The sequence below is a fragment of the Lathyrus oleraceus genome, chromosome 4 (genome assembly GCF_024323335.1).
Source record: "Lathyrus oleraceus cultivar Zhongwan6 chromosome 4, CAAS_Psat_ZW6_1.0, whole genome shotgun sequence".
Classification (NCBI taxonomy): Eukaryota; Viridiplantae; Streptophyta; class Magnoliopsida; order Fabales; family Fabaceae; genus Lathyrus; species Lathyrus oleraceus.
The window spans coordinates 373,497,010-373,641,188 of record NC_066582.1 but is presented as its reverse complement, the minus strand read 5'-3'; the positions used below and the strand labels follow the sequence as shown (position 1 = coordinate 373,641,188).

Genomic DNA, 144,179 nt, shown 5'->3' with positions numbered 1-144,179 from the left:
ATCATCACCTGATACAGTTGGCTTGCTTTTGCAGCCTAACCCTTGTGTGAGCCCGCTTTGTCTGTATATAGTGTGTGCTAATTGTGAATGTTTGCTTTGTTTTGCTTGTGCTTGTATGCCTTGCTTTGCCTGTTTAGGATTAGCCTGCAGCCTGTGCAGGTAGATAGAAAACTCAACCTAGGACCATTGTGGAATACATGATAACTATTAGGCTCGAGTCAGTCTCCCTTTTAGTTTGTCATTTCCCAGTCTCTGGTTAGGAGAAAGTTTCTCCCCTGTTAAGGGGAACTACGTTGCCCTGATCCTCATACCAAATGAGGTACGTAGGCAGGAGGTCGTGCGAGATCTCTCCGGGCAAACCTTTTCTTTTTTGTGTGTGTTTGCTTTGACAGTTGCTAGGCTCGAGTTCCCGACTCCTTAGTAACTTGTTGTTTGTTTGTTTCTTGAGTGTGTGCTTGACAGTTATAAGCTCGAGTTCTAGACTCCCTATTAACTTGTTTGGTTGTTGTGTGCTTGGAAGCTGATATAAGTCCAGTGATTGGCATTCGGGTTCCAGTGTGGGTTTGTTTGGTTCGGGCGCTGATATAAGTCCAGTGATTGGCATTCGGGTCCCATGTTTGCCATTTTTGTGTGGAGTCTGACATAAGTCCAGCGATTGGCAGTCGGTTTCCTGTGTGCGTTTTTTTTTGTTTGGCGTGCGTGAGCCGAACTACGGTAGCTCTGATTCTCATTCCAGATGAGATACGTAGGCATAGGATGCGATATCCTATCGAGCACGATTCCCCTTGTCCCGAACTACGTTGACTCTGATGTTTGTTTCTGACAAACTACGTAGGACCAGGATGCGATATCCTGCCGAGTTACCTTCCTCCTTCTTCCCATCTGTTTTGTTAGTATGTGTGCGTGTGTGTATTCTTTGAGCAGTGTTTGTTTAGCAACCTTTTCTTTCTTTTAGAGCGTGGATCCCATCGAGTACGACGGACGTGAGGGGTGCTAATACCTTCCCCTTGCGTAACCGACTCCCGTACCCTTTCTCTTTGGTCGCGAGACCATTTCCTTTCCAGGTTTACTCTGAGCGTTTCCTTTCCCTTTTTTGGGATAAATAACGCACGGTGGCGGCTCTGTGTTGTTTTTGTTTCAGCCCGCCGGTTGTTTTTCGCGGATGCGACAATAAACAATTTAATCAATTACACCATATCTTGATAAAAACAAAAAATTGCCATTTAGATCTATGAAACACTGGCACATATATAGACACGACACACAGGACTAGTTGAATAATGCGGTAATGCGGAATACCAAACACACACCTTCAATCTGAAGTGTCAATGCTACTTAGTTATGATCAATCATCATCATCATGATCACTCTCATCACTGAAATACCCAGCTTTCTTCCCTTTCTTCTTCGTCTTGTTGTTGTCCAAACCCTCATCATCATTTCTGTTTCTCCCCAGCAACCTTTCACCCGCTTCATCATCCACAACAGAAGCCCAATTATCGTCAAACTGCTCCGCAGCAATCTGACCACCCTCCTCCTCCTCTTCATCACCTTCCTCCTCCCCATCCCTATCCCTCAGCCCACTAAATCCCCGTCGCGGCTTCTTAGGCTGAGGCCGCGGCCTCGACCCCAACTGATTCTTAGGACACTCATATGACAAATGACCATGCCCCTCACACTCATAACACAAAGCAGTCTCAGTATTGTACACGCGCTTCCGAATAAACTCCGGAGCACGTCCATTATCAGCAGCAATAGAAGCAGTTAGAGTCCTTCCATTGAGAATCTTCTTATTCATCTCCTCCACGGCGCGTTGGGCGTCATTACGAGAAACGAATTGGACAAACGCGACACCGCGGCTTAGGCGCGTGTGACGGTCTTTGAGAACGGTTACACGCGCGATGCGGCCGAAAGTAGAGAAGAGCGTATGGAGATCGGAGTTTGTTAGGGAGTAATCTAGATTAGAAACGTATAGCGTCGATTTTGATGTTGCTAAGGGTTCACCTGTTCCTCCTATTGATGATCCTTTGTTGTTCGGTTTCGATTGGGGTTGATTATTGGATGTGGTGCCGGTGGTGGTGTTGGGGGTTGAGGACGAAGCGAAGTAGTGGTAGTAGAAAACGTCGTCGTCTTCATCGATGTCGCTGTGTTTTCGTTTGTGTTTCTTCTTGCTTGACATTTTTTTCGGTTCAGGTTTTTTGTTTCCGGCAACGGCGTTCGGTTTCCGGCGACGGAATTAGTTCTCCGATGCTTCTTTAATCTATAGAGGAAATCTGAGAGTGGAGAGATTCTATAATGCGTTTGAGAAACCCTAGAGAAGTGAAGCGAAACTCCAAGCGGATCTGGACATGGATCCGGATATTTTGGATTGGTTTTATATATGGTTTTATCCATTCTTATTTTTTTATAAGCAGTACTATCCATATGTAAATGGACAACTTGCTCACCGCCAGAGTACTTGTAAAGATAGCATAAAACTAAAAATTATTATGTTTTAATATTTTTTTATTTAATTGGTCAGCCACCCATCTGCATATATAAATTTTAATAATTTTTTGTTAGTATGATGCTAGATTTTTTAAGACAAAAATTTCTAGTTCGTCAGATATACAATTTTATTATATTATTTTAGATTATATTTTAATATCTTAAGATAAATAGAGTTATTGAAATTTAGCAAAAATAGAATAGAGTGAAATAGAAATTTTATTACTTTATTATTTGAATAATTAGCGATAAAAACAAAGTAAGTTTTTGATTCTGCTCATATAAAAGAGAAACAATACTGATGGAAAGTGATGAAAATTTTCATTCTGCTCATATTAAAGGGAACAATACTCGTAGAAAGTGATCAATACTAGTAGAAAGTGATGTAATTTTTTATTCCTCATATCTAAGGGAAACAATGCTAATGAAAAGTGATGAAATGAAATAAAATAGAATAATAAAATTTTATTATACTGGATCTGATTTTAATTAACTCAAACAATGTAATCTTATTCTATTTCATCTCATATCACTTCATATCATCTCATTGCATCAATTTAAGCAAAACCTTAGTCTAATAACTTCAGTTTCACAACATTTAAAAACTCTTATGTAGAATTTGTCCAGAATTGAAGAGGACTCATCTCTTACTAGAAACTCAACAATTAATTTGTTTTCAAAAGTAATGCTTTATTTATACGCTTAGATTATGTTTGGACATCTTAAAATGAAGATATAAGAATAAAAATGAACATAGTGAATCAACAAAATTAGAAGTACATACGATTAAAATGCATCAAAATCGATGACATCTTTTTAAATTTATTGAACTTTTCGCATTAGACTTTTTTCTATTGTATTATTTTTCAACATCATTTAATTTCTAGAACTCATGCATCCTATCCAAAAAAGCAAAGTTCTCACTCAGATGTTTCTTCCTTAAGACGTTCTCTCCATTCTACGAATGTTGGTGGTAGAGGACACCCTCGTTTCAAATAAGCTTGTATAAAATGCATCTTAGTAGCAATCTGTCTAATCAAGACAACCCGCCATTTAAATTATTTGGAGGGCAACTTAGCAGAGGGAAAACGATTTACGAAAAACTATGTCTTGTAAACTAAACTAAAACTCAGTCATATACATTTGATATAAGATGACTCATTTCAGAAAAATTCATCCACTTTATTGTCGTTGTGGGGACACCAATTTTACTAAGAATCAAAGGATTTTGAATAGCTTGTATTTGTGCATTAGTCATATAGAGTCGCATGTAATTGTCGCACCTCAAAAAAAGATGATAATGCGATCCCTCGCGATAGGACGCGGAAAAAAAAATGTTGTTCGAAACAGAGTCGCCACCGAACTTTATTTATTCCAATGAAGGAATAGGAAAATATCGAGAAAACCTTTAGAAATAAGAATAATGGTCGTCGCAACCATATTCGGGTTCGGGAGTCGATTACGCAAGGGGAAGGTATTAGCACCCCTCACGTCCGTTGTACTCAACGGGAACCTTTTAGTCTGATTTTGCTATTTGACTGTTAATTGACTGTTTATCTGCTTGCTTCGAGTAATTAGAATTGATGATAGATGTGGATGAAGACCTCAGGATGGGGGAAATGGGAGGTTTTTTATTAGTGTGCTCGCGAAGATACAGCAATCTCCTGCCTACGTATCCTTATGGTGCAATAAGGAAATCAGAGCATTCGTAGTTCGGGCTACTACGAATATTGGTTGTGTTTTGTTTTGATGAACGACTGTGTAGGTCGGCGTTCTAACGGCTAAACACTGGCTTGTCTACTCTCGGTGGAGGCTCTAGCACTGGTTTGTTGTGCGCATTAGAAAGGATTGACAGTGTTCTTTTTGAAAGGGTTTTGGTCACGCGGGGGTGACGAGTTGAATTGACGTGTTTGGATTTGATTGGTTTCGATCGCTCGAGGGCGAGAAGTTAGGTTTGATTTGTTGATGATTTGAGGAACGACGAAAGATTGAGAAATATGGTGTACACCAATCGTTCAATTCTTTCAAGGAATAATAAGGCGTGCGCCTCGTACTTGCTTATTCAAAGAATAACGAGGCGTACGCCACCTATTCCCTTATCCAAGTTTATTTAACGTGTTTTAGTCGGAAGTCGATAATTTGTGCAATATGGCGTACGCCAATTATCCAAATAATCGAGAGACGGTGAGGCGTACGCCTCCCATCTTTTATCACCCGAGGTTTAAATTGTAAAAAGATATGTTTAGATATTGTATTCGATTTATGAAGATAGCTTGAATTTTGGGTTGGTAGGTTTGGATTTGTCGATGATTTGAGCAAGGTGGCGTACGCCAATTATTCAAATAATCAAGGAGTGGTGAGGCGTACGCCTCCCATTCTCTATTGAAGTTGTATAGTTTATTTTGTAAAATTGGGTTTGATATAAGAGGTGATTTGAGTTTATTCGATTGTGTTTTAAGTTTGATGACAAAAACTCGAGCAATGTGGCGTACGCCAATTATTCGAATAATCGAAAGATAGTGAGGCGTACGCCTCCTATCCTCTTTATTATCATAAATTTAGAATTAAATGTTTTAGAATTTGTAGTTGATTTGGAAAATGATTTGAATATGATGGTTGAAGTTTAGAAATAATTTGAATTTAGAACCTATGTTTGATTTGAAAAATTGATTTGAAATTGTATGATTATTAGGGTTTTAATTGAATGACGAAAATCCGAGCAATATGGCGTACGCCAATTATTCGAATAATCGAGAGATAATGAAGCGGATGCTCACTATTCTCCTTTTCATTCAAAGATTAATTATTAAAAATAAAACTTTTAGAATTTATAATTAATTGGTGGAGTGATTTTAATTTTATGGAGTTTTAGGGTTTTAAATGAATGACGAAAATCCGAGCAATATGGCGTACGCCAATTGTTCGAATAGTCGAGAGATAGTGAAGCGGAGGCTTACTATTCTCCTTTTCATTCAAAATTAAATTAAATAATTTTTAAGAGAATACTATTTAAATACGGTGAATTTGAATTTATTTAGAATTAATATACTTTTGGGAAAGACTATTTGGTATTGGACCAACGTCAAACTTATTTATTAGAAAATAAAGTAAATTATTTGTTGACGTTAACCATTAATCCACCATTTAACTAATTATAATATTATAACAAGATAAAAAGAAGAGTTGAAAATAGTAATCGAAACCGAACTAATAAATATTTCTAATATTAGTGTTATCTTAATTTTAATTAAAACAATCAAGAATAGCTCATAAACCAAGTAGACCAAATTGGAATGTTTGGGAAATAAATAAAAAGTTAGGCCCTAAACATTGGATCAAAGAAGGCCCAAGGGACTTAAAGTAGTGTTATTTTCGGGATGGGCCACAAGGCCCAAAATCCTCTCCTACTCAGCCAAGTGGTACCGCCGAGAAGAGAAAAGGTTGGCCTCGGTTTACCTACCGCCACGCGCATCATTGTTCATTGATAACATCATAAAGATTTTGGGAACATAATCTGACAGCACCCAAGTATCTATCATCAATAACATTAATTTACTCTTAATAATATTTTAAAAGAAGAAACAATCACCCCTTAAAGCAAAGAAATAAATCAAAATAATTTTGTCTCTCTCTCTTAAAACGACTCTTCATTCTTTCTGGAAAATATCCTCTCCCTATTAAATCGTGTGCATGGTCCCAATCCAAAACTGCAGAGAGAGAAATTTTTTTTGAAAGGAAACCGATGAACACCCTTCGGTGTTCATCCTCAAACAAACCAGGACTCGAACATGAAGTTCAAAACTTCCAACGTGACAAACGACCACAATCCCCTCAAACCTCCAAATCCTCGACGGGATCTAGAAAACAGTAGCGAATCGGAACCTCAAAGGAAAACCTAATCTTAGCTTCTAACCCGTTTTCTATATCACAATCAACAGCAGAAATTAACGAGTCAAAATACAAGGTCAAAGCACTTTAAAGCAAAATAAAAGGGAAAGATTCCGCCGGAGCATCGTAGCCCCGACGAAGACCTGACGGCCATGATTACCTTCGGTGAGTATGTATGACGTTGTCCCTCTTCTTTTGCTTGTTGTTTCAAGTTTCTTCCTTTTCTTTCTATCCTTCTGTATCCACTCCTTGTTTTCTGTCTGATTCTGACTTTCTCCTTTAATTGATTGTCATTTCCTTTTGCACGCGATTGAAGGGGTCAAGCTCTTCAAACCCTGATTTTCAGTGTGAAAATCAGAGTTGAAATACAGAGTTTTAGTGGAGCTTTTCAGTGTAAGGTTCGTTTGGGATTTCAGTAGAGTGACGGTATTTTTCTTCTCTCCTTTTTCAATCGATTAGCTTTCCTTTTTATAGAGTGAAATGAGCTCCCCAAAATCGTGTGTGGATCCTTGGCAGATGGTGCAAAAAGGAATCATTCCGTTAGCATCAAATCTTTCTTTAGATTTTGGTGGGGACCAATGTAAATGTGGTAGGAAACGGATTTGATTGTGGTCCCAAAAAATCTCCAAATGCGTGGCCGTCTTCACTGAATCTCCCATCTAGTTTTTACTGCGGTGAAACCTTCAACAATTGAGGTAAGGAAATTGGTATTTACTGGCATATATTTTAACCTTAATTGATGACTTCTCAACTTCGATTCACAACACTTCTTCCGTTTTTGCTGATGTGAGGACTTAATACATTTAGGTATGAATTGCTGCTCAAGTATTTTCGAATCCTGTGAATCTTTGCCTTTGGTTTATCATAACAATTGTGTGCTTACAAGTCTTATGACCATTAAATTGATGCCATGTTTGATACTTGGTTTGGTATTTGGTAGGTGATCTGAATGATATTCAGGATGCTTGATGATACTTGTATGGATGTTAACCTTGTTGATGGCTGAGCTTGGATTGCTAGTCTGCTGTGTTTTACATGGTGGTAGTCATGATTGCTCCTGTGATTCTATTACCATGAGGTTAGTCATATGCTGAAAACCTGTTAACTTGGAATGTGATGTTGTTAGCTATTGTGTTAGAAGTTTGAATGAAATTTTGCTATGGTAATGATTATTTTTGTTTTGGATACTTTGCTTGTGCGTGAGCTGATTTGTGGGTTGCTATGCTTGGTGATGCAGTAGTGGTTTGTGCAGTTTTTAGATCGTATATTTGATCAAGGTTAGATGGTTTGGTAACAGGTTTCTTCTTGTCATGGTTCAGCATCTGTCATGGTTCTCTGATAATAGGTTCTATTGTAACAGGTTTTTTTTTGAAGCATACCCTGGCACTGTTTTGGTTTGGAGCATTATGGCGTTTAAACCAATCCCGTCTTTAATTGATGATTCATAATGCAATGGTCCTGCCGCTATAGCTAAACCTTATGTCCCAAAAAGGTGAATCTTTAAATGTATCCTCATTTCCAAGTGTAGGCTAAGAGATACTCTCAACTGTGTTTAGCATGTTAGTTTTCTCGATTGTTTAACATCTCTGCTACCGACCAAATCCCTATCCAGTTATTAACATCAACATTCTGGAACTGAATCATCTGTCTTGGAGTTGTTAACCATCCTGCCATTGAAGGACAATCATGTTGCCAAGGTCTGCAACATGGCCTGCTGTGGGAGGAATACTCTGAACTTGCGTCTGTAGCCGTTTTTTGTTTTTTGGGTGTGACGGCTTGTTTTTGCTGTTTTGCCGTTCGGCAGCTTGTGACAGTTTTTCTTCTTTTGATCATAATCTCTTTGGGAAAATCCTTACTCATTGTTTCTTTGAATCCTGCAGGTTTCACTCATGATACCAAGTTTACTGCTTCTGGAAGTGTTTTGGTGAAGAGAGTGCATGGAGTTGTCGTGGTCAACTGTCATGATGTTTTAAGCTTATATACTTTTTTATTGTAATGTCCTCAAGTCTTTAGATCATAGGCCATGGCTGTGTGTAAATCATGAGGTCTACCAATATAACTGTAAACTATGCCCCTTACAAAATTTATTCTCAGAAGGATCGTGCCCATATGGAAAAAGAATGGTTTTGTACATCTAAATTTGTATTTTTTGATCAAAAGTAACATTATTATGAAGTCCATAGAAAACTGTTTCATTTTCTTTCTTATAGGAATTAAAAGACATTGAATCTAAATCCTCAGGAAATTTTCTCAAGTCAGGACCAGGAAATGCAAATCCTAGGCCATCCGTTAAATAGCTCTTTAGACGTGGCCCGAGATGAGTAGAAAAAAATGCTCATTTAATAAGAATGCTCGCCATGAGACGTGATGGACCATAATAATGCACCAATCTTGTAGGTCGGCCAAAAGGACTTGTTGATATGAATCAATTTGTACTTATGAACCAAATGATGCTTTTTATAATCTTGAATTAATGAGACGTGAGCCTTCGAGGCAACCTATGCATGGAGTAGATGATGTCATTGACTACAATGACATGTACCATGCTCAATGAATGAATAACAATAATATGCATCTTAATCCAGTGATCCACTTAATAAACAAAAGCTTCTTTGTGATTATTCTAATCAGTTGATTATAGTGGATTAAATCTGTGTGTATAAGGTGAAATCACTTTGGAGGGTGGACTATAGTAGCTTTGAGTTTCAAGCGAACGATAATAAAATACTTGTGTTTTTATCTCTTTGTTATTAACTTTTAAGTGGTGTTCTTGAGTTGGTAAAAAACTTTTGTTTTATAAAACTCAATTCAAACCCCCTTTCTTATGTTTTTCACACCTTCGGGGTTTGTTTTAATTCTGACGGGGCTACCACTAGCAGATTGCTTACTAAGTGTGGGGGTGTTTTTCGTGACAGTCAAGAAAGATAACTTTGTGGCTTTCATAAGACTATTGGTGATTGCAATAGTCTTGCTACAGAATTCTGGGGTGTCCTTATGGGTTTGGAGCTTGCTTGGAAGAGAGATTTCAAGAACCTTATTGTTCAAGATGGCAAAAAGACAGTAGCAGATGCTCTCCAAGGGTCGCCTTTGAAGTCTAAACAAGGTTCGACTTTGGCTAGGCATATTCTTCTTCTCCTTCAGCATTTTAAAGAAGTGCATTCATTCACATTTTTAGAAAAACTATTAAGTGTGCTGATTTTTTAACCAAACTAGATTTGTCCAGTTTTGATGGTTGTATCTGATTCGATGATAATTTTTTTAGTAACGGTTCAAATGTCTATGAGACATGCTGCCTAATGTCTCCTCATTTTAGACCTTTGATCCTCCCATTTTACTAATAAATAAATATATATTTGATTAAACAAACTTAAAAAATTATTATTTTTATTATATGAGTTAAATAGTTTAAGTTTCAAATTCTGAAACGTCCCCAAAAAAAACTATTTACTTACATTCTGAATTTAAAAGAATATACATTTCAAATTCTGAGTTGTCACCAAAAAAAATTCTATCAATGAAAGCCCTAATCGTCACCAAAAATATATATTATATTTTATATTTCAAAGAATTTAAATTTCAAATTCTGAATTTATTACCATCAATTACATCTAAAATTATTAGATTACTTTTCACAATATAAATTCATAATTTAAAAAACAAATACTTTTAAAATTACTGACTTAAATTTATTTATTTATCTTCTATTTTGCTAAAATTATATTTTTTTACTCTCCAATTTTTAAAACTAATATTTTGGTTCGCTATTGAACAACGCTGCATTATTTTTAGTTTTCAAAACTTTACTTTCATTAGAGAGGTACTTCATTTCAAAATTATTTTACCAAACAAAATTTATCTCAAAATAAACATCATTTTACTTTTTCAATATCAATTTCTTTCAGAATGCCATTAAATAATTAAAACTTCTTTCAAGTCATTATTCTCCTATACATTTATGACAATTTATAAAAACCTTAAACTATTCTTATTTTAGGATGGAATGAGTAAGCAATCAATAGACATTTATGAACTAATAAAATATATCATTGTTTTTATAATTAATTTTATTTTTTATTTTATTTGTATTAAAATATTACAAATATATTAAAACAAACTTTTAGAATTTTTTTTCAAAATAACCATTATTTTCAAAAATAATTCCAAAATAACCAATTATTCAAAAATATTACCAAAATAATCAGGTTTGATAGAGGATGCGGCAGATGAATTGACGTACCCCCAATGCATGAAGAGGAGGCGCCAATAGCATTGACGCATGCATTAGACTCCTCGTGAGGAGGCGCCAATGCTAGTGGCGCCTACATTGGGCCTCATGAGGAGGCGCCAATGTTAGTGGCGCCTATGTATGTTTGATTGGTGTATGCGCCAATTCATCTGGCGCATACACCCCCTGCTATTTTTTTTTAATTATTAATATTTAATTTTTATTATTTAATAAAAAAGAAATAGTAATGAAAAAAAATTCATTGATGATGTAATAATTGGTTACATTGGACTGACAATAAACTAATGACCCGTCCGATTATAACGTCCCCCTGTTCCACATCCCGGTGCGTTAGTTTATCTCCTAGGTCTTCCACGATTTTCTTGAGGTGTTTGGGGTCTTTGTGTGCTGACCTGATCGAGCGATGGTTGGTTGGAAGGTCCAACGGAAGTTCCAGCGGTATTTGATAGATGTGTCATCATTTGCTCCCAATATCCGGAGGGGCTCTGGCCAACGGCGCTTCCGTAATGGAGTTCGGTGCCCATGTCATCGTAGTTAGGGCGTTGTGGTTGAGTGAATTGGGGACGATATAGTTGCCCAAATTGGGTCATTGAGTCGTTTTGGAAACAAAGCAATGGTTTCTGGGGCGACTATAGTTAAACAATGGTTGGGTGTTATTGATGGGGGGCTACGATGAAGTGACCCATATGAATCATCTGGGCTATAGACAGTTGTGGTTGCGGGGTTTGATTCTTGGTTTTGTGTTTGAGTGAGAGGTATGAATGGATTGCGACGTTGGATGGTTGGTTGTTGGGTGGTTGGCATGAACGGGTTGCGATGTTGGGTGTTTGGTTGTTGTGTGTATGTGGTTGGTTGATGTTGTATGGTTGGTTGTTGGGTTTGGGTGGGTTCACATTGGTGTTGGGTGGTGAATTGTTGTGGGGCATACGATGACGAAGCATGTTGGCGTGGATCCATCAAATACCGCGGCTCAGATACAAATTGTTGAGTTGTTACCGATCTAAACCATGCCATATATTTTGTTGAGTCGGTCTTGCACCATGGATATCTGGTTCGTTCAAGATGTGTTGTCTTTGATTCCTCTATGGACGACACATGTCTTTTGCAAAGTCTCTCCAATCAGAATAATCCCATTGTGCATCAACCCTTTTTTGATGTCAATTCCCCAAACACGTGGGAGATTCTGGAATCTGTTGTAGCATTCAGAACTGCAGTTTGACCCGGTCACTCTGGTGCATTTCCACCATAGTGAATCGGATAACCGGTGTCTTCGTTGTCCAAACTGCAGCATCGTCATGGTTCACATCATGATCCAGACCCAGATATGGCCTCCAGACAAACTGTAAAACAATACGAAACGATTAGATGGAAAATAATTTGAGAAGTATTTTTAAATTAAAATATAGTTGGGTAGGATTATTACATCGTCATGTCCAATGTGGTCCAATAGATTTCGATAGACTACAATAGCGTGTTTCAGACACCTGTTGTAGTTCATTCCCCTTACTGACCACCTAAGATAAAAAAGAAGTGAAAAATATTATTTACTATTAATTATAATATAAAATATAATTAACTAAATGGTGAATGGTAAAGTGTTAGACTTACTTGGTTGCAAACGGGAACACGAATGGGCGCTCATTTATCGGGGCGAGCGACGACATTCTTGACCAACCCCAAGCTTGAAGCAAATACGCACATGAAAAAAAATAGGTATTCTTTTTTGTAGTTCTATACATTGCACTATATAGATGGGCCAATACAGCTGAACCCTAACTATAAGTGTTTACCTTATTAATGTTGCGTAATAAAGGTAAATACATTATATTTACAAAATTACCTGTACTTTCTGGAAACAAAAAATTATCAAATAAAATCATAATATAACACCAAGCTTTTATTATTTTCTCATACTCGGTTGAATCGTCGGGAATTACTATACTGGCATAATATTGTTTAAGGTATTTTAAACTTATACCTTGCCCCCTTGCTTGACCGGACGTGTCTCCCTCAGTTTCGTCGTCTAGCAAATGGGCACCCAATAATTCATTGCAGATATTGTTGTCTTGGTTAACTCGATCATTCACTGCCTTTCCATCTATACGGAGACCCAACAACATGTACACGTCCTCAAGTGTGACGGTACACTCACCAATCGGAAGGTGAAATGTGTGGGTCTCGGGTCTCCACCTCTCCAACAAAGTTAGAATGAACTTGTAGTCCACCGAGTACGAAACAATGTTGAGTAGATTTCCAAATCCACATCCTCTAATATATGGTTCTATTAAAGGATCGTGGGGTACATATTCATGTACACGACATCTAAACCGCTTCGGATCCTAATAATAAAAAAGTAAGAAAATGCAATTAGAAGAAGAAATACATAATCAACAAGCACAACTCTATAAGAAGTAAGAAAAACATAGATAACAAAGGTATAAGACTAAAAATAGAAAAAGTAAAAAGAGAGAGATGACATACAAATGCCGATATATTCTCGAGCGTGCCTCTATGTTCATCGCCCATAGTCAACAAAGACATGATTTGATTTTGCAAAGCTTGAGTGTGGTAGAGGAAACAAGTGTGGTAGAAGAATATAATTGAGTATTGATGAAGATGATTTGATATTGTTGATATGAGAGGCTATTTATAGATGAATGAGTGAGTAGGTTTGCAACCTAAGATGAATGTGATTGGTTGCATGGAATGGCAAGAGAAGACAAGGGAATGACAAACTTCAGAAAGCATGTGAGAGATAGCATGTGAGGAATCTCTTCTAGGCGCATGTGAAGAATCAACATGTAAGGGAAGATGCGCCATTCCTCTTGGCGCCTACATGTGATTCTTCACATGCAAGGAAGAGGCTCCCTTCCTCTTGGCGCCTTAGTGTAGGGCAATGGGAAGGGGCGCCCTTCCTAGTGGCGCATAAGACCAATTTTTGTGAAGAGGCACCCATCCTTTTGGCGCCCCAGTTACTTTATGGCGCCTAGGGAATGGGCGCCTAGGTGGGAATCTCAGGGCTCAGGCGCATGTGTGTTCTTGTCACTCTTTTCTCTGCATGGTTGATTCTTTCTACTACATGCATGGTCAAGTTTGTACAAACAATGACCAAGTTATCAATGCAACGACCAAGTTAGCAATGAAACATTATTTATGTTGTATGGATGAACAACTTAGCAATGCATTCAATTCCCGTAAAGATATCTACATATTTAATATTTCAACAAAATGTCTTCCACACAACATTACATGATCAGTGCCCATGTCGAAGGTGAAATATTTGATCATCAGTTGTTCGATTTTTTTTTTCGAAACACAGAGGTAACTCGGTTTACAATAAATCGACGATCAAATTTTTCACATCTGAAACAAATAATAGAAAATAAATTGCAATGCAGTAATGTGGACCAAATCATCTATAAAAATCCAGTTTGGTTTGTAGAAAACCAGGTTAAATTTTATCAGAAGAAGATTCGAGATGATGATGATATTCAGCATATGTTTGTCAGTCACGAACAATCTGAGATCATGGTTGATTCGATGGTGAACGCTGAAGAGGAAGAGGAGCCAATACCAACAAGTTATGTATACTGCCCACCCCAACAGATGACAAGGTTAAATTTGGGTTCAGATGAACCTTTAGCAGATGTATGGTACAATCCTTACGTGCAGATGCAAGGATCTTTGAAACAAGGAGACACATTTCGCACAAAAGAGGAATGTGTAAGAGCCATTAAGAAATTCCACATGCAACTATCAGCTGATTTCAGAGTTGACAGAACTGACGCATCGAGGTATAAAGTTTATTGTCCGAATGAGCACTGCCTTTTTATGTTGTCAGCTTCGTACCGGAAGAGGAGCGAGTCTTGGGAGATTGGATCAATGGGTCCAGATCACACATGCATGCTGACAAACCCAATCCAGGATCATCGTAAATTAAGCTCTCAGCTAATATGTGATGAAATATTATCTGTTATTAGCGACAATCCATCATTAAAGGTGAGTACAATAATCTCGCATATTAGGGCAGAGTACGAGTACACTCCATCATATAGGAAGGCATGGATAGCTAGGACAAAATCTATTGAAAAAGTGTTTGGCAATTGGGAGGAGTCTTACAAACAACTTCCAAAATACTTGTTGGCTCTAAAACAATATGCTCCCGGGACAATTGTCAAGCTGGAAACAAATTGTCCGCCTATACACCAGATGGTACGTGTGCTGTTGGAAATAAAATATTTCACCGTCTATTCTGGGTGTATCAACCAGGTATCATAGGTTTTTCTTTCTGTAAACCAATTATACAAACTGATGGTACATGGTTGTACGGAAAATACAAAGGAACGTTACTGATGGTAGTGGCACAAGATGGGAACATCAATATTTTTTCAATCGTCTTTGCCCTAGTTGAAGGGGAGACTGCTGAGGGATGAAGTTTTTTCCTAAGAAATCTCTGATTGCACGTTGCACCTCAGCCTAACTTATGTTTGATCTCCGACAGACACCCTTCAATCATCAGTGCATATAATAACATTGACAACGGCTGGCAAAATCCTCCTTCGACGCATGTGTTATGTAATAGACATATTGCTCAGAATTTCATGCGGGAAATCAAAGATAAGACGTTGCGGAAGAAGGTTGTCAATGCAGGTTACGCATTATCAGAACCTTCTTTCAAACACTACCGCAAGGAAATAAGATTGTCAAACGAAGATGCGGTACGGTGGATCCATGGTATTCCTTTGGAGAAGTGGACTAGGGCATACGACAACGGTCAACGTTGGGGCCACATGACAACAAATCTTGTGGAATCAATGAACTCTGTCTTCAAAGGCATCCGTAACCTACCAATAATCGCTTTGGTGCATGCTACATATTTCAGGCTAAGGGCGTTGTTTGAAACCAGACGCTTAAAATGGAGTTCAGTGTTGCAATCTGGACAGTTGTTCAGTGATGCTTCGATGAAATTCATCAGACATGAAGCTGCCAAAGCAAACACACATGTGGTTACGGTCTTTGACCGAAGTAAAGGTTGGTTTAGTGTTGTCGAGTCCATGGATCACAATGAGGGCATGCCGATGGGACAGTACAGAGTCGAACTAGATAGAGGTTAGTGCGACTGCAGAAAGTTCCAAGCCTTTCGTACCCCCGCTCCCATGTCCTTGCGGCATGCTCAAAGGTTCGAAGGGATCCATCATACTTGTTATCTGAAGTTTACAAAATCGTCAGTCTTTCAAATGTTTATAAAATTAGTTTTTTCGTAGTGGCAAAAGAGGATTATTGGCCAGAATATCAAGGGGACATCGTCTGGCACAACGAAGTTATGCGAAGGAAGAAAAAGGGTCGCCCAAACAGCATCCGAATTCGAACCGAAATGGATACGGCGAACAAAATGGTTAGACTATGTAGTTCATGCCGTCAACTAGGTCACAATCGTAATAACTGTCCTAGTGTTAGAATGAGCACAACCAGATAAATTTACATGTACCTCTATTGCAATATATGAAAAATTAAATTTATTTCATATTAGACGTCTGTCACGAAAGTACCATTGCATAAACAGTAACACATATAATTATAACAAATACAAGAACTATGCAATTACAACCAGCAAAACAATTTTGAACATGTAATGCATCATCCTACGAGCGTCTTGGTCTGTCTTAATATCCACCAATTCGCGTAATTCTCCGTGTTGGTTGAACGTGGACACAAGCCATTGTATTCTTCTAATCCGTTCACCCTCTCCAATTTCTCCCTCTAACCAACTGTACAACGTCCGATTAAGACGTTCAAACATATTTGTGTTCCAAAGTCGAATCTGTACCGGAGCCGCAACGGCAGAAAATATTACATCAGCACTTTGTTTTTGAATGTATGCAGACATTGTTGAAACAGGGAAAATTGAAATTGATGGTGGTTGAATTGTATTAGGAGATGAGTTTGAGTGAAAAATATTGCATCCAATGCGTGGTATTTATAGAGACGGACAAAACATGTGGGCGCTTGAGGGATTGACGCCCACATGACCATCACATGCAGCCAGATGAATTAGCGCCCACACAACCAAATGCACCTAGGCGCCACTAGCATTGACGCCTCCTCATGAGGCCCAATGCAGGCGCCACTAGTATTGGCGCCTCCTCATGAGGAGCGCAATGCATGCGCCAATGCTAGTGGCGCCTCCTCGTGAGGAGCGCAATGCATGCGCCAATGCTATTGACGCCTCCTCTTTATGCATTGGGGGTGCCCCAGTTCATCTGACGCATCCTCTACCAAACCTGGTTATTTTGATAATTTTTTTAAATAATTAGTTATTTTGAAAAAAAAATAAAATAATTATTATTTTGAAAAAAAATTCCAAACTTTTACCTACTTCCTCTTCAAGAACACCCATATTAATCCTATTTGAATCTGCTCAAACTTCAACAAAATTCAAGAAACCGATATCCTGAATTTCACAAAACTCCCAATATCTTTATATCTGAGTACAATTATCGTACTATGTAATCAAGCTTCATGTTAATCCTATTCATAGAGGATATGAACTCTACTATTTTCATTAACTTGTGCCATAAGACAATGATTCAATTAGTAAAAAATATGAGCATACAAAAGTATATAGACAATCATGAATATGGTATCTATCGGTTATATATAACTGTCAACTGAATATGGTTTCAGAGTTATAGATATATCCAAAACCAACAATGCTTAAAACCAACAGTACAACAGTAACAATTGACCCCAAACTCCATATAATATAACTATACTTAATCCGATTCAAAGCCATAATTCAGAAAGAAAGGAAATAGCATAACAATAACCAATTTCTTTTTCTACATATCATTACAATGACATTCAAGATTAGCCCATGGTTCAAAAAGTTACAGAATAATTAAACCTATAATTTAAAGCCTAGTGTCGAGGGTGAGGCACAAATTGGTATTATTCTCCAGCTCAGCCAAGTGATTATGCATGAAAAGGATACCACATTTTCTCTGGGAGAAGCAATTTAAGCATTCTAAGAGAAACTTGAGAAATACTCATCAATCTGCATAAAAATGCTCAGTAGACATCAAAGAGTAAAGGTAATCAGAAGAACTGTTACCCATGGTTTTAAACTGCTTTCCACAAGAACGGCGACAGTAATTGTGACTACAAGTCTACAACCTATGCTTTTCAAGATCTCAACAACCACATCAAATCCAGCTATATCTGACTACAATATTCTACATATCAAATATCATAACATAACCACCACAACTGTAATTAAAAACCTTACTTATATGATAACAAGATGTGCATAAAGTAAACCAGGGTGTTACAATTTGATTACATTACATGTTTTAACTGAACCAAAATAAAAAACATAACGAACAGGCTTTTCCTTTCTGTTTTACAGGTAAACCGAATGCTAAATTAAGCCGATAAATAAGAGACTCGTCTGTCATCATTCATTAACTATGAAAATATGGAATACACAAAAATGCTCATCACCAATTCACCACCACTATCACTAATTACTACCACAATAACTAATAACTAACATGTGCTTGTGATCAAAACCATAAACACATCCAACCAAGCCAACAACATATAAACAATTTCATCAATTACACCATATCTTGATAAAAACAAAAAATTGCCATTTAGATCTATGAAACACTGGCACATATATAGACACGACACACAGGACTAGTTGAATAATGCGGTAATGCGGAATACCAAACACACACCTTCAATCTGAAGTGTCAATGCTACATAGTCATGATCAATCATCATCATCATGATCACTCTCATCACTGAAATACCCAGCTTTCTTCCCTTTCTTCTTCGTCTTGTTGTTGTCCAAACCCTCATCATCATTTCTGTTTCTCCCCAGCAACCTTTCACCCGCTTCATCATCCACAACAGAAGCCCAATTATCGTCAAACTGCTCCGCAGCAATCTGACCACCCTCCTCCTCCTCCTCATCACCTTCCTCCTCCCCATCCCTATCCCTCAGCCCACTAAATCCCCGTCGCGGCTTCTTAGGCTGAGGCCGCGGCCTCGGCCCCAACTGATTCTTAGGACACTCATACGACAAATGACCATGCCCCCACACTCATAACACAAAGCAGTCTCAGTATTGTACACGCGCTTCCGAATAAACTCCGGAGCACGTCCATTATCAGCAGCAATAGAAGCAGTTAGAGTCCTTCCATTGAGAATCTTCTTATTCATCTCCGCCACGGCGCGTTGGGCGTCATTACGAGAAACGAATTGGACAAACGCGACACCGCGGCTTAGGCGCGTGTGACGGTCTTTGAGAACGATTACACGCGCGATGCGGCCGAAAGTAGAGAAGAGCGTATGGAGATCGGAGTTTGTTAGGGAGTAATCTAGATTAGAAACGTATAGCGTCGATTTTGATGGTGCTAAGGGTTCACCTGTTCCTCCTATTGATGATCCTTTGTTGTTCGGTTTTGATTGGGGTTGATTACTGGATGTGGTGCCGGTGGTGGTGGTGTTGGGGTTTGAGGACGAAGCGCAGTAGCGGTAGTAGAAAACATCGTCGTCTTCATCGCTGTCGCTGTGTTTTCGTTTGTGTTTCTTCTTGCTTGACATTTTTTTCGATTCAGGTTTTTTGTTTTCGGCAACGGCGTTCGGTTTCCGGCGACGGAATTAGTTCTCCGATGCTTCTTTAATCTATAGAGGAAATCTGAGAGTGGAGAGATTCTATAATGCGTTTGAGAAACCCTAGAGAAGTGAAGCGAAACTCCAAGCGGATCTGGACATGGATCCGGATATTTTGGATTGGTTTTATATATGGTTTTATCCATTCTTATTTTTTTATAAGCAGTACTATCCATATGTAAATGGACAACTTGCTCACCGCCAGAGTACTTGTAAAGATAGCATAAAACTAAAAATTATTATGTTTTAATATTTTTTTATTTAATTGGTCAGCCACCCATCTGCATATATAAATTTTAATAATTTTTTGTTAGTATGATGCTAGATTTTTTAAGACAAAAATTTCTAGTTCGTTAGATATACAATTTTATTATATTATTTTAGATTATATTTTAATATCTTAAGATAAATAGAGTTATTGAAATTTAGCAAAAATAGAATAGAGTGAAATAGAAATTTTATTACTTTATTATTTGAATAATTAGCGATAAAAACAAAGTAAGTTTTTGATTCTGCTCATATAAAAGAGAAACAATACTGATGGAAAGTGATGAAAATTTTCATTCTGCTCATATTAAAGGGAACAATACTCGTAGAAAGTGATCAATACTAGTAGAAAGTGATGTAATTTTTTATTCCTCATATCTAAGGGAAACAATGCTAATGAAAAGTGATGAAATGAAATAAAATAGAATAATAAAATTTTATTATACTGGATCTGATTTTAATTAACTCAAACAATGTAATCTTATTCTATTTCATCTCATATCACTTCATATCATCTCATTGCATCAATTTAAGCAAAACCTTAGTCTAATAACTTCAGTTTCACAACATTTAAAAACTCTTATGTAGAATTTGTCCAGAATTGAAGAGGACTCATCTCTTACTAGAAACTCAACAATTAATTTGTTTTCAAAAGTAATGCTTTATTTATACGCTTAGATTATGTTTGGACATCTTAAAATGAAGATATAAGAATAAAAATGAACATAGTGAATCAACAAAATTAGAAGTACATACGATTAAAATGCATCAAAATCGATGACATCTTTTTAAATTTATTGAACTTTTCGCATTAGACTTTTTTCTATTGTATTATTTTTCAACATCATTTAATTTCTAGAACTCATGCATCCTATCCAAAAAAGCAAAGTTCTCACTCAGATGTTTCTTCCTTAAGACGTTCTCTCCATTCTACGAATGTTGGTGGTAGAGGACACCCTCGTTTCAAATAAGCTTGTATAAAATGCATCTTAGTAGCAATCTGTCTAATCAAGACAACCCGGCCATTTAAATTATTTGGAGGGCAACTTAGCAGAGGGAAAACGATTTACGAAAAACTATGTCTTGTAAACTAAACTAAAACTCAGTCATATACATTTGATATAAGATGACTCATTTCAGAAAAATTCATCCACTTTATTGTCGTTGTGGGGACACCAATTTTACTAAGAATCAAAGGATTTTGAATAGCTTGTATTTGTGCATTAGTCATATAGAGTCGCATGTAATTGTCGCACCTCAAAAAAAGATGATAATGCGATCCCTCGCGATAGGACGCGGAAAAAAAATGTTGTTCGAAACAGAGTCGCCACCGAACTTTATTTATTCCAATGAAGGAATAGGAAAATATCGAGAAAACCTTTAGAAATAAGAATAATGGTCGTCGCAACCATATTCGGGTTCGGGAGTCGATTACGCAAGGGGAAGGTATTAGCACCCCTCACGTCCGTTGTACTCAACGGGAACCTTTTAGTCTGATTTTGCTATTTGACTGTTAATTGACTGTTTATCTGCTTGCTTCGAGTAATTAGAATTGATGATAGATGTGGATGAAGACCTCAGGATGGGGGAAATGGGAGGTTTTTTATTAGTGTGCTCGCGAAGATACAGCAATCTCCTGCCTACGTATCCTTATGGTGCAATAAGGAAATCAGAGCATTCGTAGTTCGGGCTACTACGAATATTGGTTGTGTTTTGTTTTGATGAACGACTGTGTAGGTCGGCGTTCTAACGGCTAAACACTGGCTTGTCTACTCTCGGTGGAGGCTCTAGCACTGGTTTGTTGTGCGCATTAGAAAGGATTGACAGTGTTCTTTTTGAAAGGGTTTTGGTCACGCGGGGGTGACGAGTTGAATTGACGTGTTTGGATTTGATTGGTTTCGATCGCTCGAGGGCGAGAAGTTAGGTTTGATTTGTTGATGATTTGAGGAACGACGAAAGATTGAGCAATATGGTGTACACCAATCGTTCAATTCTTTCGAGGAATAATAAGGCGTGCGCCTTCTATTCCCTTTTCGTTCGAATTGTTTTGAAAGTTTGTTTGTGGATGTTGAATACGCACGGTAGTGAGGCGTACGCCTCCTACTTGCTTATTCAAAGAATAACGAGGCGTACGCCACCTATTCCCTTATCCAAGTTTATTTAACGTGTTTTAGTCGGAAGTCGATAATTTGTGCAATATGGCGTACGCCAATTATCCAAATAATCGAGAGACGGTGAGGCGTACGCCTCCCATCTTTTATCACCCGAGGTTTAAATTGTAAAAAGATATGTTTAGATATTGTATTCGATTTATGAAGATAGCTTGAATTTTGGGTTGGTAGGTTTGGATTTGTCGATGATTTGAGCAAGGTGGCGTACGCCAATTATTCAAATAATCAAGGAGTGGTGAGGCGTACGCCTCCCATTCTCTATTGAAGTTGTATAGTTTATTTTGTAAAATTGGGTTTGATATAAGAGGTGATTTGAGTTTATTCGATTGTGTTTTAAGTTTGATGACAAAAACTCGAGCAATGTGGCGTACGCCAATTATTCGAATAATCGAAAGATAGTGAGGCGTACGCCTCCTATCCTCTTTATTATCATAAATTTAGAATTAAATGTTTTAGAATTTGTAGTTGATTTGGAAAATGATTTGAATATGATGGTTGAAGTTTAGAAATAATTTGAATTTAGAACCTATGTTTGATTTGAAAAATTGATTTGAAATTGTATGATTATTAGGGTTTTAATTGAATGACGAAAATCCGAGCAATATGGCGTACGCCAATTATTCGAATAATCGAGAGATAATGAAGCGGATGCTCACTATTCTCCTTTTCATTCAATGATTAATTATTAAAAATAAAACTTTTAGAATTTATAATTAATTGGTGGAGTGATTTTAATTTTATGGAGTTTTAGGGTTTTAAATGAATGACGAAAATCCGAGCAATATGGCGTACGCCAATTGTTCGAATAGTCGAGAGATAGTGAAGCGGAGGCTTACTATTCTCCTTTTCATTCAAAATTAAATTAAATAATTTTTAAGAGAATACTATTTAAATACGGTGAATTTGAATTTATTTAGAATTAATATACTTTTGGGAAAGACTATTTGGTATTGGACCAACGTCAAACTTATTTATTAGAAAATAAAGTAAATTATTTGTTGACGTTAACCATTAATCCACCATTTAACTAATTATAATATTATAACAAGATAAAAAGAAGAGTTGAAAATAGTAATCGAAACCGAACTAATAAATATTTCTAATATTAGTGTTATCTTAATTTTAATTAAAACAATCAAGAATAGCTCATAAACCAAGTAGACCAAATTGGAATGTTTGGGAAATAAATAAAAAGTTAGGCCCTAAACATTGGATCAAAGAAGGCCCAAGGGACTTAAAGTAGTGTTATTTTCGGGATGGGCCACAAGGCCCAAAATCCTCTCCTACTCAGCCAAGTGGTACCGCCGAGAAGAGAAAAGGTTGGCCTCGGTTTACCTACCGCCACGCGCATCATTGTTCATTGATAACATCATAAAGATTTTGGGAACATAATCTGACAGCACCCAAGTATCTATCATCAATAACATTAATTTACTCTTAATAATATTTTAAAAGAAGAAACAATCACCCCTTAAAGCAAAGAAATAAATCAAAATAATTTTGTCTCTCTCTCTTAAAACGACTCTTCATTCTTTCTGGAAAATATCCTCTCCCTATTAAATCGTGTGCATGGTCCCAATCCAAAACTGCAGAGAGAGAAAAAAAATTTGAAAGGAAACCGATGAACACCCTTCGGTGTTCATCCTCAAACAAACCAGGACTCGAACATGAAGTTCAAAACTTCCAACGTGACAAACGACCACAATCCCCTCAAACCTCCAAATCCTCGACGGGATCTAGAAAACAGTAGCGAATCGGAACCTCAAAGGAAAACCTAATCTTAGCTTCTAACCCGTTTTCTATATCACAATCAACAGCAGAAATTAACGAGTCAAAATACAAGGTCAAAGCACTTTAAAGCAAAATAAAAGGGGAAGATTCCGCCGGAGCATCGTATCCCCGACGAAGACCTGACGGCCATGATTACCTTCGGTGAGTATGTATGACGTTATCCCTCTTCTTTTGCTTGTTGTTTCAAGTTTCTTCCTTTTCTTTCTATCCTTCTGTATCCACTCCTTGTTTTCTGTCTGATTCTGACTTTCTCCTCTAATTGATTGTCATTTCCTTTTGCACGCGATTGAAGGGGTCAAGCTCTTCAAACCCTGATTTTCAGTGTGAAAATCAGAGTTGAAATACAGAGTTTTAGCGGAGCTTTTCGGTGTAAGGTTCGTTTGGGATTTCAGTAGAGTGACGGTATTTTTCTTCTCTCCTTTTTCAATTGATTAGCTTTCCTTTTTATAGAGTGAAATGAGCTCCCAAAAATCGTGTGTGGATCCTTGGCAGATGGTGCAAAAAGGAATCATTCCGTTAGCATCAAATCTTTCTTTAGATTTTGGTGGGGACCAATGTAAATGTGGTAGGAAACGGATTTGATTGTGGTCCCAAAAAATCTCCAAATGCGTGGCCGTCTTCACTGAATCTCCCATCTAGTTTTTACTGCGGTGAAACCTTCAACAATTGAGGTAAGGAAATTGGTATTTACTGGCATATATTTTAACCTTAATTGATGACTTCTCAACTTCGATTCACAACACTTCTTCCGTTTTTGCTGATGTGAGGACTTAATACATTTAGGTATGAATTGCTGCTCAAGTATTTTCGAATCCTGTGAATCTTTGCCTTTGGTTTATCATAACAATTGTGTGCTTACAAGTCTTATGACCATTAAATTGATGCCATGTTTGATACTTGGTTTGGTATTTGGTAGGTGATCTGAATGATATTCAGGATGCTTGATGATACTTGTATGGATGTTAACCTTGTTGATGGCTGAGCTTGGATTGCTAGTCTGCTGTGTTTTCAATGGTGGTAGTCATGATTGCTCATGTGATTCTATGACCATGAGGTTAGTCATATGCTGAAAACCTGTTAACTTGGAATGTGATGTTGTTAGCTATTGTGTTAGAAGTTTGAATGAAATTTTGCTATGGTAATGATTATTTTTGTTTTGTATACTTTGCTTGTGCGTGAGCTGATTTGTGGGTTGCTATGCTTGGTGATGCAGTAGTGGTTTGTGCAGTTTTTAGATCGTATATTTGATCAAGGATAGATGGTTTGGTAACAGGTTTCTTCTTGTCATGGTTCAGCATCTGTCATGGTTCTCTGATAATAGGTTCTATTGTAACAGGTTTTTTTTGAAGCATACCCTGGCACTGTTTTGGTTTGGAGCATTATGGCGTTTAAACCAATGCCGTCTTTAATTGATGATTCATAATGCAATGGTCCTGCCGCTATAGCTAAACCTTATGTCCCAAAAAGGTGAATCTTTAAATGTATCCTCATTTCCAAGTGTAGGCTAAGAGATACTCTCAACTGTGTTTAGCATGTTAGTTTTCTCGATTGTTTAACATCTCTGCTACCGACCAAATCCCTATCCAGTTATTAACATCAACATTCTGGAACTGAATCATCTGTCTTGGAGTTGTTAACCATCCTTCCATTGAAGGACAATCATGTTGCCAAGGTCTGCAACATGGCCTGCTGTGGGAGGAATACTCTGAACTTGCGTCTGTAGCCGTTTTTTGTTTTTTGGGTGTGACGGCTTGTTTTTGCTGTTTTGCCGTTCGGCAGCTTGTGACAGTTTTTCTTCTTTTGATCATAATCTCTTTGGGAAAATCCTTACTCATTGTTTCTTTGAATCCTACAGGTTTCACTCATGATACCAAGTTTACTGCTTCTGGAAGTGTTTTGGTGAAGAGAGTGCATGGAGTTGTCTTGGTCAACTGTCATGATGTTTTAAGCTTATATACTTTTTTATTGTAATGTCCTCAAGTCTTTAGATCATAGGCCATGGCTGTGTGTAAATCATGAGGTCTACCAATATAACTGTAAACTATGCCCCTTACAAAATTTATTCTCAAAAGGATCGTGCCCATATGGAAAAAGAATGGTTTTGTACATCTAAATTTGTATTTTTTGATCAAAAGTAACATTATTATGAAGTCCATAGAAAACTGTTTCATTTTCTTTCTTATAGGAATTAAAAGACATTGAATCTAAATCCTCAGGAAATTTTCTCAAGTCAGGACCAGGAAATGCAAATCCTAGGCCATCCGTTAAATAGCTCTTTAGACGTGGCCCGAGATGAGTAGAAAAAAATGATCATTTAATAAGAATGCTCGCCATGAGACGTGATGGACCATAATAATGCACCAATCGTGTAGGTCGGCCAAAAGGACTTGTTGATATGAATCAATTTGTACTTATGAACCAAATGATGCTTTTTATAATCTTGAATTAATGAGACGTGAGCCTTCGAGGCAACCTATGCATGGAGTAGATGATGTCATTGACTACAATGACATGTACCATGCTCAATGAATGAATAACAATAATATGCATCTTAATCCAGTGATCCACTTAATAAACAAAAGCTTCTTTGTGATTATTCTAATCAGTTGATTATAGTGGATTAAATCTGTGTGTATAAGGTGAAATCACTTTGGAGGGTGGACTATAGTAGCTTTGAGTTTCAAGCGAACGATAATAAAATACTTGTGTTTTTATCTCTTTGTTATTAACTTTTAAGTGGTGTTCTTGAGTTGGTAAAAAACTTTTGTTTTATAAAACTCAATTCAAACCCCCTTTCTTATGTTTTTCACACCTTCGGGGTTTGTTTTATTTCTGACGGGGCTACCACTAGCAGATTGCTTACTAAGTGTGGGGGTGTTTTTCGTGACAGTCAAGAAAGATAACTTTGTGGCTTTGATAAGACTATTGGTGATTTCAATAGTCTTGCTACAAAATTCTAGGGTGTCCTTATGGGTTTGGAGCTTGCTTGGAAGAGAGATTTCAAGAACCTTATTGTTCAAGATGGCAAAAAGACAGTAGCAGATGCTCTCCAAGGGTCGCCTTTGAAGTCTAAACAAGGTTCGACTTTGGCTAGGCATATTCTTCTTCTCCTTGAGCATTTTAAAGAAGTGCATTCATTCGCATTTTTAGAAAAACTATTAAGTGTGCTAATTTTTTAACCAAACTAGATTTGTCCAGTTTTGATGGTTGTATCTGATTCGATGATAATTTTTTTAGTAACGGTTCAAATGTCTATGAGACATGCTGCCTAATGTTTCCTCATTTTAGACCTTTGATCCTCCCATTTTACTAATAAATAAATATATATTTGATTAAACAAACTTAAAAAATTATTATTTTTATTATATGAGTTAAATAGTTTAAGTTTCAAATTTTGAAACGTCCCCAAAAAAAACTATTTACTTACATTCTGAATTTAAAAGAATATACATTTCAAATTCTGAGTTGTCACCAAAAAAAATTCTATCAATGAAAGCCCTAATCGTCACCAAAAATATATATTATATTTTATATTTCAAAGTATTTAAATTTCAAATTATGAATTTATTACCATCAATTACATCTAAAATTATTAGATTACTTTTCACAATATAAATTCATAATTTAAAAAACAAATACTTTTAAAATTACTGACTTAAATTTATTTATTTATCTTCTATTTTGCTAAAATTATATTTTTTTACTCTCCAATTTTTAAAACTAATATTTTGGTTCGCTATTGAACAACGCTGCATTATTTTTGGTTTTCAAAACTTTACTTTCATTAGAGAGGTACTTCATTTCAAAATTATTTTACCAAACAAAATTTATCTCAAAATAAACATCATTTTACTTTTTCAATATCAATTTCTTTCAGAATGCCATTAAATAATTAAAACTTCTTTCAAGTCATTATTCTCCTATACATTTATGACAATTTATAAAAACCTTAAACTATTCTTATTTTAGGATGGAATTAATAGACATTTATGAACTAATAAAATATATCATTGTTTTTATAATCAATTTTATTTTTTATTTTATTTGTATTAAAATATTACAAAAATATTAAAACAAACTTTTAGAATTTTTTTTCAAAATAACCATTATTTTCAAAAATAATTCCAAAATAACCAATTATTCAAAAATATTACCAAAATAATCAAGTTTGATAGAGGATGCGGCAGATGAATTGACGTACCCCCAATGCATGAAGAGGAGGCGCCAATAGCATTGACGCATGCATTAGACTCCTCGTGAGGAGGCGCCAATGCTAGTGGCGCCTACATTGGGCCTCATGAGGAGGCGCCAATGTTAGTGGCGCCTATGTATGTTTGATTGGTGTATGCGCCAATTCATCTGGCGCATACACCCCCTGCTATTTTTTTTTTAATTATTAATATTTAATTTTTATTATTTAATAAAAAAGAAATAGTAATGAAAAAAAAATTCATTGATGATGTAATAGTTGGTTACATTGGACTGACAATAAACTAATGACCCGTCCGATTATAACGTCCCCCTGTTCCACATCTCGGTGCGTTAGTTTATCTCCTAGGTCTTCCACGATTTTCTTGAGGTGTTTGGGGTCTTTGTGTGCTGACCTGATCGAGCGATGGTTGGTTGGAAGGTCCAACGGAAGTTCCAGCGGTATTTGATAGATGTGTCATGATTTGCTCCCAATATCCGGAGGGGCTCTGGCCAACGGCGCTTCCGTAATGGAGTTCGGTGCCCATGTCATCGTAGTTAGGGCGTTGTGGTTGAGTGAATTGGGGACGATATAGTTGCCCAAATTGGGTCATTGAGTCGTTTTGGAAACAAAGCAATGGTTTCTGGGGCGACTATAGTTAAACAATGGTTGGGTGTTATTGATGGGGGGCTACGATGAAGTGACCCATATGAATCATCTGGGCTATAGAAAGTTGTGGTTGCGGGGTTTGATTCTTGGTTTTGTGTTTGAGTTAGAGGTATGAATGGATTGCGACGTTGGATGGTTGGTTGTTGGGTGGTTGGCATGAACGGGTTGCGATGTTGGGTGTTTGGTTGTTGTGTGTATGTGGTTGGTTGATGTTGTATGGTTGGTTGTTGGGTTTGGGTGGGTTCACATTGGTGTTGGGTGGTGAATTGTTGTGGGGCATACGATGACGAAGCATGTTGGCGTGGATCCATCAAATACCGTTGCTCAGATACAAATTGTTGAGTTGTTACCGATCTAAACCATGCCATATATTTTGTTGAGTCGGTCTTGCACCATGGATATCTGGTTCGTTCAAGATGTGTTGTCTTTGATTCCTCTATGGACGACACATGTCTTTTACAAAGTCTCTCCAATCAGAATAATCCCATTGTGCATCAACCCTTTTTTGATGTCAATTCCCCAAACACGTGGGAGATTCTGGAATCTGTTGTAGCATTCAGAACTGCAGTTTGACCCGGTCACTCTGGTGCATTTCCACCATAGTGATGCGGATAACCGGTGTCTTCGTTGTCCAAACTGCAGCGTCGTCATGGTTCACATCATGATCCAGACCCAGATATGGCCTCCAGACAAACTGTAAAACAATACGAAACGATTAGATGGAAAATAATTTGAGAAGTATTTTTAAATTAAAATATAGTTGGGTAGGATTATTACATCGTCATGTCCAATGTGGTCCAATAGATTTCGATAGATGGTTGGTGAGATTCAGACTTCTCTGCTGGTTGTCAAGGGCCGTTTGCTAGATGGTGGTGTCCACCCGGGATGTGATGAAGATTGTTTGGGCTGTCCAGAATCTGATAATTGGTGTGAACAGTTGCGGGCTGGCATTCAGAGTTTGATAGACGAGGGTTGTGTCTAGTTTGCCCGGGCTGATAATAGAGATCGTGGGGCAGTGTCAACTGTCAATATATTTTTCAAACCGTCCGAAGGACGTGCGCCTACAACAAGTGGTAATCCAGTTACCATCTCTGCACTAGTTTCTGCCAGTAATCCTACGACAATTGTCGCTCCGGTCAGAAGGGCTGAGAATAGTAATGTTGTGCCTTGGAAATACGATAATGCCTACCGAAGCAACAAAAGGGCCGAGAATCGGGTTAAGCCGTCGAATCAAGCGCCCGTGACAATTAGTGCACCAGTTAGTAAAACTCTTGTGGTTGTGAGTCCCGTTGTGGACAACGTTGGTGGACCAGGAGGTTTTACTCACAACGGACGACTGTTTGCGCCTCAACCGTTGAGGGGTGCTAATGCTGAGGCATCTGCTAGAGCTAAGGGCAAATAGGCCGTGGTGGGCGAGGAGCCTGCTCAAACGAATGTGTCTGGTGGCTCGTTTGAAAAGGACGTGGAGGAGTTCATGAGAATCATAAAGAAGAGTGATTACAAGATTGTAGATCAACTCAACCAAACTCCGTCCAAAATCTCTATTCTCTCATTACTGTTGTGCTCTGAGGCACATCGCAACGCCTTGCTGAAAATGTTGAATATGGCGTATGTACCTCAAGAGATATCAGTCAACCAGCTGGAGGGTGTAATTGCTAACGTGAGCACCAAGCACGGCGTGGGGTTCACTGATCTTGATCTGACGCCTGAAGGACGAAACCATAACAAGGCCTTGCACATCACTATGGAGTGCAAGGGGGCGGTGTTGTCTCACGTGCTGGTAGACACCGGTTCTTCTCTGAATGTGCTGCCGAAGCAAATCCTGAAGAAGATACCTGTTGAAGGGGTAATGCTTACTCCTAGCGACCTGATTGTTCGTGCTTTTGACGGATCCAAACGGTCTGTGTTTGGTGAAGTTACCTTGCCCGTGAAGATAGGTCCTGAGGTGTTTGACATCATCTTTTATGTCATGGACATCCAACCGACCTACAGTTTTTTGTTGGGGCGTCCATGGATTCATGCAGCAGGGGCAGTCTCGTCGACTCTCCACCAAAAACTCAAGTATGTCTGGAACGGTCAGATCGTGACCGTATGCGGTGAAGAAGATATCTTGGTGAGTCACCTGCCCTCGTTCAAGTATGTCGAGGTGGATGGCGAGATCCACGAAACCTTGTGCCAGGCGTTTGAGACGGTTGCCCTCGAGAGAGTGGCGTACGCTGATCAGAGGAAGCCGGGTACTTCAATCGCTTCGTATAAGCAGGCTAAGGAGGTTGTTGACTCTGGCAAGGCTGAAGGCTGGGGCAAGATGGTGGACTTTCCAGTTAAGGAAGACAAGTTTGGTGTTGGCTATCAACCCTTGCAGGCGGAGCAGGTTGGTCAAGAAGGTCCGAGTACCTTTACCAGTGTTGGGCTGATGAATCACGGTGACGTCTTCGCAGCTGATGTTGAAGATGGGGACAGTGATTGTGATCTCGACTGCTGGGTTCGCCCGAGTGCACCAGGGGAAGTGATCAACAATTGGACAGCAGAAGATGTAGTCCAAGTTACTCTTCAAATAGAGTAATTTTCCTTTGTTTTTTCATTATGCACAAAACCATACGTTCTGCCCAAGGCGTAGTGGTTCATTGTAGGGCCTCATGTTTTCAATGATCATCATTAATAAAGGACATTTTGCAAACAATTTTGTGATCCCTGTCTTTCTATTTTTGTTTTCATTTTCCAAAAAAAAATAAAAATGGCAATGTTTTTGTTTTTGTGACTTTCTTGAACTCTTTTTCTAAAACGAAGCATTAAACATGCAGAAGTGATCTTATGGCATCCACTATGAACAAATCTGTTATGGCTCAGTTTGATTTCGACAATCCCATCTACCAAGCTGAAGAGGAGAGTGAGGAAGACTGTGAACTCCCGAAAGAATTGGCTAGATTGTTGAAGCAAGAGGAAAGGATCATCCAACCTCATCAGGAAGAGTTGGAGATTGTGAATCTTGGTACTGAGGACGCCAGAAGAGACATCAAGATCGGGGCTGCTTTGAAACCTGATGTCAAGAGCAGGTTGATCGAGATGCTGAGAGAGTATGTGGAGATATTCGCCTGGTCTTATCAAGATATGCCTGGGCTGAATACTGATATTGTGGTTCATAGACTACCTCTCAGAGATGATTCTCCTTCGGTCAAGCAGAAGCTTCGCAGAACGAGTCCTGATATGGCAGTGAAGATCAAGGAAGAGGTTCAGAAGCAGTTCGATGCTGGTTTCTTGTCAGTAACAACTTATCCATCGTGGGTAGCCAACATCGTTCCCGTGCCGAAGAAGGATGGCAAAGTCAGAATGTGTGTCGATTACCGGGATTTGAATAGGGCGAGTCCGAAAGATGATTTCCCATTACCTCACATCGATGTATTGGTTGATAACACGGCTCAATCCTCGGTGTTCTCCTTCATGGATGGTTTCTCGGGCTATAACCAGATCAAGATGGCGCCAGAGGACATGGAAAAGACGACATTCATTACATCTTGGGGCATGTTCTGCTATAAGGTGATGCCCTTTGGGCTGAAGAATGCCGGTGCTACCTATCAGAGGGCAATGACGACTCTCTTTCATGACATGATGCACAAAGAGATTGAAGTGTACGTGGATGATATGATTGCGAAGTCGCAGACAGAAGAGGAGCACTTGGTTAATTTGCAGAAGTTGTTTGACAGATTGGTCAAGTTCAAACTGAGGCTGAATCCAAACAAGTGTACGTTTGGAGTGAGATCTGGGAAGCTGTTGGGCTTCATTGTCAGTGAGAAAGGGATTGAGGTTGACGCAGCAAAAGTCAAAGCTATTCAAGAAATGCCTGAGCCGAAAACAGAAAAGTAGGTTCGTGGGTTTTTAGGGAGATTGAACTACATTGCAAGGTTTGTATCTCACCTAACTGCCACGTGTGAACCGATATTCAAATTGCTTAGAAAGAATCAAGCAATCAGGTGGAATGATGATTGTCAGAAAGCTTTTGACAAGATAAAAGAATATTTACAGAAACCTCCAATCCTGATTCCTCCAGTTCCAGGGAGACCATTGATAATGTACCTGTCAGTGACCGAGAATTCGATGAGGTGTGTATTGGGACAGCATGACGAGTCTGGTCGAAAAGAGCATGCCATATACTACCTTAGCAAAAAGTTTATCGACTGTGAAATCAAATATTCACAGCTTGAGAAAACTTGTTGTGCTTTGGCCTGGGCTGCTCGCCGACTGAGGCAGTATATGTTGAACCATACTACCTTGTTGATTTCTAAGATGGATCCAGTGAAATACATCTTTGAGAAGCCGGCTCTCACCGGACGTGTTGCGCGTTGGCAAATGATCTTAACAGAATATGATATCCAGTATGAAATTCTGGTGTAGTCAGAGTTTAGATGTTCTACTCCAAGTAATGACATCTAATCTAACATTGTAACTAATACAGCAAGACAGTTATACAAATTACAACCTAGTACTGATATGCACACATTCACAGATGTCACGACATCTGCTGTCAATGAGGAATGTCATAACATCCAGTTTGACATTCAATCAGTAGGCCTTATGCCAGGTCTGGTTCTTCCTTGATAACCAGACTGCACTTAAATACTAAGTTCTAACAGAACTCCTGCTGTTCTATTCCTTAGTATCTGTTGACAGGTATGAGTGTCACAACATCCAGTTTGACATTCAATAAATCCTGTGTTAGCTAGTCCTGCAGTAACTACCATGTAGTCACACATACATGTCATGACATCAGTCAAGACATTAGTGTTTTACCATATAATGCAGCCAATTAAACACCTACAAACTCCCCCTTTGGCAAATTTTTGGCTAAAACACTTTGATCCCTATAACAGAGTTCATAGCAGCGGAAACTCTCACCTAGCAGGAAATAATACTAGCTAATACACTCAGAGTGGCAGCACACTCACACACATGGAAGTTAAATAAAAACTTCACACAGCAGCACACACACAGTTGCTGCAGGGGAGGGAATCTTCAGATCCGTCATGAGAGTCTGTTGTAGAGACCCACTCTGTTTGTCAGGGGTAGTGGTGGTGTGGTGGTTATTACTCCCCCTTTTTGTCAAAAATGTTGCCAAAGCCAACAACATAGCCAGAGCACAATGACAGAGTTACAGACTTGGTTTTACTCACAGTTTCAACCAAGTTAACATCCCCTTGATCTTGCTTCACAGCTTCGATCAAGTAATCACCCACTTTTGCTTTACAGTAGGTACCACCATATCAGATTCCATGACTTTGAGTCTGACATCTTGATCCACTCCTGCATGAACACTTTCTTGAACTCCAACAGGCACATAAGATATCTTATGTTAAGAAATCACATATGACATCTTGTGAATACTCTGTCCTTTTTGTTCTATCAGCAGTTTAAACCACATAATAGTAGTTTAATCAGCAACAGAAGAAAAAACGATTACTAGTTATGGCTACTAGTAATACACACGTGCACAAGGGTACTTCTCCTCCCCCTAAATCTTTGCAGCAATTAGAATTACTAGTTATGGATGCAACTAGTAAGACACACAAATGTACAATGCACAAGGGTACTTCTTCTCCCCCTGTCATGAACAACCCACTCTTCTCTTAAAGCTGGGAGATCACACATGATCATATCCAACATCCCAAGATTGGACCTTCACATACTTCCTGATTCAAGGAGAATCCAAACCACTTGATGAATGGAAAACATAATACGCATCTTCATGTCTTCAAGAGAACACCCTCTGTTCAACCCTCTTAGCTGAACACATTCACACTCTATGTCAATCTCTCTTCTAACCAGAACAGAAGACCACTTCACAAGATGTTCTAACATCAGCTGGGACATCCTTTACATCTGATAGTCTTCAGATATCACTGAGTCACCGGGTTGATCAAGAGAAACCCAGTCATACATTGGGACATATACATTTTCATCCCATTACAAGAGATAGTTTTCCATAGATAGCTCAGAACTCCTACCACAAGCTCCAAGGGATGAATAGAAAACACCTCCTTTTGTCTTCAACTTAATACTTTTCTGCTCAAAAGTAATTTGTTTCAGACTTTCCTCAAGAATAATCAGCTGCCATATGTTGATTATCTTGATTCTTCGAACTCACTTCTGAGGTAGACCAATTGCCACTAGTTGATTACCTCCTTCATTAATCCTCATGTGAAAAGGTCAAATGCTGCTTTTTGACCTCCCCAAGTTTATCAGACTTCTCCCAAAGATATTCTGACCTTCCAAGTGAGACTTGAACTTCAAGCTTTTTGAAGTATCCAATCTACAACCCTGTAGACCTTTCTATCTCAAGTTGATGTGCCACTTCACCAACTAAGAATCTGATGTTGAACCAAATGTCACAACATGGTGTTTTGACATCTAGCTGTTGAATTCAGCTCCTTCTTCTGCCACTTGAAAGAACTTCCTCCCTTCACAGAACAAGAGTTCAATGTTCTCATAGACTTGATTGTGGAACCAAGTTTGAATAAACAACCTCCATCCTGCAGGTTTGCAGTTAAGTCATCCAAGCTCACACCTTGATGAATCCCTGCTTCTTCTCCAAAGACATCAAACATTTTGATGTATGAGTCTTCAGAAGGAACAGTTAGAAACTATCCCTTCAGCTATGCCAAGGATTCCTCTTCCTAAAGCAAGGTTGTTTCCATGATGTCAAGACTGCTGCCACTTGTTCTTGACTTCACAGTGTGCATAAGCTAATGCACTTCCTTACCTAGATCAGAAATAAACTGATCCAAGTAACCACCATCAAGACTATGATGTCTTCTTCTTCTTGTACATACCAAGGCTGAACATGTTTCTTGCCAGGAAACCTTTTCAGAGATCATATGCTTTTGCTGCCACCAAAGAGATAGATCATAAGCCAATGTACAATCCTTCATGTGATTCTGCACAGGGTCTTGAAGAAGTGATGTTCCAACATCATTAAGAACATCAGTTATCTTGAGCTCCAAGGATAATCAATTAAACACTTGTACTTGGCACAAGTAGACATTGATCTTAAATCCTTTCCTAATTATCCCTTCAGATACTTCCACCATAAGAATACTTTGAAAATACTCTTCTTGTGTCAACATCTTCTGCTTGCAAGCACCTAGACAATTTTGAAAGTCTTCCCAGATTAAATTCACCCTTAGGAATGAGAGAGATGAATTCTTCCTTGCAAATGTGTCACACAACCACCAGAACCCATGTGACACAGGTCAACAGCCAACCAGACCCTAGGCTGACCAAACGTGAGGAGGTTAACCAAAACTCCCCCTCAAATTAACAATCATGGAAACTTCACACCAATATCCATGCATTGTACAGACATGTCTCAACATGACATACACCATCCCTGCCTGTGGCAACTAACTCTATGAGTTATACCTATACATACTCCAATCACACCAATCAGACTCCAGCTGACCATAAGTACTAGTGATACAAAACAGCACCAGTCAATGGTAAATATGCATTGCTAGAGCATACTACCTCAACTAACCTCTGAATCTTCATATTCTCACTCCTCGAAAGAACTGCCACTTCTGAAACGTGGTGTTTGAATAACAAGATTCATGGTTCCAATCCTCTTAAATGGTATAGCAATCAGGTTATCCCATTATTGACTACTAACAACCAGGGGACTTGTCTTCCAACACAACATAGTACTTCAGGGAACAGCTATCCAACCCTGATCAATCAACAGGAATATGCCAAACAGCAGGAGATTGCACAATGTCACATCTCAACCAGCTCAACTTCTAGAGATCAGACTTTTAAAGGTGACCTTCTTGAGCACACACACAGTTGACCCTACCCTTGTCAACTTAGCACACATAGATGTCTCCTCTTCCAGGTCAGGAGTAGGTTCCAAACAGAAGTATCCCTTTGTTTGATACCTAAAAACATCTGCTCTTCAACCAGTAGTTGCATACTTGTTGAACAACATGTTCTAACATCGCATAGAACATTAGTTCCACCTCCTTGGAACAAACCTTCCTTGAAGGTCTTCAAGGTCTTCATACACCCTACTCAAGTGAGTAAAAGAATCAGTGATTAAGTGATTCTTACCATCCTGAAGTGAGAACGTCATGATGAGTGGACTTGAGGGGACTCAAGTATCTTTGACATCTTCAGTAGATTATGATGAGATCTTGAATACAGCAGCCTTTCATCCACATGAGGGGAAACACCATCAGAGTTTGAGTTTTGCCAGGTATTATGCAGCGGAAATCATAATACAACTCAACCTATGAACACACACTTCACCAAATCAGCCTCCAAGACCATACCAAGTTTGAATGTGATTCAATACTGGCACAGCTGTCCCACACACAGGCCAATTGCCACCCTCCAGAGACAGGTACACACCATTCCTGTCATGAATAGTCCATCCACCTACTTCAAGGGACCATTCAGGGTAATCACAGAACCTTCCACAGGTTCCAGCATCAGTACTAACATAACTCCTTGCAAGATACCAGAAAGTATCACCCATGGATCTCATCCAGAAACAGAACAGGATGCCTGCTCTGATACCAATTGAAATTCTGGTGTAGTTAGAGTTTAGATGTTCTACTCCAAGTAATGACATCTAATCTAACATTGTAACTAATACAGCAAGACAGTTATACAAATTACAACCTAGTACTGATATGCACACATTCACAGATGTCACGACATCTGCTACTATATCACCATAGAATGGAAGAACACCCAGTTCTGTCCCTCTGGTACACAGGCACAGCAGAGATCAAACATAGCACTTACTTCTGTTGAGCCTGCACAGTTATCAGCATGATGTCTCAACATTGATTTGAACATCATCTGTTACAGCATTACAGGTTTACCTTATTTTATAACTGACAAAATTATAACATGCAAAAGGTAAAAACACAAGTAATTGTTAACCCAGTTCGGTGCAACATCACCTACGTCTGGGGGCATACCAAGCCAGGAAGAAGATCCACTATTAGTAGTATCAATTCAAAGCTAAACTCACCCGTTTACAACTTATCACTTAATCCCTACCCAATGTAATCTATACCTAGGAACTCCTAGATAGAAACCTCCAGTTTCCATTCCTATCACTACAATCACAATGTAATGCTAACCAACTTGAACTTGCTTCACAGCTTCGTTCAAGCACATAATCACTCTTGCCTAAAGGCTTGAGTTACAAAAACTCTCAGCTTTTACCACTGAGAAACACATGGTAACCATCCCACAAGTTGGGAGGTTTACCTTACACACACCCCTAAATTTTCATTCTAGGAGGCTTACAAAAACTAGATTACAATCAGCTATTTATAACCTAATCACCCAAGTGGATTTGGGCCTTCATAAATCGCAGCAAACTTCTCCTTTGCTGTTACAACATCAGCAGAAACTTTCTGCTACAAACAAGGTCTTCAATCTTTTAGTTCCTAAAATATCTCCATATTTAGTTCCTACAATATCTCCATATTTAGTTCCTAAAATATCTCAAGACCTCCACAAATAATGCCACATAGGATTCTAACTAATTTCCACATATTAGTGTGCTAACAAATAGGCTATTTGTTAGGTTCCTTAATTGTAGCTTGGTTGTTGGTTTCCTGGATTTTCTCTAAGCTGTTGACTTCCTGAAGAATAGCCCAAGAAAAGCTGAAACAGAAAACTGAACAACCTACAATATAGCATATGCTGTCAGGAATGAATGTCACGATATTCAACTTGACATCAAGGTCCATATGCTGAGTCTGTTTTTTTTCTTCAGAAAACAGACTGTACAATTTTGCTGACCTGTACATGATCAAAATGATCATACTACAGTAACAACTTACATTAATAAATGTCAAAGTGTCCAACTTAACATTTATACAATTGGCCTTAAGTTAGTTCTGTTATTCTTTTGAAGAACAAACTAAGTTACATGCTGAAGTATAACAGAACACCATTCTGTCTAATTCTTCAGCAGCTGCTGTCAATGAGGAATGTCATAACATCCAGTTTGACATTCAATCAGTAGGCCTTATGCCAGGTCTGGTTCTTCCTTGATAACCAGACTGCACTTAAATACTAAGTTCTAACAGAACTCCTGCTGTTCTATTCCTTAGTATCTGTTGACAGGTATGAGTGTCACAACATCCAGTTTGACATTCAATAAATCCTGTGTTAGCTAGTCCTGCAGTAACTACCATGTAGTCACACATACATGTCATGACATCAGTCAAGACATTAGTGTATTACCATATAATGCAGCCAATTAAACACCTACACAGTACACGTCACAGAAGGCTATCAAAGGTAGTGTTTTGTCAGACTATCTCGCCGAGCAACCGATTGACGATTATCAGCCGATGATGTTTGAATTCCCTGATGAAGACATCATGTATCTTAAGATGAAAGATTGTGAGGAGCCTCTTGCCGAGGAAGGACCGGATCCTGATGACAAGTGGACATTGATGTTTGATGGGGCTGTGAATGTAAATGGTAATGGTGTTGGTGCAGTGATGATCAATCCTAAAGGTGCTCATATACCCTTTTCTGCTAGATTGACTTTTGATGTCACCAACAACGAAGCTGAGTATGAGGCTTGTATCATGGGGATAGAAGAAGCCATTGATCTGAGGATCAAAACTCTTGACATATTCGGAGATCAGCTCTAGTGATCAATCAGGTCAATGGAGATTGGAATACCAACCAGCCGCATTTGATTCCGTATAGAGATTCCACCCGAAGAATACTGACGTTCTTCAAGAAGGTGAAGTTGTATCATGTCCCCCGGGATGAGAATCAGATGGCTGATGCTTTGGCTACTTTATCCTCCATGATAAAAGTTCATTGGTGGAATCATGTGCCACATGTCGCGGTAAATCGACTCGAGAGGCCTGCGTATGTGTTTGCAGCCGAGTCTGTTGTTGATGAGAAACCGTGGTATTATGATATCAAGAACTTACTCAAAAGCCAGGAATATCCTGAAGGTGCGTCAAAGAATGACAAGAAAACCCTGAGAAGGCTAGCTGGAAGCTTTTATTTGAATCAGGATGATGTGCTGTATAAGAGGAACTTTGACATGGTCTTACTCAGATGCGTGGATAGACACGAAGCAGACATGTTGATGCAAGAAGTGCATGAAGGTTCATTTGGTACCCATGCTGGTGGTCATGCAATGCGAAGAAACTGTTGAGAGCCAGTTATTACTGGATGACTATGGAATCCGATTGTTTCAAATATGCTCGGAAGTGCCATAAGTGTCAAATTTATACTGATAAGGTGCATGTGCCACCAAGCCCTCTGAATGTCATGAACTCGCCTTGGCCGTTCGCCATGTGGGGCATTGACATGATTGGGAAGATAGAGCCTACTGCTTCGAATGGACATTGCTTCATCTTGGTTGCGATTGATTACTTCACCAAGTGGGTGGAAGCAGCTTCCTATGCTAATGTTACTAAACAAGTGGTTGCCCGATTCATCAAGAAAGAAATCATCTGTCGTTATGGAGTTCCTAAGAGAATCATCACTGACAATGGTTCGAATCTCAATAACAAGATGATGAAAGAGCTTTGCTGAGATTTCAAGATTGAACATCACAATTCTTCTCCTTACAGACCAAAGATGACGGTGTTGTAGAGGCGGCTAACAAGAATATCAAGAAGATTGTGCAGAAGATGGTTGTAACGTACAAGGATTGGCATGAGATGCTGCCTTTCGCTTTGCACGGGTACCGTACCTCAGTACGTACGTCGACCGGGGCAACCCCGTACTCCCTTGTGTATGTAATGGAAGCAGTCCTACCTGTTGAAATGGAGATCCCGTCTCTGAGGGTTTTGTTAGATGTCAAGCTGGATGAAGCCGAGTGGATTCGAACAAGGTTTAACGAGTTGAGCCTTATCGAAGAGAGACGGCTAGTAGCTGTGTGCCATGGGCAATTGTATCAGAGAAGGATGAAGCGAGCCTTTGATCAGAAAGTGCGTCCTCGGATTTATCAGACTGGTGATCTAGTTTTCAAGAGGATCCTTCCTCCAGGTACAGATAACAGGGGCAAGTGGACTCCTAATTATGAAGGTCCATATGTTGTGAAGAAGGTCTTCTCCGGTGGAGCCTTGATGCTTACAACTATGGATGGTGAAGATTTTTCGTCCCCTGTTAACTCAGACGTAGTCAAAAAATACTTCGCATAAATTGACCCGTTGGACAAAAAGAATAAAAGAGTCCAGGCAAAAAAGGGCATCCCGGCGAACCAAAAAACAGAAAGAAAAGGTTCGGGCAAAAATTAGGGATAAAAATGAAAGAATTTGTACACCCGGTAAGTCGAAAACCCGCAAGGGCGGCTTAGGCAAAAATGGGTATCCCGGTGGATTGAAAACCCGAAAGGGCGATCCAGCCAAAAGAGAGATTAAAGCGAAGACTACAGTCGGAGTTATCTGTACTTCATCGTGCTTCGTCAGCTGCCATCTCGAAAGATGTGATCGGTCCAGTCATTCTTCTCGGAAAGCAAGGAACTTGGGAGGAAAACTGATGATCTGTGGGTTATAACAGAATTGGGAAATAGTGGATGCCGTATTCACATTGCCATTAGGATAGTTTATTTTCCTTTTGTGCGCAATTACCTCTTTCTAGGAATTGCTTCCCAATGTATTTGCCTTTTCAGCCACATTTTCAATCAATAAAAGTCGTTATTCAGATAAATAGCTCCCTTTGTTTTATTTTTACTGTTTTGTTTGCAAAAACGTCCGAATTTTTGATAAACATTGCATATAAAAACATGAAGGCTTAACAATAACTTGCAGGAAGATGAAACATTTGAAAATCACTTTGAATGTTGAGGACACTTGAGCGTATCATGTCCGTGCACCCCTGGGGCATTTGTTGTACTGTTTTGCAGGTCGTCATCTGTGAGCATTTCCCCAGCAAGTATTCTCCAAGCAAGTTTGAGAGCTGTCAGAGCTATGTTCCCCTGTAGAGATGTCTGTGGATAGTACCTTCTTTCCTCAGCAGATCTAAGGATTGCCTGTCCCCAGCGGGCCGGTATTTGCAGATTCCCCAGTGGGTGTATTCCCCAGCGAATATTTCCCCAGTTGAGATCCCCCGCTGAGTGCCTGGTAGGTGTTTTCCCCAGGAGAGTTCCCCAGCGGAGTCTATCAAGGGAGTGTTGTTCCCCAGCAGTCGGGTTTGTGATACTGTTATCCCCAGCGTGGTTGTGAGCGCTCATCCCCAGCAGGGTGGTGGATGTCTTTCCCCAGCGCAGGGTCGGATATGGGTTTTTTTACCCACCAGAGTTATACTCTTCCTCAGCAGAGAGGTGTGTTATCCCCAACAGGGTTTTCCCTAGCAGATCTCTCGAGTAGAGATTGATGTTGATTTTTCCTCAGCGAGTCCCCGAGTGGAGCGGGTTTCAATGAAATATTTCTCCAGCAGAGTTCATCCTACTTATGGATTGGACGATTTTCCGTAGCAGATTGATATTTGCACCCCCAGCTGAGTCTATCCTACCTGTGGATTAGAGGGGTTGACCCCAGTGGAGTAGCAGTTATTCCCTGTAGCAGAGTTTATTCTACCTAAGGATTGGTTGAGTTCTTCCCCAGTGAAGTCGCTTTATCATTCCCCAGAAAGTCGTCTTGTTACTCCCCAGCGAGTAGTTTCTTTACTTCACCAGAGAGTCGCCTGGTCTGTTCCCCAGCGGAGTATTGATTGCTTCCCAAGCGGAGTCCCCGAGTGGATTGGGTCTTGTGAAGGATGTTCTCTAGTGGAGTCTATTCTTTCCCCGGCAACAGTTTGCTTTCTCCAGCATGAGTGAGAAGTCGGTGCTTTCTCCGGAAAGCATTCCCCAGTAAGAGTCTCCCCGCAGAGTATTCTTCAAGCAGAGTCTCCCCACAGAGTTGGAGTATTTGATCAGTGTTGGCTCCCCAACCAGGGTTCATGTGGCATTGTGCATATAGTGATCATTGCATCCTCAAATGTGTAGCATTTCCATTTGAAATGGAGCATTACGCCATAGAAAAATTCAAACATATGCATTCATGTGTTCGAAACCCATCAGACCGTATTCCCCGGCAGAGGTGGATTTTTGTTCAACGTCTCTACAACACGTTTGCTACAATTGCTCCTGACATCATTCAGGATTGATACCCCCCAGAGAGGTTTATTTCCTCATCCGTTGGTGAAAGGAAAGCTTATTTCTCCCTATTGTGATCCCCTGCAAGTGTGGAGCCTTGCCCGGACATGTAGATGTCAGTATCCTGTCAGCACCCGCGTGTGTTGTTTTCTTTGGTGTCAGTAAACACCATCTTTCGGTGATTTCCCAGTCATGCGTAAGTGTCTGGTATTCTTTGGTGTCGGTAAACACCATCTCTCGGTGCTTTCCCAGTCATGCGTAGTGTCTGGTCTTCTTTTGATGTCGGTAAACATCATCTTTCGATGTTCGTAACATCGTCCTCCTTCCTCAGTGAAGTGGATTCTCCTTCTCCGTTGGTGTCGATAAACGTCGAGTCTCCCTTTCGTCCGTTGACGTCTGGTCGAGTTTTCTCCTTCTCCGTTGGTGTCGATAAACGTCGAGTTTTTCCTAGTCGTCCGATGACGTCTAGTTGTACCCTTCCATGCGGGTTTACCTCTCCGTTGGCTTCGATAAAGGTCGAGTTTTTCTCATTCGTCCGTTGACGTTTGATTGTATACCCTATTCCCAGTCATTCATTAATGTCTGGTTGATTCCCAGCCAGAATCCCCAGTAGAGTCGTCGGTAAACGTCCTATTCGGTTTCCGGTTGTTGTTCCCATCCTCAGTGAAGTGGATTCTCCTTCTCCGTTGTTGTCGAATAACATCGAGTCTCCCTTTCGTCCGTTGACGTCTGGTCGAGTTTTCTCCTTCTCCGTTGGTGTCGATAAACGTCGAGCTTCTCCCTTTCGTCCGTTGACGTCTGGTCGAGTATTCCCATTCATCTGTTGATGTCTGGCCACCTCTCCGTTGGTTACGATAAATGTCGAGTTTTTCCTGGTCGTCCCCAGCTGATTCACCTCTCCGTTGGTTACGATAAACGTCGAGTTTTTCCTGGTCGTCCCCAGCTGATTCACCTCTCCGTTGGTTTTGGTAAACGTCGAGTTTTTCCTGGTCGTCCCCAGTAGAGTTTCCTGGTCGTCCCTAGTTGAGTTACCTCTCCGTTGGTTTCGGTAAACGTATGATTGTATCTCTTCCAGTCATTCATTAATGTCTGGTTACCTCTCCGTTGGTCTTGGTAAACGTTGAGTTTTTCCTAGTTGTCCGTTGGCATCTAGTTGTGATTTCTATCCCCATTCATCGTGTGTCGATGTCTGGATGTGGTTGTACCTTTGAAGAAAAAAAACCAAAATCCCCAGTAATAAATATCAGATCCCAGTGGACGTTTCCGTTGGTGGATCCCTGCAGTGTGCAAATTTCTACGGTTCTCGGTATTCAATCCCTGTTTACCCTGAAAGTCTGACAGCCGTCGCTCTCATCCCTTCGGGTTCCCAGTTGATTGAATAGGGGCAGCTGTAGCACCTTAAATTTGCACCTACCTTTTGTACATTCATTTTCATGATTAGGTCATTAACATAACATAGTGCACTGCATAGCATTGCATTGTCCATTGCCCAAGTGCAAGTCATCAGACAAGATTAGGTCAAGATGATTAGGAGAATCAGTCCATCAAGCAAGCATGTGCAATTTCTTTTGAGACAAAGCCCTAGGGTTGATTTATCAAGTTCATATGACCTAGGGATTATTTTGAAGTGATTTGGCCAAAGATTGGATGATCAAAGCTCAACAGTCAAGCTGAAATTCATCTGAAACCCTAGAAAGTCAAATGTGGTCAACTGTGGTCAACTGTGCATGAAATCATGGATTTGAAGGTGGGAGATGGTTTGAAAAGCTTCATTAATATCCATACAAGTCTCATTTGACATTTCAAAGATCAAGATTGAAGAATTTGAGGTCAGATGAAAAGTTTCCAAAAATAGTAAGTGACATGTAATTTCAAACTGCCAAAAATGGAAAGTTCTTCTCCTCAAATTTACATCATCATGCATGCTTCAAATGAAATTTTGTCCAACATGAAAGTTGAAGATCTTGCTCTCACCTTTCCAAAATGTCCAAGAACAATCATTTATCATGTGTGGTTGAGAAATTATGATCAAATCATTGTCAAGAAAAGTTGAACTTCAAAGTGGCATAACTCTTGAACCATTTGGCCAATTTGAGTGATTCTTTTTTGAGCAAACTCCATTTGAAATGAACTATCATAATCCATCATTAAATTTCATCAAAAATCATCACATAAAAAGTCCATTTTTCAAGTGAACCAATTTGAATTTTGGTGGGAAAAAAGGTCATTTTGAAAACTACATACAATTTTCATGCCAAACCAATTGCAATTGCTTCTAAACAAAATTTGTGATTTGCCTCAAATGAATTTTTACTGTTCCATTGGTTCTATTTGAAAAAGGGAACTTTGGCATTTTTGCATAACATGAGCATTTCACTAACCCATTTCCATTTTGCTAATCATGTTTAATAAGTGGATTAATAGGTGGTATAAAGCACTAATTGTAACAGAATTCTGAAATGAGAAATCACAATTTCAGATCCAAACAGAAAATTCTCAAAATTCTCTCAAATCCTCTCAAAAAAATTCAACTCTTTCCATTGAATTTCCTGATTTCTTTGCTTGTTCCTTGCTCTAACCTTCATCTGCAGGCATTGTGGAATTGAATTGAAGCAAAACATTGGAGAATTCATGCTGAATTGGAACTGTTGAAGAGTGAAGATTCACATGGCAGTTGCAAATTCCCTCGAATCTGAGCATTGTTGAGCTAAAGATTTGATTTCATTCATCTTCTACATCATCATTAAGCATCTGTTTCAAGCTCACACTTCCAAAAAACTCCAAATCAAGATCTGCACTTCACACAAGGTACCTTAGTTGCTATAGTTCCCTTGTGAACTTGTTCTTGCTTTGCTTGATAGCTTGAGCATTGAGGTATAATGATCTCTTCTCCATGTAGTCTGGAAGACCTGGCCTGTTACTTGGCCAGGCACCTGTCTGAAGTCCTCCTTAAGGGGCAATGCTTGTGCTTGTTTATTTTTGTCCCCAAGCAGGAAAAGACCTTTTGATAAGGCAATTGGCAGATACAAGGGATGTGCAATCCATCCCCTGCTATTCTTGTTGAGTCATCCCTCTGCTCACACAACCGGTGTTGATGCATTGTGGATAGTAACCCAAGATCTTTGTACCGTTGTACAGTTGAGTCAGTGTCATAAGTGTAGAAGGGTTCCCACTTTCTGAACCCACACTTCATTGTCTGAAGCTCTCCCTGGCCAGGGATAAGAGCTGTGAAGTCTCATCTTCACTCACCTTTCCTCTGCTTCACCCTGACTCTCAATGTCAGTGGTTAAGAGCAAATCACACCTCTGTACAGTTGGCTTGCTTTGCAGCCTAACCTTTGTTTGAGCCCCACTTTGTGTGTATATAGTGTGTGCTATTTGTGATTGTTTGCTGTTTACCTGTGCTAAATAGGATAGCTTGCTCCCTGTGCAAGTTAGCTAGAAACCTTGACTTAGGGATGATTTTGCATGATAACATCTAGGCTCGAGTCGTAGTCTCCCTAGTTGTGTCTCCCTTTGTTATCTGGTTAGGCTAGTCCTTTTTCCCTGCGTAGGGGAACTACGTCGCCCTGATCCTCATACCAGATGAGGTACGTAGGCAGGAGATTGAGCTGATCTCTCCGGGCAACCTTTTTGTTTTCAACCCCCGTTGTGTGTGTTTGTTATGTGCTTGGAAGCTGATATAAGTCCAGCGATTGGCATTCGGGTTGCAATGTGGGTTTGTTTGGTTCGGGCGCTGATATAAGTCCAGCAATTGGCATTCGGGTCCCATGTTTGCCATTTTTGTGTGGAGTCTGACATAAGTCCAGCGATTGGCAGTCGGTTTCCTGTGTGCGTTTTGTTTTGTCTGGCGTGCGTGAGCCGAGCTACGAATGCTCTGATTCTTCTTCGTCCAAGAAGATACGTATGCATAGGATGCGACATCCTAGCGAGCATGTGTTTTCCCTAGTCCAAACTACGTCGAATCTGATGTCTATGCCTGATAGACTACGTAGGCCCAGGATGCGATATCCTGCCGAGTTAGTTTCTCTTGTTTTCTGTATCTCTTTCAGCCAGTGTGTGTGTGTGAGCAGTGTTTTAGCAACCATATTCCTTCCTTTTGTGCGTGGATCCCGTCGAGTACGACGGATGCGTAGGGGTGCTAATACCTTCACTTCGCATAACCGACTCCCGATCCCATTCTCTTTGGTTGCGAGACCATGTCTTTTCCAGGTTTACTTCGAGCGTTTCCTTTCCCTCTTTTGGGATAAATAACGCACGGTGGCGGCTCTGTTGTTTCGTTTTCCCGCCGGTTTTTCGCGTAATGCGACAATGGGCACCCAATAATTCATTGCAGATATTGTTGTCTTGGTTAACTCGATCATTCACTGCCTTTCCATCTATACGGAGACCCAACAACATGTACACGTCCTCAAGTGTGACGATACACTCACCAATCGGAAGGTGAAATGTGTGGGTCTCGGGTCTCCACCTCTCCAACAAATTTAGAATGAACTTGTAGTCCACCGAGTACGAAACAATGTTGAGTAGATTTCCAAATCCACATCCTCTAATATATGGTTCTATTAAAGGATCGTGGGGTACATATTCATGTACACGACATCTAAACCGCTTCGGATCCTAATAATAAAAAAGTAAGAAAATGCAATTAGAAGAAGAAATACATAATCAACAAGCACAACTCTATAAGAAGTAAGAAAAACATAGATAACAAAGGTATAAGACTAAAAATAGAAAAAGTAAAAAGAGAGAGATGACATACAAATGCCGATATATTCTCGAGTGTGCCTCTATGTTCATCGCCCATAGTCAACAAAGACATGATTTGATTTTGCAAAGCTTGAGTGTGGTAGAGGAAACCAGTGTGATAGAAGAATATAATTGAGTATTGATGAAGATGATTTGATATTGTTGATATGAGAGGCTATTTATAGATGAATGAGTGAGTAGGTTTGCAACCTAAGATGAATGTGATTGGTTGCATGGAATGGCAAGAGAAGACAAGGGAATGACAAACTTCAGAAAGCATGTGAGAGATAGCATGTGAGGAATCTCTTCTAGGCGCATGTGAAGAATCAACATGTAAGGGAAGATGCGCCATTCCTCTTGGCGCCTACATGTGATTCTTCACATGCAAGGAAGAGGCTCCCTTCCTCTTAGCGCCTTAGTGTAGGGCAATGGGAAGGGGCGCCCTTCCTAGTGGCGCATAAGACCAATTTTTGTGAAGAGGCACCCATCCTTTTGACGCCTAGGGAATGGGCGCCTAGGTGGGAGTCTCAGGGCTCAGGCGCATGTGTGTTCTTGTCACTCTTTTCTCTGCATGGTTGATTCTTTCTACTACATGCATGGTCAAGTTTGTACAAACAATGACCAAGTTATCAATGCAACGACCAAGTTAGCAATGAAACATTATTTATGTTGTGTGGATGAACAACTTAGCAATGCATTCGATTCCCTTAAAGATATCTACATATTTAATATTTAAACAAAATGTCTTCCCCACAACATTACATGTTCAGTGCCCATGTCAAAGGTAAAAATATTTGATCATCAGTTGTTCGGTTTTTGTTTTCGAAACACAGAGGTAACTCGGTTTACAATAAATCGACGATCAAATTTTTCACATCTGAAACAAAGAATAGAAAAGAAATTGCAATGCAGTAATGTGGGACAAATCATCTATAAAAATCCGGTTTGGTTTGTAGAAAACCAGGTTAAACTTTATCAGAAGAAGATTCGAGATGATGATGATATTCAGCATATGTTTGTCAGTCACGAACAATCTGGTTACAACGATATAGAGTTGTATATATTACCACATCAACAACAGGTGTCTCTGTACATTGATCAGTCACAAGTGTTTTGTGAAACTGATGACGAACAAGCTGAGGTGAATGTTCTAGATGACAAAGAAGAAGAATCTGAGATCATGGTTGATTCGATGGTGAACGCTGAAGAGGAAGAGGAGCCAATACCAACAAGTTATGTATACTGCCCACCCCAACAGATGACAAGGTTAAATTTGGGTTCAGATGAACCTTTAGCAGATGTATGGTACAATCCTTACGTGCAGATGCAAGGATCTTTGAAACAAGGAGACACATTTCGCACAAAAGAGGAATGTGTAAGAGCCATTAAGAAATTCCACATGCAACTATCAGCTGATTTCAGAGTTGACAGAACTGGCGCATTGAGGTATAAAGTTTATTGTCCGAATGAGCACTGCCTTTTTATGTTGTCAGCTTCGTACCGGAAGAGGAGCGAGTCTTGGGAGATTGGATCAATGGGTCCAGATCACACATGCATGCTGACAAACCCAATCCAGGATCATCGTAAATTAAGCTCTCAGCTAATATGTGATGAAATATTATCTGTTATTAGCGACAATCCATAATTAAAGGTGAGTACAATAGACTCGCATATTAGGGCAGAGTACGAGTACACTCCATCATATAGGAAGGCATGGATAGCTAGGACAAAATCTATTGAAAAAGTGTTTGGCAATTGGGAGGAGTCTTACAAACAACTTCCAAAATACTTGTTGGCTCTAAAACAATATGCTCCCGGGACAATTGTCAAGCTGGAAACAAATTGTCCGCCTATACACCAGATGGTACGTGTGCTGTTGGAAATAAAATATTTCACCGTCTATTCTTGGTGTATCAACCAGGTATCATAGGTTTTTCTTTCTGTAAACCAATTATACAAACTGATGGTACATGGTTGTACGGAAAATACAAAGGAACGTTACTGATGGTAGTGGCACAAGATGGGAACATCAATATTTTTTCAATCGTCTTTGCCCTAGTTGAAGGGGAGACTGCTGAGGGATGAAGTTTTTTCCTAAGAAATCTCTGATTGCACGTTGCACCTCAGCCTAACTTATGTTTGATCTCCGACAGACACCCTTCAATCATCAGTGCATATAATAACATTGACAACGGCTGGCAAAATCCTCCTTCGACGCATGTGTTATGTAATAGACATATTGCTCAGAATTTCATGCGGGAAATCAAAGATAAGACGTTGCGGAAGAAGGTTGTCAATGCAGGTTACGCATTATCAGAACCTTCTTTCAAACACTACCGCAAGGAAATAAGATTGTCAAACGAAGATGCGGTACGGTGGATCCATGGTATTCCTTTGGAGAAGTGGACTAGGGCATATGACAACGGTCAATGTTGGGGCCACATGACAATAAATCTTGTGGAATCAATGAACTCTGTCTTCAAACGCATCCGTAACCTACCAATAATCGCTTTGGTGCATGCTACATATTTCAGGCTAAGGGCGTTGTTTGAAACCAGACGCTTAAAATGAAGTTCAGTGTTGCAATCTGGACAGTTGTTCAGTGATACTTCGATGAAATTCATCAGACATGAAGCTGCCAAAGCAAACACACATGTGGTTACGGTCTTTGACCGAAGTAAAGGTTGGTTTAGTGTTGTCGAGTCCATGGATCACAATGAGGGCATGCCGATGGGACAGTACAGAGTCGAACTAGATAGAGGTTAGTGCGACTGAAGAAAGTTCCAAGCCTTTCGTACCCCCACTCCCATGTCCTTGCGGCATGCTCAAAGGTTCGAAGGGATCCATCATACTTGTTATCTGAAGTTTACAAAATCGTCAGTCTTTCAAATGTTTATAAAATTAGTTTTTTCGTAGTGGCAAAAGAGGATTATTGGCCAGAATATCAAGGGGACATCGTCTGGCACAACGAAGTTATGCGAAGGAAGAAAATGGGTCGCCCAAACAACATTCGAATTCGAACCGAAATGGATACGGCAAACAAAATGGTTAGACTATGTAGTTCATGCCGTCAACCAGGTCACAATCGTAATAACTGTCCTAGTGTTAGAATGAGCACAACCAGATAAATTTACATGTACCTCTATTGCAATATATGAAAAATTAAATTTATTTCATATTAGACGTCTGACATGAAAGTACCATTGCATAAACAGTAACACATATAATTATAACAAATACAAGAACTATGCAATTACAACCAGCAAAACAATTTTGAACATGTAATGCATCATACTACGAGCGTCTTGGTCTGTCTTAATATCCACCAATTCGCGTAATTCTCCGTGTTGGTTGAACGTGGACACAAGCCATTGTATTCTTCTAATCCGTTCACCCTCTCCAATTTCTCCCTCTAACCAACTGTACAACGTCCGATTAAGACGTTCAAACATATTTGTGTTCCAAAGTCGAATCTGTACCGGAGCCACAACGGCAGAAAATATTACATCAGCACTTTGTTTTTGAATGTATGCAGACATTGTTGAAACAGGGAAAATTGAAATTGATGGTGGTTGAATTGTATTAGGAGATGAGTTTGAGTGAAAAATATTGCATCCAATGCGTGGTGTTTATAGAGACGGACAAAACATGTGGGCGCTTGAGGGATTGACGCCCACATGACCATCACATGCAGCCAGATGAATTAGCGCCCACACAACCAAATGCACCTAGGCGCCACTAGCATTGACGCCTCCTCATGAGGCCCAATGCAGGCGCCACTAGTATTGGCGCCTCCTCATGAGGAGCGCAATGCATGCGCCAATGCTAGTGGCGCCTCCTCGTGAGGAGCGAAATGCATGCGCCAATGCTATTGACGCCTCCTCTTTATGCATTGGGGGTGCCCCAGTTCATCTGACGCATCCTCTACCAAACCTGGTTATTTTGATAATTTTTTTAAATAATTAGTTATTTTGAAAAAAAAATAAAAATAATTATTATTTTGAAAAAAAATTCCAAACTTTTACCTACTTCCTCTTTAAGAACACCCATATTAATCCTATTTGAATCTGCTCAAACTTCAACAAAATTCAAGAAACCGATATCCTGAATATCACAAAACTCCCAATATCTTTATATCTGAGTACAATTATCGTACTATGTAATCAAGCTTCATGTTAATCCTATTCATAGAGGATATGAACTCTACTATTTTCATTAACTTGTGCCATAAGACAATGATTCAATTAGTAAAAAATATGAGCATACAAAAGTATATAGACAATCATGAATATGGTATCTATCGGTTATATATAACTGTCAATATTCTACATATCAAATATCATAACATAACCACCACAACTGTAATTAAAAACCTTACTTATATGATAACAAGATGTGCATAAAGTAAACCAGGGTGTTACAATTTGATTACATTACATGTTTTAACTGAACCAAAATAAAAAACATAACGAACAGGCTTTTCCTTTCTGTTTTACAGGTAAACCGAATGCTAAATTAAGCCGATAAATAAGAGACTCGTCTGTCATCATTCATTAACTATGAAAATATGGAATACACAAAAATGCTCATCACCAATTCACCACCACTATCACTAATTACTACCACAATAACTAATAACTAACATGTGCTTGTGATCAAAACCATAAACATATCCAACCAAGCCAACAACATATAAACAATTTCATCAATTACACCATATCTTGATAAAAACAAAAAATTGCCATTTAGATCTATGAAACACTGGCACATATATAGACACGACACACAGGACTAGTTGAATAATGCGGTAATGCGGAATACCAAACACACACCTTCAATCTGAAGTGCCAATGCTACATAGTCATGATCAATCATCATCATCATGATCACTCTCATCACTGAAATACCCAGCTTTCTTCCCTTTCTTCTTCGTCTTGTTGTTGTCCAAACCTTCATCATCATTTCTGTTTCTCCCCAACAACCTTTCACCCGCTTCATCATCCACAACAGAAGCCCAATTATCGTCAAACTGCTCCGCAGCAATCTGACCACCCTCCTCCTCCTCCTCATCACCTTCCTCCTCCCCATCCTTATCCCTCAGCCCACTAAATCCCCATCGCGGCTTCTTAGGCTGAGGCCGCGGCCTCGGCCCCAACTGATTCTTAGGACACTCATACGACAAATGACCATGCCCCCCACACTCATAACACAAAGCAGTCTCAGTATTGTACACGCGCTTCCGAATAAACTCCGGAGCACGTCCATTATCAGCAGCAATAGAAGCAGTTAGAGTCCTTCCATTGAGAATCTTCTTATTCATCTCCGCCACGGTGCGTTGGGCGTCATTACGAGAAACAAATTGGACAAACGCGACACCGCGGCTTAGCCGCGTGTGACGGTCTTTGAGAACGGTTACACGCGCGATGCGGCCGAAAGTAGAGAAGAGCGTATGGAGATCGGAGTTTGTTAGGGAGTAATCTAGATTAGAAACGTATAGCGTCGATTTTGATGGTGCTAAGGGTTCACCTGTTCCTCCTATTGATGATCCTTTGTTGTTCGGTTTTGATTGGGGTTGATTACTGGATGTGGTGCCGGTGGTGGTGTTGGGGGTTGAGTACGAAGCGCAGTAGCAGTAGTAGAAAACGTCGTCGTCTTCATCGCTGTCGTTGTGTTTTCGTTTGGGTTTCTTCTTGCTTGACATTTTTTTCGGTTCAGGTTTTTTGTTTCCGGCAACGGCGTTCGGTTTCCGGCGACGGAATTAGTTCTCTGATGCTTCTTTAATCTATAGAGGAAATCTGAGAGTGGAGAGATTCTATAATGCATTTGAGAAACCCTAGAGAAGTGAAGCGAAACTCCAAGCGGATCTGGACATGGATCCGGATATTTTGGATTGGTTTTATATATGGTTTTATCCATTCTTATTTTTTTATAAGCAGTACTATCCATATGTAAATGGACAACTTGCTCACCGCCAGAGTACTTGTAAAGATAGCATAAAACTAAAAATTATTATGTTTTAATATTTTTTTATTTAATTGGTCAGCCACCCATCTGCATATATAAATTTTAATAATTTTTTGTTAGTATGATGCTAGATTTTTTAAGACAAAAATTTCTAGTTCGTTAGATATACAATTTTATTATATTATTTTAGATTATATTTTAATATCTTAAGATAAATAAAGTTATTGAAATTTAGCAAAAATAGAATAGAGTGAAATAGAAATTTTATTACTTTATTATTTGAATAATTAGCGATAAAAACAAAGTAAGTTTTTGATTCTGCTCATATAAAAGAGAAACAATAATGATGGAAAGTGATGAAAATTTTCATTCTGCTCATATTAAAGGAAACAATACTCGTAGAAAGTGATCAATACTAGTAGAAAGTGATGTAATTTTTTATTCCTTATATCTAAGGGAAACAATGCTAATGAAAAGTGATGAAATGAAATAAAATAGAATAATAAAATTTTATTATACTGGATCTGATTTTAATTAACTCAAACAATGTAATCTTATTCTATTTGATCTCATATCACTTCATATCATCTCATTGCATCAACTTAAGCAAAACCTTAGTCTAATAACTTCAGTTTCACAACATTTAAAAACTCTTATGTAGAATTCCCCAGAATTGAAGAGGACTCATCTCTTACTAGAAACTCAACAATTAATTTGTTTTCAAAAGTAATGCTTTATTTATACGCTTAGATTATGTTTGGACATCTTAAAATGAAGATATAAGAATAAAAATGAACATAGTGAATCAACAAAATTAGAAGTACATACGATTAAAATGCATCAAAATCGATGACATCTTTTTAAATTTATTGAACTTTTCGCATTAGACTTTTTTCTATTGTATTATTTTTCAACATCATTTAATTTCTAGAACTCATGCATCCTATCCAAAAAAGCAAAGTTCTCACTCAGATGTTTCTTCCTTAAGACGTTCTCTCCATTCTACGAATGTTGGTGGTAGAGGACACCCTCGTTTCAAATAAGCTTGTATAAAATGCATCTTAGTAGCAATCTGTCTAATCAAGATAACCCGTCCATTTAAATTATTTGGAGGGCAACTTAGCAGAGGGAAAACGATTTACGAAAAACTATGTCTTGTAAACTAAACTAAAACTCAGTCATATACATTTGATATAAGATGACTCATTTCAGAAAAATTCATCCACTTTATTGTCGTTGTGGGGACACCAATTTTACTAAGAATCAAAGGATTTTGAATAGCTTGTATTTGTGCATTAGTCATATAGAGTCGCATGTAATTGTCGGACCTCAAAAAAAGATGATAATGCGATCCCTCGCGATAGGACGCGGAAAAAAAATGTTGTTCGAAACAAAGTCGCCACCGAACTTTATTTATTCCAATGAAGGAATAGGAAAATATCGAGAAAACCTTTAGAAATAAGAATAATGGTCGTCGCAACCATATTCGGGTTCGGGAGTCGATTACGCAAGGGGAAGGTATTAGCACCCCTCACGTCCGTTGTACTCAACGGGAACCTTTTAGTCTGATTTTGCTATTTGACTGTTAATTGACTATTTATCTGCTTGCTTCAAGTAATTAGAATTGATGATAGATGTTGATGAAGACCACAGGATGGGGGAAATGGGAGGTTTTTTATTAGTGTGCTCGCGAAGATACAGCAATCTCCTGCCTACGTATCCTTATGGTGCAATAAGGAAATATGAGCATTCGTAGTTCGGGCTACTACGAATATTGGTTGTGTTTTGTTTTAATGAACGACTGTGTAGGTCGGCGTTCTAACGGCTAAACACTGGCTTGTCTACTCTCGGTGGAGGCTCTAGCACTTGTTTGTTGTGCGCATTAGAATGGATTGACAGTGTTCTTTTTAAAAGGGTTTTGGTCACGCGGGGGTGACGAGTTGAATTGACGTGTTTGGATTTGATTGGTTTCGATCGCTCGAGGGCGAGAAGTTAGGTTTGATTTGTTGATGATTTGAGGAACGACGAAAGATTGAGCAATATGGTGTACACCAATCGTTCAATTCTTTCGAGGAATAATAAGGAGTGCGCCTTCTATTCCCTTTTCGTTCGAATTGTTTTGAATGTTTGTTTGTGGATGTTGAATACGCACGGTAGTGAGGCGTACGCCTCCTACTTGCTTATTCAAAGAATAACGAGGCGTACGCCACCTATTCCCTTATCCAAGTTTATTTAACGTGTTTTAGTCGGAAGTCGATAATTTGTGCAATATGGCGTACGCCAATTATCCAAATAATCGAGAGACGGTGAGGCGTACGCCTCCCATCTTTTATCACCCGAGGTTTAAATTGTAAAAAGATATGTTTAGATATTGTATTCAATTTATGAAGATAGCTTGAATTTTGGGTTGGTAGGTTTGGATTTGTCGATGATTTGAGCAAGGTGGCGTACGCCAATTATTCAAATAATCAAGGAGTGGTGAGGCGTACGCCTCCCATTCTCTATTGAAGTTGTATAGTTTATTTTGTAAAATTGGGTTTGATATAAGAGGTGATTTGAGTTTATTCGATTGTGTTTTAAGTTTGATGACAAAAACTCGAGCAATGTGGCGTACGCCAATTATTCGAATAATCGAAAGATAGTGAGGCGTACGCCTCCTATCCTCTTTATTATCATAAATTTAGAATTAAATGTTTTAGAATTTGTAGTTGATTTGGAAAATGATTTGAATATGATGGTTGAAGTTTAGAAATAATTTGAATTTAGAACCTATGTTTGATTTGAAAAATTGATTTGAAATTTTATGATTATTACGGTTTTAATTGAATGACGAAAATCCGAGCAATATGGCGTACGCCAATTATTCGAATAATCGAGAGATAATGAAGCGGATGCTCACTATTCTCCTTTTCATTCAAAGATTAATTATTAAAAATAAAACTTTTAGAATTTATAATTAATTGGTGGAGTGATTTTAATTTTATGGAGTTTTAGGGTTTTAAATGAATGACGAAAATCCGAGCAATATGGCGTACGCCAATTGTTCGAATAGTCGAGAGATAGTGAAGCGGAGGCTTACTATTCTCCTTTTCATTCAAAATTAAATTAAATAATTTTTAAGAGAATACTATTTAAATACGGTGAATTTGAATTTATTTAGAATTAATATACTTTTGGGAAAGACTATTTGGTATTGGACCGACGTCAAACTTATTTATTAGAAAATAAAGTAAATTATTTGTTGAGGTTAACCATTAATCCACCATTTAACTAATTATAATATTATAACAAGATAAAAAGAAGAGTTGAAAATAGTAATCGAAACCGAACTAATAAATATTTCTAATATTAGTGTTATCTTAATTTTAATTAAAACAATCAAGAATAGCTCATAAACCAAGTAGACCAAATTGGAATGTTTGGGAAATAAATAAAAAGTTAGGCCCTAAACATTGGATCAAAGAAGGCCCAAGGGACTTAAAGTAGTGTTATTTTCGGGATGGGCCAAAGGCCCAAAATCCTCTCCTACTCAGCCAAGTGGTACCACCGAGAAGAGAAAAGGTTGGCCTCGGTTTACCTACCGCCACGCGCATCATTGTTCATTGATAACATCATAAAGATTTTGGGAACATAATCTGACAGCACCCAAGTATCTATCATCAATAACATTAATTTACTCTTAATAATATTTTAAAAGAAGAAACAATCACCCCTTAAAGCAAAGAAATAAATCAAAATAATTTTGTCTCTCTCTCTTAAAACGACTCTTCATTCTTTCTGGAAAATATCCTCTCCCTATTAAATTGTGTGCATGGTCCCAATCCAAAACTGCAGAGAGAGAAAAAAATTTGAAAGGAAACCGATGAACACCCTTCGGTGTTCATCCTCAAACAAACCAGGACTCGAACATGAAGTTCAAAACTTCCAACGTGACAAACGACCACAATCCCCTCAAACCTCCAAATCCTCGACGGGATCTAGAAAACAGTAGCGAATCGGAACCTCAAAGGAAAACCTAATCTTAGCTTCTAACCCGTTTTCTATATCACAATCAACAGCAGAAATTAACGAGTCAAAATACAAGGTCAAAGCACTTTAAAGCAAAATAAAAGGGAAAGATTCCGCCGGAGCATCGTAGCCCCGACGAAGACCTGACGGCCATGATTACCTTCGGTGAGTATGTATGACGTTGTCCCTCTTCTTTTGCTTGTTGTTTCAAGTTTCTTCCTTTTCTTTCTATCCTTCTGTATCCACTCCTTGTTTTCTGTCTGATTCTGACTTTCTCCTCTAATTGATTGTCATTTCCTTTTGCACGCGATTATGGCGTTTAAACCAATCCCGTCTTTAATTGATGATTCATAATGCAATGGTCCTGCCGCTATAGCTAAACCTTATGTCCCAAAAAGGTGAATCTTTAAATGTATCCTTATTTCCAAGTGTAGGCTAAGAGATACTCTCAACTGTGTTTAGCATGTTAGTTTTCTCGATTGTTTAACATCTCTGCTACCGACCAAATCCCTATCCAGTTATTAACATCAACATTCTGGAACTGAATCATCTGTCTTGGAGTTGTTAACCATCCTGCCATTGAAGGACAATCATGTTGCCAAGGTCTGCAACATGGCCTGCTGTGGGAGGAATACTCTGAACTTGCGTCTGTAGCCGTTTTTTGTTTTTTTGGGTGTGACGGCTTGTTTTTGCTGTTTTGCCGTTCGGCAGCTTGTGACAGTTTTTCTTCTTTTGATCATAATCTCTTTGGGAAAATCCTTACTCATTGTTTCTTTGAATCCTGCAGGTTTCACTCATGATACCAAGTTTACTGCTTCTGGAAGTGTTTTGGTGAAGAGAGTGCATGGAGTTGTCGTGGTCAACTGTCATGATGTTTTAAGCTTATATACTTTTTTATTGTAATGTCCTCAAGTCTTTAGATCATAGGCCATGGCTGTGTGTAAATCATGAGGTCTACCAATATAACTGTAAACTATGCCCCTTACAAAATTTATTCTCAGAAGGATCGTGCCCATATGGAAAAAGAATGGTTTTGTACATCTAAATTTGTATTTTTTGATCAAAAGTAACATTATTATGAAGTCCATAGAAAACTGTTTCATTTTCTTTCTTATAGGAATTAAAAGACATTGAATCTAAATCCTCAGGAAATTTTCTCAAGTCAGGACCAGGAAATGCAAATCCTAGGCCATCCGTTAAATAGCTCTTTAGACGTGGCCCGAGATGAGTAGAAAAAAATGCTCATTTAATAAGAATGCTCGCCATGAGACGTGATGGACCATAATAATGCACCAATCTTGTAGGTCGGCCAAAAGGACTTGTTGATATGAATCAATTTCTACTTCTGAACCAAATGATGCTTTTTATAATCTTGAATTAATGAGACGTGAGCCTTCGAGGCAACCTATGCATGGAGTAGATGATGTCATTGACTACAATGACATGTACCATGCTCAATGAATGAATAACAATAATATGCATCTTAATCCAGTGATCCACTTAATAAACAAAAGCTTCTTTGTGATTATTCTAATCAGTTGATTATAGTGGATTAAATCTGTGTGTATAAGGTGAAATCACTTTGGAGGGTGGACTATAGTAGCTTTGAGTTTCAAGCGGACGATAATAAAATACTTGTGTTTTTATCTCTTTGTTATTAACTTTCAAATTCTGAGTTGTCACCAAAAAAAATTCTATCAATGAAAGCCCTAATCGTCACCAAAAATATATAATATATTTTATATTTTAAAGAATTTAAATTTCAAATTCGGAATTTATTACCATCAATTACATCTAAAATTATTAGATTACTTTTCACAATATAAATTCATAATTTAAAAAACAAATACTTTTAAAATTACTGACTTAAATTTATTTATTTATCTTCTATTTTACTAATATTTTGGTTCGCTATTGAACAACGCTGCATTATTTTTAGTTTTCAAAACTTTACTTTCATTAGAGAGGTATTTCATTTCAAAATTATTTTGCCAAACAAAATTTATCTCAAAATAAACATCATTTTACTTTTTCAATATCAATTTCTTTCAGAATGCCATTAAATAATTAAAACTTCTTTGAAGTCATTATTCTCCTATACATTTATGACAATTTATAAAAACCTTAAACTATTCTTATTTTAGGATGGAATGAGTAAGCAATCAATAGACATTTATGAACTAATAAAATATATCATTGTTTTTATAATTAATTTTATTTTTTATTTTATTTGTATTAAAACATTACAAATATATTAAAACAAACTTTTAGAATTTTTTTTCAAAATAACCATTATTTTCAAAAATAATTCCAAAATAACCAATTATTCAAAAATATTACCAAAATAATCAGGTTTGATAGAGGATGCGGCAATACTTGACCATCATAACTCATAGCCTTCAGGAATACTTGAGCTTTCTCCATCAATACCTTAGCCAGAATACCCTTAACTCCACTCCTTGTTTCTAGGACAATGTCTGATTTCTTTAAATGTAAAGCTGCAGCAATGACTTCAGGTTTAGGCTCTTTTTCCATGCTTGTGAAAGGTTTCTGATCAAGAATAGGTATACCCAGAAGCTTGGAGAACTCTTCCATTGTAGGAACCAGCTGATAGTCGGGAAATGTGAAGCAATGATGTTTAGGGTCAAAGAACTGAAACAGGACACTCATCATGTCTTCATTGAACCCTGAAGTGGCTATATTCAGTAGGTGACCATGCCTCTTGATGAACTGGGAGTTTTCAGAAACTTGAGAGACCAATTCCTTAAGCTTAGGAGGTATTCCTACAAAGTTGATCCGGATAGTATTCCTACGAGCAGAAGCCATGACCTGCAACAAAGAACAAAGATAAATCCTTTGGTCCTTGAAATGGTTAGTGAAAATGCTATGCTTATGATGCATGATGATGCTATGATGTTATGCTCAATCACAGACATGTGGCACACACAAACAAGTCACACAATAGCCCTAGGTTAGAAGGCTTGCATGAGGTTTAAAGGTAAGTACCCTCCCCTGAAGTTCAGTTGATTCATCCTGTCCTACAAAAGTAACCAGGTTCTAAGGGATCTCAAAATCATTGATCCTTCACAAGGGTGGTTGTTCAGTAGGCAACTTACTTGCCAACCAAAACCCTCCAAGTTTAGGATCTCAATGAGTGTAGTATCGAGTATCAACCAACTTCAGTCTTCACCAAAGCCGGTTATGTCACTACTTTCTAAAGGCCAAGATGGGATGACTAGGGTTCTAAAAGTCAGTTAGTGTATTGACAACATATGGCAGCCTCATATTATCCTCAACTTGCTTAAGGAACATAAGCACCAACCAAGAAGTCACACTAACTATGGCCACCAGATCAACCATATCGATATACGCCGTATAGTTTCCTTGGTCTATTGCCATTTACCTAAGGTACACTAGATCCGGGTTAGGGTCTTTCACACATAAGAGCACCCAACAGATAAGTATAAAGCAAACAAGGCAAACAATTTTAAAGTGATCTAATTCCTAAGGGTACCCCTCTTTTATTAGATCCCCAGCAGAGTCGCCAGTTCTGTAACACGGTGGGAGAACTGACTTTAGTTAAATGTGTCGGATAGCAAGAGTCGCCACCGACTTTTATTTTATCCAAAAGGAAAGGACATAAAAGAACAGGAAAGACCTTAAAAAGATTTTGAGTTCGGGGGGTAGGTTATACAAAGGGAAGGTATTAGCACCCTTTATATCCATGGTTATCCATGGGCTCTTAGTTACTTAGCTCACTTTGTTTGTTTGCAAGAGTGTAGTGTGTGATTAGAAAAATTTCTTTAAGTACTTTGTAATGACCCTCGTATGGGTGTATACAAAGCCTAGTTTAGAAATTGTGAGGTGTAAAAGTAATTTTGAAAAGTGTGAGCAAGTAACTATGAGATACCTACCCTAGATTAAGTCTTTCGTGTTCTCGTATATTCTTTCAATGGTAAGATTGTCCCTATTATTAAGGAATAGGTAGTCATTACCTTGGATGTGTTTAAGGGACGGGCGTAGGATCATCGTATGGTCAATGAAGGCAACATAAGGGGTGTCTTTAGCAACTCGTAGGGACTATCATCATCTTTACCGAAGGGACAAGATCATTATATCGTAGGCAACCTCGTAGGGACTTGATCTTTTAAGTTTATAGGGACTTGATGATTTTTCTGTTTGAAGGGACTTTGCTTAAGACACCCCTATTTTCGAGGGACCTGACCATTTAAAGAAGGCAACCAAGAGGAATACCCTAGGAAGTACAGATTGCGATCAAAGATCGACTTACGTGTGTGAGTGTTATTTTTCAGATATTTGTCTTGAATTTAATTTTCTAAGTTCAATTATTTACAGTTAGTTTTTTTTGCACTCCCTAAATTACTAACCACGCAATAAATATTTACAAAAATAAAAGCAAGAAAAATAAATTCCTAAACTATTACATGGCTATGGGACAGATACATAATAATCAGGCGAGAAAGAATAAATTTACAACCTATACATTTGTTCCTAATATTATAAATAAAACAAAATTAAAATAAGGAAAATAATGAAGCAAAAATAGAATAGATAAAAGAAAATAATAATAAAATAATAAATAAACAATGGTAATAAAGCAATAATAAAATAACAATAATAATAAAGTGATAATAAAAAGGTTAGAATTTTAAAAGAAATTATTTTAGTTTAAACAAGTTAGACTTTTTTTTAGAAGCTATTAGAAAAATATGAGTTTAAAATAAATTAGTAATAATAAAAGAATTTAAAATACATTAATGTACAAATTACAAAATAAAAGAGTTATATGAAAAAATATTAAGTTAGTTATTTACAAAATAAATAAAGATTATAGAAAATATAAAATTATTAGATTAATAGGTTTATTATTATTATTCAATTAGAAAAATGGACAATTAGATTTTATTTACAAAATATATAAGGATTTATTATTATAAGTAAGTAATAAAAAAAAGTTATTAAAATAGTTAGTATTTATTATTTATTTACAAAAAAATATAAAGGTTATAGAAAAAATATTAAATAATTAATTTAGTAGGTTTTCACGCCCTACATTACTAAACCACGCAGTTAATATAGGATCAAGGGCAGGAATTTAAATGGCAGAAAAATAAAACCCTAATTATTACAACGCTTTGGTGCAGTTACATAATAAAGATGGCGAAAAGTAAAACTGAAAATATTACAAGTTAAAACTTAAAATATTACAAGGGCGAAGCAGTTATAGTGTATGAATAACATAAAAATGAGTGAAAATAGGAAATAATAATAAGGTTTGTTAAGGTTTAAGAAAAGGTTTATGGTTTAGAGGAAACAACACGGTTAAAGTTTTAGGTTTGAAATTTAGAGTTTGTTGCGAAATTGTCAGGGTTTAGAAAAAATCAGGGTAGTTAGTTATGAAAAAAAATGTGCAGATCTAAATATATGTATATAAAAAAACAAAAAAATATGAATTAAAAAACAACGGCGTCGCTAGCGCAAAATTGTGATCATCGCAACTGGATCGGATAACACAAATGTCACGCCTCATACACGTATATGTGAAAACGGCGTATTGACACGATCCGATCCGAAAACATAATCAAATTATAACATAAAATAGAAATATATATATACTAGTTACATATATGAACATGTATTTGAAACACAGTAACAAATATATCAACAAAATAGATAAATTATATATCATATATAAACTATTACCAAACTGTTTGTACGATAGTATAGATCAGCCACTCTCAGTTTCTCTTTTTTGTTCTGTCTTTCTGCCTCTCTCTATCAGTCATGCTAGTAAATATATATAGGAACAAATTAGGTTAATGATAATGGGCCTAAGTTTATTTTGAAACCCAATATTAAATTAAAAACTGAATAAAGTTAAATAATTAAAATAGTTAAAATTAAAATAAAAACTAATTAACCTATTTATTTATTCTAGACCCAATAAAAAAATAAATAGACTCAAAAAAAATAAAAGTGGGGCACCAAAATGCTCGAAAAAAATAAAATGAACACGTCAAAATAATCAGCGCGAAATAAATGACTCGGAAAAATAGAGCGTTTGGTCGGATTTTGCAATAAAAATTATGACCGTTTAAACTGCTCAGACTGATCAACATATGACCAAAAATAGTCGTAAAAATATTTTTAGCGTGTCAAATTAAACCATGTGAACCGCAGATTAATGTTACCGACATTTGCAAACTTAAACTTGACATTTTTTGTTGACTAATTTTAGGCACAATTAAAAAGTTAATTTGACCAGTCTGTTTGTAAATTCCGAGAAATTATTCCGGCTAATATTAAGACAGAAAAAAATGTTATGCTATGAAGATGATGCAAATGAATGTGAAACGAAAAATTGGTTAGAGTTAAAAGTAGAGGGTAAATTTTGGGGTGCAACAGCTGCCCCTGTTCAATTTTCTGAAACCTGAGGAGTTAGATTGGCCTGTGTGCCATTCGTGACTTGGAAGGTTGAAGGGGATTGAACACAAAAGCCCAAAAATTTGCACTCGCCGGTGCGTAAAGTAACACTGATGACTGGTTGTATATGCTTAAGTGGGCTTGAAGATGCCACTTGGGAGAACTGGAGATGGGCTTATAGATGCCATCCATAATATCAGGAGGTGATAATATCTTGATGTTGATACTAGATATCAGTACTAGGTCTTCGTATAGGCCGTCTCTGAATCGTATCTAAGAACATACTTTTAATTTAAGTGTCAGAACCAAATCTTCGTGGCGATTTCTTTCTGAATTAAGTATCAGCACTAGACCTTCGTATAGATCGTCTCTGAACTGTTTTTAATTGTTGAATAGACCAGTAGAAATAAATCTTCGTGATGATTATCTCTTCTGGAAATATCCTGGATTAGGGAATAGATCTTCGTATAGACCGTTTGCCTAATATCCAAGAACAAAAGAGTGTCAGGATGAAATCTCCTGAAAATATCCTGGACTAGGGAATAGATCTTCGTATAGACCGTTTTCCTAATATCCAAGAACAAAAGAGTGTCAGGATGAAATCTCCTGAAAATATCCTGGACTAGGGAATAGATCTTCGTATAGACCGTTTGCCTACTATCCAAGGACACCTTGAGTAATGATTAAGTATCAGCACTAGATCTTCGTATAGATCGTTTCTGACCTGTTGTGAATTGTTGATAGTATTTTATCTGTATATAACCATCCTGCAAGGAAAAGGTTAGTTTATGCAATATGTATGCATGCATGGCATGGTGCATCTAAGTAAATGTATTATGCACTTATGGATATGCTATGGTATGATGTAAATGATGTATGTATGAATCATGTGGCCTGAAGCGTCCGGATATCTTTGTATAACAACTGCTGGCTAGGGAAAATAAATCCCGATTCGTTGCTGAAGAATATGAGGAACTCGTTCTCGTCTTGTTTGATAGTATAGTATTTGTCATTTCCCGTATTCGTTCGTCGTACTTCTATTGAAGGAATAAGTTCCTGAGTATCCCGACTGAGGATAAAAGAGATGGACATAAATTCAAGGGGAGACGTAATTCGAAGCATCTATAAAGATAGATTTACTCTACTGGGGATTTGTAGTGGGGATGAACCGGCGAAGCTTCGTTGAATTACTACCCTCGTTCGTCCTTAGTAAATACTATTACTGCATTTTATGCATTTCTGGTGAACATCAATCGTATTCAAAAGCATACATACATTCAAACACAACCAATGGACGTTTTCGCTTATGTAAATAGAGTAAAAGTAAATCTGGATTCAAAGATGAAATTTTATTTATATCACAAAGTGACCTATACATATGCAAGTTTGTACAAGGAGACAGAAATCCTAGTAAGAGGAATTCGTCATAAATTTTTTATAAAACAAAGAAAACAGCTATGTGAAAAATGATCCTATTGAGTTTCAATTCTACTATTGCCATTATCTTCAAATATCTCATCTTCTGCTGTTGAGACAGAAACGATTGGATTGATCTTTATCTGTTTGAACTTGATTTAGGTAGCACCATCAGTTGAAGTTACATGAGTGATCCAAACGAGACATAGTCATACGCTTTAATCCCTAACTTTTGCCTGGATTGCCCTTTCAGGTTTTCAATCCACCGGGATACCCTTTTTTGTCCAAGCCGCCTTTTCAGGTTTTCGACTTGCCGGGTGTACATTTTTTTTATATATATCCCTAATTTTTGCCCGAACCCTTTTGGTTTGCTGGGATGCCCTTATTTTTGCCTAGGCCAGTCAACCTAGCGGGTCTCTTTTTATGCGTAGTATTTTTTAACTATGTCTGCGTTTACAGGCTGTGGAAAGTCTTCACCATCCATAGTAGTAAGCATCATGGCACCTCCTGAGAATACTCTTTTGACCACAAATGGTCCTTCATATGTAGGAGTCCACTTGCCCCTAGGATCACCCTGTGGTAGTATGATACGCTTGATTACCAAGTCACCAGCCTGATATACCTTTGGCTTAACCTTCTTATTGAAAGCTTTGATCATCCGTTTCTGGTACATCTGACCATGACAAACAGCTGCCAACCTCTTCTCATCAATCAAATTTATCTGGTCGAGTCGAGTCTGAATCCACTCATCCTCGTCTAAACCTGCCTCTTTCATGATTCTTAGAGAGGGAATCTGACCTTCCACTGGTAACACGACTTCCATTCCGTAGACCAAAGAGAAAGGAGTTGCCCCTGTCAAAGTGCACACTGAAGTGCGATAACCATGAAGAGCAAAGGGTAACATCTCATGCCAGTCTTTGTATGTTACTGTCATCTTTTGTATGATCTTCTTAATATTCTTATTAGCAGCCTCCACGGCGCCATTCATCTTTGGCCGGTACGGAGAAGAGTTATGGTGTTTTATTTTGAACTACGTGCAGAGTTCAGCAATCATCTTGTTGTTCTTCCGGAGAGAGCAGGTTTCTCAGATGTATATTTGATAAGATCCATCTTAGAAATCAATAAAGTGGTATGATTAAACATATACTGTTTTAGTCGGCGAGCAGCCTAAGCCAAAGCATAGCAAGCTTTCTCGAGCTGGGAGTATCTTGTTTCACAGTCGGTACCTTTTGCTAAGGTAGTATATTGCACGCTCTTTTCGACCAGACTCGTCATGTTGCCCCAACACACACCCTATTGAATTTTCTAACACGGTCAAATACATGATTAGAGGTCTTCCTTCAACTGGTGGCATCAGATTTATAGGGTCTTGGAGATACTTCTTGATTTTGTCAAAAGCTTCTAGACATTCATCATTCCATATCATCTCTTGATTTTTCCAGCGAAAACCTCTACATAGTCACGTAACATCCGACTCAATCTTTCTTTGACACTGTTTTCCAAGCCTGCTCCTATTTTGACTTCTTTCTTGTCTACTTCAGTACCCAGATTTACAACCTCAATTGATTCCTCATGCGGCTGTGTAACTTTCTCTTCTTGTTGTAATAACCTAGCAAGCTCTACAGGTACTTCACAATCTTCATCCTTTCCATCTTCAGCTTGATAGATCGGATTCTCGAAATTATAATTGGCAATAGTAGAACTGTTATCAACAGGATCCGGAGTGGATGAGGATCTGCATTTTAGTGATGTGGGTGTGTGTAAGAACACATAGCTGATGAAAATAAAATAAAAGAAAAACAAAGAGCCCAATATTTACGAAAACGAAACGTCCATTGATTTTTATTGAATGAAGTATGCAAATGAAATGACATCCCCAAACAAGCATACCATTGTGCCCCGGGTAAGGCGCAAGGCTTAAAAATAACAACGCAGTAATAGTATTTACTCCTGACTAAAGGAGATAGGAATAACGTCTTCAGTCTTCCAATTGTTGAGCCCATCACCCACAGTAGGAAAAATCCAGTTATCCAGATTGTAGTCTTCATTATAGTCACCCACAGCATTGATTTGATCTTTCATGTTCCCTGGATTGGTGATACGAACAGCACGAGCACGACGAACAGCCTTCTGGGATTCTGCAGTGAAACCCAGACCAAACTTGTCAGACTTGTAAGGAATGTCGGGAAGCTGACCCCAAATAGTACAACCACCTTCTTCAACCACAGCTCTAGCATCTTTGAGGGAAGCCATTGTAGGAGGTACTCTGGTAACCACAGGAACTCTTTTAACCACAGGAGGTGCTTCAGTAGCGGGAAAGTCACAAGGAACTACTTCAAATGTCTGGCAAGGAGTCTCAACATATTCACCTTCCACTTCAACATACTTAAATGTATTCACATGACTGACCATATATTCTTCCTCTCCATAAACAGTTACGATCTTTCCCTTCACTGGATATCTCAACTTCTGATGTAGAGTGGAGGTCACAGCACCTGCCCCGTGGATCCAGGGGCGCCCAAGCAAACAAGAGTACGCAGGACGAATATCCATTACATAGAAGGTAGAATCGAAGACTTGAGAGCCTACTTTGATCGGGAGATCTATTTCCCCATGCACCACTCTTCTTGAACCATCAAAGGCTCTCACCACTATATTACTTGATCTTAACACAGCATCTTCAGGACTGAGCTTGTTCAGAACCTCTTTGGGAAGTACATTCAATGAAGAGCCATTGTCTATCAACACATGAGACAAGGTAGTGCCCCTACATTCAATGGAGATATGTAAAGCTCTGTTATGGTTTCTTTTGGCAGGAGTCAAGTCAGCATCAGAAAAACCTAACCCATTATCATAAGTCAGATGTGCAACACAATTTTCAAATTGATCCACAGAAATTTCATTTGGTACATGAGCAGTCCTTAAGAATTTGATCAAGGCTTTAGCATGAGCCTCGGAACACAACAACAAAGACAACATGGAAATTCTGGAGGGAGTATGCCCCAGCTGGTCAACAATATCATAATCACTCTTACGAATGATCTTCAGCACTTCTTCCATCTGTTTAGAGAGATTTTCAGCAGTCGGTGCTTCAGCTTGCACAGGTTCAACCATAGGACCTTTGCCTCGAGCATCAGTACTTGGCTCAGAAGTGGAGGTAGTAGTCGGAAGAACTGTATTTTTTGAGGTAGCTGGAGAAGAGAAAATTCTTCCACTTCTGGTGATCTTACTAGATCCAGCAATATTATCAACATCAAGGTTATCATCAGTAACAGGTGTATCAGTCAAAGGTTCCTGCTTAACACCATGGATATAAACACCAGAACCGTAATTCCAGGGTATAGCTTTATCAGAAGTATAAGGAATAGGGCCAGGAGTGGTAATAATCATGGGAGGCACTCTAACTTCAGCAACAGTCTTCACCAGGCCTTCAGCAGTAATTTTGATAGGACCCTTGGAAGTGATCTTGACAGGGCCTTTGGAGGTAATCTTCACTGGCACTTTATCAACCATATCCACATCTTCAAACTTCTTACCTCGAGTTAGGTGTTCACACATACTTTCCACAGAAGGAGTTCTCTCAAACAATATAGTGTAATTTTCCATGAGGCGTTGAATACCATCTTTCAACTTCCAGCAGCTATCAGGTTTGTAGGCACAATAAAAACAGTCTTCGTTGCAACCTGGAAAGAATCCAGCCTGCACCAGCTTCTTCTTGATAATAGATAAGGGAGTAGTCACATCTGCTACTGAGGAAACATATGAAACTTCATCAACAACATTAACAGTCTTCTCATGATTGGGCATGGGAGTAGTAATCACATTTGGAGTCCCAGGAGGGTCAAATTCAATCTCCCCAGCTTCAATCATATCTTGAATCTTATTTTTCAGCACCCAGCAATTGTTGGTGTCATGTCCCGGACAATTAGAATGATAGGCACATCGTGCATTAGGATTGTACCGAGGAGAGGAAGTATTAGGATTCTGAGGAGGGTCCTTCAAAGTAATGAGTTCCCCTTTCAACATGTGTTGCAAGGCTTGGGCCAGTGACATGTTGATCTTGGTGGATTGTCTTCCAGGCTTCTGTTGATTACTCTGTGGTAGCTCTGGTGTTGCAGGAGTAAGATTAGAAATGTGAACTGCTCCTACGGATTGGTGACTTCTGTTACGGCCAGGTTGACCATACACAACATTAGACTCCTTCTTTCCACTAAGGGGCTTCTTTGCAGTGCTTGATGAAGAGGCACCCACCTGTATCTTACCACTTCTTATACCACTTTCCACACGCTCTCCAGTCATTATCAGCTCAGTGAAACCAGATGATGAGCTTCCAATGAGGTGACTATAGAAAGGACTATTCAGCGTACTCATAAACATATCCACTAGCTCCCTGTCAGTCAGAGAAGGTTGAACTCTGCCAGCCAGGTCTCTCCATTTCTGGGCATACTCCTTGAAATTCTCCTTAGCACCCATTGACATGCTTTGTAGCTGCATGCGAGTAGGTGCTAAATCAGCATTGTATTGGTATTGCCTGTAGAAGGCCTCAGCAAGATCATTCCAATCACGGATATTGACACTCTCCAATTGATAGTACCATTCCAATTGAGCTCCAGACAAGCTCTCTTGGAAGAAATGAATCCATAACTTCTTATCAGCAGTATGTGGTTGAATCCTCCGGACATAGGATCTTAAATGCAGCTTGGGACATGAGACACCATCATACACCACAAAAGCAGGAACCTTGAAACCAATAGGTATAACCACTCTAGATATTAAACTCAGATCTTCAAAATCCAGCCCAGAAGATTTTTGTAACTCCATAGCATTCATTCTATCCACCAGCATCTTGTACTTATCTTCATTAGGATCATGATAATAATTTGTTTCAGAATCAGAATCTCCCACAATATCATGGGGACCACCTCCCTCTTTCTCAGAATTTTCAGACTCATAATCATCAACCTGTTCCTTTGTCTTGATAGGGCCTCTGAATCTTCTTCCCAGATTGATAAGGCCTCCTGATCTTCTAGTCTTCTTCTTCTTCTTAGCCAGCAATTTCTTCAACTCATCTTGCCCCTTGGACAAATTCAGAATCAACTCTTGGAATTGTGCATTCTGAGCCTGGAGATCTTTGACAGTCTGTTCAAGAGCCATTTCTGTTGAAATAAACAGCGAGAAGATAAGATAAGATACATGTTCATAAGAAACCTGTGATGCAATAATATGGTATGTAGATGCTTATGCAATGTTTTCAAGGACCGTAGGATTTAAATTTGTGTAAACCACCAAAAAGTAAGCTTTTATTAGTAATAAACTTGTTTGCCCCTTGGGCTTACAATAAAAATGAAATGAATACAAAAAATGGGGTTTTAAGTCTCCCATGGACGTTTCCTCTTTGTGTTGAGGTATGAGTTGAGATTCCGCTCCTCGTGAAGTTGTTTTGTTAGCTCCAGGATTCTTTCCTGACTTGCCTTGTAATGAGTCTCAAAAGTATCTCTTTGCTCCTTCAACTGGATCCAGGACCTCTGTAACTCTTCCATGTCAGTGGGCATGTCTGGATGAAGAATGATGTAAGAAGTATCTCCTTCAGCAACAGGCTCCATGGTAACTGGCAGGATAGCAGGATATGGCATCATAAGAGTCTGAGCACGAGATCGTACCCATCTGAGATATGGTTCCATAGGAACAGTGTACTTGGGTTCCAGAGTCTTGCTGTCAACCTTGTTCACATTACCCCATGCTCGTATGAACCTTTGACGGTAACCTTGAAGATTGTTTTCGTAGTCGAACACAATACCCTGAATAAGCATGTCATGAGGACCATCAGTCCGAGCGTAACCAAACTGACGTAATGCCCCCTCTTATGCCAAGGAGTGGCACATTAGGGAACTCCCCACAATGGTCAATGATGGTAACATTCTCCATAGATCTAGAGCACCAACGAATATCTGAACGAGAAAGTGACATAATCCTCTTGGACCACCAGAACCCTTGTTCATTCTTCATCACTGATCGAGGAAGGTGAGAAATAAACCACCTAGATAATAGAGGTATGCAACACATCAGAGTTTCTCGTGCCTTCTTAGTACGGGTATGAAGAGAGTGTAAGATGTCTCCAAGTAATGTAGGCACTAGATTGCGAGTCAGAAATATGATGAGGGCGTGTACGTCTATGAACTGGTCTGGATTGGGGAACAGTACTAAGCCATAAATCAATAGGGCTAAGATCTCCTCAAAAGCATCATAACTCATAGCCTTCAGGAATACTTGAGCTTTCTCCATCAATACCTTAGCAAGAATACCCTTAACTCCACTCCTTGTTTCTAGGACAATGTCTGATTTCTTTAAATGTAAGGCTGCAGCAATGACTTCAGGTTTAGGCTCTTTTCCAAGCTTGTGAAGGGTTTCTGATCAAGAATAGGTATACCCAGAAGCTTGGAGAACTCTTCCATTGTAGGAACCAGCTGATAGTCGGGAAATGTGAAGCAATGATGTTTAGGGTCAAAGAACTGAAACAGGACACTCATCATGTCTTCATTGAACCCTGAAGTGGCTAGATTCAGTAGGTGACCATGCCTCTTGATGAACTTGGAGTTTTCAGAAACTTGAGAGACCAATTCCTTAAGCTTAGGAGGTATTCCTACAAAGTTGATCCGGATAGTATTCCTATGAGCAGAAGCCATGACCTGCAATAAAGAACAAAGATAAATCCTTTGGTCCATGAAATGGTTAGTGAAAATGCTATGCTTATGATGCATGATGATGCTATGATGTTATGCTCAATCACAAACATGTGGCACACACAAACAAGTCACACAATAGCCCTAGGTTTGAAGGCTTGCATGAGGTTTAAAGGTAAGTACCCTCCCCTGAAGTTTAGTTGATTCATCCTGTCCTACAAAAGTAACCAGGTTCTAAGGGATCTCAAAATCATTGATCCTTCACAAGGGTGGTTGTTCAGTAGGCAACTTACTTGCCAACCAAAACCCTCCAAGTTTAGGATCTCAATGAGTGTAGTATCGAGTATCAACCAACTTCAGTCTTCACCAAAGCCGGTTATCTCACTACTTTCTAAAGGCCAAGATGGGATGACTAGGGTTCTAAAAGTCAGTTAGTGTATTGACAACATATGGCAGCCTCATATTATCCTCAACTTGCTTAAGGAACATAAGCACCAACCAAGAAGTCACACTAACTATGGCCACCAGATCAACCATATCGATATACGCCGTACAGTTTCCTTGGTCTATTGCCATTTACCTAAGGTACACTAGATCCGGGTTAGGGTCTTTCACACATAAGAGCACCCAACAGATAAGTATAAAGCAAACAAGGCAAACAATTTTAAAGTGATCTAATTCCTAAGGGTACCCCTCTTTTATTAGATCCCCAGCAGAGTCGCCAGTTCTGTAACACGGTGGGAGAACTGACTTTAGTTAAATGTTGCGGATAGCAAGAGTCGCCACCGACTTTTATTTTATCCAAAAGGAAAGGACATAAAAGAACAGGAAAGACCTTAAAAAGATTTTGAGTTCGGGGGTAGGTTATACAAAGGGAAGGTATTAGCACCCATTATATCCATGGTTATCCATGGGCTCTTAGTTACTTAGCTTACTTTGTTTGTTTGCAAGAGTGTAGTGTGTGATTAGAAAAATTTCTTTAAGTACTTTGTAATGACCCTCGTATGGGTGTATACAAAGCCTAGTTTAGAAATTGTGAGGTGTAAATGTAATTTTGAAATGTGTGAGCAAGTAACTATGAGATACCTACCCTAGATTAAGTCTTTCGTGTTCTCGTATATTCTTTCAATGGTAAGACTGTCCCTATTATTAAGGAATAGGTAGTCATTACCTTGGATGTGTTTAAGGGACGGGCGTAGGGTCATCGTATGGTCAATGAAGGCAACATAAGGGGTGTCTTTAGCAACTCGTAAGGACTATCATCATGTTTACCGAAGGGACAAGATCATTATATCGTAGGCAACCTCGTAGGGACTTGATCTTTTAAGTTTATAGGGACTTGATGATTTTTCTGTTTGAAGGGACTTTGCTTAAGACACCCCTATTTTCGAGGGACCTGACCATTTAAAGAAGGCAACCAAGAGGAATACCCTAGGAAGTACAGATGGCGATCAAAGATCGACTTACGTGTGTGAGTGTTATTTTTCAGATATTTGTCTTGAATTTAATTTTCTAAGTTCAATTATTTAGAGTTAGTTTTTTTTTGCACTCCCTAAATTACTAACCACGCAATAAATATTTACAAAAATAAAAGCAAGAAAAATAAATTCCTAAACTATTACATGGCTATGGGACAGATACATAATAATCAGGCGAGAAAGAATAAATTTACAACCTATACATTTGTTCCTAATATTATAAATAAAACAAAATTAAAATAAGGAAAATAATGAAGCAAAAATAGAATAGATAAAAGAAAATAATAATAAAATAATAAATAAACAATGGTAATAAAGCAATAATAAAATAACAATAATAATAAAGTGATAATAAAAAGGTTAGAATTTTAAAAGAAATTATTTTAGGTTAAACAAGTTAGACTTTTTTTTAGAAGCTATTAGAAAAATATGAGTTTAAAATAAATTAGTAATAATAAGAGAATTTAAAATACATTAATGTACAAATTACAAAATAAAAGAGTTATATGAAAAAATATTAAGTTAGTTATTTACAAAATAAATAAAGATTATAGAAAATATAAAATTATTAGATTAATAGGTTTATTATTATTATTCAATTAGAAAAATGGACAATTAGATTTTATTTACAAAATATATAAGGATTTATTATTATAAGTAAGTAATAAAAAAAAGTTATTAAAATAGTTAGTATTTATTATTTATTTACAAAAAAATATAAAGGTTATAGAAAAAATATTAAATAATTAATTTAGTAGGTTTTCACGCCCTACATTACTAAACCACGCAGTTAATATAGGATCAAGGGCAGGAATTTAAATGGCAGAAAAATAAAACCCTAATTATTACAACGCTTTGGTGCAGTTACATAATAAAGATGGCGAAAAGTAAAACTGAAAATATTACAAGTTAAAACTTAAAATATTACAAGGGCGAAGCAGTTACAGTGTATGAATAACATAAAAATGAGTGAAAATAGGAAATAATAATAAGGTTTGGTTAAGGTTTAAGAAAAGGTTTATGGTTAAGAGGAAACAACACGGTTAAAGTTTTAGGTTTGAAATTTAGAGTTTGTGGCGAAATTGTCAGGGTTTAGAAAAAATCAGGGTAGTTAGTTATGAAAAAAAATGTGCAGATCTAAATATATGTATATAAAAAAACAAAAAAAATATGAATTAAAAAACAACGGCGTCGCTAGCACAAAATTGCGATCATCGCAACTGGATCGGATAACACAAATGTCACGCCTCATACACGTATATGTGAAAACGGCGTATTGACACGATCCGATCCGAAAACATAATCAAATTATAACATAAAATAGAAATATATATATATACTGGTTACATATATGAACATGTATTTGAAACACAGTAACAAATATATCAACAAAATAGATAAAGTATATATCATATATAAACTATTACCAAACTGTGTGTACGATAGTATAGATCAGCCACTCTCAGTTTCTCTTTTTTGTTCAGTCTTTCTGCCTCTCTCTATCAGTCATGCTAGTAAATATATATAGGAACAAATTAGGTTAATGATAATGGGCCTAAGTTTATTTTGAAACCCAATATTAAATTAAAAACTGAATAAAGTTAAATAATTAAAATAGTTAAAATTAAAATAAAAACTAATTAACCTATTTATTTATTCTAGACCCAATATAAAAATAAATAGACTCAAAAAAAAATAAAAGTCGGGCACCAAAATGCTCGAAAAAAATAAAATGAACACGTCAAAATAATCAGCGCGAAATAAATGACTCGGAAAAATACAGCGTTTGGTCGGATTTTGCAATAAAAATTATGACCGTTTAAACTGCTAAGACTGATCAACATATGACCAAAAATAGTCGTAAAAATATTTTTAGCATGTCAAATTAAACCACGTGAACCGCAGATTAATGTTACCGACATTTGCAAATTTAAACTTGACATTTTTTGTTGACTAATTTTAGGCACAGTTAAAAAGTTAATTTGACCAGTCTGTTTGTAAATTCCGAGAAATTATCCCGGCTAATATTAAGACAGAAAAAAATGTTATGCTATGAAGATGATGCAAATGAATGTGAAATGAAAAATTGGTTAGAGTTAAAAGTAGAGGGCAAATTTTGGGGTGCAACACATTGAACTGACAATAAACTAATGACCCGTCCGATTATAACGTCCCCCTGTTCCACATCCCGGTGCGTTAGTTTATCTCCTAGGTCTCCCACGATTTTCTTGAGGTGTTTGGGGTCTTTGTGTGCTGACCTGATCGAGCGATGGTTGGTTGGAAGGTCCAACGGAAGATCCAGCGGTATTTGATAGATGTGTCATCATTTGCTCCCAGTATCCGGAGGGGCTCTGGCCAACGGCGCTTCCGTAATGGAGTTCGGTGCCCATGTCATCGTAGTTAGGGCGTTGTGGTTAAGCGAATTGGGGACGATACAGTTGCCCAAATTGGGTCATTGAGTCGTTTTGGAAACAAAGCAATGGTTTCTGGGGCGACTATAGTTAAACAATGGTTGGGTGTTATTGATGGGGGGCTACGATGAAGTGACCCATATGAATCATCTGGGCTATAGACAGTTGTGGTTGCGGGGTTTGATTCTTGGTTTTGTGTTTGAGTGAGAGGTATAAATGGATTGCGACGTTGGATGGTTGGTTGTTGGGTGGTTGGCATGAACGGGTTGCGATGTTGGGTGTTTGGTTGTTGTGTGTATGTGGTTGGTTGATGTTGTATGGTTGGTTGTTGGGTTTGGGTGGGTTCACATTGGTGTTGGGTGGTGAATTGTTGTGGGGCATACGATGACGAAGCATGTTGGCGTGGATCCATCAAATACCGCGGCTCAGATACAAATTGTTGAGTTGTTACCGATCTACCCCATGGATATCTGGTTCGTTCAAGATGTGTTGTCTTTGATTCCTCTATGGACGACACGTGTCTTTTGCAAAGTCTCTCCAATCAGAATAATCCCATTGTGCATCAACCCTTTTTTGATGTCAATTCCCCAAACATGTGGGAGATTCTGGAATCTGTTGTAGCATTCAGAACTGCAGTTTGACCCGGTCACTCTAGTGCATTTCCACCATAGTGAATCGGATAACCGGTGTCTTCGTTATCCAAACTGCAGCATCGTCATGGTTCACATCATGATGCAGACCCAGATATGGCCTCCAGACAAACTGTAAAACAATACGAAATGATTAGATGGAAAATAATTTGAGAAGTATTTTTAAATTAAAATATAGTTGGGTAGGATTATTACATCGTCATGTCCAATGTGGTCCAATAGATTTCGATAGACTACAATAACGTGTTTCAGACACCTGTTGTAGTTCATTCCCCTTACTGACCACCTAAGATAAAAAAGAAGTGAAAAATATTATTTACTATTAATTATAATATAAAATATAATTAACTCAATGGTGAATGGTAAAGTGTTAGACTTACTTGGTGGCAAACGGGAACACGAATGGGCGCTCATTTATCTGTGTGAGCGACGACATTCTTGACCAACCCCAAGCCTGAAGCAAATACGCACATGAAAAAAAATATAGGTATTCTTTTTTGTAGTTCTATACATTGCACTATATAGATGGGCCAATACAGCTGAACCCTAACTATAAGTGTTTACCTTATTAATGTTGCGTAATAAAGGTAAATACATTATATTTACAAAATTACCTGTACTTTCTGGAAACAAAAAATTATCAAATAAAATCATAATATAACACCAAGCTTTTATTATTTTCTCATACTCGGTTGAATCGTCGGGAATTACTATACTGGCATAATATAGTTTAAGGTATTTTAAACTTATACCTTGCCCCCTTGCTTGACCGGACGTGTCTCCCTCAGTTTCGTCGTCTAGCAAATGGGCACCCAATAATTCATTGCAGATATTGTTGTCTTGGTTAACTCGATCATTCACTGCCTTTCCATCTATACGGAGACCCAACAACATGTACACGTCCTCAAGTGTGACGGTGCACTCACCAATCGGAAGGTGAAATGTGTGGGTCTCGGGTCTCCACCTCTCCAACAAAGTTAGAATGAACTTGTAGTCCACCGAGTACGAAACAATGTTGAGTAGATTTCCAAATCCACATCCTCTAATATATGGTTCTATTAAAGGATCGTGGGGTACATATTCATGTACACGACATCTAAACCGCTTCGGATCCTAATAATAAAAAAGTAAGAAAATGCAATTAGAAGAAGAAATACATAATCAACAAGCACAACTCTATAAGAAGTAAGAAAAACATAGATAACAAAGGTATAAGACTAAAAATAGAAAAAGTAAAAAGAGAGAGATGACATACAAATGCCGATATATTCTCGAGCGTGCCTCTATGTTCATCGCCCATAGTCAACAAAGACATGATTTGATTTTGCAAAGCTTGAGTGTGGTAGAGGAAACAAGTGTGGTAGAAGAATATAATTGAGTATTGATGAAGATGATTTGATATTGTTGATATGAGAGGCTATTTATAGATGAATGAGTGAGTAGGTTTGCAACCTAAGATGAATGTGATTGGTTGCATGGAATGGCAAGAGAAGACAAGGGAACGACAAACTTCAGAAAGCATGTGAGAGATAGCATGTGAGGAATCTCTTCTAGGCGCATGTGAAGAATCAACATGTAAGGGAAGATGCGCCATTCCTCTTGGCGCCTACATGTGATTCTTCACATGCAAGGAAGAGGCTCCCTTCCTCTTGGCGCCTTAGTGTAGGGCAATGGGAAGGGGCGCCCTTCCTAGTGGCGCATAAGACCAATTTTTGTGAAGAGGCACCCATCCTTTTGGCGCCCCAGTTATTTTATGGCGCCTAGGGAATGGGCGCCTAGGTGGGAATCTCAGGGCTCAGGCGCATGTGTGTTCTTGTCACTCTTTTCTCTGCATGGTTGGTTCTTTCTACTACATGCATGGTCAAGTTTGTACAAACAATGACCAAGTTATCAATGCAACGACCAAGTTAGCAATGAAACATTATTTATGTTGTGTGGATGAACAACTTAGCAATGCATTCAATTCCCTTAAAGATATCTACATATTTAATATTTCAACAAAATGTCTTCCACACAACATTACATGATCAGTGCCCATGTCGAAGGTGAAATATTTGATCATCAGTTGTTCGGTTTTTGTTTTCGAAACACAGAGGTAACTCGGTTTACAATAAATCGACGATCAAATTTTTCACATCTGAAACAAAGAATAGAAAAGAAATTGCAATGCGGTAATGTGGGCCAAATCATCTATAAAAATCCGGTTTGGTTTGTAGAAAACCAGGTTAAATTTTATCAGAAGAAGATTCGAGATGATGATGATATTCAGCATATGTTTGTCAGTCACGAACTATCTGGTTACAACGATATAGAGTTGTATATATTACCACATCAACAACAGGTGTCTCTGTACATTGATCAGTCACAAGTGTTTTGTGAGACTGATGACGGACAAGCTGAGGTGAATGTTCTAGATGACAAAGAAGAAGAATCTGAGATCATGGTTGATTCGATGGTGAAAGCTGAAGAGGAAGAGGAGCCAATACCAACAAGTTATGTATACTTCCCACCCCAACAGATGACAAGGTTAAATTTGGGTTCAGATGAACCTTTAGCAGATGTATGGTACAATCCTTACGTGCAGATGCAAGGATCTTTGAAACAAGGAGACACATTTCGCACAAAAGAGGAATGTGTAAGAGCCATTAAGAAATTCCACATGCAACTATCAGCTGATTTCAGAGTTGACAGAACTGACGCATCGAGGTATAAAGTTTATTGTCCGAATGAGCACTGCCTTTTTATGTTGTCAGCTTCGCACCGGAAGAGCACTGCCTTTTTATGTTGTCAGCTTCGGGTCCAGATCACACATGCATGCTGACAAACCCAATCCAGGATCATCATAAATTAAGCTCTCAGCTAATATGTGATGAAATATTATCTGTTATTAGCGACAATCCATCATTAAAGGTGAGTACAATAATCTCGCATATTAGGGCAGAGTACGAGTACACTCCATCATATAGGAAGGCATGGATAGCTAGGACAAAATCTATTGAAAAAGTGTTTGGCAATTGGGAGGATTCTTACAAACAACTTCCAAAATACTTGTTGGCTCTAAAACAATATGCTCCCGGGACAATTGTCAAGCTGGAAACAAATTGTCCGCCTATACACCAGATGGTACGTGTGCTGTTGGAAATAAAATATTTCACCGTCTATTCTGGGTGTATCAACCAGGTATCATAGGTTTTTCTTTCTATAAACCAATTATACAAACTGATGGTACATGGTTGTACGGAAAATACAAAGGAACGTTACTGATGGTAGTGGCACAAGATGGGAACATCAATATTTTTTCAATCGTCTTTGCCCTAGTTGAAGGGGAGACTGCTGAGGGATGAAGTTTTTTCCTAAGAAATCTCTGATTGCACGTTGCACCTCAGCCTAACTTATGTTTGATCTCCGACAGACACCCTTCAATCATCAGTGCATATAATAACATTGACAACGGCTGGCAAAATCCTCCTTCGACGCATGTGTTATGTAATAGACATATTGCTCAGAATTTCATGCGGGAAATCAAAGATAAGACGTTGCGGAAGAAGGTTGTCAATGCAGGTTACGCATTATCAGAACCTTCTTTCAAACACTACCGCAAGGAAATAAGATTGTCAAACGAAGATGCGGTACGGTGGATCCATGGTATTCCTTTGGAGAAGTGGACTAGGGCATACGACAACGATCAACGTTGGGGCCACATGACAACAAATCTTGTGGAATCAATGAACTCTGTCTTCAAAGGCATCCGTAACCTACCAATAATCGCTTTGGTGCATGCTACATATTTCAGGCTAAGGGCGTTGTTTGAAACCAGACGCTTAAAATGGAGTTCAGTGTTGCAATCTGGACAGTTGTTCAGTGATGCTTCGATGAAATTCATCAGACATGAAGCTGCCAAAGCAAACACACATGTGGTTACGGTCTTTGACCGAAGTAAAGGTTGGTTTAGTGTTGTCGAGTCCATGGATCACAATGAGGGCATGCCGATGGGACAGTACAGAGTCGAACTAGATAGAGGTTAGTGCGACTGCAGAAAGTTCCAAGCCTTTCGTACCCCCGCTCCCATGTCCTTGCGGCATGCTCAAAGGTTCGAAGGGATCCATCATACTTGTTATCTGAAGTTTACAAAGTCGTCAGTCTTTCAAATGTTTATAAAATTAGTTTTTTCATATTGGCAAAAGAGGATTATTGGCCAGAATATCAAGGGGACATCGTCTGGCACAACGAAGTTATGCGAAGGAAGAAAAAGGGTCGCCCAGACAGCATCCGAATTCGAACCGAAATGGATACGGCGAACAAAATGGTTAGACTATGTAGTTCATGCCGTCAACTAGGTCACAATCGTAATAACTGTCCTAGTGTTAGAATGAGCACAACCAGATAAATTTACATGTACCTCTATTGCAATATATGAAAAATTAAATTTATTTCATATTAGACGTCTGTTACGAAAGTACCATTGCATAAACAGTAACACATATAATTATAACAAATACAAGAACTATGCAATTATAACCAGCAAAACAATTTTGAACATGTAATGCATCATCCTACGAGCGTCTTGGTCTGTCTTAATATCCACCAATTCGCGTAATTCTCCGTGTTGGTTGAACGTGGACACAAGCCATGGTATTCTTCTAATCCGTTCACCCTCTCCAATTTCTCCCTCTAACCAACTGTACAACATCCGATTAAGACGTTCAAACATATTTGTGTTCCAAAGTCGAATCTGTACCGGAGCCGCAACGGCAGAAAATATTACATCAGCACTTTGTTTTTGAATGTATGCAGACATTGTTGAAACAGGGAAAATTGAAATTGATGGTGGTTGAATTGTATTAGGAGATGAGTTTGAGTGAAAAATATTGCATCCAATGCGTGGTATTTATAGAGATGGACAAAACATGTAGGCGCTTGAGGGATTGACGCCCACATGACCATCACATGCAGCCAAATGAATTAGCGCCCACACAACCAAATGCACCTAGGCGCCACTAGCATTGACGCCTCCTCATGAGGCCCAATGCAGGCGCCACTAGTATTGGCGCCTCCTCATGAGGAGCGCAATGCATGCGCCAATGCTAGTGGCGCCTCCTCGTGAGGAGCACAATGCATGCGCCAATGCTATTGACGCCTCCTCTTTATGCATTGGGGGTGCCCCAGTTCATCTGACGCATCCTCTACAAAACCTGGTTATTTTGATAATTTTTTTAAATAATTAGTTATTTTGAAAAAAAAATAAAAATAATTATTATTTTGAAAAAAATTCCAAACTTTTACCTACTTCCTCTTCAAGAACACCCATATTAATCCTATTTGAATCTGCTCAAACTTCAACAAAATTCAAGAAACCGATATCCTGAATTTCACAAAACTCCCAATATCTTTATATCTGAGTACAATTATCGTACTATGTAATCAAGCTTCATGTTAATCCTATTCATAGAGGATATGAACTCTACTATTTTCATTAACTTGTGCCATAAGACAATGATTCAATTAGTAAAAAATATGAGCATACAAAAGTATATAGACAATCATGAATATGGTATCTATCGGTTATATATAACTGTCAACTGAATATGGTTTCAGAGTTATAGATATATCCAAAACCAACAATGCTTAAAACCAACAGTACAACAGTAACAGTTGACCCCAAACTCCATATAATATAACTATACTTAATCCGATTCAAAGCCATAATTCAGAAAGAAAGGAAATAGCATAACAATAAACAATTTCTTTTTCTACATATCATTACAATGACATTCAAGATTAGCCCATGGTTCAAAAAGTTACAGAATAATTAAACCTATAATTTAAAGCCTAGTGTCGAGGGTGAGGCACAAATTGGTATTAATCTCCAGCTCAGCCAAGTGATTATGCATGAAAAGGATACCACATTTTCTCTGGGAGAATCAATTTAAGCATTCTAAGAGAAACTTGAGAAATACTCATCAATCTGCATAAAAATGCTCAGTAGACATCAAAGAGTAAAGGTAATCAGAAGAACTGTTACCCATGGTTTTAAACTGCTTTCCACAAGAACGGCGACAGTAATTGGGACTACAAGTCTACAACCTATGCTTTTCAAGATCTCAACAACCACATCAAATCCAGCTATATCTGACTACAATATTCTACATATCAAATATCATAACATAACCACCACAACTGTAATTAAAAACCTTACTTATATGATAACAAGATGTGCATAAAGTAAACCAGGGTGTTACAATTTGATTACATTACATGTTTTAACTGAACCAAAATAAAAAACATAACGAACATGCTTTTCCTTTCTGTTTTACAGGTAAACCGAATGCTAAATTAAGCCGATAAATAAGAGACTCGTCTGTCATCATTCATTAACTATGAAAATATGGAATACACAAAAATGCTCATCACCAATTCACCACCACTATCACTAATTACTACCACAATAACTAATAACTAACATGTGCTTGTGATCAAAACCATAAACACATCCAACCAAGCCAACAACATATAAACAATTTCATCAATTACACCATATCTTGATAAAAACAAAAAATTGCCATTTAGATCTATGAAACACTGGCACATATATAGACACGACACACAGGACTAGTTGAATAATGCGGTAATGTGGAATACCAAACACACACCTTCAATCTGAAGTGTCAATGCTACATAGTCATGATCAATCATCATCATCATGATCACTCTCATCACTGAAATACCCAGCTTTCTTCCCTTTCTTCTTCGTCTTGTTGTTGTCCAAACCCTCATCATCATTTCCGTTTCTCCCCAGCAACTTTTCACCCGCTTCATCATCCACAACAGAAGCCCAATTATCGTCAAACTGCTCCACAGCAATCTAACCACCCTCCTCCTCCTCCTCATCACCTTCCTCCTCCCCATCCCTATCCCTCAGCCCACTAAATCCCCGTCGCGGCCTCGGCCCCAACTGATTCTTAGGACACTCATACGACAAATGACCATGCCCCCCACACTCATAACACAAAGTAGTCTCAGTATTGTACACGCGCTTCCGAATAAACTCTGGAGCACGTCCATTATCAGCAGCAATAGAAGCAGTTAGAGTCCTTCCATTGAGAATCTTCTTATTCATCTCCGCCACGGCGCGTTGGGCGTCATTACGAGAAACGAATTGGACAAACGCGACACCGCGACTTAGGCGCGTGTGACGGTCTTTGAGAACGGTTACATGCACGATGCAGCCGAAAGTAGAGAAGAGCATATGGAGATCGGAGTTTGTTAGGGAGTAATCTAGATTAGAAACGTATAGCGTCGATTTTGATGGTGCTAAGGGTTCACCAGTTCCTCCTATTGATGATCCTTTGTTGTTCGGTTTTGATTGGGGTTGATTACTGGATGTGGTGCCGGTGGTGGTGTTGGGGGTTGAGGACGAAGTGCAGTAGAGGAAGTAGAAAACGTCGTCGTCTTCATCGTTGTCGCTGTGTTTTCGTTTGTGTTTCTTCTTGCTTGACATTTTTTTCGGTTCAGGTTTTTTGTTTCCGGCAACGGCGTTCTGTTTCCGGCGACGGAATTAGTTCTCTGATGCTTCTTTAATCTATAGAGGAAATCTGAGAGTGGAGAGATTCTATAATGCGTTTGAGAAACCCTAGAGAAGTGAAGCGAAACTCCAAGCGGATCTGGACATGGATCCGGATATTTTGATTTGGTTTTATATATGGTTTTATCCTATCTTATTTTTTTATAAGCAGTACTATCCATATGTAAATGGACAACTTGCTCACCGCCAGAGTACTTGTAAAGATAGCATAAAACTAAAAATTATTATGTTTTAATATTTTTTTATTTAATTGGTCAGCCACCCATCTGTATATATAAATTTTAATAATTTTTTGTTAGTATGATGCTAGATTTTTTAAGACAAAAATTTCTAGTTCGTTAGATATACAATTTTATTATATTATTTTAGATTACATTTTAATATCTTAAGATAAATAGAGTTATTGAAATTTAGCAAAAATAGAATAGAGTGAAATAGAAATTTTATTACTTTATTATTTGAATAATTAGCGATAAAAACAAAGTTAGTTTTTGATTCTGCTCATATAAAAGAGAAACAATACTGATGGAAAGTGATGAAAAATTTCATTCTGCTCATATTAATGGGAACAATACTCGTAGAAAGTGATCAATACTAGTAGAAAGTGATGTAATTTTTTATTCCTCATATCTAAGGGAAACAATGCTAATGAAAAGTGATGAAATGAAATAAAATAGAATAATAAAATTTTCTTATACTGGATCTGATTTTAATTAACTCAAACAATGTAATCTTATTCTATTTCATCTCATATCACTTCATATCATCTCATTGCATCAATTTAAGCAAAACCTTAGTCTAATAACTTCAGTTTCACAACATTTAAAAACTCTTATGTAGAATTTGTCCAGAATTGAAGAGGACTCATCTCTTACTAGAAACTCAACAATTAATTTGTTTTCAAAAGTAATGCTTTATTTATACGCTTAGATTATGTTTGGACATCTTAAAATGAAGATATAAGAATAAAAATGAACATAGTGAATCAACAAAATTAGAAGTACATACGATTAAAATGCATCAAAATCGATGACATCTTTTTAAATTTATTGAACTTTTCGCATTAGACTTTTTTCTATTGTATTATTTTTCAACATCATTTAATTTCTAGAACTCATGCATCCTATCCAAAAAAGCAAAGTTCTCACTCAGATGTTTCTTCCTTAAGACGTTCTCTCCATTCTACGAATGTTGGTGGTAGAGGACACCCTCGTTTCAAATAAGCTTGTATAAAATGCATCTTAGTAGCAATCTGTCTAATCAAGACAACCCGGCCATTTAAATTATTTGCAGGGCAACTTAGCAGAGGGAAAACGATTTACGAAAAACTATGTCTTGTAAACTAAACTAAAACTCAGTCATATACATTTGATATAAGATGACTCATTTCAGAAAAATTCATCCACTTTATTGTCGTTGTGGGGACACCAATTTTACTAAGAATCAAAGGGTTTTGAATAGCTTGTATTTGTGCATTAGTCATATAGAGTCGCATGTAATTGTCGCACCTCAAAAAAAGATGATAATGCGATCCCTCGCGATAGGACGCGGAAAAAAAAATGTTGTTCGAAACAGAGTCGCCACCGAACTTTATTTATTCCAATGAAGGAATAGGAAAATATCGAGAAAACCTTTAGAAATAAGAATAATGGTCGTCGCAACCATATTCGGGTTCGGGAGTCGATTACGCAAGGGGAAGGTATTAGCACCCCTCACGTCCGTTGTACTCAATGGGAACCTTTTAGTCTGATTTTGCTATTTGACTGTTAATTGACTATTTATCTGCTTGCTTCGAGTAATTAGAATTTATGATAGATGAGGATGAAGACCTCAGGATGGGGGAAATGGGAGGTTTTTTATTAGTGTGCTCGCGAAGATACAACAATCTCCTGCCTACGTATCCTTATGGTGCAATAAGGAAATCAGGGCATTCGTAGTTCGGGCCACTGCGAATATTGGTTGTGTTTTGTTTTGATGAACGACTGTGTAGGTCGGCGTTCTAACGGCTAAACACTGGCTTGTCTACTCTCGGTGGAGGCTCTAGCACTGGTTTGTTGTGCGCATTAGAAAGGATTGACAGTGTTCTTTTTGAAAGGGTTTTGGTCACGCGGGGGTAACGAGTTGAATTGACGTGTTTGGATTTGATTGGTTTCGATCGCTCGAGGGCGAGAAGTTAGGTTTGATTTGTTGATGATTTGAGGAACGACGAAAGATTGAGCAATATGGTGTACACCAATCGTTCAATTCTTTCGAGGAATAATAAGGCGTGCGCCTTCTTTTCCCTTTTCGTTCGAATTGTTTTGAAAGTTTGTTTGTGGATGTTGAATATGCACGGTAGTTAGGCGTACGCCTCCTACTTTCTTATTCAAAGAATAACGAGGCATACGCCACCTATTCCCTTATCCAAGTTTATTTAACGTGTTTTAGTCGGAAGTCGATAATTTGTGCAATATGGCATACGCCAATTATCCAAATAATCGAGAGACGGTGAGGCGTACGCCTCCCATCTTTTATCACCCGAGGTTTAAATTGTAAAAAGATATGTTTAGATATTGTATTCGATTTATGAAGATAGCTTGAATTTTGGGTTGGTAGGTTTGGATTTGTCGATGATTTGAGCAAGCTGGCGTACGCCAATTATTCAAATAATCAAGGAGTGGTGAAGCGTACGCCTCCCATTCTCTATTGAAGTTGTATAGTTTATTTTGTAAAATTGGGTTTGATATAAGAGGTGATTTGAGTTTATTAGATTGTGTTTTATGTTTGATGACAAAAACTCGAGCAATGTGGCGTACGCCAATTATTCGAATAATCGAAAGATAGTGAGGCGTACGCCTCCTATCCTCTTTATTATCATAAATTTAGAATTAAATGTTTTAGAATTTGTAGTTGATTTGGAAAATGATTTGAATATGATGGTTGAAGTTTAGAAATAATTTGAATTTAGAACCTATGTTTGATTTGAAAAATTGATTTGAAATTGTATGATTATTAGGGTTTTAATTGAATGACGAAAATCCGAGCAATATGGCGTACGTCAATTATTCGAATAATCGAGAGATAATGAAGCGGATGCTCACTATTCTCCTTTTCATTCAAAGATTAATTATTAAAAATTAAACTTTTAGAATTTATAATTAATTGGTGGAGTGATTTTAATTTTATGGAGTTTTAGGGTTTTAAATGAATGACGAAAATCCGAGCAATATGGCGTACGCCAATTGTTCAAATAGTCGAGAGATAGTGAAGCGGAGGCTTACTATTCTCCTTTTCATTCAAAATTAAATTAAATAATTTTTAAGAGAATACTATTTAAATACGGTGAATTTGAATTTATTTAGAATTAATATACTTTTGGGAAAGACTATTTGGTATTGGACCAACGTCAAACTTATTTATTAGAAAATAAACTAAATTATTTGTTGACGTTAACCATTAATCCACCATTTAACTAATTATAATATTATAACAAGATAAAAAGAAGAGTTGAAAATAGTAATCGAAACCGAACTAATAAATATTTCTAATATTAGTGTTATCTTAATTTTAATTAAAACAATCAAGAATAGCTCATAAACCAAGTAGACCAAATTGGAATGTTTGGGAAATAAATAAAAAGTTAGGCCCTAAACATTGGATCAAAGAAGGCCCAAGGGACTTAAAGTAGTGTTATTTTCGGGATGGGCCACAAGGCCCAAAATCCTTTCCTACTCAGCCAAGTGGTACCGCCGAGAAGAGAAAAGGTTGGCCTCGGTTTACCTACCGCCACGCGCATCATTGTTCATTGATAACATCATAAAGATTTTGGGAACATAATCTGACAGCACCCAAGTATCTATCATCAATAACATTAATTTACTCTTAATAATATTTTAAAAGAAGAAACAATCACCCCTTAAAGCAAAGAAATAAATCAAAATAATTTTGTCTCTCTCTCTTAAAACGACTCTTCATTCTTTCTGGAAAATATCCTCTCCCTATTAAATCGTGTGCATGGTCCCAATCCAAAACTGCAGAGAGAGAAATTTTTTTTGAAAGGAAACCGATGAACACCCTTCGGTGTTCATCCTCAAACAAACCAGACCTCGAACATGAAGTTCAAAACTTCCAACGTGACAAACGACCACAATCCCCTCAAACCTCCAAATCCTCGACGGGATCTAGAAAACAGTAGCGAATCGGAACCTCAAAGGAAAACCTAATCTTAGCTTCTAACCCATTTTCTATATCACAATCAACAGCAGAAATAACGAGTCAAAATACAAGGTCAAAGCACTTTAAAGCAAAATAAAAGGGAAAGATTCCGCCGGAGCATCGTAGCCCCGACGAAGACCTGACGGCCATGATTACCTTCGGTGAGTATTGTAAGACCCCAATTTTGGGCCCTAAGATCCCTCATGGCCCATATCATTCATATCATAACCTCAAGGATCATTGCATGCCTTTGCTTTCCTCTTAGTGGATAGATTGCCTTGTGGGTTTGATTTCGTGATCACCAAGCATACTTTGCATTTGTATATCTTTGCTTTCATATGTTTATCATTCAAAAAGTACAAAAATATTGTCAGTCTAACCCTTTTGCTTGCAGTGGAAGCAATCATCAGCAATTAGGTCAAAGTCAGTCATTGATCAGTCAAAGCAATGGATGGTGGCCATTCTTGCAGAATTTGGGCATCATGATCATTAATCAAAGGTTCATACATCTTGGGACATCATGTGAAGTCAAGTTCTCAAGGAATTAGGGTTTGGAATTCATCAGAAGTGGTCCAGTCATCCAAAACCCTAGAAAAGTCAACAGACAGTCAAACTTGGTCAACTGTTGATTTAATCAAGATTTGATGGATAGAATTGATCTGAAGGAGTTCATTCATGCTTGCATAAACCTCATCTATCATGTTCAACCTCATCATGGAAGAAAATCAAGCCAATCAGAAAATTTTCCAGAAATAGAAAGTGGACCTGTAATTTCAACTGCCAAAAATGGAAACTTCTTGATCTTAAACTTACATCATGATACAAGCTTCAAATGAATTTTTTCCCAACATGAAAGTTGAAGATCTTGTCTTCCCATTTTCAAAAAGTCCAAGAACTCTCAAATCCCATGTGTGGTTGTCAAGATATGATCAAATCATTTTCACCAATTTTTGAACTTCAACAAGCCATAACTCTCAAACCATAAGGCCAAATTTGGTGGGGTTTTTTCCTACACATCACATTTTTCATCCTCTTTCCAAAAATATAAATTTCATGACCTAAAACCTTACCATTCAAAATGGCATTTTTGGACCTATTCCTTTAAAAATCAAAGTTTGACTCACAGTTGACTTTTTGATTTATGCATTTTTTCTCACTTTGGCCAATTGGGAAAGGTTTAAAATCATATTTGAAACTTGCCTCAAGCTTAAGACCATCATCATACCACCATTTTCCCATCATTTTGAATTAAAATGCAAAATGGACAAAATTGGCAATTGGCTTCATTTGAACAAATCAAGTACAGCAATTCATGTGCAGCCATAAAACAGCAAACATACAGTCTGTCTGCAGCCTGTAGCAGGCCCAAATTTGTGCCAATTCACACCTCCACTTCACTTGTACAAAGATTAGCAAATGTGCATTTGGTCATCTTTTAGCTAAATATGATTAAGCATTCCTTAAGACAGTCATATATAAATTGTTTTTCTGCCACAAAGCAACCCTAGAGACCAAGAAATCGCAGCCTCCACAGACTTAAAGGACATTTTCTCTCATTCTTGCATTTTGGCAAAAACCCAATTTCTGCACAAACCATTAAAAGAGCTCGAGTTCTCTTGCATCCTTCATCATCAGAACATCTTTTGGAGCCTTGTTACGGCCTTAATCACCAGCTGGAACTCCAGTCTTTGTTCTGTTTTCCAAGCACATCAAACATGGCAGTGAGAGTTTGGAAGGATTTCAAGCAAGTGTGAGTCAAGGTTCTTCAAAGTTTCTTCACTCCAAAAGCATATTGGACCTCTGATTGAGCTGGAAGCATACAAACTGCACTGTTTCATTGGGTTTTCCAAACCAGGTGAATTTTTCGACTTCAGTGTTTTCTTAAGTCTTGCTACACACCATGTAGGTCTTGTTTGGTAGGTTGACTTAAGCCCTGAATCACATTAAATGGATGACTATGCTATGAGATATAAGGATTGCTATTTTAGTGAGCATATGCATTTTTCATCGATTTGCTTTGTTGGGTTTGATTTGTTGAAATTGCATACCATATTCTTGTTGCTGGAGGTTTAATGATGCTATTGGCATGTTTGGTTTCATTTTTTTGGGCACTTTGATTCTTGATGATTTTTACATAATGATGATGAAACCATTGCTGCTGTTTGAACCTAACCCACTTTTGGAAATCTTTTAGCCGAACTACGGCGTTCTGATCCTTACCTTTGATGGAAGGTACGTAGGCAACGGGTTCATCCGTTCGAACCCAATAATCCCAATAACCCAATAATAATAAAAATGTATATTCTTTTCTCATCATCCCAATCATGTTTGCACAATCTTTTTGTCATAACAAATAATAATTTTTGCATAACAAGTGTGAAAAGGGCTCCCTAGGAGTACCTAGGACGTAGTGGGTGCCTAACACCTTCCCATTGCGTAATTTACCCCTTACCCAGACTCTCTGATCTTTTTATTAGTTTTCTACGTGTAAAACTTCTTAGGCTTTTGTTCGCTTTTTAGCCAATCCTTTGGATAAATAAAAGTGCGGTGGCGACTCGAAATTTTTCACGTATCTCTTAGCTTATGATCTAATCGATAGATCATATAGCGACGAATACACCGCTACAGAAAAGTGGCGACTCTGCTGGGGATGATAACGAATCTCTGGTTGTATTGCCTACTTTTCACCCTTGTTGTGATATATGTTATTATTTGTTATTTCTGACATATTTTTGTACAATTTGGGATGACTGTATTGATTGTAATGTGTGAATTGCTTGATATACATTTGCTGTGTGCTTTGGTGATCTGTGAGATGAGTTCTGTACCCGAACTCGAGTGCTCTCTAGGATAGGAGAATGGCATAGTCTTGTCGACTGGTGTGGAGTAGTCCTTAGCCAGTTGACTTGCGAGCTCATTCACTTGGTGGAGGTCATGTTGAACTAATAATGTCACACAAGTTATTTGTGGATAGGCATTATTCTTTCAATCATGTTCCGCAGAAGCCAAGGACCTTAGTTTACCAAACCCATCTTGGCCTATTTTTAGGACCGTAGTGCGGAGGTCGTTCAGATGTCAGTTCTGATACGATTGTCACGCGATACTACACTCATAAGAGTTTCTCTTGAGAATATTCTTGGAATACGAGTATTCGTTCCTCCGATAATATTCGAAAGATGGAACGATGATTATGGGAACCTCTGATAGAACATGTCTGGCAGGTTTAAACCCTAGTACACTCCCTTTGGGTGGTTCTTAACCGAGACTCCATGCTCGTGACTCTCAACAAACCCGTGATTCGTGGTTGAGTCGTTCAAGCATTGTTAATATCAATGGATCCCGGATCAGGTGTAAAACCTAAATCCACCAAAGCGGCTGGTTGATATTAAGAATGTCTGAACCGGTTCATGTACCGTTAATATCAATGGAACTTGGGTGTCGATAAGGTGAAAACCTAAATCCACCAAAATGGATGATTGATATTAGGGATACATAGAGCTTTCCCACGACCTTTGTTTGGTGTGCTTTGCTTGATCCTTGAGTGTGTTTGTTGCATTCATGCATTCACGCATTCATCCGCATTCATGTCATCAAAAGAGAAAATTTTCAAGGAACTTAAAGGGTTATTTGCAAAATTTTCAGACATGGAAAGACCTAAAAGGCATACAAAGAAGTACAGCTTTAAACAGCCCGATGTAAAAGAGTTAAGGAATCTGACATCGTATGTATTAGATCCCTTGGGTTTCAAGGCTCGATATGGGAAGCTTCTGCCGTTGCTGACTACTCAAGTGGATGAGGGATTGATGAGCACTCTTGCTCAGTTCTATGATCCGCTCTATCATTGCTTCTTATTTCCGGACTTCCAGCTGTTGCCGACTTTGGAAGAATACTCTCACCTTATTGGGATTCCGATTCTGGACCAAGTGCCGTTCAGTGGCTTAGAGAGTATTCCATCTGCTCGAGAGATTTCCAGTTTGTTGCATATAGATGAAGATCTGATTAGAGCTAATCTGACTACCAAAGGCGGAATTCAGGGTTTTCCCTCCGAGTTCCTTATTGCTCAAGCCACTTTTTATGGGAAGGCCATGAGTGAGGATGCCTTTGAGGCTCTATTTGTGTTGCTCATCTATGGATTGGTGCTGTTTCCCAACTTCGACAAGTTCGTCGACATGAATGCCTTTAGGATTTTTTCAGTCCTTAATCCGGTTCCGACCTTGTTGGGTGATGCATATGTCTCCTTGCATCTGAGGAATATGAAGAATGGAGGAGTCATTGTCTGCTGTTTACCCCTGCTGTACAAGTGGTTTATTTCGCACTTGCCGCAGACAGTTGCTTTCAAGGAGAACAAGGGATGTCTACGGTGGTCTCAGAGACTCATGTCTCTCACCAATGATGATATCACCTGGTATGATCGCGTGTATGATACCGTTCAGATCATCAACTCTTGTGGTGAATTCCCTAATGTGCCTCTTCTTGGTACATGTGGTGGGATTACCTACAACCCTACGCTTGCACGTCGTCAGCTTGGGTTCCCCCTAAAGGATAAACCCCATAACCTTTTGTTAGAAGGTGTGTTCTTTCAGGAGGGTAAAGATCCCCAAGGCCTGAAAGCCAGATTTGTCCGCGCTTGGCGCAATATTCGCATAAAGAGTAGGAATGAATTGGGTCCAAAGAACTGCATTGCTTTGGAGCCCTACACCTCTTGGGTCAGACAGAGGGCTGCTACCTACCTGATGCCGTATGATCATCCGAGACCTACACTGTTGGATGTGGCTGGGCCTTCAACCCTCCCTGCCCAACGTGTAGAGGAGTTGAGAGAAGAAGACCTTTCGCGTGCCTGGATCCGCGAGAGAGAGGAATTGCTGCAGCAGCTCAAGGAGAAAGATGCTATGATTGAATTTCTCGAGCACCGAGTGATCGATGATCCGAACGACACTTGGACTTCTCTGCTTCCTCAGTCTTCCAAATTCTGGAAAAGGAAGTATGATCAACTTGCAAAGGAGAAAGCTGATATGGAGGCTGCCTATGAGAGAGAGATCAAGAAGTTGTACACTTCTCGTCTTCCAGCATCCCGAGCTAATAGGGATCCATAGGATGTCATTTACCTTTTCTCTTTGTAATATTTAAAAAGAATGCTGTACTTCTTTGTCTTAATATTCTGAATGAAATATTTTCCATGAGCAATCAAAAATGTTTAAATATTCGAAATATTGCAAATGAATACCCTGAGGGTTCCTTGAAATCAAAGCATTTGCACAAAGCATTTCATGCATCATTCCTGCATAAACAGGTACCTTTTTCTGGTCTTCCGGTTCTAACATCTGCTCTTCATTTATTTTGAAGACAAGCTGACTCACCGGTATTATACGAGAGTCAACTCTGCAAGGATTATGGAGCAGTTGGAACAAGAGAACCAGAGTTTGAGAGATGAAGTCGCCAGACTTGGCGCATTGATGGAGCAACTTCTTGCTGCCCAGAATCAGCCAGCTCCTCAGCCAGCAACTCCCGTTCAGCGGACGGTAATCTCTGAAGTGGCTACTTCATCGGTGCCTGTCAGTGCCCATCAGCCTAATGCCATGCCTCCCGGTTTTCCTTGGGGGATGCCTCCTGGCTTTATGCCTGATCTGCCAGCTCCTACATTTGTTCAAATGCCGGCATCTAGCCCGGTCCCTATACCAGTTCCTCCTGTCGTGCATACCATGCCTAGGGTAGACGACACCATTTATCACTCTGAAGCGTCTGAGGGCTCAGATGTTCATGAGAAAATGGATGCAATGAACGATCAATTCCTCGAGCTGAGGAAGGAATTGAGAACTCTCAGAGGCAAAGATCTCTTCGGCAAGTCAGCAGCCGAACTTTGTCTGGTTCCCGGTGTGAAAATACCTGTTAAATTCAAGGTCCCAGACTTTGAAAAGTATAAGGGGAACACTTGTCCTTTGGCACACTTAGTCATGTATGCCAGAAAGATGTCCACGCAGACAGACAACGATCAACTCCTGATCCACTACTTTCAAGACAGTTTGTCTGGTGCTGCTCTCCGTTGGTACATGAGTCTGGACAGTGCCAACATCCGCTCTTTCAACGACCTTGGCGAAGCTTTCGTCAAGCAATACAAATACAACGTTGACATGGCGCCTGACAGAGATCAACTCAGGTCTATGTCACAAAAGGACAAAGAGTCGTTCAAGGAGTACGCCCAGAGATGGCGTGAGCTGGCAGCTCAAATCACTCCACCATTAGAAGAGAAGGAGATGACCAAGATCTTTCTGAAGACTCTTGGGTCATTTTATTACGAGAGAATGGTGGCCAGCGCTCCCTCTGATTTCACCGAGATGGTGAACATGGGGATGCGTCTTGAAGAAGGTGTCCGTGAAGGACGGTTGGCTAAAGATGATAGTTCTTCCTCTAAGCGGTATGGAGCGTTTAAGAGGAAAGAAGGAGAAGCGCATGCTGTGCAGTCTCAGCCCAAGCATCGAAGACCCTCTGTTCAGAGGAAGCCTGCACATCATTCCAGACATCAGCATCAGGTGGCTAGTGTGGCTCCTGTATTCAAGGATAATGCTCAGCAGTATCAGCATCAGCAGCAATATCCACAACCGCAATATCAACAGCAACAGCAACGTCCACAGCAGCAGGCTTACCAGCCTCGTGGAAGTACAACCAATCAAGCAAATGTGAACTATGATAGGAAGAAGGTCAGCTTCGACCCTATTCCGATGACATATACAGAGCTGTATCCCTCCTTGTTGGAGAGGAAATTGGTTTCTCCCAGGGATCCCCCTGCTATTCCTGCCAACCCGCAATGGTGGTACAAACCAGACCAGCATTGTGCCTATCATTCCAGTGCTCCGGGCCACAACGTTGAGAACTGTTTCCCGCTGAAGAATAAGGTTCAAGACCTCATGAGAAGCGGAATTCTGAGTTTCGAAGACTCCAACCCTAATGTCACCAGGAACCCATTGCCTTCGCATGGGAAGTCTGTGAATATGATTCAGGAAGACCTTGGGAAGTACAAGGTGAAATATGTCAGTCATATCCGGCAGTCATTGGTTGGATTACATAAGATGCTGTGTCAGCACAGCTATTTGAAGCATAACCATGACCAGTGCCGCGTCTGTGCTGTTAACCGCTTGGGTTGTGATCAGGTTCGCTGTGAACTTCAGAAATTGTTGAATGAAGGTACCATTGAGATTCTCCAGAATCGCAATGTGGATACAGTGGAGCCCGAGGTGAGTGTCATCTCCCCGGTGTTCAAATTGCCAGAGCCCGTTGTTATTCGGTATAATAGCAACAAGCCTAGGGCATCACCTTCTTTGGTTATTAAACCAGCTGGTCCCGTGCCTTATTCATCTGATAGAGCCGTACCTTTCAGATACAATCCTGTTGCTGTCCAGGATGGGGTCGAAGTACCTTTGCCTTCCACTTCCGTGACCACTATCGCTGATGTTACTGGATTGACCCGCAGCGGTCGTGTGTTTTCCGCACCTGCCAAAGCTCCTGCTGTTGCTTCTGAATCTGTTGAGCGCCCTGTAGGGACTGCTGTGAATGTTCAGAATCCGGCACTTGATGTTGCCAAACCCTCCTCGTCTGTACAAAAGACTCCCATTTCTTCAGTTGTTGGCCCGAGTGGCATTGTTGATGAAGAATCTGATGAGATGCTGAGGCTCATCAGAAAGAGCGAGTATAATATTGTAGACCAGCTTCTACACACGCCCTCCAAGATTTCTATTCTTTCTCTTCTGCTGAATTCGGAGCCTCATCGGGAATCTCTTCAGAAAGTCTTGGACCTGGCATATGTCGATCACGACGTCACCCTGGAACAATTTGATAGCATTGTTGCAAACATCACCGCTTGCAACACTCTAAGCTTTTGTGACGCTGATCTCCCTGAGGAGGGAAGAGACCACAACATGGCTTTACATATATCAATGAATTGCAAATCTGATGCAATGTCCAATGTGTTGGTGGACACTGGATCGTCCCGTAATGTACTGCCAAAATCCACACTCTCCAAATTGTCATATCAAGGTCCTCCTATGAGGCAGAGTGGGGTTGTTGTTAAAGCTTTTGATGGGTCGCGCAAGACTGTGATTGGGGAAGTTGATCTCCCGATCAAGATTGGACCAAGTGATTTCCAGATCACTTTTCAAGTAATGGATATTCACCCATCATACAGCTGTCTCTTAGGCAGACCATGGATTCACGAGGCTGGCGCCGTGACATCCACCCTACACCAAAAGTTGAAGTTTGTGAAAAACAAGAAATTGGTTGTAGTAGGGGGAGAAAAGGCTCTCCTGGTCAGTAACCTGTCTTCTTTCTCGTACATTGATGCAGAGGATGAAGTTGGAACTCAGTTCCAAGCTTTATCTATTGATAAACCAATCGAGAAGAAGTCTCCTTCATTCACTTCCTACCGAGATGCGAAGCTGGCCATTGAATATGGTGCAGTCGCTGGATTAGGGAAAGTGCTTGAACTTGAAGATAACCGTTCCCGGGCTGGCATTGGCTATGGTTCTGGGGCATGCAACGAGCAAGGTCTGTTCACCAGTGGAGGATTCATCCATGCGGATCAACCTGTAGAAGAGGAAGCTGCTGCTATCATTGAAGAAGAAGACGCAGAAGACTTGAACAATTTTGTTATTCCTGGTGGTGTCTGCCACAATTGGGTCGCTGTGGATGTTCCTACAGTTATCCATAGATCAGAGTAATTGTTCATTTTGTTTAAAACCCTTCTCCCATGCCAAAAGCAGAAGTGATGACATTGTTGGCAAAGCATATATACAATGATATTTTCATTCAATTTTTGCATTGTCAAAACATTTGTTTTTCCTTTGTTTTCACTTTTTGCTTTTCTTTATGAAATCAGTGATCACAAAAAACATAAAAACAAAAATAAAAGCTGTAAAAGCAACATTCTTTCATCTGCATAATGATTTGTTTGTTTAAAATGCTGAATTTTTCTTAACTAAAATCATTATGCAGGTTGATCCTAAAACCCATTGAACATAATGATCCAACGCCATCTCCCAATTTTGAATTCCCTGTATTTGAGGCGGAGGAAGATGACGTTGAAGAGATTCCTGATGAGATCACCCGTCTCCTTGAGCACGAAGAGAAGATCATTCAGCCGCATCTCGAAGACTTGGAAACAGTCAACTTGGGATCTGAAGATTGTGAGCGCCTGGTAAAGATTGGGGCACTTCTTGAAGAGTCTGTTAAAGAAGATTTGATCAGCTTGCTACGAGAATATTCAGATATCTTTGCTTGGTCCTATGAAGACATGCCGGGTTTAGATACGGATATTGTGCAACATTTCCTGCCTTTGAAGCCTGAGTGCGTGCCTGTGAAGCAGAAGCTCAGAAGAACTCATCCAGATATGGCAGTGAAGATCAAAGAGGAAGTTCAGAAGCAAATTGATGCGGGGTTTCTGGTGACTTCGACATATCCTCAATGGGTGGCCAATATTGTGCCTGTTCCTAAGAAGGACGGAAAAGTCCGTATGTGCGTTGATTACAGAGGTTTGAATAAAGCTAGTCCAAAAGATGATTTTCCTCTACCACACATTGACATGTTGGTAGACAATACAGCTAAATTCAAAGTCTTTTCCTTTATGGACGGATTTTCCGGATATAACCAAATCAAGATGGCACCAGAGGATATGGAGAAGACAACATTCATCACACCCTGGGGAACATTCTGTTATCGAGTGATGCCCTTCGGTTTGAAGAACGCCGGAGCCACGTATCAACGAGCTATGACTACCTTGTTTCATGATATGATGCACAAGGAGATAGAAGTCTATGTTGATGATATGATTGCTAAGTCCCGAACGGAAGTTGAGCATATTGAGCATTTGTTGAAGCTTTTTCAACGTTTGAGGAAATTCCAGCTTCGTCTGAATCCGAACAAATGTACTTTTGGAGTCCGTTCCGGAAAGTTGTTGGGTTTTGTGGTAAGTGAAAGAGGTATTGAGGTTGATCCTGCAAAGGTCAAAGCAATACAAGAGATGCCCGCACCCAAAACTGAGAAGCAAGTCCGAGGTTTTCTTGGCCGCTTGAACTACATTTCCAGATTTATATCCCACATGACTGCCACATGTGCGCCGATATTCAAGATCCTCCGGAAAGATCAGTCTCATGATTGGACCGAGGATTGCCAGAAAGCTTTCGACAGTATCAAAGATTATCTGTCCGAACCTCCGATTTTGTCTCCGCCAGTGGAAGGAAGACCTCTGATTATGTACTTAACAGTTCTTGAAGACTCGATGGGTTGTGTACTCGGTCAACAAGATGAATCAGGGAAGAAGGAGTTTGCTATATACTACCTCAGTAAGAAGTTCACTGATTGTGAGTCTCGATACTCTATGCTTGAGAAGACGTGCTGTGCTTTAGCTTGGGCAGCTAAGCGTTTGCGCCAGTACATGATTAATCATACAACTTGGTTGATATCCAGAATGGATCCAATTAAGTATATCTTCGAGAAGCCTGCTTTAACTGGGAGGATTGCCCGTTGGCAGATGCTGTTGTCTGAGTATGATATTGAGTATCGAGCTCAGAAAGCTATCAAAGGTAGTATCTTGGCTGACCACTTAGCGCACCAGCCAATTGAAGATCATCAGTCTGTTCAGTATGACTTCCCGGACGAGGAAATTCTGTATTTGAAGATGAAAGATTGCGATGAGCCTACACTTGATGAAGGTCCAAAACCTGGTTCCAGATGGACGATGGTGTTTGATGGCGCTGTTAATCAATATGGAAATGGAATTGGGGCAGTAATTGTTAATCCCCAGGGTTCGCACATTCCATTTACAGCAAGGCTAACCTTCAAATGCACGAATAACATGGCGGAGTATGAAGCCTGTATAATGGGACTTGAAGAATGTATTGATTTGAGAATCAAGTATCTTGATGTCTATGGTGATTCAGCTTTGGTTGTCAATCAGATCAAAGGTGAATGGGAGACGAATCAACCAGGTCTCATCCCATACAGAGATTATGCAAGGAGAATTTCAACTTTCTTTACAGAAGTTGAATTTTATCATATTCCTCGAGAGGATAATCGGATGGCAGACGCCCTTGCTACGCTTGCTTCTATGATAGTTGTCAGATGGTGGAATGATGTCCCCAACATTACTGTGATGCGCTTGGATAGACCCGCTCACATATTTGCAATTGAAGACGTGAAAGATGACAAACCTTGGTATTTTGATATCAAGAATTTCCTCCAGAACCAGGTCTACCCGCCTGGGGCATCTGTGAAAGATAGGAAAACTTTGAGAAGGTTGTCAGGCAGTTTCTACCTCAGTGGTGAAGTGCTGTACAAGAGAAATTTTGATATGGTTTTGCTCAGATGCGTGGATAGACACGAAGCAAACCTGTTAATGACTGAGGTCCATGAGGGTTCATTTGGTACTCATTCCAATGGACATGCCATGGCTAAGAAAATGTTGAGAGCAGGCTACTATTGGCTGACAATGGAGTCTGACTGTTGCAAGTATGTGAAGAAATGTCACAAGTGTCAAATTTATGCGGATAAGATTCATATTCCTCCGACACTCCTGAATGTGATTTCATCACCATGGCCTTTCTCTATGTGGGGAATCGACATGATCGGTATGATTGAGCCGAAAGCGTCCAACGGACATCGGTTTATTCTCGTAGCAATTGATTACTTCACCAAATGGGTTGAAGCCGCTTCGTACGCGAATGTAACCAGACAGGTGGTTGTGAAGTTTATCAAGAACCAGCTGATTTGCCGTTATGGTGTGCCAGAAAGGATCATTACTGATAATGGATCCAATCTGAATAACAAGATGATGGATGAGTTGTGCGCTGAATTCAAGATTGCACACCATAATTCCTCTCCTTACAGACCTAAGATGAATGGGGCTGTTGAAGCTGCTAACAAGAACATCAAGAGAATTATCCAGAAGATGACTGTCACGTACAAAGATTGGCATGAGATGCTGCCATTTGCTTTGCATGGATATCGTACGTCTGTACGCACTTCAACAGGGGCAACCCCTTTCTCTCTTGTTTATGGCATGGACGCCGTTCTCCCAGTAGAGGTGGAGATCCCATCAATGCGAGTCTTGATGGAAGCCAAGTTAACAGATGCTGAATGGATTCAGAGTCGTTATGACCAGTTGAATTTAATTGAAGAAAAACGATTAACTGCCATGTGTCATGGTCAGTTGTATCAGCAAAGAATGAAGACAGCATTCGATAAGAAGGTCAAGCCTCGTGTGTTCCGAGAAGGTGACCTCGTGCTCAAGAAAGTTTTGTCTTTCGCGCCCGATTCCAGGGGCAAGTGGACTCCAAACTACGAGGGTCCATATGTTGTTAAGAGAGCCTTTTCAGGCGGAGCTTTGATGCTTACAACAATGGATGGGGAGGATTTCACTCGTCCTGTGAATTCAGATGCAGTCAAGAGATACTTTGCCTAGAAAAAAAAAAGTATATGCAAATGAAAAAAGAATGAAAAAAAACAGAATAGCTCGCTAAGTTGAAAACCCGAAAGGGCGGCTTAGGCAAAAATGAGCGTCTCGGTGGAGAACCCGCAAGGGTAATCCAGGCAAAAATCAGAGACTTGAAAAAAAGATATATTTGCATCCCGCTAGATTGAGTACCTCACTCTGGGGCAATCTAGGCAAAAATTAGGGATTTGGCAAGTAACTGCATCCTGACAAGACTTTCTGTTCATCAGTCGTCATTTCGTCAGAAGATTCTCGATTCGTCGTCAACTGAAGCTTCGGATACATCGAGATTCAAATTGGTAGAGAAAGGATCACTATGTTCAATGTAGCCCTCTTCCAATATATATCACTGATTTCAAATTTGTACAGATCTATGGAGTCTTGCCATTTGCAGACTACCATTCCATCAAATCAATTTGAGCTTTTATCCAATTATTTGCACTCTTATTTGTTCAATTCAACAAATGTTTTGCATACTTTAAATTGATAAAATGTCATTGTTTTAAACAAATAAACTTTTCAAATTTTTGTTTAAACAAGGTGAACATTCACAAGATTGAAAGGATACTTAAGAATATCTCAGTGCTCTCCCGAGGGTGGCATGATTCCCAACAGGTAAGACATTTGTTCATATTCCTGGTTTGGTGGTATCTTCTTTCTTCAGATCTTTGTTGAGGTTGTTCCTCAGACAGAGTTGTTGTTGGGGTTGTTCCCCAGTACGGTCGCAAGTGGTTTGTTGTTGAAGACTTCGTTTCTCCAGCAGCAGTTTTCCCCTAGCATGGGTGTTTTCTTGTGAAGTTTCGGTGGTTGATGGTTTGTCATCCTGGTGCCCCGTCATTTTCTCCAGTGGGTTGTATGCCCCAGACTCTATCTGTCTTCTCAGCACAGTCATGAGTATAGCTGATTGATTGATACTCCCCTCGGAGTCGCGAGTAGAGCTGTTATTGATATCCCCACCAGGGTTGCAAGTGGAGTTGTTACCTCTTCTCCCCATGCAGTGTGCCAGTAGGACTTGTCTGTTTCCTCAGCACGTTTGTTTTCTTTTGAAGACTCGGTAAGTCAGTGGTTTGATACCCGGTACTTTACCCTTCCCCCGGCAAAGTCGTCTGCGGAATTGTTGCTATCTCTCCATCAGAGTTATTCTCTTCAGCAGAGCAGGATTTATTTTCCTGAGCAGTTTTGATTTGGGTTGACATCCCAGTGTATTACAACCATCTTTTCCTCAGCTTAGTCTGCAGAATGCTTGTTGTGGCAGTTTCGCCCGTTGATTGCTCCTTCAATACCGATATGGTTGGATGATGGCTTTAGCCTCCGGTGAACGGATTTGATTTCCTGACTGTTTGTGATCCCCAGTAGAGTGGCTTATATTGCAGAACTTACTTGTTGTGATCAATTTGCTGTGTATTCTCCCCCAAGTGGAGTAATTTGTTGCAGAATCTGCTTGTTTAATCTGTCCTTCCTCAGTGGATTGTTCCCAAGAGAGTAGCCGACAGTTTTCCCCAATAGAGTTGCTTATGCAGTTAGATTCTATTTGGATGATATCATTCTCCCTCAGTGGGTTGTTCCCCAGTGGAGTTGTGTGAATTTGCTTCTACAGCAGTTCGTGCTTATGCACTTTTATCTCTCAGTTAACACTGGGATCCCCTGCAGATTTACTTCGGGATTTCTCTTGTTCCCCTACAGATTCGTCTTGGTGGCTGTTGTGCCCGTTGTGACTTTCTGTACCTTGTTTGGGTTGTTCCCTGATATCTCTGATTCGCTGCTTCTTCAGCAGTACTTGCAGATCTTTGCTTTACAGCATGTGGATCTCCGCAGATTGGCTCTCCGGCTGGTTTTTCCCCTGGAAGTATAATACCGGACGTTTGGTTCCTGAACCTGTTTGTGTTAGAATTGTCTGTTTTGTCAGCATTCATCAAACATAAATCACGCATATTCATGCATATTCATAAACATTCAGATATTCATGTTGCATTTCTTGCCATATATCTTTTGTTTGTCGTGTCTCCTGCTATGGTGATATAGATCTCGTTACAGATCTCCCCAAGCAGATGTCGGGTGTTATAAATCTCTCCATATAGAGTCAGCCCATAAGCAGAAAATGTGTCTGTCTTTTCTTCTGCAGTTCCCCACTGAGATATATCCTCGTGGATGACGGTTTCTTCCGTTTCCTCCCAACACATATATTGGGATGGATTTTCCTATTTGAGTTATATCCTCATTAGGACGTGTCTTTATTTAGTCTGCTTTTCGGATCGTTCCCGGATTGGCTATTTGTCATATATCTTGTATTTCCCAGTGGGTTGTTCCCCAGTGGAATGTTTTTGGGCCTCTACCCTCATCCCGGTAGTTGTAAGTCCTACTTTTCCTGGCTTTCTTAACAGAATTTGTGGTTATACACCTTTTATTCTCCAGCCAGAGTTTTTGGTTTTCTACCCGTATCCCGGTAGTTGTAAATCCTATTTTTCCTGCTCTTCAGCAGTTTGTGGTTTGATATAAACCCTGTTTTGGTTTCCCGTGCGGATTTGTGATTTGTTCTATCCCCACGCGGAGTTGTTGGTCTTCTACCCCGTATTCGGTAGATGTAAACCCTAATTGTGTGGTTATCTTCATTCAATATTTGATGATGATTTTCCTTTGCTTGTATAAGTTGCTCAGATCAGCACTTATATCCTTAGCAAGTCTTTTGTGGATAATTGCCGTATGCTAGCAATTTTATCCCCAGTGGGTCTTTTCACCGTATGCTAGTGATTTGTTCCCCGGATCATTGTTTGTTTATCAATGTATCCCCAGCTAGTCTTCTTTGGATAATTGCCGGATGCTTGCAATTTATCCTCAGCAGTTCGCCTTTCATTTACCCTTTTGTTGGTAATGTCTGTTGCTCCTTTTGATTGGTTATCATTATATACCTATTTGGTATCCCGATGCCTTTCTGTTCGGTTGATTTATCCTTTGTTAACCCAGTAACCGGTTGTGGATAATCTTCCATGCGAGTGTATTATTCACGGTCTGCCGGTAATGAATAATATATCTCATGCACTCTTCAGTCGAAGCCTTTTGTGTTTCCCCAGTCGAGTAAGATTCGTTATTTCCCTTTGTGGAGTCGAATATTTCTTTGTTGTCGGATAATTGCCGGATGCTTGCAATTTATCCTCTTTGATGTTGCCTTTCGTTTACCCGTATGCTTGGTATCGATTGTCTTCTCTTTTTGGTTAGTCACCTATTATATACCCAGTAACCGGTATCTCTGGTGTCTTTTCCTTTCGAGTATATTATTCACGGTCTGCCGGTAATGAATAATATATCTCATGCGCTCTTTAGTTGGAATCCTTTGTTGATTTTCCCCAACTGAGCAAGATTCGTATTCTTTATAGAATCGAATAGCCATCCTTTAACCAGTTTGCGTTTTGGATGATGAGTGTCTTGGAAGTGAAATCCAATTCACGTTTTCGGTAGATCACCTATTATATACCCAGTAACCGGTATCTCTGGTGTTTCTTACCATGCGAGTTTATTATCTACGTTCTGACGGTAATAGATAATATATCTCATGCGAGTATCTTATCCACGGTCTGCCGGTAATGGATATTATATCTCATGCACTCTTTGGGTTTGTGTCCCCATTTGAGCAAGATTCGTTTTCCCGTTGTGGATTCGAATGTCCATCCTGTAAGTCGATTTGCTTTTCAAGCCCTCCTTTCGGATGATGAGTGTTTTGGAAGTGAAAACCAATTCACGTCTTCGGATTTTATCCTATAAACAACCCAGTAACCGGTTCAGGATATTTTTCCTTTCGAGTATATTATTCACGGTCTGCCGGTAATGAATAATATGTCTCATCTGAGTATTCTATCCACGTTCTGACGGTAATGGATATTATATCTCGTTCGCTCTTGAGTCGATCTTTTGATTGTTTTTCCCCTCAGAGTAAGATTCATTTTCCTTGTGGAATTGGATGTGCATCCTATAAACAAGTTTGCTTTTCTAGCTCTCTTCAGGATGATGAGTGTTTTGGAAGTGAAATCCAATTCGCACCTTGGTCGGTCACCTTTTATATACCCAGTAACCGGTATCCTTGGTGTTCCCTCCTTTCTGCTCCCTATTATGACCTCGGTCCCCCTGTGGAGTCAGATTTTCCTGAGTTTGTTACCCGTATGCCTGGTAACATCTCATTTTCCTTGTTGCTTCCCCAGTGGAGTTTTCTTTTTGCTTCTCCTCAGGAGTCAGCTTGTGTCTCTCCAATGGATTTATTTTCCATTTGGAATTCTCTTCCCAGTGTGAGTCCTTCACTCCCCAGTGAGTTCTCCAGTCTGTTTTCTGTTTTCCTAATCAGAGTCGTGTTTTGTTCACGTTATGTCAGTTTTATCTTCCCCAGTTTAGAGTCGTGTATTGTCCACACATTTCTTTTTTCTTTTATTATCCCCATAGAGTCTTATTAGAGTCTCTGTTCCTGGTGAGTGTATTGCTCCGATGGATCGTCTTTTCTTCTGTGTGAATCATATTCCCCACAGAATTTGCGTCTTTTGCATACATACATTTGCATCATGAGGTCTCTTAGGGACCAAAATTTGTCTCATTACTGTTATTTAAGCCCATTCTACCGCGTCGAGATGAAGATTTCTAAACTTCACTTCTCCGGCTAGAATGACCTTAAATAGGGGCATCTGTAAGACCCCAATTTTGGGCCCTAAGATCCCTCATGGCCCATATCATTCATATCATAACCTCAAGGATCATTGCATGCCTTTGCTTTCCTCTTAGTGGATAGATTGCCTTGTGGGTTTGATTTCGTGATCACCAAGCATACTTTGCATTTGTATATCTTTGCTTTCATATGTTTATCATTCAAAAAGTACAAAAATATTGTCAGTCTAACCCTTTTGCTTGCAGTGGAAGCAATCATCAGCAATTAGGTCAAAGTCAGTCATTGATCAGTCAAAGCAATGGATGGTGGCCATTCTTGCAGAATTTGGGCATCATGATCATTAATCAAAGGTTCATACATCTTGGGACATCATGTGAAGTCAAGTTCTCAAGGAATTAGGGTTTGGAATTCATCAGAAGTGGTCCAGTCATCCAAAACCCTAGAAAAGTCAACAGACAGTCAAACTTGGTCAACTGTTGATTTAATCAAGATTTGATGGATAGAATTGATCTGAAGGAGTTCATTCATGCTTGCATAAACCTCATCTATCATGTTCAACCTCATCATGGAAGAAAATCAAGCCAATCAGAAAATTTTCCAGAAATAGAAAGTGGACCTGTAATTTCAACTGCCAAAAATGGAAACTTCTTGATCTTAAACTTACATCATGATACAAGCTTCAAATGAATTTTTTCCCAACATGAAAGTTGAAGATCTTGTCTTCCCATTTTCAAAAAGTCCAAGAACTCTCAAATCCCATGTGTGGTTGTCAAGATATGATCAAATCATTTTCACCAATTTTTGAACTTCAACAAGCCATAACTCTCAAACCATAAGGCCAAATTTGGTGGGGTTTTTTCCTACACATCACATTTTTCATCCTCTTTCCAAAAATATAAATTTCATGACCTAAAACCTTACCATTCAAAATGGCATTTTTGGACCTATTCCTTTAAAAATCAAAGTTTGACTCACAGTTGACTTTTTGATTTATGCATTTTTTCTCACTTTGGCCAATTGGGAAAGGTTTAAAATCATATTTGAAACTTGCCTCAAGCTTAAGACCATCATCATACCACCATTTTCCCATCATTTTGAATTAAAATGCAAAATGGACAAAATTGGCAATTGGCTTCATTTGAACAAATCAAGTACAGCAATTCATGTGCAGCCATAAAACAGCAAACATACAGTCTGTCTGCAGCCTGTAGCAGGCCCAAATTTGTGCCAATTCACACCTCCACTTCACTTGTACAAAGATTAGCAAATGTGCATTTGGTCATCTTTTAGCTAAATATGATTAAGCATTCCTTAAGACAGTCATATATAAATTGTTTTTCTGCCACAAAGCAACCCTAGAGACCAAGAAATCGCAGCCTCCACAGACTTAAAGGACATTTTCTCTCATTCTTGCATTTTGGCAAAAACCCAATTTCTGCACAAACCATTAAAAGAGCTCGAGTTCTCTTGCATCCTTCATCATCAGAACATCTTTTGGAGCCTTGTTACGGCCTTAATCACCAGCTGGAACTCCAGTCTTTGTTCTGTTTTCCAAGCACATCAAACATGGCAGTGAGAGTTTGGAAGGATTTCAAGCAAGTGTGAGTCAAGGTTCTTCAAAGTTTCTTCACTCCAAAAGCATATTGGACCTCTGATTGAGCTGGAAGCATACAAACTGCACTGTTTCATTGGGTTTTCCAAACCAGGTGAATTTTTCGACTTCAGTGTTTTCTTAAGTCTTGCTACACACCATGTAGGTCTTGTTTGGTAGGTTGACTTAAGCCCTGAATCACATTAAATGGATGACTATGCTATGAGATATAAGGATTGCTATTTTAGTGAGCATATGCATTTTTCATCGATTTGCTTTGTTGGGTTTGATTTGTTGAAATTGCATACCATATTCTTGTTGCTGGAGGTTTAATGATGCTATTGGCATGTTTGGTTTCATTTTTTTGGGCACTTTGATTCTTGATGATTTTTACATAATGATGATGAAACCATTGCTGCTGTTTGAACCTAACCCACTTTTGGAAATCTTTTAGCCGAACTACGGCGTTCTGATCCTTACCTTTGATGGAAGGTACGTAGGCAACGGGTTCATCCGTTCGAACCCAATAATCCCAATAACCCAATAATAATAAAAATGTATATTCTTTTCTCATCATCCCAATCATGTTTGCACAATCTTTTTGTCATAACAAATAATAATTTTTGCATAACAAGTGTGAAAAGGGCTCCCTAGGAGTACCTAGGACGTAGTGGGTGCCTAACACCTTCCCATTGCGTAATTTACCCCTTACCCAGACTCTCTGATCTTTTTATTAGTTTTCTACGTGTAAAACTTCTTAGGCTTTTGTTCGCTTTTTAGCCAATCCTTTGGATAAATAAAAGTGCGGTGGCGACTCGAAATTTTTCACGTATCTCTTAGCTTATGATCTAATCGATAGATCATATAGCGACGAATACACCGCTACAAGTATGTATGACGTTGTCCCTCTCCTTTTGCTTGTTGTTTCAAGTTTCTTCCTTTTCTTTCTATCCTTCTGTATCCACTCCTTGTTTTCTGTCTGATTCTGACTTTCTCCTCTAATTGATAGTCATTTCTTTTTGCACGCGATTGAAGGGGTCAAGCTCTTCAAACCCTAATTTTCAGTGTGAAAATCAGAGTTGAAATACAGAGTTTTAGCGGAGCTTTTCGGTGTAAGGTTCGTTTGGGATTTCAGCAGAGTGACGGTATTTTTCTTCTCTCCTTTTTCAATCGATTAGCTTTCCTTTTTATAGAGTGAAATGAGCTCCCTAAAATTGTGTGTGGATCCTTGGCAGATGGTGCAAAAAGGAATCATTCCGTTAGCATCAAATCTTTCTTTAGATTTTGGTGGGGACCAATGTAAATGTGGTAGGAAACGGATTTGATTGTGGTCCCAAAAAATCTCCAAATGCGTGGCCGTCTTCACTGAATCTCCCATCTAGTTTTTACTGCGGTGAAACCTTCAACAATTGAGGTAAGGAAATTGGTATTTACTGGCATATATTTTAACCTTAATTGATGACTTCTCAACTTCGATTCACAACACTTCTTCCGTTTTTGCTGATGTGAGGACTTAATACATTTAGGTATGAATTGCTGCTCAAGTATTTTCGAACCCTGTGAATCTTTGCCTTTGGTTTATCATAACAATTGTGTGCTTACAAGTCTTATGACCATTAAATTGATGCCATGTTTGATACTTGGTTTGGTATTTGGTAGGTGATCTGAATGATATTCAGGATGCTTGATGATACTTGTATGGATGTTAACCTTGTTGATGGCTGAGCTTGGTTTGCTAGTTTGCTGTGTTTTACATGGTGGTAGTCATGATTGCTCCTGTGATTCTATTACCATGAGGTTAGTCATATGCTGAAAACCTGTTAACTTGGAATGTGATGTTGTTAGCTATTGTGTTAGAAGTTTGAATGAAATTTTGCTATGGTAATGATTATTTTTGTTTTGGATACTTTGCTTGTGCGTGAGATGATTTGTGGGTTGCTATGCTTGGTGATGCATTAGTGGTTTGTGCAGTTTTTAGATCGTATATTTGATCAAGGTTAGATGGTTTGGTAACAGGTTTCTTCTTGTCATGGTTCAGCATCTGTCATGGTTCTCTGATAATAGGTTCTATTGTAACAGGTTTTTTTTTGAAGCATACCCTCGCACTGTTTAGGTTTGGAGCATTATGGCGTTTAAACCAATCCCGTCTTTAATTGATGATTCATAATGCAATGGTCCTGCCGCTATAACTAAACCTTATGTCCCAAAAAGGTGAATCTTTAAATGTATCCTCATTTCCAAGTGTAGGCTAAGAGATACTCTCAACTGTGTTTAGCATGTTAGTTTTCTCGATTGTTTAACATCTCTGCTACCGACCAAATCCCTATCGAGTTATTAACATCAACATTCTGGAACTGAATCATCTGTCTTGGAGTTGTTAACCATCCTGCCATTGAAGGACAATGATGTTGCCAAGGTCTGCAACATGGCCTTCTGTGGGAGGAATACTCTGAACTTGCGTCTGTAGCCGTTTTTTGTTTTTTGGGTGTGATGGCTTGTTTTTGCTGTTTTGCCGTTCGGCAGCTTGTGATAGTTTTTCTTCTTTTGATCATAATCTCTTTGGGAAAATCCTTACTCATTGTTTCTTTGAATCCTGCAGGTTTCACTCATGATACCAAGTTTACTGCTTCTAGAAGTGTTTTGGTGAAGAGAGTGCATGGAGTTGTCGTGGTCAACTGTCATGATGTTTTAAGCTTATATACTTTTTTATTGCAATGTCCTGAAGTCTTTAGATCATAGGCCATGGCTGTGTGTAAATCATGAGGTCTACCAATATAACTGTAAACTATGCCCCTTACAAAATTTATTCTCAGAAGGATCGTGCCCATATGGAAAAAGAATGGTTTTGTACATCTAAATTTGTATTTTTTGATCAAAAGTAACATTATTATGAAGTCCATAGAAAACTGTTTCATTTTCTTTCTTATAGGAATTAAAAGACATTGAATCTAAATCCTCAAGAAATTTTCTCAAGTCAGGACCAGGAAATGCAAATCCTAGGCCATCCGTTAAATAGCTCTTTAGACGTGGCCCGAGATGAGTAGAAAAAAATGCTCATTTAATAAGAATGCTCGCCATGAGACGTGATGGACCATAATAATGCACCAATCTTGTAGGTCGGCCAAAAGGACTTGTTGATATGAATTAATTTGTACTTATGAACCAAATGATGCTTTTTATAATCTTGAATTAATGAGACGTAAGCCTTCGAGGCAACCTATGCATGGAGTAGATGATGTCATTGACTACAATGACATGTACCATGCTCAATGAATGAATAACAATAATATGCATCTTAATCCAGTGATCCACTTAATAAACAAAAGCTTCTTTGTGATTATTCTAATCAGTTGATTATAGTGGATTGAATCTGTGTGTATAAGGTGAAATCACTTTGGAGGGTGGACTATAGTAGCTTTGAGTTTCAAGCGAACGATAATAAAATACTTGTGTTTTTATCTCTTTGTTATTAACTTTTAAGTGGTGTTCTTGAGTTGGTAAAAAACTTTTGTTTTATAAAACTCAATTCAAACCCCCTTTCTTATGTTTTTCACACCTTCGGGGTTTGTTTTAATTCTGACGGGGCTACCACTAGCAGATTGCTTACTAAGTGTGGGGGTGTTTTTCGTGACAGTCAAGAAAGATAACTTTGTGGCTTTCATAAGACTATTGGTGATTGCAATAGTCTTGCTACAGAATTCTGGGGTGTCCTTATGGGTTTGGAGCTTGCTTGGGAGAGAGATTTCAAGAACCTTATTGTTCAAGATGGCAAAAAGACAGTAGCAGATGGTCTCCAAGGGTCGCCTTTGAAGTCTAAACAAGGTTCGACTTTGGCTAGGCATATTCTTCTTCTCCTTCAGCATTTTAAAGAAGTGCATTCATTCACATTTTTAGAAAAACTATTAAGTGTGCTGATTTTTTAACCAAACTAGATTTGTCCAGTTTTGATGGTTGTATCTGATTCGATGATAATTTTTTTAGTAACGGTTCAAATGTCTATGAGACATGCTGCCTAATGTCTCCTCATTTTAGACCTTTGATCCTCCCATTTTACTAATAAATAAATATATATTTGATTAAACAAACTTAAAAAATTATTATTTTTATTATATGAGTTAAATAGTTTAAGTTTCAAATTCTGAAACGTCCCAAAAAAAAACTATTTACTTACATTCTGAATTTAAAAGAATATACATTTCAAATTCTGAGTTGTCACCAAAAAAATTCTATCAATGAAAGCCCTAATCGTCACCAAAAATATATATTATATTTTATATTTCAAAGAATTTAAATTTCAAATTCTGAATTTATTACCATCAATTACATCTAAAATTATTAGATTACTTTTCACAATATAAATTCATAATTTAAAAAACAAGTACTATTAAAATTACTGACTTAAATTTATTTATTTATCTTCTATTTTGCTAAAATTATATTTTTTTACTCTCCAATTTTTAAAACTAATATTTTGGTTCGCTATTGAACAACGCTGCATTATTTTTAGTTTTCAAAACTTTACTTTCATTAGAGAGGTACTTCATTTCAAAATTATTTTACCAAACAAAATTTATCTCAAAATAAACATCATTTTACTTTTTCAATATCAATTTCTTTCAGAATGCCATTAAATAATTAAAACTTCTTTCAAGTCATTATTCTCCTATACATTTATGACAATTTATAAAAACCTTAAACTATTCTTATTTTAGGATGGAATGAGTAAGCAATCAATAGACATTTATGAACTAATAAAATATATCAATAGACATTGACGCATGCATTAGACTCCTCGTGAGGAGGCGCCAATGCTAGTGGCGCCTACATTGGGCCTCATGAGGAGGCGCCAATGTTAGTGGCGCCTATGTATGTTTGATTGGTGTATGCGCCAATTCATCTGGCGCATACACCCCCTGCTATTTTTTTTAATTATTAATATTTAATTTTTATTATTTAATAAAAAAGAAATAGTAATGCAAAAAAAATTCATTGATGATGTAATAATTGGTTACATTGGACTGATAATAAACTAATGACCCGTCTGATTATAACGTCCCCCTGTTCCACATCCCGGTGCGTTAGTTTATCTCCTAGGTCTTCCACGATTTTCTTTAGGTGTTTGGGGTCTTTGTGTGCTGACCTGATCGAGCGATGGTTGGTTGGAAGGTCCAACGGAAGTTCCAGCGGTATTTGATAGATGTGTCATCATTTGCTCCCAATATCCGGAGGGGCTCTGGCCAACGGCGCTTTCGTAATGGAGTTCGGTGCCCATGTCATCGTAGTTAGGGCGTTGTGGTTGAGTGAATTGGGGACGATATAGTTGCCCAAATTGGGTCATTGAGTCGTTTTGGAAACAAAGCAATGGTTTCTAGGGCGACTATAGTTAAACAATGGTTGGGTGTTATTGATGGGGGGCTACGATGAAGTGACCCATATGAATCATCTGGGCTATAGACAGTTGTGGTTGCGGGGTTTGATTCTTGGTTTTGTGTTTGAGTGAGAGGTATGAATGGATTGCGACGTTGGATGGTTGCTTGTTGGGTGGTTGGCATGAATGGGTTGCGATGTTGGGTGTTTGGTTGTTGTGTGTATGTGGTTGGTTGATCTTGTATGGTTGGTTGTTGGATTTGGGTGGGTTCACATTGGTGTTGGGTGGTGAATTGTTGTGGGGCATACGATGACGAAGCATGTTGGCGTGGATCCATCAAATACCGCGGCTCAGATACAAATTGTTGAGTTGTTACCGATCTAAACCATGCCATATATTTTGTTGAGTCGGTCTTGTACCATGGATATCTGGTTCGTTCAAGATGTGTTGTCTTTGATTCCTCTATGGACGACACATGTCTTTTGCAAAGTCTCTCCAATCAGAATAATCCCATTGTGCATCAACCCTTTTTTGATGTCAATTCCCCAAACACGTGGGAGATTCTGGAATATGTTGTAGCATTCAGAACTGCAGTTTGACCCGGTCACTTTGGTGCATTTCCACCATAATGAATCGGATAACCGGTGTCTTCGTTGTCCAAACTGCAGCATCGTCATGGTTCACATCATGATCCAGACCCAGATATGGCCTCCAGACAAACTGTAAAACAATACGAAACGATTAGATGGAAAATAATTTGAGAAGTATTTTTAAATTAAAATATAGTTGGGTAGGATTATTACATCGTCATGTCCAATATGGTCCAATAGATTTCGATAGACTGCAATAGCATGTTTCAGACACCTGTTGTAGTTCATTCCCCTTACTGACCACCTAAGATAAAAAAGAAGTGAAAAATATTATTTACTATTAATTATAATATAAAATATAATTAACTAAATGGTGAATGGTAAAGTGTTAGACTTACTTGGTTGCAAACGGTATCACGAATGGGCGCTCATTTATCGGGGCGAGCGACGACATTCTTGACCAACCCCAAGCTTGAAGCAAATACGCACATGAAAAAAATATAGGTATTCTTTTTTGTAGTTCTATACATTGCACTATATAGATGGGCCAATACAGCTGAACCCTAACTATAAGTGTTTACCTTATTAATGTTGCGTAATAAAGGTAAATACATTATATTTACAAAATTACCTGTACTTTCTGGAAACAAAAAATTATCAAATAAAATCATAATATAACACCAAGCTTTTATTATTTTCTCATACTCGGTTGAATCATCGGGAATTACTATACTGGCATAATATTGTTTAAGGTATTTTAAACTTATACCTTGCCCCCTTGCTTGACCGGACGTGTCTCCCTCAGTTTCGTCGTCTAGCAAATGGGCACCCAATAATTCATTGCAGATATTGTTGTCTTGGTTAACTCGATCATTCACTGCCTTTCCATCTATACGGAGACCCAACAACATGTACACGTCCTCAAGTGTGACGGTACACTCACCAATCGGAAGGTGAAATGTGTGGGTCTCGGGTCTCCACCTCTCCAACAAAGTTAGAATGAACTTGTAGTCCACCGAGTACGAAACAATGTTGAGTAGATTTCCAAATCCAGATCCTCTAATATATGGTTCTATGAAAGGATCGTGGGGTACATATTCATGTACACGACATCAAAACCGCTTCGGATCCTAATAATAAAAAAGTAAGAAAATGCAATTAGAAGAAGAAATACATAATCAACAAGCACAACTCTATAAGAAGTAAGAAAAACATAGATAACAAAGGTATAAGACTAAAAAGAGAAAAAGTAAAAAGAGAGAGATGACATACAAATGCCGATACATTCTCGAGCGTGCCTCTATGTTCATCGCCCATAGTCAACAAAGACATGATTTGATTTTGCAAAGCTTGAGTGTGGTAGAGGAAACAAGTGTGGTAGAAGAATATAATTGAGTATTGATGAAGATGATTTGATATTGTTGATATGAGAGGCTATTTATAGATGAATGAGTGAGTAGGTTTGCAACCTAAGATGAATGTGATTGGTTGCATGGAATGGCAAGAGAAGACAAGGGAATGACAAACTTCAGAAAGCATGTGAGAGATAGCATGTGAGGAATCTCTTCTAGGCGCATGTGAAGAATCAACATGTAACGGAAGATGCGCCATTCCTCTTGGCGCCTACATGTGATTCTTCACATGCAAGGAAGAGGCTCCCTTCCTCTTGGCGCCTTAGTGTAGGGCAATGGGAAGGGGCACCCTTCCTAGTGGCGCATAAGACCAATTTTTGTGAAGAGGCACCCATCCTTTTGGCGCCCCAGTTACTTTATGGTGCCTAGGGAATGGGCGCCTAGGTGGGAATCTCAGGGCTCAGGCGCATGTGTGTTCTTGTCACTCTTTTCTCTGCATGGTTGATTCTTTCTACTACATGCATGGTCAAGTTTGTACAAACAATGACCAAGTTATCAATGCAACGACCAAGTTAGCAATGAAACATTATTTATGTTGTGTGGATGAACAACTTAGCAATGCATTCAATTCCCTTAAAGATATCTACATATATAATATTTCAACAAAATGTCTTCCACACAACATTACATGATCAGTGCCCATGTCGAAGGTGAAATATTTGATCATCAGTTGTTCGGTTTTTGTTTTCGAAACACAGAGGTAACTCGGTTTACAATAAATCGACGATCAAATTTTTCACATCTGAAACAAAGAATAGAAAAGAAATTGCAATGCAGTAATGTGGGCCAAATCATCTATAAAAATCCGGTTTGGTTTGTAGAAAACCAGGTTAAATTTTATCAGAAGAAGATTCGAGATGATGATGATATTCAGCATATGTTTGTCAGTCACGAACAATCTGGTTACAACGATATAGAGTTGTATATATTACCACATCAACAACAGGTGTCTTTGTACATTGATCAGTCACAAGTGTTTTGTGAGACTGATGACGAACAAGCTGAGGTGAATGTTCTATATGACAAAGAAGAAGAATCTGAGATCATGGTTGATTCGATGGTGAACGCTGAAGAGGAAGAGGAGCCAATACCAACAAGTTATGTATACTTCCCACCCCAACAGATGACAAGGTTAAATTTGGGTTCAGATGAACCTTTAGCAGATGTATGGTACAATCCTTACGTGCAGATGCAAGGATCTTTGAAACAAGGAGACACATTTCGCACAAAAGAGGAATGTGTAAGAGCCATTAAGAAATTCCACATGCAACTATCAGCTGATTTCAGAGTTGACAGAACTTATGCATCGAGGTATAAAGTTTATTGTCCGAATGAGCACTGCCTTTTTATGTTGTCAGCTTCGTACCAGAAGAGGAGCGAGTCTTGGGAGATTGGATCAATGGGTCCAGATCACACATGCATGGTGACAAACCCAATCCAGGATCATCGTAACTTAAGCTCTCAGCTAATATGTGATGAAATATTATCTATTATTAGCGACAATCCATCATTAAAGGTGAGTACAATAATCTCGCATATTAGGGCAGAGTACGAGTACACTCCATCATATAGGAAGGCATGGATAGCTAGGACAAAATCTATTGAAAAAGTGTTTGGCAATTGGGAGGAGTCTTACAATCAACTTCCAAAATACTTGTTGGCTCTAAAACAATATGCTCCCGGAACAATTGTCAAGCTGGAAACAAATTGTCCGCCTATACACCAGATGGTACGTGTGCTGTTGGAAATATAATATTTCACCGTCTACTATGGGTGTATCAACTAGGTATCATAGGTTTTTCTTTCTGTAAACCAATTATACAAACTGATGGTACATGGTTGTACGGAAAATACAAAGGAACGTTACTGATGGTAGTGGCACAAGATGGGAACATCAATATTTTTTCAATCGTCTTTGCCCTAGTTGAAGGGGAGACTGCTGAGGGATGAAGTTTTTTCCTAAGAAATCTCTGATTGCACGTTGCACCTCAGCCTAACTTATGTTTGATCTCCGACAGACACCCTTCAATCATCAGTGCATATAATAACATTGACAACGGCTGGCAAAATCCTCCTTCGACGCATGTGTGATGTAATAGACATATTGCTCAGAATTTCATGCGGGAAATCAAAGATAAGACGTTGCGGAAGAAGGTTGTCAATGCAGGTTACGCATTATCAGAACCTTCTTTCAAACACTACAGCAAGGAAATAAGATTGTCAAACGAAGATGCGGTACGGTGGATCCATGGTATTCCTTTGGAGAAGTGGACTAGGGCATACGACAACAGTCAACGTTAGGGCCACATGACAACAAATCTTGTGCAATCAATGAACTCTGTCTTCAAAGGCATCCGTAACCTACCAATAATCGCTTTGGTGCATGCTACATATTTCAGGCTAAGGGCGTTGTTTGAAACCAGACGCTTAAAATGGAGTTCAGTGTTGCAATCTGGACAGTTGTTCAGTGATGCTTCGATGAAATTCATCAGACATGAAGCTGCCAAAGCAAACACACATGTGGTTACGGTCTTTGACCGAAGTAAAGGTTGGTTTAGTGTTGTCGAGTCCATGGATCACAATGAGGGCATGCCGATGGGACAGTACATAGTCTAACTAGATAGAGGTTAGTGCGACTGCAGAAAGTTCCAAGCCTTTTGTACCCCCGCTCCCATGTCCTTGCGGCATGCTCAAAGGTTCGAAGGGATCCATCATACTTGTTATCTGAAGTTTACAAAATCGTCAGTGTTTCAAATGTTTATAAGATTAGTTTTTTCATAGTGGCAAAAGAGGATTATTGGCCAGAATATCAAGGGGACATCGTCTGGCACAACGATGTTATGCGAAGGAAGAAAAAGGGTCGCCCAAACAGCATCCGAATTCGAACCGAAATGGATACGGCGAACAAAATGGTTAGACTATGTAGTTCATGCCGTCAACTAGGTCACAATCGTAATAACTGTCCTAGTGTTAGAATGAGCACAACCAGATAAATTTACATGTACCTCTATTGCAATATATGAAAAATTAAATTTATTTCATATTAGACGTCTGTCACGAAAGTACGATTGCATAAACAGTAACACATATAATTATAACAAATACAAGAACTATGCAATTACAACCAGCAAAACAATTTTGAACATGTAATGCATCATCCTACGAGCGTCTTGGTCTGTCTTAATATCCACCAATTCGCGTAATTCTCCGTGTTGGTTAAACGTGGACACAAGCCATTGTATTCTTCTAATCCGTTCACCCTCTCCAATTTCTCCCTCTAACCAATTGTACAACGTCCGATTAAGACGTTCAAACATATTTCTGTTCCAAAGTCGAATCTGTACCGGAGCTGCAACGGCAGAAAATATTACATCAGCACTTTGTTTTTGAATGTATGCAGACATTGTTGAACAGGGAAAATTGAAATTGATGGTGGTTGAATTGTATTAGGAGATGAGTTTGAGTGAAAAATATTGCATCCAATGCGTGGTATTTATAGAGACGGACAAAACATGTGGGCGCTTGAGGGATTGACGGCCACATGACCATCACATGCAGCCAGATGAATTAGCGCCCACACAACCAAATGCACCTAGGCGCCACTAGCATTGACGCCTCCTCATGAGGTCCAATGCAGGCGCCACTAGTATTGCCGCCTCATCATGAGGAGCGCAATGCATGCGCCAATGCTAGTGGCGCCTCCTCGTGAGGAGCGCAATGCATGCGCCAATGCTATTGACGCCTCCTCTTTATGCATTGGGGGTGCCCCAATTCATCTGACGCATCCTCTACCAAACCTGGTTATTTTGATAATTTTTTTAAATAATTAGTTATTTTGAAAAAAAAATAAAAATAATTATTATTTTGAAAAAAAATTCCAAACTTTTACCTACTTCCTCTTCAAGAACACCCATATTAATCCTATTTGAATCTGCTCAAACTTCAACGAAATTCAAGAAACCGATATCCTGAATTTCACAAAACTCCCAATATCTTTATATCTGAGTACAATTATCGTACTATGTAATCAAGCTTCATGTTAATCCTATTCATAGAGGATATGAACTCTACTATTTTCATTAACTTGTGCCATAAGACAATGATTCAATTAGTAAAAAATATGAGCATACAAAAGTATATAGACAATCATGAATATGGTATCTATCGGTTGTATGTAACTGTCAACTGAATATGGTTTCAGAGTTATAGATATAACCAAAACCAACAATGCTTAAAACCAACAGTACAACAGTAACAATTGACCCCAAACTCCATATAATATAACTATACTTAATCCGATTCAAAGCCATAATTCAGAAAGAAAGGAAATAGCATAACAATAACCAATTTCTTTTTCTACATATCATTACAATGACATTCAAGATTAGCCCATGGTTCAAAAAGTTACAGAATAATTAAACCTATAATTTAAAGCCTAGTGTCGAGGGTGAGGAACTAATTGGTATTATTCTTCAGCTCAGCCAAGTGATTATGCATGAAAAGGATACCACATTTTCTCTGGGAGAAGCAATTTAAGCATTCTAAGAGAAACTTGAGAAATACTTATCAATCTGCATAAAAATGCTCAGTCGACATCAAAGAGTAAAGGTAATCAGAAGAACTGTTACCCATGGTTTTAAACTACTTTCCACAAGAACGGCGACAGTAATTGTGACTACAAGTCTACAACCTATGCTTTTCAAGATCTCAACAACCACATCAAATCCAACTATATCTGACTACAATATTCTACATATCAAATATCATAACATAACCACCACAACTGTAATTAAAAACCTTACTTATATGATAACAAGATGTGCATTAAAGTAAACCAGGGTGTTACAATTTGATTACATTACATGTTTTAACTGAACCAAAATAAAAAAACATAACGAACAGGCTTTTCCTTTCTGTTTTATAGGTAAACCGAATGCTAAATTAAGCCGATAAATAAGAGACTCGTCTGTCATCATTCATTAACTATGAAAATATGGAATACACAAAAATGCTCATCACCAATTCACCGCCACTATCACTAATTACTACCACAATAACTAATAACTAACATGTGCTTGTGATCAAAACCATAAACACATCCAACCAAGCCAACAACATATAAACAATTTCATCAATTACACCATATCTTGATAAAAACAAAAAATTGCCATTTAGATCTATGAAACACTGGCACATATATAGACACGACACACAAGACTAGTTGAATAATGCGGTAATGCGGAATACCAAACACACACCTTCAATCATCATCATCATGATCACTCTCATCACTGAAATACCCAGCTTTCTTCCCTTTCTTCTTCGTCTTGTTGTTGTCCAAACCCTCATCATCATTTCTGTTTCTCCCCAGCAACCTTTCACCCGCTTCATCATCCACAACAGAAGCCCAATTATCGTCAAACTGCTCCGCAGCAATCTAACCACCCTCCTCCTCCTCCTCATCACCTTCCTCCTCCCCATCCCTATCCCTCAGCCCACTAAATCCCCGTCGCGGCTTCTTAGGCTGAGGCCGCGGCCTCGGCCCCAACTGATTCTTAGGACACTCATACGACAAATGACCATGCCCCCACACTCATAACACAAACCAGTCTCAGTATTGTACACGCGCTTCCGAATAAACTCCAGAGCACGTCCATTATCAACAGCAATAGAAGCAGTTAGAGTCCTTCCATTGAGAATCTTCTTATTCATCTCCGCCACGGCGCGTTGGGCGTCATTACGAGAAACGAATTGGACAAACGCGACACCGCGACTTAGGCGTGTGTGACGGTCTTTGAGAACGGTTACACGCGCGATATGGCCGAAAGTAGAGAAGAGCGTATGGAGATCGGAGATTGTTAGGGAGTAATCTAGATTAGAAACGTATAGCATCGATTTTGATGGTGCTAAGGGTTCACCAGTTCCTCCTATTGATGATCCTTTGTTGTTCGGTTTTGATTGGGGTTGATTACTGGATGTGGTTCCGGTGGTGGTGTTGGGGGTTGAGGACGAAGCGCAGTAGCGGTAGTAGAAAACGTCGTCGTCTTCATCGTTGTCGCTGTGTTTTCGTTTGTGTTTCTTCTTGCTTGACATTTTTTTCGGTTCAGGTTTTTTGTTTCCGACAACGGCGTCCGGTTTCCGGCGACGAAATTAGTTCTCCGATGCTTCTTTAATCTATAGAGGAAATCTGAGAGTGGAGAGATTCTATAATGCGTTTGAGAAACCCTGGAGAAGTGAAGCGAAACTCCAAGCGGATCTGGACATGGATCCGGATATTTTGGATTGGTTTTATATATGGTTTTATCCATTCTTATTTTTTTATAAGCAGTACTATCCATATGTAAATGGACAACTTGCTCACCGCCAGAGTACTTGTAAAGATAGCATAAAACTAAAAATTATTATGTTTTAATATTTTTTTATTTAATTGGTCAGCCACCCATCTGCATATATAAATTTTAATAATTTTTTGTTAGTATGATGCTAGATTTTTTAAGACAAAAATTTCTAGTTCGTTAGATATACAATTTTATTATATTATTTTAGATTATATTTTAATATCTTAAGATAAATAGAGTTATTGAAATTTAGCAAAAATAGAATAGAGTGAAATAGAAATTTTATTACTTTATTATTTGAATAATTAGCGATAAAAACAAAGTAAGTTTTTGATTCTGCTCATATAAAAGAGAAACAATACTGATGGAAAGTGATGAAAATTTTCATTCTGCTCATATTAAAGGGAACAATACTCGTAGAAAGTGATCAATACTAGTAGAAAGTGATGTAATTTTTTATTCCTCATATCTAAGGGAAACAATGTTAATGAAAAGTGATGAAATGAAATAAAATAGAATAATAAAATTTTATTATACTGGATCTGATTTTAATTAACTCAAACAATGTAATCTTATTCTATTTCATCTCATATCACTTCATATCATCTCATTGCATCAATTTAAGCAAAACCTTAGTCTAATAACTTCAGTTTCACAACATTTAAAAACTCTTATGTAGAATTTGTCCAGAATTGAAGAGGACTCATCTCTTACTAGAAACTCAACAATTAATTTGTTTTCAAAAGTAATGCTTTATTTATACGCTTAGATTATGTTTGGACATCTTAAAAGTAAGATATAAGAATAAAAATGAACATAGTGAATCAACAAAATTAGAAGTACATACAATTAAAATGCATCAAAATCGATGACATCTTTTTAAATTTATTGAACTTTTCGCATTAGACTTTTTTCTATTGTATTATTTTTCAACATCATTTAATTTCTAGAACTCATGCATCCTATCCAAAAAAGCAAAGTTCTCACTCAGATGTTTCTTCCTTAAGACGTTCTCTCCATTCTACGAATGTTGGTGGTAGAGGACACCCTCGTTTCAAATAAGCTTGTAAAAAATGCATCTTAGTAGCAATCTGTCTAATCAAGACAACCCGGCCATTTAAATTATTTGGAGGGCAACTTAGCAGAGGGAAAACGATTTACGAAAAACTATGTCTTGTAAACTAAACTAAAACTCAGTCATATACATTTGATATAAGATGACTCATTTCAGAAAAATTCATCCACTCTATTGTCGTTGTGGGGACACCAATTTTACTAAGAATCAAAGGATTTTGAATAGCTTGTATTTGTGCATTAGTCATATAGAGTCGCATGTAATTGTCGCACCTCAAAAAAAGATGATAATGCGATCCCTCGCGATAGGACGCGGAAAAAAAAATGTTGTTCGAAACAGAGTCGCCACCGAACTTTATTTATTCCAATGAGGGAATAGGAAAATATCGAGAAAACCTTTAGAAATAAGAATAATGGTCGTCGCAACCATATTCGGGTTCGGGAGTCGATTACGCAAGGGGAAGGTATTAGCACCCCTTACGTCCGTTGTACTCAACGGGAACCTTTTAGTCTGATTTTGCTATTTGATTGTTAATTGACTGTTTATCTGCTTGCTTCGAGTAATTAGAATTGATGATAGATGTGGATGAAGACCTCAGGATGGGGGAAATGGGAGGTTTTTTATTAGTGTGCTCGCGAAGATACAGCAATCTCCTGCCTACGTATCCTTATGGTGCAATAAGGAAATCTGAGCATTCGTAGTTCGGGCCACTACGAATATTGGTTGTGTTTTTTTTTTATGAACGACTGTGTAGGTCGGCGTTCTAACGGCTAAACACTGGCTTGTGTACTCTCGGTGAAGGCTCTAGCACTGGTTTGTTGTGTGCATTAGAAAGGATTGACAGTGTTCTTTTTGAAAGGGTTTTGGTCACGCGGGGGTGACGAGTTGAATTGACGTGTTTGGTTTTGATTGGTTTCGATCGCTCGAGGGCGAGAAGTTAGGTTTGATTTGTTGATGATTTGAGGAACGACGAAAGATTGAGCAATATGGTGTACACCAATCGTTCAATTCTTTCGAGGAATAATAAGGCGTGCGCCTTCTATTCCCTTTTCGTTCGAATTGTTTTGAAAGTTTGTTTGTGGATGTTGAATACGCACGGTAGTGAGGCGTACGCCAATTTGTGCAATTCCCTCCTACTTGCTTATTCAAAGAATAACGAGGCGTACGCCACCTATTCCCTTATCCAAGTTTATTTAACGTGTTTTAGTCGGAAGTCGATAATTTGTGCAATATTGCATACGCCAATTATCCAAATAATCGAGAGACGGTGAGGCGTACGCCTCCCATCTTTTATCACCCGAGGTTTAAATTGTAAAAAGATATGTTTAGATATTGTATTCGATTTATGAAGATAGCTTGAATTTTGGGTTGGTAGGTTTGGATTTGTCGATGATTTGAGCAAGGTGGCGTACGCCAATTATTCAAATAATCAAGGAGTGGTGAGGCGTACGCCTCCCATTCTCTATTGAAGTTGTATAGTTTATTTTGTAAAGTTGGGTTTTATATAAGAGGTGATTTGAGTTTATTCGATTGTGTTTTAAGTTTGATGACAAAAACTCGAGCAATGTGGCGTACGCCAATTATTCGAATAATCGAAAGATAGTGAGGCGTACGCCTCCTATCCTCTTTATTATCATAAATTTAGAATTAAATGTTTTAGAAGTTGTAGTTGATTTGGAAAATGATTTGAATATGATGGTTGAAGTTTAGAAATAATTTGAATTTAGAACCTATGTTTGATTTGAAAAATTGATTTGAAATTGTATGATTATTAGGGTTTTAATTGAATGACGAAAATCCGAGCAATATGGCGTACGTCAATTATTCGAATAATCGAGAGATAATGAAGCGGATGCTCACTATTCTCCTTTTCATTCAAAGATTAATTATTAAAAATTAAACTTTTAGAATTTATAATTAATTGGTGGAGTGATTTTAATTTTATGGAGTTTTAGGGTTTTAAATGAATGACGAAAATCCGAGCAATATGGCGTACGCCAATTGTTCAAATAGTCGAGAGATAGTGAAGCGGAGGCTTACTATTCTCCTTTTCATTCAAAATTAAATTAAATAATTTTTAAGAGAATACTATTTAAATACGGTGAATTTGAATTTATTTAGAATTAATATACTTTTGGGAAAGACTATTTGGTATTGGACCAACGTCAAACTTATTTATTAGAAAATAAAGTAAATTATTTGTTGACGTTAACCATTAATCCACCATTTAACTAATTATAATATTATAACAAGATAAAAAGAAGAGTTGAAAATAGTAATCGAAACCGAACTAATAAATATTTCTAATATTAGTGTTATCTTAATTTTAATTAAAACAATCAAGAATAGCTCATAAACCAAGTAGACCAAATTGGAATGTTTGGGAAATAAATAAAAAGTTAGGCCCTAAACATTGGATCAAAGAAGGCCCAAGGGACTTAAAGTAGTGTTATTTTCGGGATGGGCCACAAGGCCCAAAATCCTCTCCTACTCAGCCAAGTGGTACCGCCGAGAAGAGAAAAGGTTGGCCTCGGTTTACCTACCGCCACACGCATCATTGTTCATTGATAACATCATAAAGATTTTGGGAACATAATCTGACAGCACCCAAGTATCTATCATCAATAACATTAATTTACTCTTAATAATATTTTAAAAGAAGAAACAATCACACCTTAAAGCAAAGAAATAAATCAAAATAATTTTGTCTCTCTCTCTTAAAACGACTCTTCATTCTTTCTGGAAAATATCCTCTCCCTATTAAATCGTGTGCATGGTCCCAATCCAAAACTGCAGAGAGAGAAAAAATTTTTGAAAGGAAATCGATGAACACCCTTTGGTGTTCATCCTCAAACAAACCAGGACTCGAACATGAAGTTCAAAACTTCCAACGTTACAAACGACCACAATCCCCTCAAACCTCCAAATCCTCTACGGGATCTAGAAAACAGTAGCGAATCGGAACCTCAAAGGAAAACCTAATCTTAGCTTCTAACCCGTTTTCTATATCACAATCAACAACAGAAATTAACGAGTCAAAATACAACGTCAAAGCACTTTAAAGCAAAATAAAAGGGAAAGATTCCGCCAGAGCATCCTAGCCCCGACGAAGACCTGACGGCCATGATTACCTTCGGTGAGTATGTATGACGTTGTCCCTCTTCTTTTGCTTGTTGTTTCAAGTTTCTTCCTTTTCTTTCTATCCTTCTGTATCTACTCCTTGTTTTCTGTCTGATTCTGACTTTCTCCTCTAATTGATTGTCATTTCCTTTTGCACGTGATTGAAAGGGTCAAGCTCTTCAAACCCTGATTTTCAGTGTGAAAATCATAGTTGAAATACAGAGTTTTAGCGGAGCTTTTCGGTGTAAGGTTCGTTTGGGATTTCAGCAGAGTGACGGTATTTTTCTTCTCTCCTTTTTCAATCGATTAGCTTTCCTTTTTATAGAGTGAAATGAGCTCCCCAAAATCGTGTGTGGATCCTTGGCAGATGGTGCAAAAAGGAATCAGTCAGTTAGCATCAAATCTTTCTTTAGATTTTGGTGGGGACCAATGTAAATGTGGTAGGAAACAGATTTGATTGTGGTCCCAAAAAATCTCCAAATGCGTGGCCGTCTTCACTGAATCTCCCATCTAGTTTTTACTGCGGTGAAACCTTCAACAATTGAGGTAAGGAAATTGGTATTTACTGGCATATATTTTAACCTTAATTGATGACTTCTCAACTTCGATTCACAACACTTCTTCCGTTTTTGCTGATGTGAGGACTTAATACATTTAGGTATGAATTGTTGCTCAAGTATTTTCGAATCCTGTGAATCTTTGCCTTTGGTTTATCATAACAATTGTGTGCTTACAAGTCTTATGACCATTAAATTGATGCCATGTTTGATACTTGGTCTGGTATTTGGTAGGTGATCTGAATGATATTCAGGATGCTTGATGATACTTGTCTGGATGTTAACCTTGTTGATGGCTGAGCTTGGATTGCTAGTCTGCTGTGATTTACATGGTGGTAGTCATGATTGCTCCTGTGATTCTATTACCATGAGGTTAGTCATATGCTGAAAACCTGTTAACTTGGAATGTGATGTTGTTAGCTATTGTGTTAGAAGTTTGAATGAAATTTTGCTATGGTAATGATTATTTTTGTTTTGGATACTTTACTTGTGCGTGAGCTGATTTGTGGGTTGCTATGCTTGGTGATGCAGTAGTGGTTTGTGCAGTTTTTAGATCGTATATTTGATCAAGGTTAGATGGTTTGGTAACAGGTTTCTTCTTGTCATGGTTCAGCATCTGTCATGGTTCTCTGATAATAGGTTCTATTGTAACAGGTTTTTTTAAGCATACCCTGGCACTGTTTTGGTTTGGAGCATTATGGCGTTTAAACCAATCCCGTCTTTAATTGATGATTCATAATGCAATGGTCATGCCGCTATAGCTAAACCTTATGTCCCAAAAAGGTGAATCTTTAAATGTATCCTCATTTCCAAGTGTAGGCTAAGAGATACTCTCAACTGTGTTTAGCATGTTAGTTTTCTCGATTATTTAACATCTCTGCTACCGACCAAATCCCTATCCAGTTATTAACATCAACATTCTGGAACTGAATCTGTAGGTGTTTAATTGGCTGCATTATATGGTAAAACACTAATGTCTTGACTGATGTCATGACATGCATATGTGACTACATTGTAGTGACTGCAGGACTAGCTAACACAGGATTTGTTGAATGTCAAACTGGACGTTGTGACATTCATACCTGTCAACAGATACTAAGAAATAGAACATCAGGAGTTCTGTTAGAACTTAGTATTCACTTGCAGTCTGGTTATCAAGGAAGAACCAGACCTGGCATAAGGCCTACTGATTGAATGTCAAACTGGATGTTGTGACATTCATCATTGACAGCAGCTACTGAAGATTGGGCAGAGTGGTGTTCTGCTTCAGCATTTTACTTAGTTTGTTCTTCAAGAGAATAACAGAACTAACTTAAGGCCAACTGTGTAAATGTTAAGTTGGACACTTTGACATTTACTAATGTAAGCTGTTACTGTAGTATGGTCATTTTGATCATGTACAGGTCAGCAGATTTGTACAGTCTGTTTTCTGGGAAAACAGACTCAGCATATGGACCTTGATGTCAAGCTGAATGTCGTGACATTCATTCCTGACAGCATATGCTAAATTGTAGGTTGTTCAGTTTTCTGTTACAGCTTTCTCAGGCTATTCTTTAGGAAGTCAACAGCTTAGAGAAAATCCAGGAAATCAACAACCAAGCTACATTCAATGAACCTAACAAATAGCCTATTTGTTAGCAACCTAAATATTGAATTTGTGGGAACTTATGTGACCTAAAATTCAGGAAAATACAGATGCAAAAGCCCAGGTGCTGCAATATAAAAAGGAAGGCATTCCTCCATTCAGTTTCAGGGATTTTGAGGCGTGAAGATTTAGTGTGTCCATCTTACTTCACTGCTGTATTTTTGTGAGTCTAGAATTAATCGTATCTTGTAAGCCAAGTCATTATCAAGTAGATGATTGCTTTGGCATAGGGTGTTCATTGAGTTGTAAGTGTTGTGTCACTCGAAGCTTTTAAGCGTGAGTGCTGTGTATCTTGGTTTAAGCTGTGAAGCATAACCAAGAGTTGTTTTTGAAGTGTGACTTCAAAGTGTTTTTAATATCACTGAGGTGATTGAGGGGGAGTGAGTAGGAACTCTGATCTTAGGTTAAGATTGAAATTGCATTGGGTAGGGATTAAGTGATAAGTTGTAAACGGGTGAGTTTAGCTTTGAATTGATACTACTAATAGTGGATTTCCTCCCTGGCTTGGTAGCCCCCAGATGTAGGTCATGTTGGACTGAACTGGGTGAACAATTACTTGTGTTATTTACTGCACTTACTGTTAAGTTCTGCATAATCCCTGTCTGTGCAGAATTGGATGTCATAACAACCAGTGTGACATCCAAAGTCTGATAACTAGAATTTCAATTGGCATCAGAGCAGGCACCCTGCCTGTGAAGTTCTGGGTGAGATCTAGGGAAGTTACTTTCTAGTACCATGGACAAGGATTTAGGACACTCAAATAGACCACCCATGTTGGATGGCTCTAATTATGATGACTGGAAGCCTCGTATGATAGCCTTCTTAAGGTCTCTAGACAGCAAAGTCTGGAGAGCTGTCAACAAAGGATGGGAACATCCGATGAGGACAGGTGAAGATGGAGTCAGTGTGCAGATTCCTGAAGAAGAGTGGGACAAGGAGCAAGAGGCACTAGCTCTTGGAAATTCCAAGGCCTTGAATGCATTGTTCAATGGAATCAGCAAGAACATCTTCAGACTAGTGCACCATTGTGAACTAGCTAAGGAAGTTTGGGATACCCTCAAGGTAACTCATGAAGGTACTTCCAAGGTGAAGATGTCCAAACTTCAGATGTTGACAACCAAGTTTGAAAATCTGAGGATGAAAGAGGAAGAGACTATTCATGAATTTCACATGAATATTCTTGAAATTGCAAACACCTCTGGTGGACTAGGTGAGAAAATGACTGAAGAGAAACTTGTAAGAAAGATTCTCAGGTCCTTGCCTAAGAGGTTTGCTATGAAGGTCACTGCCATTGAGGAGGCTCAGGACATCAGCAATATGAAGGTAGATGAGCTCATTGGTTCTCTCCAAACCTTTGAAATGGGCTTAGGTGAGTATGCTGAGAAGAAGAAAAGCATAGCCTTTATAACAAATGCTGAAGAGGAGTCAGAAGAAGGATATACAGGAGGTGATGAAAGTATATCAGAAGCCTTAGCCATGCTTGGGAGGCAATTCAACAAGGTCATGAAGAAGATTGATCAAAGAGGTAGACCTAATGTCAAGAACATCCCGTCTGACATTAGGAAAAGATCAACTTCTGATGAGAAGTTCAACCATGGGAAGGGAATCCAGTGTCATGGCTGTGAAGGGTATGGACACGTCAGAGCTGAATGCCCTACTTACCTCAAATTGCAAAGTAAGGGGCTAGCTATCACATGGTCTGAAGGAGATTCTGAAAGTGAATCTGAAGGAGAATCTGCCAAACATGTCACTGCACTAACCAGTGTGTGTGTCTCTGAAGATGACACAAGTGCAGATGAGCTGACATTTGATGAACTTTCTGCAGCATACAAGAAGCTGTGTACCACCAGTGCAGATGTGCGTGCACAAGGAGAAAAGCAGAAGAAACTCATCAAGGAACTGGAAGATGAGAGACAGAAACAACTGTCTGCCATAGAGGGGCTAAATGATGAGATAGCCCTGCTGACCTCCAAGCTGAACCAGATGACCAAATCCATCAGAATGATGAATAAGGGAACTGACACCTTGGAAGAAATACTAAAGGTGGGACAGCAGTCTGGAACCAAATCTGGGCTAGGATTTGGAAAAAGGGCTGAACACAAACGCCCAAAGGCTAGAGTTCAGAAGTTCAAGCAGATGTCAAAGCCAATGTCTCAACATCGAGGAGCTAGGATGAATGATCATCAGAAGAGAATATACCAGAATTGGAGGTGTCACCACTGTGGCAGGCTTGGGCATATAAAAGCCTTCTGCTACTGGATTCATGGCTTCCCTAACAGAGCCTCACATGTCAGACCTAAGCATAACACACGTAAGCGATGTGTTCCCATTAAGAAGCAACAATGGTATGCTAGGATAGCACACACTGCCCTAAGGGCCTCTTCCAGAGAAGACTGGTGCTTTGACAGTGGATGCTCAAGACATATGACTGGTATGGAAAATCTACTGGTAGACATTCAACCTCACACCACCAGCTATGTGACTTTTGGTGATGGAGCCAAAGGAAAAATAAGAGGTGTGGGCAAACTGGACTGTTCTGGAGTGCCAAAACTGAACAATGTGCTGTTAGTAAGAGGACTAACTGCAAACCTTATCAGCATAAGTCAGCTGTGTGATCAAGGTTTTGATGTTCAGTTTACTAAGGAGTTGTGCATTGTGACAAATGGTGACAATCAGGAAGTTATGAGAGGAACCAGGTCCAAAGACAACTGCTACCTGTGGGAACCTGATCTCTCTAACTTTTCCACAACATGCTCCTCAGCCAAGGAAGAACAGGAGGTGAAGCTGTGGCATAGAAGACTTGGACATCTCCACTTACGGGGAATGAAGAAGATTATATCCAAGGAAGCAGTCAGAGGAATGCCAAAGCTTCTGATTGATGAAGGAAGAGTCTGTGGAGAATGCCAAGTGGGCAAGCAAACCAAGATGTCACACCCAAAGCTGGGACATTCCACAACCTCCAGAGTTCTGGAACTGCTGCACATGGACCTAATGGGACCTATGCAGGTTGAAAGTCTTGGTGGGAAGAAGTATGCCTACGTGGTGGTTGATGACCATTCCAGATACACGTGGATAAGCTTCATCAGACAGAAGTCAGATGCATTTGATGTCTTCAAAGATCTGTGCCTAAGACTTCAAAGGGAAAAGGACAGTAGTGTGGTCCGGATTAGAAGTGATCATGGTACTGAATTCAAGAATTCCAAGTTTGATGAGTTCTGCTCGTCTGAAGGAATAAGCCATGAGTTCTCCTCACCTATAACTCCTCAGCAGAATGGAATAGTTGAAAGAAAAAATAGAACTATTCAAGAATCTTCCAGAGCAATGATTCATGCAAAGAAACTCCCTATGCACTTTTGGGCTGAAGCAATGAATACCGCGTGCTATGTTCACAACAGAGTCACCTTGAGAAAAGGAACCTCCTCCACTCTGTATGAAATATGGAAGGGTAGAAAACCCACTGTGAAGTACTTTCATATTTTTGGAAGTAAATGCTACATCCTCACAGATCGTGAACAGAGAAGGAAGCTAGATCCCAAAAGTGATGAAGGCGTATTTCTGGGATACTCCACTAACAACAGAGCTTATAGAGTGTTCAACTACAGGACCAATGTTCTGATGGAGTCCATAAATGTCATTGTGGATGATAAAGAGGAAGGAACCGATGTCATGGAGGATGTTGAAACATTTCTCGACAGTCAAACTGACAATCCAGTCAAGTCTGAAGAAGTACAGGAACCTCCTCCTGAATGTGAAGTAGAGGCAACCACCAAAGTGCCATCTATCAGAATTCAGAAAGATCACCCTAAGGATCTTATCATAGGGGATCCCACCAGTGGTGTAACCACCAGGTCAAGAGGAATAAACTCAAATTCCTGCTTTGTTTCCAAGGTTGAACCAAAGAATGTGAAAGAAGCCCTGACAGATGAATACTGGATCATTGCCATGCAAGAGGAACTCGAGCAGTTCACAAGGCATGAAGTATGGGAGCTGGTTCCAAGACCTGAAGGGTCCAACATCATTGGTACCAAGTGGATCTACAAAAACAAATCTGATGAGAAAGGAGTAATTACTAGAAATAAAGCAAGACTAGTAGCTCAAGGATACACTCAAGTTGAAGGAGTAGACTTTGATGAGACATTTGCTCCTGTGGCTAGACTTGAGTCCATCAGATTGCTGTTGGGGGTAGCATGCATCCTAAAGTTTAAGCTATTCCAAATGGATGTGAAGAGTGCATTCTTGAATGGCTACCTGAATGAAGAAGTCTATGTGGAACAACCCAAAGGGTTCTGTGATCCTAACCAACCTGAGCATGTATACAAGTTGAAGAAAGCCTTGTATGGGTTGAAGCAAGCACCCAGAGCTTGGTATGAAAGGTTAACCGAATTTCTGACCTCAAATGGATACAGAAAGGGTGGCATAGATAAAACCTTGTTTGTGAAGGATGAAGAAGGCAAAATCATGATAGCTCAAATCTATGTTGATGATATAGTCTTTGGTGGAATGTCAGAACAAATGGTTAAAAAATTTGTTCACCAGATGCAGTCTGAGTTTGAAATGAGTCTAGTGGGAGAACTGACCTATTTCCTTGGAATGCAAGTAAACCAAATGGAGGACTCTATGTTTCTCTCCCAAAGCAAGTATGCCAAGAACATAGTTAAGAAGTTTGGTATGGATCATGCCAGGCACAAGAGGACTCCAGCTCCTACTCATCTGAAGTTATCCAAAGATGATGGAGGGCCTAGTGTTGATCAATGCCTGTACAGGAGCATGATAGGTAGTCTGCTGTATCTAACTGCAAGTAGACCTGACATTTCTTATGCAGTTGGAGTATGTGCCAGATACCAAGCAGAGCCCAAGGTGAGTCACTTGAATCAAGTCAAAAGGATTCTCAAGTACATCAATGGGACATGTGACTATGGGATGCTGTACTCACATGGGTCTGAGCCTGTCCTATCTGGGTACTGTGATGCTGATTGGGCTGGAAGTGCTGACGACAGAAAAAGCACATCAGGTGGATGTTTCTTCTTAGGAGAAAACCTCATATCGTGGTTCAGCAAGAAGCAGAACTGTGTCTCTCTGTCCACTGCAGAGGCTGAATACATAGCTGCTGGAAGCAGTTGCTCCCAACTGGTTTGGATGAAACAAATGCTCACTGAGTACAATGTCACTCAAAATGTCATGACATTGTTCTGTGATAATCTCAGTGCCATCAACATCTCCAAGAATCCCATCCAACACAGCAGGACCAAACATATTGACATTAGGCACCACTTCATCAGAGATCTGGTGGAAGACAAGGTGATCACTTTGGAACATGTAGCCACGGATCTTCAACTGGCTGACATATTTACAAAGGCTCTGGATGCTACTCAGTTTGAAAACTTAAGGAGCAAACTGGGAATATGTCTCTCTGAGACCTTATAGCAACCACTGATGTTTGGGATAAATTGTTTAATATCTCTGCCTATTAAACAATTTGTACTAGGCTATGATTGGTCAACAGATCATAGCTATGCTGCTTGCAACAAGGGTGGATACAAGAGGGTAAGGAGACACCCTACAGAGAGAAGGCCACTGTACCTGCAGGAGTTCAAGGATGCTGTTCATGCAGGAGTGGTTCTGGATGTCAGAAACAAAATCATGGCATCTGATATGGTGGTACCTACTGTTAAGCAAAAGTGGGTGATCACTTGATCGAAGCTGTGAAGCAAGATCAAGTGGATGTTAACTTGGTTGAAACTGTGAAGTAAAACCAAGTCTGGAACTCTGTCATTGTGCTCTGACTATGTTGTTGGCTTTGGCAACATTTGTGACAAAAAGGGGGAGTAATAACCACCAATCCCTTACAAACAGAGTAGGTCTCTACAACAGACTCTCATGACAGATGGGAGTAACTTCCATGTGTGTGAGTGTGCTGCCACTCTGAGTGTTTTTAGCTAGTATTATTTCCTGCTAGGTGAGTGTTTCCGCTGCTATGAACTCTGTTATGGGGATCAAAGTGTTTTAGCCAAAAATTTGCCAAAGGGGGAGTTTGTAGGTGTTTAATTGGCTGCATTATATGGTAAAACACTAATGTCTTGACTGATGTCATGACTTGCATATGTGACTACATTGTAGTGACTGCAGGACTAGCTAACACAGGATTTGTTGAATGTCAAACTGGACGTTGTGACATTCATACCTGTCAACAGATACTAAGAAATAGAACATCAGGAGTTCTGTTAGAACTTAGTATTCACTTGCAGTCTGGTTATCAAGGAAGAACCAGACCTGGCATAAGGCCTACTGATTGAATGTCAAACTGGATATTATGACATTCATCATTGACAGCAGCTACTGGAGATTGGGCAGAGTGGTGTTCTGCTTCAGCATTTTACTTAGTTTGTTCTTCAAGAGAATAACAGAACTAACTTAAGGCCAACTGTGTAAATGTTAAGTTGGACACTTTGACATTTACTAATGTAAGCTGTTACTGTAGTATGGTCATTTTGATCATGTATAGGTCAGCAGATTTGTACAGTCTATTTTCTGGGAAAACAGACTCAGCATATGGACCTTGATGTCAAGCTGAATGTCGTGACATTCATTCCTGACAGCATATGCTAAATTGTAGGTTGTTCAGTTTTCTGTTACAGCTTTCTCAGGCTATTCTTTAGGAAGTCAACAGCTTAGAGAAAATCCAGGAAATCAACAACCAAGCTACATTCAATGAACCTAACAAATAGCCTATTTGTTAGCAACCTAAATATTGAATTTGTGGGAACTTATGTGACCTAAAATTCAGGAAAATACAGGTGCAAAAGCCCAGGTGCTGCAATATAAAAAGGAAGGCATTCCTCCATTCAGTTTCAGGGATTTTGAGGCGTGAAGATTTAGTGTGTCCATCTTACTTCACTGCTGTATTTTTGTGAGTCTAGAATTAGACGTATCTTGTAAGCCAAGTCATTATCAAGTAGATGATTGCTTTGGCATAGGGTGTTCATTGAGTTGTAAGTGTTGTGTCACTCGAAGCTTTTAAGCGTGAGTGCTGTGTATCTTGGTTTAAGCTGTGAAGCATAACCAAGAGTTGTTTTTGAAGTGTGACTTCAAAGTGTTTTTAATATCACTGAGGTGATTGAGGGGGAGTGAGTAGGAACTCTGATCTTAGGTTAAGATTGAAATTGCATTGGGTAGGGATTAAGTGATAAGTTGTAAACGGGTGAGTTTAGCTTTGAATTGATACTACTAATAGTGGATTTCCTCCCTGGCTTGGTAGCCCCCAGATGTAGGTCATGTTGGACTGAACTGGGTGAACAATTACTTGTGTTATTTACTGCACTTACTGTTAAGTTCTGCATAATCCCTGTCTGTGCAGAATTGGATGTCATAACAACCAGTGTGACATCCAAAGTCTGATAACTAGAATTTCAGAATCATCTGTCTTGGAGTTGTTAACCATCCTACCATTGAAGGACAATCATGTTGCCAAGGTCTGCAACATGGCCTGCTGTGGGAGGAATACTCTGAACTTGCGTCTGTAGCCGTGTTTTGTTTTTTGGGTGTGACGGCTTGTTTTTGCTGTTTTGTCGTTCGGCAGCTTGTGACAGTTTTTCTTCTTTTGATCATAATCTCTTTGGGAAAATCCTTACTCATTGTTTCTTTGAATCCTGCAGGTTTCACTCATGATACCAAGTTTACTGCTTCTGGATGTGTTTTGGTGAAGAGAGTGCATGGAGTTGTCGTGGTCAACTGTCATGATGTTTTAAGCTTATATACTTTTTTATTGTAATGTCCTCAAGTCTTTAGATCATAGGCCATGGCTGTGTGTAAATCATGAGGTTTACCAATATAACTGTAAACTATGCCCCTTACAAAATTTATTCTCAGAAGGATCGTGCCCATATGGAAAAAGAATGGTTATACATCTAAATTTGTATTTTTTGATCAAAAGTAACATTATTATGAAGTCCATAGAAAACTGTTTCATTTTCTTTCTTATAGGAATTAAAAGACATTGAATCTAAATCCTCAGGAAATTTTCTCAAGTCAGGACCAGGAAATGCAAATCCTAGGCCATCCGTTAAATAGCTCTTTAGACGTGGCCCGAGATGAGTAGAAAAAAATGCTCATTTAATAAGAATGCTCGCCATGAGACGTGATGGACCATAATAATGCACCAATCTTGTAGGTCGGCCAAAAGGACTTGTTGATATGAATCAATTTGTACTTATGAACCAAATGATGCTTTTTATAATCTTGAATTAATGAGACGTGAGCCTTCGAGGCAACCTATGCATGGAGTAGATGATGTCATTGACTACAATGACATGTACCATGCTCAATGAATGAATAACAATAATATGCATCTTAATCCAGTGATCCACTTAATAAACAAAAGCTTCTTTGTGATTATTCTAATCAGTTGATTATAGTGGATTAAATCTGTGTGTATAAGGTGAAATCACTTTGGAGGGTGGACTATAGTAGCTTTGAGTTTCAAGCGAACGATAATAAAATACTTGTGTTTTTATCTCTTTCTTATTAACTTTTAAGTGGTGTTCTTGAGTTGGTAAAAAACTTTTGTTTTATAAAACTCAATTCAAACCCCCTTTCTTATGTTTTTCACACCTTCGGGGTTTGTTTTAATTTTGACGGGGCTACCACTAGCAGATTGCTTACTAAGTGTGGGGGTGTTTTTCGTGACAGTCAAGAAAGATAACTCTGTAGCTTTCATAAGACTATTGGTGATTGCAATAGTCTTGCTACAGAATTCTGGGGTGTCCTTATGGGTTTGGAGCTTGCTTGGAAGAGAGATTTCAAGAACCTTATTGTTCAAGATGGCAAAAAGACAGTAGCAGATGCTCTCCAAGGGTCGCCTTTGAAGTCTAAACAAAGTTCGACTTTGGCTTGGCATATTCTTCTTCTCCTTCAGCATTTTAAAGAAGTGCATTCATTCACATTTTTAGAAAAACTATTAAGTGTGTTGATTTTTTAACCAAACTAGATTTGTCCAGTTTTGATGGTTGTATCTGATTCGATGATAATTTTTTTAGTAACGTTTCAAATGTCTATGAGACATGCTGCCTAATGTCTCCTCATTTTAGACCTTTGATCCTCCCATTTTACTAATAAATAAATATATATTTGATTAAACAAACTTAAAAAATTATTATTTAAAAGAATATACATTTGAAATACTGAGTTGTCACAAAAAAAAATTCTATCAATGAAAGCCTTAATCGTCACCAAAAATATATATTATATTTTATATTTCAAAGAATTTAAATTTCAAATTCTGAATTTATTACCATCAATTACATCTAAAATTATTAGATTACTTTTCACAATATAAATTCATAATTTAAAAAACAAATACTTTTAGAATTACTGACTTAAATTTATTTATTTATCTTCTATTTTGCTAAAATTATATTTTTTTACTCTCCAATTTTTAAAACTAATATTTTGGTTCGCTATTGAACAACGCTGCATTATTTTTAGTTTTCAAAACTTTACTTTCATTAGAGAGGTACTTCATTTCAAAATTATTTTACCAAACAAAATTTATCTCAAAATAAACATCATTTTACTTTTTCAATATCAATTTCTTTCAGAATGCCATTAAATAATTAAAACTTCTTTCAAGTCATTATTCTCCTATACATTTATGACAATTTATAACAACCTTAAACTATTCTTATTTTAGGATGGAATGAGTAAGCAATCAATAGACATTTATGAACTAATAAAATATATCATTGTTTTTATAATTAATTTTATTTTTTATTTTATTTGTATTAAAATATTACAAATATATTAAAACAAACTTTTAGAATTTTTTTTCAAAATAACCATTATTTTCAAAAATACTTCCAAAATAACCAATTATTCAAAAATATTACCAAAATAATCAGGTTTGATAGAGGATGCGGCAGATGAATTGACGTACCCCCAATGCATGAAGAGGAGGCGCCAATAGCATTGACGCATGCATTAGACTCCTCGTGAGGAGGCGCCAATGCTAGTGGCGCCTGCATTGGGCCTCATGAGGAGGCGCCAATGTTAGTGGCGCCTATGTATGTTTGATTGGTGTATGCGCCAATTCATCTGGCGCATACACCCCCTGCTATTTTTTTTTCATTATTAATATTTAATTTTTATTATTTAATAAAAAAGAAATAGTAATGAAAAAAAAATTCATTGATGATGTAATAATTGGTTACATTGGACTGACAATAAACTAATGACCCGTCCGATTATAATGTCCCCCTGTTCCACATCCCGGTGCGTTAGTTTATCTCCTAGGTCTTCCATGATTTTCTTGAGGTGTTTGGGCTCTTTGTGTGCTGACCTGATCGAGCGATGGTTAGTTGGAAGGTCCAACGGAAGTTCCAGCTGTATTTGATAGATGTGTCATCATTTGCTCCCAATATCCGGAGGGGCTCTGGCCAACGGCGCTTCCGTAATGGAGTTCGGTGCCCATGTCATCGTAGTTAGGGCGTTGTGGTTGAGTGAATTGGGGACGATATAGTTGCCCAAATTGGGTCATTGAGTCGTTTTGGAAACAAAGCCATGGTTTCTGGGGCGACTATAGTTAAACAATGGTTGTGTGTTATTGATGGGGGGCTACGATGAAGTGACCCATATGAATCATCTGGGCTATAGACAGTTGTGGTTGCGGGGTTTGATTCTTGGTTTTGTTTTTGAGTGAGAGGTATGAATGGATTGCAACGTTGGATGGTTGGTTGTTGGGTGGTTGGCATGAACGGGTTGCGATGTTGGGTGTTTGGTTGTTGTGTGTATGTGGTTGTTTGATGTTGTATGGTTGGTTGTTGGGTTTGGGTGGGTTCACATTGGTGTTGGGTGGTGAATTGTTGTGGGGCATACGATGACGAAGCATGTTGGCGTGGATCCATCAAATACCGCGGCTCAGATACAAATTGTTGAGTTGTTACCGATCTAAACCATGCCATATATTTTGTTGAGTCGGTCTTGCACCATGGATATCTGGTTCGTTCAAGATGTGTTGTCTTTGATTCCTCTATGGACGACACATGTCTTTTGCAAAGTCTCTCCAATCAGAATAATCCCATTGTGCATCAACCCTTTTTTGATGTCAATTCCCCAAACACGTGGGAGATTCTGGAATCTGTTGTAGCATTCAGAACTGCAGTTTGACCCGGTCACTCTGGTGCATTTCCACCATAGTGAATCGGATAACCGGTGTCTTCGTTGTCCAAACTGCAGCATCGTCATGGTTCACATCATGATCCAGACCCAGATATGGCCTCCAGACAAACTGTAAAACAATACGAAACGATTAGATGGAAAATAATTTGAGAAGTATTTTTAAATTAAAATATATTTGGATAGGATTATTACATCGTCATGTCCAATGTGGTCCAATAGATTTCGATAGACTACAATAGCGTGTTTCAGACACCTGTTGTAGTTCATTCCCCTTACTGACCACCTAAGATAAAAAAGAAGTGAAAAATATTATTTACTATTAATTATAATATAAAATATAATTAACTAAATGGTGAATGGTAAAGTGTTAGACTTACTTGGTTGCAAACGGGAACACGAATGGGCGCTCATTTATCGGGGCGAGCGACGACATTCTTGACCAACCCCAAGCTTGAAGCAAATACGCACATGAAAAAAAATATAGGTATTCTTTTTTGTAGTTCTATACATTGCACTATATAGATGGGCCAATACAGCTGAACCCTAACTATAAGTGTTTACCTTATTAATGTTGCGTAATAAAGGTAAATACATTATATTTACAAAATTACCTGTACTTTCTGGAAACAAAAAATTATCAAATAAAATCATAATATAACACCAAGCTTTTATTATTTTCTCATACTCGGTTGAATCGTCGGGAATTACTATACTGGCATAATATTGTTTAAGGTATTTTAAACTTATACCTTGCCCCCTTGCTTGACCGGACGTGTCTCCCTCAGTTTCGTCGTCTAGCAAATGGGCACCCAATAATTCATTGCAGATATTGTTGTCTTGGTTAACTCGATCATTCACTGCCTTTCCATCTATACGGAGACCCAACAACATGTACACGTCCTCAAGTGTGACGGTACACTCACCAATCGGAAGGTGAAATGTGTGGGTCTCGGGTCTCCACCTCTCCAACAAAGTTAGAATGAACTTGTAGTCCACCGAGTACGAAACAATGTTGAGTAGATTTCCAAATCCACATCCTCTAATATATGGTTCTATTAAAGGATCGTGGGGTACATATTCATGTACACGACATCTAAACCGCTTCGGATCCTAATAATAAAAAAGTAAGAAAATGCAATTAGAAGAAGAAATACATAATCAACAAGCACAACTCTATAAGAAGTAAGAAAAACATAGATAACAAAGGTATAAGACTAAAAATAGAAAAAGTAAAAAGAGAGAGATGACATAAAAATGCCGATATATTCTCGAGCGTGCCTCTATGTTCATCGCCCATAGTCAACAAAGACATGATTTGATTTTGCAAAGCTTGAGTGCGGTAGAGGAAACAAGTGTGGTAGAAGAATATAATTGAGTATTGATGAAGATGATTTGATATTGTTGATATGAGAGGCTATTTATAGATGAATGAGTGAGTAGGTTTGCAACCTAAGATGAATATGATTGGTTGCATGGAATGGCAAGAGAAGACAAGGGAATGACAAACTTCAGAAAGCATGTGAGAGATAGCATGTGAGGAATCTCTTCTAGCCGCATGTGAAGAATCAACATGTAAGGGAAGATGTGCCATTCCTCTTGGCGCCAAAATGGCTCCCTTCCTCTTGGCGCCTTAGTGTAGGGCAATGGGAAGGGGCGCCCTTCCTAGTGGCGCATAAGACCAATTTTTGTGAAGAGGCACCCATCCTTTTGGCGCCCTAGTTACTTTATGACGCCTAGGGAATGGGCGCCTAGGTGGGAATCTCAGGGCTCAGGCGCATGTGTGTTCTTGTCACTCTTTTCTCTGCATGGTTGATTCTTTCTACTACATGCATGGTCAAGTTTGTACAAACAATGACCAAGTTATCAATGCAACGACCAAGTTAGCAATGAAACATTATTTATGTTGTGTGGATGAACAACTTAGCAATGCATTCAATTCCCTTAAAGATATCTACATATTTAATATTTCAACAAAATGTCTTCCACACAACATTACATGATCAGTGCCCATGTCGAAGGTGAAATATTTGATCATCAGTTGTTCGGTTTTTGTTTTCGAAACACAGAGGTAACTCGGTTTACAATAAATCGACGATCAAATTTTTCACATCTGAAACAAAGAATAGAAAAGAAATTGCAATGCAGTAATGTGGGCCAAATCATCTATAAAAATCCGGTTTGGTTTGTAGAAAACCAGGTTAAATTTTATCAGAAGAAGATTCGAGATGATGATGATATTCAGCATATGTTTGTCAGTCACGAACAATCTGGTTACAACGATATAGAGTTGTATATATTACCACATCAACAACAGGTGTCTCTGTACATTGATCAGTCACAAGTGTTTTGTGAGACTGATGACGAACAAGCTGAGGTGAATGTTCTAGATGACAAAGAAGAAGAATCTGAGATCATGGTTGATTCGATGGTGAACGCTGAAGAGGAAGAGGAGCCAATACCAACAAGTTATGTATACTGCCCACCCCAACAGATGACAAGGTTAAATTTGGGTTCAGATGAACCTTTAGCAGATGTATGGTACAATCCTTACGTGCAGATGCAAGGATCTTTGAAACAAGGAGACACATTTCGCACAAAAGAGGAATGTGTAAGAGCCATTAAGAAATTCCACATGCAACTATCAGCTGATTTCAGAGTTGACAGAACTGACGCATCGAGGTATAAAGTTTATTGTCCGAATGAGCACTGCCTTTTTATGTTGTCAGCTTCGTACCGGAAGAGGAGCGAGTCTTGGGAGATTGGATCAATGGGTCCAGATCACACATGCATGCTGACAAACCCAATCCAGGATCATAGTAAATTAAGCTCTCAGCTAATATGTGATGAAATATTATCTATTATTAGCGACAATCCATCATTAAAGGTGAGTACAATAATCTCGCATATTAGGGCAGAGTACGAGTACACTCCATCATATAGGAAGGCATGGATAGCTAGGACAAAATCTATTGAAAAAGTGTTTGGCAATTGGGAGGAGTCTTACAAAAAACTTCCAAAATACTTGTTGGCTCTAAAATAATATGCTCCCGGGACAATTGTCAAGCTGGAAACAAATTGTCCGCCTATACACTAGATGGTACGTGTGCTGTTGGAAATAAAATATTTCACCGTCTATTCTGGGTGTATAAACCAGGTATCATAGGTTTTTCTTTCTGTAAACCAATTATATAAACTGATGGTACATGGTTGTACGGAAAATACAAAGGAACGTTACTGATGGTAGTGGCACAAGATGGGAACATCAATATTTTTTCAATCGTCTTTGCCCTAGTTGAAGGGGAGACTGCTGAGGGATGAAGTTTTTTCCTAAGAAATCTCTGATTGCACGTTGCACCTCAGCCTAACTTATGTTTGATCTCCGACAGACACCCTTCAATCATCAGTGCATATAATAACATTGACAACGGCTGGCAAAATCCTCCTTCGACGCATGTGTTATGTAATAGACATATTGCTCAGAATTTCATGCGGGAAATCAAAGATAAGACGTTGCGGAAGAAGGTTGTCAATGCAGGTTACGCATTATCAGAACCTTCTTTCAAACACTACCGCAAGGAAATAAGATTGTCAAACGAAGATGCGGTACGGTGGATCCATGGTATTCCTTTGGAGAAGTGGACTAGGGCATACGACAACGGTCAACGTTGGGGCCACATGACAACAAATCTTGTGGAATCAATGAACTCTGTCTTCAAAGGCATCCGTAACCTACCAATAATCGCTTTGGTGCATGCTACATATTTCAGGCTAAGGGCGTTGTTTGAAACCAGACGCTTAAAATGGAGTTCAGTGTTGCAATCTGGACAGTTGTTCAGTGATGCTTCGATGAAATTCATCAGACATGAAGCTGCCAAAGCAAACACACATGTGGTTACGGTCTTTGACCGAAGTAAAGGTTGGTTTAGTGTTGTCGAGTCCATGGATCACAATGAGGGCATGCCGATGGGACAGTACAGAGTCGAACTAGATAGAGGTTAGTGCGACTGCAGAAAGTTCCAAGCCTTTCGTACCCCCGCTCCCATGTCCTTGCGGCATGCTCAAAGGTTCGAAGGGATCCATCATACTTGTTATCTGAAGTTTACAAAATCGTCAGTCTTTCAAATGTTTATAAAATTAGTTTTTTCGTAGTGGCAAAAGAGGATTATTGGCCAGAATATCAAGGGGACATCGTCTGGCACAACGAAGTTATGCGAAGGAAGAAAAAGGGTCGCCCAAACAGCATCCGAATTCGAACCGAAATGGATACGGCGAACAAAATGGTTAGACTATGTAGTTCATGCCGTCAACTAGGTCACAATCGTAATAACTGTCCTAGTGTTAGAATGAGCACAACCAGATAAATTTACATGTACCTCTATTGCAATATATGAAAAATTAAATTTATTTCATATTAGACGTCTGTCACGAAAGTACCATTGCATAAACAGTAACACATATAATTATAACAAATACAAGAACTATGCAATTACAACCAGCAAAACAATTTTGAACATGTAATGCATCATCCTACGAGCGTCTTGGTCTGTCTTAATATCCACCAATTCGCGTAATTCTCCGTGTTGGTTGAACGTGGACACAAGCCATTGTATTCTTCTAATCCGTTCACCCTCTCCAATTTCTCCCTCTAACCAACTGTACAACGTCCGATTAAGACGTTCAAACATATTTGTGTTCCAAAGTCGAATCTGTACCGGAGCCGCAACGGCAGAAAATATTACATCAGCACTTTGTTTTTGAATGTATGCAGACATTGTTGAAACAGGGAAAATTGAAATTGATGGTGGTTGAATTGTATTAGGAGATGAGTTTGAGTGAAAAATATTGCATCCAATGCGTGGTATTTATAGAGACGGACAAAACATGTGGGCGCTTGAGGGATTGACGCCCACATGACCATCACATGCAGCCAGATGAATTAGCGCCCACACAACCAAATGCACCTAGGCGCCACTAGCATTGACGCCTCCTCATGAGGCCCAATGCAGGCGCCACTAGTATTGGCGCCTCCTCATGAGGAGCGCAATGCATGCGCCAATGCTAGTGGCGCCTCCTCGTGAGGAGCGCAATGCATGCGCCAATGCTATTGACGCCTCCTCTTTATGCATTGGGGGTGCCCCAGTTCATCTGACGCATCCTCTACCAAACCTGGTTATTTTGATAATTTTTTTAAATAATTAGTTATTTTGAAAAAAAAATAAAAATAATTATTATTTTGAAAAAAAATTCCAAACTTTTACCTACTTCCTCTTCAAGAACACCCATATTAATCCTATTTGAATCTGCTCAAACTTCAACAAAATTCAAGAAACCGATATCCTGAATTTCACAAAACTCCCAATATCTTTATATCTGAGTACAATTATCGTACTATGTAATCAAGCTTCATGTTAATCCTATTCATAGAGGATATGAACTCTACTATTTTCATTAACTTGTGCCATAAGACAATGATTCAATTAGTAAAAAATATGAGCATACAAAAGTATATAGACAATCATGAATATGGTATCTATCGGTTATATATAACTGTCAACTGAATATGGTTTCAGAGTTATAGATATATCCAAAACCAACAATGCTTAAAACCAACAGTACAACAGTAACAATTGACCCCAAACTCCATATAATATAACTATACTTAATCCGATTCAAAGCCATAATTCAGAAAGAAAGGAAATAGCATAACAATAACCAATTTCTTTTTCTACATATCATTACAATGACATTCAAGATTAGCCCATGGTTCAAAAAGTTACAGAATAATTAAACCTATAATTTAAAGCCTAGTGTCGAGGGTGAGGCACAAATTGGTATTATTCTCCAGCTCAGCCAAGTGATTATGCATGAAAAGGATACCACATTTTCTCTGGGAGAAGCAATTTAAGCATTCTAAGAGAAACTTGAGAAATACTCATCAATCTGCATAAAAATGCTCAGTAGACATCAAAGAGTAAAGGTAATCAGAAGAACTGTTACCCATGGTTTTAAACTGCTTTCCACAAGAACGGCGACAGTAATTGTGACTACAAGTCTACAACCTATGCTTTTCAAGATCTCAACAACCACATCAAATCCAGCTATATCTGACTACA

The 144,179-nt window shown here is 38.7% G+C and overlaps 2 protein-coding genes and 1 pseudogene across 2 annotated transcripts; all 3 read right to left on the bottom strand.

Annotated features, from left to right (window-relative positions):
* Positions 1–1,345: 1,345 nt before the first annotated feature.
* LOC127137561 (U11/U12 small nuclear ribonucleoprotein 31 kDa protein) lies at positions 1,346–2,179 on the bottom strand. Its single transcript, XM_051064019.1, has one exon. The coding sequence runs from the start codon at positions 2,177–2,179 to the stop codon at positions 1,346–1,348; it is 834 nt and encodes a 277-aa protein (XP_050919976.1).
* Positions 2,180–18,395: 16,216 nt separating this feature from the next.
* On the bottom strand, positions 18,396–19,231 carry LOC127135561 (U11/U12 small nuclear ribonucleoprotein 31 kDa protein-like; annotated as a pseudogene).
* A 32,893-nt stretch (positions 19,232–52,124) lies between these two features.
* On the bottom strand, positions 52,125–120,255 carry LOC127137560 (U11/U12 small nuclear ribonucleoprotein 31 kDa protein). Its single transcript, XM_051064018.1, has 2 exons — positions 120,081–120,255; positions 52,125–52,783 (listed from the first exon to the last, which is right to left on the bottom strand). The coding sequence occupies exons 1-2, from the start codon at positions 120,253–120,255 to the stop codon at positions 52,125–52,127; spliced, it is 834 nt and encodes a 277-aa protein (XP_050919975.1).
* Positions 120,256–144,179: the final 23,924 nt, after the last annotated feature.

What these genes read in the sequence shown, in the direction of transcription:
- LOC127137561 (XM_051064019.1), bottom strand. Translation starts at nt 2,179, where the DNA reads ATGTCAAGCAAGAAGAAACACAAACGAAAACACAGCGACATCGATGAA.
- LOC127137560 (XM_051064018.1), bottom strand. Translation starts at nt 120,255, where the DNA reads ATGTCAAGCAAGAAGAAACACAAACGAAAACACAGCGACAACGATGAA. An exon ending in ATCATCAATAGGAGGAACTG is followed by an intron (nt 52,784 to 120,080) that starts GTGAACCCTTAG and finishes TAGGAGGAACAG; the next exon opens with GTGAACCCTTAGCACCATCA.